Here is a 142174-nt window from a genome sequence, read left to right as displayed (position 1 = left end):
AAAGTGCAGTTAAAATAATTAAAAGTGCTAGACACATAGTCTCCAGGAACAGACATAACCGGAAGGCAGAACAAGAGACAGGAATCAGCAGAACATCTTATACTCCGCAATCAGGCTTCTAACCGGAAGCAAAAACATAAAGCTTCCCCCTATTTGCAGAACCCCCTATTTCTGGGTTTGTGATAGCCAATTTTCGAAATAAGAGTCTTATCATAAGATCTATCAAGTCAGTCCCTCTTCCAGGCCTCAGGAAATAACCACACACGTCGATCTATCGTAAAAGTGAAAGAATTAGAACGTGGCACGGCAGTCTCTAAAAATACCAGTTGTCTGGTTAAGTGACCCCAAAACGCTAACCGAGATGGGTCTGATGAAAAGACTATAACTGTTGCACACAGAAGTATAACGTGTTCTTGGAAGACGCTAGAGGCGGCGGGGCCGGGGACCCCGGAGGGATCACCCCCGCCCCTACCCTGAGCTCAATGTCACCTTCGCCGAAGCGCTGCAGGCCGGCGGTGGCCACTCCTAGTCAGGTGGCCGCAGGGTCAGCGCCGGGGCACGGTCACGGCCTGGGGACCGAAGGGGTCCGGTGGGCGCGGGAGGTGCGCTGCGCCCCCTCCTTGGCGCCCACAGCAGGTCCACATTTGATCGGTCGGCGGTGCCCGCACCAGGAAGTCGCGCCGAGGGGGGCCCCGGGGGCGCGCCCTCGAGTCCTCCACAACTCGAGGCGACGGCGAGAACGGCCAGCGGTCACCAGGTTCGGCCGCCGGCCCGCAAGGCAGGAGCTAGGCCTCTGGGAGAGCCTGCCATCGCGTGGCGGCGGGGGCCCAGGTCACCGCAAGGACACGCGGGCGCGGACAGCGGCAGGCGGGAGCCTTACCGGCGGCGGGACCGGGGGCCGGAGTGGGGTGCAGGAGGCCTCGAGGGCTGGCCCGGGCGACTGCGGCTGCAGCTACAGAGCAGCGGCGGACAGCGGCGCCTAGCATGACGGCGATGGCGGCGCACAGGTTAAGGCTGAAGAGAAGCCGGGTGTGAGCCCACGACCGCTCGGGAGCTCGTGGGGGCCGGACTCACGCACCGACGCACGGTGGGCGGAGCATGAGGGTCCGCCCACTGCGGCGCTCGCGCCTTGGCGGAAAGAGGGCCTCACGCAGCCACCGGCGGGCTACGGCGGCGCGCTAAGGACAAACTATTTCGGCGCCGCTTCCCCACGGTTCTCTTGTCCCTTGGACTGCAGCGGCCATTGTGGAGCAAGGAATAGAAGGAAGGGGAAGAGCCGTCAGTAGACAGTAGCGCGGTTCAGAACCGGCTCGGGAGACGACTCCTGCCCCTCAACATGCGAAAATAACAATACAAATTATAATTAAAAAGATACCTTCTTTGCTCTTTCCTTCCCAAGTTTGAGCCTAAAATGAGAGTGGGACAGAACAACTGCCTTCTTATAAAGGACCTTATTAGTATCTATTCTCATACCAGAAACCCGCAAGCATTCGGAGTCCAATCACTTGACTTTACAGAGAACAAATCGGCTCTGAAATTAGATTGCTTGCCTGCAATCGAGGCTCTTTTCACTGAATTCCCAGTTCCAGCACTCACCTGGACATTTCTGGTGACATACCCTTCTCCAATCCCTACAGGAGGGGGATTGTTTAAGTTACAAGATTTTTTTGAGGGGGGGGTGCTTCTGGTCTTAGGTGTGACACTTGGGGTCTTCCGTTTTCTCATGCAGGATCTTTTCTTGGCCGGGGAGAGGACGTTCTAGTGGCACTCCAGTCTCCAGAGTTCGTGGGTTCAGTAGTTGTGGCTGCTGGGGACTTAGTTGCTCTGTAACATGTGGTATCTTAGCTCCCCAACCAAGGATTGAACCCGCATCCTCTGCAAGGTGGATTCTTAACCACTGGGCCATCAGGGAAGTCCCCAGTGCCAAGACTTTTAACATCTGATTTGGCCTCATTAACTGCATTCTGACCTTAGGTTCCTCAGCAGTGGGACTACTTTCCCCAGGCCTGAATTAGGTAGCTGCCATGCAGTGTTAATGAGACAAGTCTCTTGTCTTGTTATCCCTCATTCTCTATCCCTGGAACTACTGAGGAAAGAAAAGATGGGGATTCAGGCTTTGCTTCCTGACTCCAGGCCCTGTCTCTAGGGTTTCAGCAGATAACCCTTTTCTGCTTCCTCTCTAGCAGTATGGCTTTAAGGGTGTGAACCTGGCTAGGAAAATGATTTTTTAAAAAGCTTTTTCAAAAGCACTGTCCTCATTTTCTCCCACCGAAATATTGAAAAGACACATGGGGAAGATATCACCTCTTTGATTTCAATTAATATTCATTAAATTGCCAAGCACTGGAAGCCCAGGAGACGGCAGGGCTCTCATGATTAAGAAAGCACTGGAAGGGACTTCCCTGGTGGTCCAATGGTTAAGAATCTGCTTGCCAATTCAGGGGACATGGGTTCGATCCCTCCTCTGGGAAGATCCCACATGCTGAGGAGCAACTATGCCCGTGGGCCACTACTGCTGGGACCCCAGTGCCTAGAGTCAGTGCTCTGCAACAAGAGAAGCCACTGCAATGAGAAGCTCAGGCACCACAAGGAAGAGTAACCCCCGTTTGCCTCAACTAGAGAAAGCTGGTGGGTGACAATGAAGACCCAGTGCAGGCAAAAATGCAAATAAATAAATATATTTTAAAAATAAAAAGGACTGGAAAAAGAATCTAGAAAGAAGTGGATATATGTATATGTGTGACTGATTCACTTTGCTGTGCAGTAGAACTTAACACAACATTGTAAATCAACTATACTCCAATTTAAAAAAAAAGAAAAGATAAAAGCTTGAGAAAGAAAGAAAGCAAGGAGTTGGGAGTTCCCTGGCACTCCAGTGGTTAAGATTCAGTGCTTTCACTGCTGTGGCCTGGGTTCTGTCCCTGGTCAGGGAATTTAGATCCCTCAAGCCTTGCTTGGCTAAACAAAAAGAAAAAGCGCTGGCTATATGGCACTTGAATCCCAATTCCAAATTGTAAGTTACTATACTTGTCTTTGCCTGCAGTACCTTCAATTGGCTACTGCAACATTCTGTGTTTTCATTGTTGTTTTCAAAAATAGTTATGATCATAATTAATTTTGTGCCACTATAAGCTACAAACGATTTATTATCCCATCTAAGCCTCATAACAGTGTTGTGAGGTGAGTAGTTACCCCTATTTTATGGATGAAGGAATAGACTCAAAGGACACTTGCCCAAGAATCACACAACTGATAAATATTAAGAATAGTGCTTAGATATGAGCCCAGGTTTGTCCGACTGCAGAAATTTTCTTTCCCCAATCCCTGTAAAGGTAGACTTTGCTGGCTTCTCAGCAAATTCTGAACCCCCTGCTACCTTGAGGGCAGTTCTAAGTCCTTATTACCTGTATTAGTTGTTGTTGTTTTGGTTGTGCTGGATCTTCATTGCTGTGTGTGGGCTTTCTCTCGTTGTGGTGAGCAGAGTCTATCCTGCGTCGTGGTGCACAGGTTTCTCATTGCGGTGAGTTCTCTTGTTGTGGAGCACAGGCTCTAGGGCACATGGGCTTCAGTAGTTGTGGCACCAGGGCTCAATGGGCTTTAGTTACCCAAAGTATGTGGAATCTTCCCAGACCAGGGATCGAGCTTTTGTCCCCTGCACTGGCAGGCGGATTCCCATCCACTGTACCACCAGGGAAGTCCCTGTATTATCTTTATTATTGCTGAATGATAATTAACCACAAACTAAGTTTAAAACAATACCCATTTATTATTTCTCATTTCTGTAGGTCAGTTATGCCTTCATAGCATAACTGATTTTTCTTCTCAGGGTCTTGCAAGACTGAAATCAAGATGTCAGCCAGGTCTGCGATCTCACTTGAAGCTCAGAGTCCTCTTCCAGGCTTGCTTAGGTTGTTGACAGAATTCAGTTCCTTGCAGTTGTAGGACTAAGTCCCCATTTTTTCCCTTGCTGTCAGCCGAGGATCACCCTCAGCTCCTAGAGGCCACCCTCAGGGCCTCACCACATGGATCCTCTATAGGTCACCTCACAGTACCACCATTTATTTCTTCAAACCAACAGGAAAGTATCTCTGACACTTCACCCTCCTTTAAAGGCCTCATCTGATTAGGCTTCAGGCACATCCAGCATAATCTCTCTTTTGATTAACTCAAAGTAAATGGATTAGTACTAATCTTGGAATGATATCCCATCACTTTCACAAATTCAGCCCTGTTTATACACAGCATGTACACTAGGGGACATGAGCCCTGGGGGCCATCTTTGAATTCAGCCTATTACTTCACTTCGGTCGGGAAGCCCCTGCTTATTCCCAAGTTCTTCTCCAGCTGTGCCCCTGCAGCCCATTCTGTCTACTTCCTCTGGGATGGGTTTAGACCAGACATCTTGGTTCCTGCCCAAGGCTGTCAGGGTCTTTTGACCCTATCATCTTTGGCCCCGAAACCCTTTGCTATCCCAATGGAGAAGCAGCAGCTGGACTTTGATACTTCAGGGATGTCATCATCACCAATTGATCAGCCTATCAGCTTCCTGCTACAGCAGTGTTCTTTCTGAAACAGTTGTGATGAGGCATTTCCTCTGATGTGTGCAGAGGGGAGGGATTGTTGAGGAGCTTGTATGGATGCAGACATTGTTGTATCATGTGACTTTCTAGTAAAGTGAAGTTCACCTGCAAGAAAAGTTCTTATCTTCTCTGGTGGGAATTAAGCATGCTTTGAGAAAAAAAAAATGAATCCTGTCATTTCAAGGCTGGAAATGGCCTTGTGGCCCTTAGTCTGACTGATCCTATGTTGCTTCCATTTCCAAATCCCCACTTGGGCACTTCTAGTGATGGGGATCCCAATACTAGCCTGCTTCGGAAAAGGAGATAAATATGAGAGGGCACCTGAGATAATGACATTCTTGCTACTGTTATATTACAGCTCTGCTGCAGGGCCTTAGGCAAGGTATTCCAATTTCCTGAACCACAGTTAATTCATCTACATAATGATAATAATGATGGAAACTACTAATTCATTATTGGGAAAATTAGATAACATAGTGCATGTAAAACACTAGGTCCTGCCTGGACATATCTCAATAAATAGAACTCAATAAATGGTGAGTGTTGCATTTTTCTGTTGTAAATTGTAGAAAGTTCTTTTCCCAGGGCATGGCAGGTTGTGAGACTAGGGACAAGGCATGGATCACCTGGGAATCAGGGAGAAAAGGTGGCAGGAGGAGGTAGCATTCAAAGGTGATCCTGCTGGGGGCCACCATCCAATACAAGTGCGTGCATGCATGCTCAGTCACTTCAGTAGTGTCCAACTCTTTGCAACCCCATGGACTGCAGCCTGCCAGGCTCCTCTATCCAAGGGATTCTCTGGAAAAGAACACTGGAGTGGATTGCCATGCTCTCCTCCAGAGGAATCCTCCCAATCCAGGGATGGAACCCATGTCTCTTATGTCTCTTGCATTGGCAGGTGGGTTCTTTCCACTAGTGCCACCTAGGAAGCCCATTGAATATAGGAAGGAGAGCTCTAATAGTACTTTTTCATAATAATTAATACTTATTATGTAATTTCCTAAGTTATTACTTTTATGATCATAACATCATTAAAGAATATAATTTTTGATTGAAATAGAATTCACAAAGCAGAAAATTCATCCTTTTAAAGTCTATAATTCAGTGTTCTTTTATTTACTATGTTGTATAAGCATTATCACTATCTAGTTCCAGAACGTTTTCATCATCCCTAAGAGAAACTCCATACCCAATGGCAGTCACTCCTCATTCCCTGAGCCCCACCAGCCCTAGGCAACTACTAATCTACTTTCTGTATTTGTGGATTTGCTTCACTAGAAATTTCACATAAAAATGAATGTCCTTTGGGGTCTGGTTTCTTTCACAGGGCTTCCCTGGTAGTTCAGCTGGTGAAGAATCTGCCTGCAATGCAGGAGACCCTGGTTCAACTCCTGGATTGGGAAGATCCACTGGAGAAGGAATAGGGTACCCACTCCAGTATTCTAGGGCTTCGCTGGTGGCTCAGACGGTAAAGAATCTGCCTGCAATGCGGGAGACCTGGATTTGATCTCTGGATTGAGAAGATGCCCTGAGACGGGAACAGCTACCCACTCCAGTATTCTTGCCTTGGACAAAGGCAAACATGGACAAAGGAGGCTGGAGGGCTACAGTCCATGGGGTCGCAAAGAGTCAGGCATGACTGAGCAACTGTCTCGAACTTAATACAATGTTTATAAGATTCATTCATGTTGTAATGAGTTCTTCATTTCTTTTTGTGGCAGAGTTATACTCCATCATATGGATATTCCACATTTTGTTTACCCATTCATCATTTAATGGACATTTGAGTTTTTTCCACTTTTTGGCTATTATGAACAAGGCTTCTGTGAACATCTGTGGGCATGTTTTCATGTGGACACATGTGTTCCATTATTTACATTATTATATCTAGCAATAATATATGGGTCATAAGGTAAGTCTATGTTTAACTTTTTGAGGAACTGCCAAGATGTTCCAAGGCAGCCTGCATCAACATTCCCATCAGCAATGTAGGCAGATTCCATGTTTTTTGCATCCTTATAATTTTTTTAAACAAAGAAAGCTGAGTTTTTGTAGTTGTCTGAAATGGACCCCACACCCTCAGTTTCCTGTCAGGAAACAGGGCCCAGGGCTGGGGTGCTTTGTGTTCTGAGGCCACTAGCTGCTCTCTTAAAGGTTTTTTCCTGTGATGAGAATTTAACTTTGGGTCTCTCTTAAGAGTGAGTGTGCCGCTCCTTCTAAAAATTATCTCACCGACTAGTCAACCTTGATTAACCATCAGAATCACTCAAGGATCTTATTGAAATACCCATTTCAAGGTCCTTTCTGGGAGATTCTGATCCTGTTGCTTAGTTCAACCCCAGCAATCCGTATTTTTTAAAAATTGTGGGATAATTAACATATAGCATGTAATCTACACATTTTTTTCAGTTGTAATGCATGGTCTATTTTATTTAGAAATCAATCAGTTTATACCAATTAATTTATAACAGCAATCTACATTTTTGGCAAGTGCCCTAGGTGATTCCAATGAGTAAAGATTGGGAAGACTGTTATTATCCCCACAGCAATCTGGCCCATTTTGCAGATGAGAGAGCTGAGGCTCAGAGAAGAATAACTTGCTCTAGATCAGAATCAGGCTCATTTCCTGCAAAGCCTATCATCTGTTCAGTTTGACACTGTTCAATATGATCTGTTCACATTTGCTAGCAGAACTCTGAAAAGAGCGTCTCACCATGCAAGACTAGACCTTAGCAAACACCCATATTCCTTTTCCCTATTCCCTCTGAAGGTGGTGAGAATATTGTATCAGTTTCTTATGGCTGCTTTCATAAAGTACCACAGGCTGGATGATTTAAAACAGCAGAAATTTATTCTCTCACAGTTCCGGAAGCTGGATGTCCAAAATCAGGATATCTGCAGGACCATGCTCTCTCTGATGACTCCAGGGAGGACTCTGTTCTGTACGTTTTTCTTAGCTTCTGTTGTTCACTGGCAATCTTTGGCATTCCTTGGCTTGCAGCTGCGTAACTCTAATCTTTGCCTCCATCTTCACATGCTGTTCTTCCCTCTATGTGTCAGTCTGTATCTTCTCCTCTTCCTATAAGGACATATTGGATTAAGGACTCTTCCTACTTCAGTATGACCTCATCTCACATATTAATTACACCTGCAAAGATCCTGTTTCCAAATAAGGTCACATTTACAGGTACCAGGGGTTAAGGCTTCAAAATACCTTTTGGAGGGACACAATTCAACTCATGACGTCTATGACAGTCAGGGGGAGTAAAAAACACCACTAGAATCCTCCAGTTAGGCATAAACATGGTGACCCTTAGCTTCTTCAAAAAGAAGATAGAACCCAAGGGTCCCTATGGGGGGGTTGGGGGAAGTTTTGGCCATTTTCTGGGGATGGATAGTTAAGGGCTTTGATGTGGTGTCAGAACAGTTCAGAAATCTCATTCAGCCAGTCCTTATTCACTCAATCAACAGCTCTCTGCGGGACTCCTGCATTCCAAGAGCTAGGTAGGGAGCAAGGCAGACAGACTCCATTTAATCACGGCTTCTGGTTTACTGGGGTGACTGACAACCAGAGGTTCACACTAATGAGGGCACAACTACAAACTAAGATAAGCTCTGACAGGAAGAAACCCGATGTCACCAAGGAGACCTTCCTGTGACTGTATTTCCTCCTTCCCTTTCTTCAATTACCCTTTTCCCTGGGAAACCTGTAGGTATTTCAACATCTTAGTGAAACAGAGGGGACTAGAGAGTCCCTAGTGGCCAGTATGGGCATAGCAATGATCCAAACTAGAACAAATCAAGTGGGGGCTGGGAGATGAAGGGAGCCAGTGGGGGAGATGCAGTGGCCAGGCGGGAGTAAGTCTCACCCAGGTCTTCCTTTAACTGTGCAGTGAACATGCTCTGGGAGATTCATGGCCAGTGGACAAGAACTTTAAAGCTTTTGCCAATTTGAAGCTGCGGACCCCTCTAACTCACCCCTCTTCCTTACCAAAATCCATCTATTGTTTGGTCCATCCTGTGATGCCAAGAAGCAGGCTAAGTTCTGGCCAAGCTAGGGTTAAGCCACAAAGAGCAACCCTCCTCTATCCTGGCTGTAATGGCAATGAAATCCTACCTAGCCTGGGTAGCTCTCAAATCTGTCTCCATCTCTGGCCCCACTACCAGGGCTCCATCTCCTACCTCCCTGCAGTATACCAAATGCAGTCAGGCCCCTTCCAATTCACCTTCCACCAACACTGGTGCCGGAAGGATCCTTCTCAAACATCAATCAGACCAGAGTGAGACTTCCTTGGCGGTCCAGTGGCTAAGACTTCCACTCCCAATCAGGGGGCCCAAGTTCCAGCCCTGGTCAGGCAACTAGATCCTACACACAACTAAAGATCTCACTCAAGTGTTGCAACTAAAGCCCAGTGCAGCCTAAATAAATGCTTTGTGCTGTGCTAAGTTGCTTCAGTCGTGTCTGACTCTGCAACCCCATGGACTATAGCCCATCAGATTCCTCTGTCTATGGGATTCTCCAGGCAAGAATACTGGAGTGGGTTGCTGTGCCCTCCTCCAGGGGACCTTCCCAACCCAGGGACCAAACCAGAGTCTCTTATGCCTCCTGCATTGGCAGGCAGGTTCTTTACCACTAGTGCCACCTGGGAAGCCAAATAAGTAAACAAATATTTTAAAAAATAACAATGGAATATAATGAAAAGAAAAAAGACCAATACCAAAAAGGACCAATGGAATATAATGAAAAAAAGATCATTGCCTTCCCCTCTTTCTCCAGGGAGGCTCCTTGTGACCTGGCTCCCAGTTCTCACTTGGTATTCCAGTCCCACCTGCCTTTGGCTGAGCTTTGTTCAGACACTTGTGGCTGCCTCAACACCAGATGCAGCATCACCTCTCGGCCTGGAATTCCTTGTCTAGTCCTGTCCAGCTGGCTAACTCCATCTGGTCACTGCCGAGCCAGCTCCCTCTGAGTGAATTAAGTGCCTCTTCTCAGAACTCCCTTTTCCCACTATTATCGCATTGTGCCATAACTTTCTTTTCCCTCTCCCCTAGACCAGGACATCCTTGCAGCAGAAACTGTATCTGATTATACTGTGATTCCCACCCGCCCCCCCCCCCGACTCCCCACCCAACCCTGTGCCCAGATTGGGACCTGGGCCAACAATAAAGTCCCTCATGGTCCAGCTGGTGGTTCACTGCCCATCTAACCACATGTTCTGGCCTTAGATTATTTGTGTTCCCAAATGGATTCTGATTGTGTGACCAGATAGTTTTGGGGGTGTGAGTCTTCACTGCTACCCTTAGCTGGAAGTGCCCCCCAAAGGAGGGTCCAGGAAGCTCTTGGATAGAGGTCCTACTGGAAAGATGGTGTCTCACGGTGGGGCGGGGCACTCCCCACTCCCTCCCATTCTGCCATGAGTCAGTTCTTGAAGTGAACTGTCTCTGAGGTGCTCCCCTGGCCACTTCCTGCCTTATTCCAGCACTTCTCAGGTTCCCACCTCAGCCTTGGAGTTGGGGGTGGATAGGGGTATCTGTCACCTCCTGGGTCAGCAGGGCCAGGGGATCCAGTAAAGCAGGGGTGGGGAGCTCATTCATGGATGCTGGGTTCCATTGGCACCCATGAGCACCTATCAAAATCCTGGGAACTGAAGCTGCTGGGATGGTGTAAAGATGCAGAGAAGACAGCCAGTTTCATAACCCACTTTCTAGAACAAGAGGTAGAAACTCAGTCTGCCATGTGAGCAGGGTAACACTCAAAAAGTAGGGAAACAACATGCCCCTCTCCTCTCCACATTACAGGGTGAGTTTCTAGGCTGGAAGGTGACTTACCTGACTCAAGACATCTTCAATGAGAGTCTCTGCTTGCATTGTCCTGGTGACCCGGCAATCAGGACTTTAGACACTAGTGATCTGGGAAAGTTGACCCTCTTCCAGAACCAAGAGCAGTCTTTCCTAAGACTCTACCATGCAGGACCTCTTCTGCGTTGCATCATTTAAATTCAGATGCGGACGCCCAGTGGCAGCCCAGGGCAACCTTGTTGTCAGGACAGTTTAAATTCTCTCCACACTTCCTGGGCTGCTCCTGAGAGAGTCAGGCACACACGCCCCAATCCCTTGGCTCTCCCCAGGGACTCATCAAGAACAAGACATTGGGGAGGGCGGCCAGTGCCAGAGTCTGTTTGACAGGGCCCACCTATCCAAAGCTCAAGCAGAGCTGGGGGGTGAGGGTGAACTCCCTGAAGAGCCCCTTCTATCAACTGCAGAAACCTACCTCTTGTTACCAGCAGAAGGATTTATTTCAGCTTTCTGCCTACAAAGTGACTTACATATTTCCCCATCTCCTCCTTTCCAAGGATGCTGTTAAGTTGCAAGGGGACAGGGTCTGCTTCTAAGATCTTGGAGCTATGTGCCCCTCCCCCTCATATTTGCTAGAGTGCTTCCAGTACACAGCACTCCTTCCACCCTCCCACCTGACTTGGAGTTGGGCAGAAAGGCTTATAAGGCTGTTATCTCTCAACAGACAGCTGTGCAGGGCCAGAGGCAGCAGCTTATCAGGGAGCTTGCAGTGATTCACAGCCCAAGTCCCAGCTTCTCTGCTGAATAGTAATTTCCAGCAGTGGATTTGTGCTCAGTCTCTCCTCCCCCTCTCCCAAGGGTGTGCTGTCCTTTCTCAGAGAGAGAGAGAGAGAGCAGTGAAGGGTAGATTCTATCCATGGGGCTGGGGGGCTCTGTGCCAGCCTTCTGGTAGGGCTGTTTATTGGCAGGAGGCTGCAGGCTTAGGGAGCCCAGTTTGGTCTGCCACCCTTGGCAGTGACCCCCAGGATATGTAAGTTCACTGATGCTCACCTTCCTCCCCCTTCCAGAAAAGCAGTATGCTGTTCCCTTTCCCTTAGTGGTAACACATAAGGTGACAAAGGTCCCTTCTGGCCACAAACCCTGAAGCTACTGGAGCTAGCCAGGGAGGGCTGAGAAAGAGGGATAACCAGGCGCTGGGTAATGTGCTCCCGGCACCATTTTGAAGCTGCCCAGGTTCTGTGCCTGACCCATTAGACCTCAAAAGCTAAGGATTCCAGGCTGGAGGGGACTGAGACACAAGGGGGCAGACCACAGCAGTCTCTACACAGGCAAGTGGTTAGGGAAAAACCCAGGGACAGAGCCATTTCTGTGTTTGTTTTATTGGAAGCAAGACTCCAGCTGTGGGGCTCAGGGGAGGTGGCATAGAGTTCTGTCCTGAGTCTCTCCCTCTGGGCCAGCATGGGGAAAGTGGGATGTTAAAAGAGCCTATGGAGACGCCCCTGCCACCATGATCTCAGGATGCTCCTTAATAGCAGGGAAAGGAAAACCAGAAACTGTCCTGGGGTGAGGGGCAGAATAGCCCTTTACCCCGCTACTCAAAAGCGCCCGCCCTCAAGCAGTGGTTTCCAACCCTTTGCCCTCTGCTGATAACGGTGGGGTGATTCCAAGAGCTTTCCTCAACTTCCACCTTCCTAGCCCACTTCAAGAATCCTATGTGAACCTTTTTTAAACCTTTGGGGTTAAAGGCTCAAGAGTCCCATTGCCCACCATTCCCTCCCTGAAGAAGGTCCCGGTATGGTTCAGAAAAGCTGAAGGTGGAGTGATGTGTCGTCAGGCAACACAGGTGGAGGAGCAACCCCACCACGAAGCTTCCCTGGGGTCCCCCTCTTGTCGCCTTGGGGTCTATGCCGCCACGTTGTAGGTTCCAGAGGACCAAGGCATGAAAGGCTAGAGATGCGTCTCAAGGTCGAAGCTCGGGGGTAAGATCCAGCCCGTCCAGGTGGCCCAGAGGCCGGAGTTCTCAGGCGGTCTGGTCCTCTTCAGCAGCACCAGGCTCGGGTTGTGACCGCTTCGCGGAGCCCTCCCCAGCAGCAGGTTCCCCTAGACTCCTCTTGGACGTCGGAGCAGTTGGCTGGGACGAGGGGCCGGGATGGGGGTTCGGCGGCTGGTAGCCGGGTTGGCGCGGATCCAGGGCATCCTTGGAAAGTAGGATGGCGAGGCTGGGCACGTTCTTAAGTACAGTGAGACTGGCGGCTGGCTCGCCAGGCTTCTGCCCCGGCGTGGGCTCCGGAGGGAGGCTCTGCCACAGCTCGCGCACGCTCTGGTAGCGCAGCCGCGTGACCTGATGCAGACCCGCCAGGCGGCGCTTGAGGATCTCGGCACACGTGACGGTTTTGGTGGTGGCTCGACCGCAGCCGCTGAAGACGATGGCGCGCGTGGCTGGCTGCGCCATGCTGGCAGTGGCGAAGGCCAGCAGGTTCCGGATCTTGCTGCCCTCTTTGACCCGCATATGCACGGCGCCCGGCGCCAGGTCGGCGAAGGGGCCTGAGCCCGGGCCGCCCTCCTCATCCCCGCTCCCCACCGGCGCCTCCTCGGAGCGCACCTTTCGGAAGTTCTCCATGCGCCGTCGTTGCGGGGACGCGGGCTTCGCCATCGGGCCGCCTCAGCCCCGGGGCTGCATGACGGTGGGTCGCGTCGGGCAAGGGCCGGCAGGGGTAAGGGCGCGTGAGCGGCGTGGACGCCGGCTGGCCGACTGGGACGGTGCGATCCTAGCCTTCCACTTCTCTCCACTGGGCGCTGCTCTTCTCGGCGATCTCGGCGCCCTGTGCTCCGCGCCTTTAGCTGAGGCCCCGCCTCAGAGCCTGGGAGCCCCGCCCCTGCCGCCGGGCCCCGCCCCTTACCCAGCCCCGCCGGCCCGCGCCCCAGCCTCAGAAGCCTTTCGCAGGCATCCACCCTGGTCCTCGGATACCCCGGCTTGGGAGTTGCGCGCACCGCGGGGTGCCATGGCAGTGCCAGGGGTGACCTTCCAGCTGAAGTTTCCCTATAATCACCATCAGCCCTCCCTGAGCCAACCTTCATAAACCTGCAACCTAAATAAAAACCGTTTGCTGGGCAAACGCCGCTTCAAGCCGGGTTCCCGAGCCCTTCGCGATTCAACTGAAGGCCACCCACCCCTTTCCCACTCCCAAAGAGAGATTTCAAAGCGGTCTTCTGGGGACTGGGACCTCTTTCTCCCACTCCTAGAGGAACGACACCCCCACCCCCACCCCGTCCCTTCGCTCCCGAGCCGCTCTTCTCGCCTGAAGGACAGCCTGTGCGCTGTCAGCAGAGTGTGGTAGGCGCTGGCTCCGTCTCCGCTCCGCGCCTGCCCTCGACGACTATGTCTCGGCGTGGTCCTCGCAGGGCAGCCGGAGAACTGAGGTTTCAGCCTCGCCGCGCCTGACCAGAGCTGAAGGCTCCCAGACACCCCCGCACACCCGCTGGGGTGTACGAACTGCGGCTCTGGGCCAGGCTGTCCCCTGGGATGAATGGGACGAGAACAATGAGACCTTCTTCTCAAGAAGAGTTAAGCTCCCTTCATCCATGCCTGAAAGTCGAGTATTACAGCTGCATGCCTTAGAGTAAGCCAGACATCGTCCTCTGCTCACGTGGATCCCCCTTCTTCTCAGGTGGAATTTGTTGTTAGTCAACCGGGCCCCCTGGGACCCAGTGGGGTCCTTTTTCAGAAAAGAGACTGGGTAAAGCAGGTTTTGCAGAAGGGAGTTAGCTGGGAAACGGAAATCTCGGGGACATTATGGAGTTACTGGGTGCCCCTCCCCGGGAACTCCGCAAAACCAAGGGAATGACCCGGGATGTCCTTCCAGGAGAGATGAACAGTGAAGGGAGAGATGAGATTGGGCTTTAAAGGATTGCTGATGAGAGAAAGCGGGTTTGTGAAGGAGCTGTACTTGAACTGCCCTAGGGCCTCGTCCTTCATCCTTTCACCCCTCGCGCACACACAGAACTGAAGGTGGGCCAGACCTGATCCGGGTGGGGGTGACTACGACGGGGCGTGGCGGGGTGCAGCCCTGATAGCTGCGGCGGACGGGAAACCCTTGAAGTGCTGGGGTCATCCCAGTGCCCGGGCGAGCTGGTGCCCAGTCTTGAGACGGGGCTGCTAGGATCCTCCTCCTCTCCTCCAGGCTGCTTTCGCCTCCTCAGTATCTCGTATCTCCTATCGCTCGGCCCTGCTGTTTGGAACCCAAGACTGACTCCAATACGGCCCTTTGGGAGTGACTGGAGAGCAGGTGGACCTTCGAGCCCCATTACATGAATGACCATCCCCTTCTCGGACCTCCTGCTCGCACGCTGGGGAGAGAGGCTCTGGAGGGCACTTTTGGCTCGGAACCTGTTTCTGGCCCGTCGCAGCTCCCGCTGCCCCCCACGAGGAACAGCCGTAGGAGTCGGAGGGCAGCATTCTGGTGCAGACACAAGAGTTCGCAGCGCTTGGCGAGGCTCAGGGATACTCAGGTTCTGTAAAACGGGGGCAGTTGTGGGCCTTAATGGGCATCAGTTTCTTTAAGCCTGAGAAAAAGTACCCAAACCGCTGGAATCTAAGTCCGAACAGGTTGGTTATGGAAGAAGAGAGCTCTCCATCAACGGGGCTATGTAAGCCTAGGCTGAACGTTCCTTTGGAGGGGATTAATCAGGGGTCTGCAGTTTGGAGGAAGGGGCCTGGGAGCTCCGCGTTTACGCCTCTTGAAGATGAGGCACTTCTGCATTCGCCCGGGTTGGCCCTGGAGAGCCTCGCACCGCCATCCCCCTCCACTGCCGCCAGCTGGAGAAGATTCGGTTCACTTCGCTCCCCAGTCGGTGAAGGGAGGCCGCGGAAAAGGCCCGCGTCCCCTCCCGTCGCTCCCCTCCCCTTCTCCAGCTCCCTCTGCAGCACTTAAAATGTAAATGTACATCATGATTAGCCGCCGGGTCGCTAATTACCGCTGAAGCCATTCATTACCCTGTCAGCGCGCGTCGCAGCCCGCCGGCTGTGCGCTCCTGCCGGGCGGCGGAGTGGCAGGGCTTAGCGGGGAACGAGGACGGGGAGGGGAGCGGAAAGATTTAAAGCGGGGCGGGGAGGCGGGGGCACTGTAAATGAGGGTAGCGAGGTTGGCAGAGGGCAACCGAGGGCGGGAGAAGGGACTGTGCGCTGGATGGCCAAGCGCGGGGGTGGGGCAGGGAGAGGGAGAAATGCATTAGTCAGTTAGCAAGAGAGACGGCGGAGGAGCAAGGATAGCGGAGGAGGGGCGCGCTGTGAGAGAGGAAACCGGGGTGAGAAGCGAGGCCCAGGAAGGACACGCCGGGGGAGGCAGGGAGGAACGGGGGAGGGGTACAGGGGGACCCGGCAGACGCAGCTGGGAGGAGAGCAGAGGGCTTCAACTCTTGGGAAGGTGCCTAAGTTGAGCATCTGTGGCGCACACTCCACGACAGAAACGTGGAGAGTCAAGACTTTCTGTTAAAAAAGCCTTACAGTAGGACCACAGTTTTTTGTTTTTGTTTTTTCTAAGTGTGTGCATGTTTATAGATGTAAATGCATTTTAAAATTATTTTTATTTTTTTGTAGTGTGTGCTGTTTTCTACCTAGTACACACACTCTGAAGCCTCAATTTGTGCCTTCAGAATACAAAGTTTAAGCCTGGAGGTTTGGAACAGACTGTGTAATGACGTCCTGACCTTGAAGTCTGAGCTTCATTAGCTTCTTTTTGCCTCTGTGTGACCTTGGGCCATTAGCCCCTGTGCCTTGGTTTTCTCAGCTGTAAAATGGGACTAATACAGGAACCTGCCTCATAAAACACTTGTGAGACACCTCGCAGTCTTAGAACCTTGGCTGGTAAGTTCTCAGGAAATGTTGGCTGATGTTATTTTTCACATATTATTTGTGATTAAAATAAAATTTAAAAATTAATAAAGGGAGAGGGGAGGAAGAAAGGGAAAGAAATGGGCAAAGCCTTGGAAATAGCGGTTTTCCTAATATGTAGAGGATTAGTGAGTGGCAAAGTAGACTCTTTTCATCCTCCAAGGAGTTGGAGGGGTGACCAGGCTGGAGCCCAAGCCTTGCCAGTGCAGCTCCAGTCCCTCATCTGCAAGGGGATCTTTGTAGCAGTGCATCTGCCTCTCGTGTACAAGTTACTTCTTACCCCAATAGTGGGAGGAAGAAAACCCCTGGTGCAGGGCAGATCTCTTCCTCCTCTGTCTCCAGTGGCAGAAAGAGGATGAGGGGCCCCTAAAACCCTTGGTCCTAGTCCCAATCTGTTCAGGCAGGGGTTTGGGAGTCAGGAACTAGAAAATTAGAGCCAGAGGGAGGTCGTATTTTTCAGGCACCCACCAAGTGCCCAGCATTGGGCCAGGCACTCTCACATCTATTCCCTGACTTAATCTTTAAAATCTTCCTTTTTATCATTGTTTGACAGATATGGAAACTGAGGCACAGAGAGATTAAGTAACCAGCCCAATACATTTAATACCACAGATTGAAAGCAGCAGCCACAGGGATTTCAACACAGGTGTTCTGTCTCACCTGTGTGCTGTGAGCATTAGTCCCTCAGTCTTGTCTAACTCCTTGTGACCCCATGGACTGTAGTCCGCCACATTTCTCTGTCCTTGGGATTCTCCAGGCAAGAATACTGGAGTGGGTAGCCATTGCCTTCTCCAGAGGATCTTCCCACCCAGGGATCAAACCCACGTTTCCTGCATTGCAGGCAGATTCTTTATCGTTTGAGCCACCTTCACCTGAGTATGAGAGAAAAGGAAACTTCGCAATGATTTGAGCTCTCCAGTAAAGGTTTGAGTTGGTTTTGGGGGATAGAGGCAATTCCTACAATGCGGAAGAGGTACTGGTTATCTATTGCTGCATAAAAAAAATCACCCCAAAACTCATTAACTTAAAAACATTCATTTTCTTACCCAGTTTCTGAGGGTTAGAAATCCAAAAGCAGTTTATAGGGGTGGTTCTAGCTCAGTGCCTCTTATGGGTCCGGAGCATCTGCTCTCAAGCTTATTCACATTTTGGTCAGAGGACCCAGGTTTCAGTTTCTTATGCTCCATAGATCTCCTCATGAGAAGCAGCTGGCTTCTCCTGAAGCTGAGGAGGGGAGGGGAAGGGAAGATGGGTCAGGGGGAGGGAGCGGGGAGAGAAACGAGAGAGCGGACAAGCAGGAAGCCACCATGCCTTTTATGGCTCCACCTCCTCAGAAGGGGAATTTGGTTCCATTTCTTGAAGGGAGTAGTATCAAAGAGAGCGGACAAGCAGGAAGCCACCATGCCTTTTATGGCTCCATCTCCTCAGAAGGGGAATTTGGTTCCATTTCTTGAAGGGAGTAGTATCAAAGAATGTGTAGGCATTTCAAAACCACAGCGGAAGGGGCATGTTTGGGAGGCAAATTCAAGAGAAGGAATCAGGACTCAATATGTTGAAGATATATGTTGAAAGACTTTGGATCAAGAGAGCTGGATTTATTTGTTTGTTGTTAAGTTGATGCATCATCCTAAAAGATGATGCTGTGAAAGTGCTGCACTCAATATGCTAGCAAATCTGGAAATCTCAGCAGTGGCCACAGGACTGGAAAAGACCAGTTTTCATTCCAGTCCCAAAGAAAGGCAATGCTAAAGAATGCACTCATCTCACATGCTAGCAAAGTAATGCTCAAAATTCTCCAAGCCAGTCTTCAACAGTACATGAACCGAGAACTTCCAGATGTTCAAGCTGGATTTAGAAAAGGCAGAGGAACCAGAGATCAAATTGTCAACATCTGCTGTATCATAGAAAAAGCAGGAGAGTTCCATAAAAACTTCTTCTGCTTCATTGGCTACACCAAAGCCTTTGACTGTGTGGATCACAACAAACTGTGGAAAATTCTTCAAGAGGTGGGAATACCAGAATACCTGTCCTGCCTCAGGGAAATCTGTATGCAGGTCAAGAAGCAACAGTTAGAACCAGACATGTAACAACGGACTGGTTCCAAACTGGGAAAGGAGTACGTCAAGGTTATATACTGTCACCCTGCTTATTTAACTTATATGCAGAGTACATCATGAGAAATGCCAGGCTGGATGAAGCACAAGCTGGAATCAAGATTGCTGGGAGAAATATCAATAACCTCAGATCAATAACTACCCTTATGGCAGAAAGCGAAGAAGAACCTTTTGATGAAAGTGAAAGAGGAGAGTGAAAAAGTTGGCTTAAAACTCAACATTCAGAAAACTAAGATCATGGCATCTGGTCCCATCACTTCATGGCAAATAGATGGGGAAACAGACCATCTGTAAATTTTTTTTTCTTGGGTTCTAAAATCACTGCAGATGGTGACTGCAGCCATGAAATTAAAAGACACTTGCTCCTTGGAAGAAAAGATATGACCAACCTAGACAGCATATTAAAAAGCAAAGACATTACTTTGCCAACAAAGGTCCATCTAGTCAAAGCTATGGTTTTTCCAGCAGTCATGTATGGATGTGAGTTGGACTATAAAGAAAGCTGAGCGCCAAAGAATTGATGCTTTTGAACTGTGGTGTTGGAGAAGACTCTTGAGAGTTCCTTGGACTGCAAGGAGATCCAATCAGGCCTTCCTAAAGGAAATCAGTCCTGAATTATTCATTGGAAGGACTGATGCTGAAGCTGAAACTCCAATACTTTGGCCACCTGATGTGAATAACTGACTCATTGGAAAAGACCCTGATGCTGGGAAAGTTTGAAGGCAGAAGGAGAAGGGGACAACAGAGGATGAGATGGTTGGATGGCATCACTGACTTGATGGACATGAGTTTGAACAAGCTCTGGGAGTTGGTGATGGACAGAGAAGCCTGGTGTGCTGCAGTCCATGGGGTTGCAAAGAGTCGGACATGACTGAACAACTGAACTGAACTGAAATGGATGCAAGAGGAGCAACTGTTCTAAGACTGTTTTCAAGGCTTTGGTCATGGATATAAGAGCAGTCACCACTTTACAGGGCTCTCCTGGAGGCTGAGTAAGATTATGGCTGTCAGAGCTCTTTGTAAATGTAACACTGCTAGGCAATGATGCCTGGAGGTGAATATAACCTGGGAAAGAGCTCTGCTATATCAGTCCCTGCCCAGGCCAGGTGCCCTTCCCTTAGACTGGGGCCTGGGGCAATGCTCTGATTCTAGCTCCTCATCTCTCTTTCCACCCAAGTCCAGCCTCCTTACCATGTGTCACCTTCGTCATTGCTTTTTCCCTTGGGTCAGCCAGGATAGGTTCCAGGCGTCCCAATACTGAGTCCGCCTGCAGCCCACTCCTGCTGTGTTGGCTCTGATCCCATGGATAGGAAATAAAGGGTTTGCCTTGCAGATCCAGTGAGGGATTCCCTTGGGGACAAGAGTCATTAATCTTGCATGCAATTCAATTGTTTTTCTAGTCAACAGGCCAAGTCACCTTAGTCCTGGGAGGGAGAGGCGAAAGGGGATATGTGGGACTTAGAATTATTAAAACCACTGGAGTTCCTTCTTTCTCTCTCCAGGAGTGGGTGCTACCACTAGTCAGTCCTCCGTCTTTGTTCCAGATACCATCTTTGTTCCAGATACCGTATAGTAAAAAAACCACCTACCTACCTGTCAAAGTTAGGTTCCCAGGCATTCTTGTCCCCAGAAGTCTTCCCAAGAGCCTGCTGGCATGCCTGAAACCCCCCATTATTGCTTCCACTTTTAGATCAGTTTTGCCTTCTGAAAATAAGGTTATACTCGTAATTCCAAAGTGGGGATTGGTAAAAAAAAAAATAAGAGGATATTTGAGAACCTTGGCATAGGAGGAAGATATAGAGCTGATAAGGTTTGGGAATAGTTATCAATTATAGCTGATATTTACTTAGCCACTTACTAGGGGCCAGACACATGTATTAACTCATTTCATACAACAGTGAAGCCACTTCCCATTTATAAGTGAGGTAGAGCCAGGTCAATAGTCAGTCTGGCTCCAGAGTCTGTTTTTTTTTTTTTTTTAATAATTTAATTAATTAATTTTGGTTGTGCTGGGTCTTCACTGCAGCACGGGCTTTTCTCTAGTTGTGGTGAGTGAGGACTCCTCTCTAGAGGCAGTGTGAGGGCTTCTGGTTATGGTGCTCTTGTTTCAGAGCACAGGCTCTAGGGCGTGTAGTCTTCAGTAGTTGCGTCAGGTGGGCCGAGTAGTTGCAGTTCCCGGGCTCCAGAGCACAGACCCAATAGTTGTGACACATGGTCTTAGATAGATTCTCCACAGCATGTGGGATCTTCCTGGATCAGGGATCAAACCTGTGTCTCCTGCATCGCCAGGTGGTTTCTTTACTACTGAGCCACCAGGAAAGCCCCCTGAGTGTGTTCTTAATCATGGCACTAGACCATCTACAGGAGGAAGAGGAAGCAGGATGGAAAGCTATCAGTTCTAGGCCTCCACAGGTACCCACAATGAAGGTTCTGAAACTCCAGGGTAGGATTCTGCTCTGGCAGGTGTTTGCCTGGGTGAGGGGTGAGGGTAGGGGCACCAGGGCCACTCTTCCTCCTCCCACTCAGACCTGGGGCACAGCTAGGGTGCTTGGTTTAGGCCATCCCAGAATTTTAACTATCCTTCAGGGATGCACTGAGTTTCTCTATAGCTTACAAAATGCTTTTCTATCTAATAGCCAGAAGCAGCTAGTGGAGTGGTTAAGAGCATGGACTCTGCAGCCCAACTGCCTGGGTTTGAATCTCAGCTCTGTGACTTGTGAGCTGTGCCCTTGGTCGAGCTATGGGAATCTTTTTGTGCCTCAGTTTCCTCTACTGTAAAATGGAATCTGTGAGGATGGTAACAGGACTTCTCGGAATTGTCTCATCTTATCTCCCCCATTACTTCCATGGGATCATCTCTCGCTTTGCAGATACAGGTTAACTCTCTTGCCCAGAGACTCAGCTACTGAGCATTGAGGCAAGGCAAACCTGGAGGGTGGGGTTAAAAAAAGAGAGAGAGAGAGAGAGGAAGGGCAGGATCAGCCCTCATGGGGCAGCCAGAGCTGCTGGGCCCAGCTGTTTGTTGACAAGCAGGAATGCAGAGCCAGTGGTTTTGTTTTGCTTGTGTGTGATTGAACATTTTCTGCTTCATTTCAATGAGGAGTGGCTGTATCAGCTTTTCTGAATGTTGCATACATAGATCCCTTCCTCCATCACATCCTGTCAGAGTCAGGCTTATAATAAACAGTGTAATTTTATTGCTGTAGAGGCCCCTAGGATTGGAACACTGGGGAGAAGCCAGAAAATAGTTTCTTCTTCCCTGGGCTCTCTTCCTGGCAATTGTTCCTTCGCTACCTCCCCATGGTGGAGAGAGTAGAAATAGCTGTTTTTCATATAATGCCCCTGTCCCCCCACAACCCCCAGCCTACTGGTCCAGAACAGAGCCCCAAATCAAGCTGGGTGAGTTGCCATTCATCCCAGTGCAAGAAACTGCTTGGTCAAATCCCATTTATGTCCACGAGGGTCTCCTGTCACCACTAGGTAATTAATTGTCTTCCTTTTCCTTGAGCAAAAGATGCAATGAGCCAAGTGTGCTTGCCCTCTATTGTTCTGAAGTAAATCACAGGGCGCCCTGTGCATACTGTCCCAGAAGAGAAATTTTACATATTTCAACAAGGGTTAAGAGTATATTTTGTTTGCTGAATTCCTGGGAGAACTGTCTCTCTGCCCAGAAATCATGCATACTTGCTGATTAATGACCTGACCAGTGTACCTACTCGGGGAAAGATAATAGTTGTGATTGGGTGTCACTAGCTCCCGTCATTCTGCCTCCAGGGAAGCCATGGTAACAGGCAGAGCTCCTCTCCTTCCTAAAGCAGTTGTCCTGTTGTACACACAGATCTTCACTCTGAAATATGGGCACCACTTTCACATTCTGCCTTAAAGTTCAAGTGAGCAACTCAGGTCCAGTGTTTTCCAAAAACAGTCCCCAAATTTCATATTTTTGTATGATAGTAGGTATTTATTTATTTTCAATTTTTAAAAATTCTCTGGCTGTGCCGTGTGGCATGTGGTCTCTTAGTTCCCCGACGAGGGATTGAATGCGTGTCTCCTGTTTTGGAGGTGCAGAGTCTTAAGAACTGGACCACCAGGGAAGGCCAGTTTAGGTTTTTAAATGTTGCCAAATGTTTCAGTTAACAGTTCAGTTCAGTTACTCAGTCCTGTCAGACTCTTTGCAACCCCAGGGACTGCAGGCAGCACGCCAGGCTTCCCTGTCTATCACCAACTCCCAGAGCTTGCTCAAACTCATGTCCATCAAGTCAGTGATGCCATCCAACCATCTCATCCTCTGTTGTCCCCTTCTCCTTCTGCCTTCAAACTTTCCCAGCATCAGGGTCTTTTCCAGTGAGTCAGTTCTTCACATCAGATGGCCAAAGTATTGGAGTTTCAGCTTCAGCATCAGTCCTTCCAATGAATATTCAGAACTGATTTCCTTTAGGATGGACTGATTGGATCTCCTTGTAGTCCAAGGGACTCCCAAGAGTCTTCTCCAACACTGCAGTTCAAAATCATCAGTTCTTAAAAAAAAAAAAATCATCAGTTCTTCAGTGCTCAGCTTTCTTTATTGTCCAACTCTCACATCCATACATGACTGCTGGAAAAACCATAGCTTTGACTAGACGGACCTTTGTTGGCAAAGCAATGTCTCTGCTTTTTAATATGCTGTCTAGGTTGGTCATACCTTTTCTTCCAAGGAGCAAGTGTCTTTTAATTTCATGGCTGCAGTCACCATCTGTGGTGATTTTGAAGCCTAAGAAAATAATGTCTATCACTGTTTCCATTGCTTCCCCATCTATTTGCCATGAAGTGATGGGACCAGATGCCATGATCTTAGTTTTCTGAATGTTGAGTTTTAAGCCAACTTTTTCACTCTCCTCTTTTATTTTCATCAAGAGGCTCTTTAGTTCTTCTTCACTTTCTGACATAAGGGTGGTGTCCTCTGAATATCTGAGGTTATTGATATTTCTCCCAGCAATCTTGATTCCAGCTTGTGTTTCATCCAGCCTGGCATTTCTCATGATGTACTCTGCATATAAGTTAAATAAGCAGGGTGACAGTATACAGCCTTGACGTACTCCTTTTCCTATTTGGAACCAATCTGTTGTTACACGTTCGGTTCTAACTGTTGCTTCTTGACCTGCATACAGATTTCTCTGGAGGCAGGTCAGGTGGTCTGGTATTCCCACCTCTTGAAGAATTTTCCACAGTTTTTTGTGATCCAAACAGTCAAAGGCTTTGGTGTAGTCAATAAAGCAGAAGTAGATGTTTTTCTGGAACTCTCTTTCTCTATGGTCCATCAGATGTTGGCAATTTGATCTCTGGTTCCTCTGCCTTTTCTAAATCCAGCTTGAACATCTGGAAGCCTGGCTTGGAGAATTTTGAGCATTACTTTGCTAGCCTGTGAGATGAGTGCAACTGTGCAGTAGCTTGAGCATTCTTTGGCATTGCTTTTCTTTGGGATTGGAATGAAAATTGACCTTTTCCAGTCCTGTGGCCACTTCTGAGTTTTCCAAATTTGCTGGCATATTGAGTGCAACACTTTCACAGCATCATCTTTTAGGATTTGAAATAGCTCAACTGGAATTAGCAGTTAATAGTTGCTTGCTAACAAATTGCCTTGAAGTTTAGTGGTTAAAAATAGAAGTGATTTATTGTTTCTAATACTTCTGTGATTTGGCTGGGTGCAGCTGGGCAGTTCTGCTCCATACGGTGTCAGCGGGGGTCACTCACTCAATGGCATTCAGCTGGGCTGAATGCTTTTGCTCACATGTCTGGTGCCTCAGATGGAATGGCTGGAATGGCTGGTGATGCTGGCTGGGTCTCTCTCCACATGGTCTCTACCCCAAGCTTATTTTTTGAGTGGCTTGATCCTAAGAAGGTGAAAATGGGATCTTCAAAAATTCTTAGGGTCTAGGCCCAGAAATTACACATTATTACTTCTTTTGAATTCTACTCGTCAAACCATATCTAGCCCAGATTCGAGGTGCAGGAAAAGAAATTGGTGGAAGGTCTAACGTGTATACAGGCATGGGAGCCATCTCTCTGGACAGTCTACCACAGTAACTAACTAATGTCATTAAAGCACACATATCTGTATTGTATGTATAACTGATTCACTTTACAGCAGAAACCAACACAACATTGTAAGTTAACTATACTCTAATAAAAATCAATTTCACACACACGTATCTGCAGGTCATAGTGGCCCACAGATGTAACTTCTACTTGAAACTTTTAAGAAATTCACCTGGAAATCCTCCAGGACCATGGGTCTTTTTATACTTGCTTCTCCCAGCAAGGGGTATAGCAAGAGAAGGAGACTCTTGGGCTTTTTTCTGGTGTTCCTGAGACCTTTGATCATTGCAGGAAAAGCAGTCAGAAGCTAGGCACTGCCCATGTCTATTATTACTTCTTTCTTATTAACCTCCTTTGGGACTACTTCCATCCATGAGCCTGAATCCCAAAGCTGCCCATTTATAACCTGGCGGGAAGAAGACCAAATGATTGCTGAGATTTCTTTTAATACCCTAGTGGGTGTATCAGCTTTAGCCTAAGAAATCTTTGTAGGGTTTTAATCAGGCCTGTTTTGATTAGATTGGGGGTTTCCAGGTGGCACCAGTGGTAAAGAACCTGCTTGCCAGTGCAGGAGATGTAAGAGGCACGGGTTCGATCCCTGGGTGGGGAAAATCCCCTGAAGGAGGGCATGGCAACCCACTTCGTTATTCTGGCCTGGTGGACTACAGTCCATAATGTCGCAGAGTTGGACATGACTGAAGCGACTTAGCATGCATGGACACATGCACATTTTGATTAGATTAGGACTTGGAAATGCTCACTTAGGATGCTAAGAGGCCTCTGTTCCAGTTACCAACTGACAAATTATCCACAATTGAGTTCTGTAAAGCAATAATTTATTATGCTCACAGATTCAGTAGGACAGGCATTTAGGCAGGGCACAGTGAGGATGGTTTGTCTCTTTCTTACCATGTCTGTGGTTTCAGCTAGAAGCCTTATATGAATGCCCAGGCTGGAATAATCTGGAAGCTTTGTTTACTTGCATGTCTGTTGGTTCTTTTGGTTGTTGCTGGTTCTTGAAGACTGTCAAATGAAACCTTCAGATCTCTATGTGGTCTTTCTGCCTGGGTTTGTTTGAGCTTCCTCACAGCATGGGGGCTGGATTCCAGGGTTAGCATCCAATGGCAGAGCCAGGCATAAACCATATTGCTTTTTATGAACTTGGGTGTCATACAGGGTCACTTTTGCCACATTCTGTTTATCAAGGAAGTCACTAAGCCTTCTCCCAGGCTTGTGGGCAAAGGAAGTAGACTCCATTTCTACATGGGGAATGGCAAAGTTCTAGAAGAGCATGTTGGACTGGAAATATCACTGTGGTTGTTATTAAAGAATATAATCTTCCATGGCCTTGAAGAGACATTAATTTGGTGAAATCACCATTACACCCAAAATCTGCTCTTCTGCCTCCTCTGACCTCGTCTCTTCCTCTCACTCATTCCATTCAAGCCTCGCCAGCTTCCTTGTGTGTGTGTGTTAGTCACTTAGTCGTGTCCAACTCCTTGTGACCCCATGGACTGTAGCCCCCAGGTTCCTCTGCCCATGGGATTCACCAGGCAAGAACACTGGAGTGGATTGCCATTTTCTTCTTCAGGGGATTTTCCTAACTCAGGGATCGAACACTGATCTCCTGCACTGCAGGCAGATTCTTTACCATCTGAGCTATAGGGAAGTTCACCAGCTTCCTTGCTTTCCCCCAAACCCAATGAACACACTTCCATGTCAGGGCCTTTGTACTTGCTGCTCCTCCTGCCTGGAATGCCGTCCCTCTGGTATCCCCTAGGTCTCTCCCTCGTATCCTTCAGTCCCTGCTCAAATGTCACCTCTGAGAGGCTTCTCTGACCATCCTAGTAAAACAAACAAGCCAACAAACCCTAGTCCCCCTATTTCAATCTCTATACTATTATTTGGCTTTTTTTTTTTTTTATTTTTTTTGATGGCCTTTATTGCCTAACATAATATATTTTTAGAATTGTCTATTACCTGTCTCCTCCCACTAGAATGCAGGCTCTGAGAGGACAGGGACATTGTTTTGTTCTTGTCTGCATCTCTAGCACCCAGAACAGTGTTTGATACTTAGAAGGTGGTCAGTATTTGCAGAGTGATGGGCTTCTTTGGACATGAAAAAATCAGCAGCTCACTTCCAGGAGGTGGTCTAAAATGGTGGTTGTTAAACTGTGATCCAGGCATCTTTGGAGGTCCTTGGATCTTGGTGGGAGATTGCAGGGAGGGAGGATCTGTGAGGTGAAACATTTTTGTAACACTACTGAGACATTATTTGCCTTTTTCATTCTTATTCTCTCATGAATATACAGTGGAATTTTCCAAAGATTGAATGGCATGATATTGCTGCAATTAAATGCAGAAACAGGCATGGGACTCCAGCTGCCTTCTATTTAACCAGAAACTAAAGAGGTCTGCAGAATTGCAAAACAATGGCCTCTGCTCTTCACTGAGAGAGGACACAGTGAGAAAGCAGCTGTTTTAAAAACCAGGAAGTAAGTCCTCACCAGAACTTGACTGTGCTGGCATCTTGATCTCAGACTTTCCAGTCTCCAGAACTGTGAGAAATAAATCTGTTGTTTAAGCCAAAACAAAGCAAGTAATAACACAATGCCACCCTTCTCACTGCTTTTTTATGTGTGTTTGGAAAATATAATTAACTTAAATAAAATTGTGTTTTTTATGTTAACATGCAATTTATTTTCATTATCTTGAATGGATGAATGCATAAATATTTTTATTTTTTATTTTTTTTTTTTAAATATTATTTTATTAGTTGGAGGCCAATCACTTTACAACATTTCAGTGGGTTTTGTCATACATTGACATGAATCATAAATATTTTTAAATGTTTAAGTTATAGCAGTAAATATTGGTAAATGATCCACATTTTCAAAGTTCTATGAGATTAATAATTTTTAAGAATGTAAAGTGGTTCTGAGACTAAAATGTTCAAGAGGATAGGAAGCAGAGAAGCTAAACTGTTTTCCATATTGCAGAACTAGAGATTGTGGAGTTGATCAGCAGCAGTTCTACAGAGAGAGGAGGGTTGGGAGGAGGCAAGGGGTTTGGATTCAGGCAAGAGTTAATGTATGCAAAAGAGCTGAGTGTCACAGTGTCCCATGCACCCATGGAGTTTGAACAAGGCCAGGGCAACAGGGTCTGAGTTCAGGAATGACCAAAAGTAATCTGTGTGCTTAGCTGTGTCCAACTCTTGAGACCCCATAGACTGTAGCCTGCCAGGCTCCTCTGTCCATGGGATTCTCCAGGCAAGAATACTGGAGTGAGTTGCCATTTCCTTCTCCGAAAGTATTCTAGGGACAGTCACGTATGATATCGACTGTTTATTATTGGTCCAAAAGGTTTAATTTGTTTGGAGAAATACACATAACATATTTTTATTTTCATAGTCATTTACATATATAACAAAAGAATAAAGCAGCCAGATCTTTGAAATCAAAGAGCAAAACACTGGTTCAAATTAGCTTCAGTTTCTAAAATTAAAAACCAAGCAAGGAAAGTAATAATATATGTCTTATTATATAATGAGCAGCCATAAAATGATCAATTCATGAAAGGAAGGCTGATTTGATAACAAACTGGCTCACAAGAGACAGATGAATAAATCAGACACAAATTGTCAAGGATCTGGCAGTCACAGCCTCTAATAATCACACTCACAGAAAATGTCTGTGGGAGGCCGGGTAATGACTACTATTATAGTTGATGGGTCTTGAGTCAGAGAAAGGAGTTTGTCTTATGACTTATCTGATACCTTTCCAGTGAATACCTTTTCTGCTCTTTTCTGCTCACATTAGCCAGAATTGGCTTCTTCGGTTGACAGCCAAGAGCCCTTGGTTGTCTTGGAATCTTCAAGACTGATCAAGGAATCAATGTTGACTGTTTGATCTAGGAATCTTCAACATGCAGGAGATATTTAGTGCCTCGGGAATGGCTGAGATCACCCAGGGATATGAGTTAAACCATAGTTTAATTGGACTACAGACAGAGGAATAACAGTTTTGCTTTTTCTTTAGGGAGATGTTTGAAGGATAAATATAAGAAGGAAGTTGAGGGCATTGAAGAAAGAGGACAATTGATGGATTAAAATCCCTGAGGAGGGACTTCCCTGGTGGTCCAGTGGTTTAGGACTCCAAGCTTCTATTGCAGGGGGCACCAGTTCGATTCTTGGTTGGGGAAAAGATCCTGAAAGCTGTGCAGAGTGGCAAAAAAAAAAAAAAAAAAAAAAAAAAAAAAAAAAATCCCTGAGGAGATAAGAAGGGTGGAAATCAGAGTAAAGTTGGGGAGTTGGCCTTGGTCTGGAGAGGATGGGGAGACATCTGTCTCAGTCCCTTAGTTTTGCTATAGCAAAATACCACAGACTCAGCAGCTTATAAATAACAAAAATTTATTTCTCACTTTTCTGGAAGCTGGAGGTCCAAGGTCACACACAGTCGGGTGTGGGGGGGGGGTCTTCTTCTGGGATGCAAATGTTCATTGTCCCCTTACAATGGTGGAAGGGGCTAGGAGCTCTTTGGGGATCTCTTTCATAAGATCACTAATCCCTGGTTTCTTCCCCCAAACCTCACCTCCTAATAATATCACATCACAGGTCAAGATTCAACATATCAATTTGAAGGGGGCCCCAGTATTCAGCCTATAGCAGCATCTCTTCCTCTGGGAACAAGTAGGAAGGAGAAAAGGATAGAGGGGCATGTTAGTTAACTTTTCCCCCGGAAAGAGTAGAGGTTAACCGCTGGGACTAAACAGAGTGGGCACTACTGGGAGGAATTAGCCCCAGTAGTGGAGGAGAGCATGGCAACCCACTCGAATATTCTTGCCTGGAGAATCCCCATGGACTGAGGAACCTGGCAGGCTACAGTCCATAGGGATGCAAAGAGTCGGATGCCACTGAAGCGACTTAGCGCACACATCCCCAATGGGCTTTTGCAGGTTCCACTTTCAAGGATATCAGCTGATAGAAGTTTATTGAGAGGAGACCTAGGAAAGAAAGCAACAGTATTATTGATCATTCATTAATTCCAAATATGTATGTAGTCTCTGCTATGTGACAGACACTGATGTTGGTGCTGGGTTGATGGCAATGAACAACACAAGAACTGTCCTTGCTCAGTGAAGTTGGCATTCTAGTGAAATAAAAATAGCCCAGTAAATGTGCTCATCACCACCTCCATGGCACTGAGTCATCGAATGAGCCAAACCCCATTGCCTTAGCACACAGAATAAAGTCCATGGCCCCCTGAAGGCGCCTAGTTGGTAGCAGGCCACTCTCTAGTGTGGCAGACACCGCTGGTACCCTCCTCAGTATCCATTCTCCCAGCCTTCCTTACTAATACAACCTTGGTTTTACTGGCAGATACAAGGTGACCAGTTAAAAAGCTAAAAGGTGTCACACAGTCACTTCTGTGCCAAATAGGAGTTATTATGTGACAGTTTAGGACAAAGAGAGAGAAATGGAAATTGTGGGGTAGGGCTTTCTGGAAAGCTCATTAAATGGGCCTGCAGACGCGGCTGGCATGCCCTTTGCTCTGTGCCCTTCTACCTTCCAGCTGTCTGCAGTGCAACCATGATGGCTGAGGTTGGGAAGACATTGCAAAAACCTGAGGAAATGGCCAAGAGATTTGCAGAGATTTCTACCCTGAATCTTTTTTTTTCCCCAAACTGAAGTATAGCTGATTTACAATATTGTGTTAATTTCTGCTGTACAATCAAGTGACTCAGTCATACATACATGCGGCTTCCCTGTTGGCTCAGGTGGTAAAGAATCCACCTGCAACGCAGAAAACCTGGGTTTGATCCCTGGGTCGGAAAGATCCCCTGAAGAAGGGAACGGCTACCTAATTCAGTATACTTTGCTGGAGAATCCTGTGGGCAGAGGATCCTGGTGGCTATAATCCATGGGGTCGCAAAAAATCAGACATGACTGAACAACTAACACTTACTTATACACATATACATTCTTTTTTTTTTTTTTTGGCCTTACCACGAGGTTTGTGGGATCTCAGTTACCTGACCGAGGATTGAACCTGGGCCATGGCAGTGAAAGCCTGGAATCCTAACCACTAGGCAACAGGGGAACTCCCTACACATTCTTTTTCATATTCTTTTCCATTATGGTTTATTATAGGCTATCGAATATAGTTCCCTGTGCTATACAGTAGGACCTTGTTATTTATCCATTATATATATACTGGTTTGCATCTGCTCATTCAAATTCTTAATCCATCCCTCATTCACCCCCTTGGCAAACACATGTCAGTTTTCTTTGTCCGTTGAGTTGGTTTCTGTTTCACAGATAAGTTCATTTGAGTCATATTTTGGATTCCACATATAAGTGATATCACATGACATTTGTCTTTCTCTTCCTTTTTTTCTATTTGGCTGTGCCCTGTGGTATGTGGGATCTTTGTTCCCTGACCAGGGATCAAGCCCATTCCCCCTGCAGTGAAAGCATGGAGTCTTAACCACTGGACCACCAGGGGAGTCTCTGTCTTTCTCTTTCTGACTTACTTCACTTGGTATGATAATCTCTAGGTCTATCTGTATTGCTGCAAATAGTATTTTGTTCCTTTTCATGGCTGAGTAGAATTCCATTGTGTGTATGCACCACATCTTCTTTATCCATTCATCTGTCATTGTACATTTAGGTGATGTTCATGTTTTAGCTATTGTTAATAGTCCTGCTATGAACACAGGAGAGCATGTATCTCTTTGAATTACAGTTTATTCTGGATATGTCCCCAGGAGTGGGATTGCTGGATCATAAGGCAACTCTACTTTTTGAGGAACCTCCATACTGTTTTCCATAATGGATGCACCAACTTACATTCCTACCAACAGTGTGGGAGGCTTCTCTTTTCTCCACACCTTCTCTAGCATTTGTTATCTGTAGACTTTTTAATGACGGTCATTCTGATCAGTGTGAAGTGGTATCTCATTGTAGTTTTGATTTGCATTTCTCTAATAATTAATGATGTTGAGCATTTTTTCATTTACCTATTGACCGTCGTATGTCTTTGAAGAAATGTCTATGTAAGTCTTCTGCCCATTTTTTGATTGGGTTATTTGTCTTCATTGTTGTTGAGCCTTATGAGCTCTTTGTATATTTTGGAAATTAGTCCCCCGTCAGCCACTCTGTTGCAAATAGTTTCTCCTATTCTATAGGTTGTTTTTCCTTTTGTTTATGGTTTCCTTTGCTATACAAAAGCTAACCTAGATTCAGTTCAGTTCAGTCGCTCAGTCGTGTCTGACTCTTTGCGGCCCCATGAATTGCAGCATGCTAGGCCTCCCTGTCCATCACCAACTCCTGGAGTTTACTCAAACTCTGAGTAACTTCATGTCCATTGAGTCGGTGATGCCATCCAGCCATCTCATCCTCTGTCTCCCTCTTCTCCTCCTGCCCCCAAATCCCTCCCAGCATCAGGGTCTTTTCCAATGAGTCAACCCTTTGCATGAGGTGGCCAAAGTATTGGAGTTTCAGCTTCAGCATCAGTCCTTCTAATGAACACCCACAACTGATCTCCTTTATGATGGACTGGTTGGATCTCCTTGCAGTTCAAGGAACTCTCAAGAGTCTTCTCCAACACCACAGTTCAAAAACATCAATTTTTTGGCGCTCAGCTTTATTCACAGTCCAACTCTCACATCCATACATGACCACTGGCAAAACCATAGCCTTGACTAGATGGACCTTTGTTGGCAAAGTAATGTCTCTGCTTTTTAATATGCTATCTAGGTTGGTCATAACTTTCCTTCCGAGGAGTAAGCGTCTTTTAATTTCATGACTGCAATCACCATCTGCAGTGATTTTGGAGCCCCCCAAAATAAAGTCTGACACTGTTTCCACTGTTTCCCCATCTATTTCCCATGAAGTGATGGGACCAAATGCCATGATCTTTGTTTTCTGAATGTTGAGCTTTAAGCCAATGTTTTCACTCTCTTTCACTTTCATCAAGAAGCTTTTTAGTTCCTCTTCATTTTCTGCCATAAGGGTGGTGTCATCTGTATATCTGAGGTTATTGATATTTCTCCCAGCAATCTTGGTTCCAGCTTGTGCTTCTTCCAGCCCAGCGTTTCTCATGATGTACTCTGCATATAAGTTAAATAAGCAGGGTGACAATATACAGCCTTGACGTACTCTTTTTCCTATTTGGAACCAGTCTGTTGTTCCATGTCCAGTTCTAACTGTTGCTTCCTGACCTGCATATAGGTTTCTCAAGATGCAGGTCAGGTGGTCTGGTATTCCCATCTCTTTCAGAATTTTCTACAGTTTATTGTGATCCACACAGTCAAAGGCTTTGGTGTAGTCAATGAAGCAGAAATAGATGTTTTTCTGGAACTCTCTTGCTTTTTCAATGATCCAGCTAATGTTGGCAGTTTATTTATTTTTTGCTTTTATTTCTATTGCCTTGGAGGACTGATCTAAGAAAACATTGGTATGATTTATATCAGAGAATTCTTTGCCTGTGGTCTCTTCTAGGAATTTTACGGTGTCATGTCTTATATTTAAGTCTTTAAGCCATTTTTAGTTTATTTTTGTGTATGGTATGAAGGTATGTTCTAACTTCATTGATTTACATGCAGCTGTCCAACTTTCCCAACACCACTTGCTAAAGAGATTGTCTTTTTCCCAATGTATGTTCTTGTCTCTTTTATCTAAGATTAATTGACCATAAGTATGTGGGTTAATTTCTGGATTCTCCAATCTGTTCCATTGATCTATATGTCTGTTTTTGTGCCAGTGCCATACAATTTTGATTATTGTAGCTTTGTAGTATTGTCTGAAGTCTGGGAGGGTTATGCCACCAACTTCATTTTTTTCACCCTCAGGATTGCTTTGTTAATTCTGGGTCTTTTATGGTTGGCTATAAATTTCAGTATTTTTTGTCCTATTTCTGTGAAGAATATAATGGGTAATTTGATAGGGATCACATTAAATCCGTACATTGCTTTGAGTAGTATGGCTGTTTTTAACAATATTAACTCTTCCAATGCAAGAGCAATTAATTTTCTTTATTAATGTTTTGTAGTTCTCAGCCAAAAAGTTTTTCACTTCCTTGGTCAGGTCTACTAAGCATTTTTTGGGGGGGGAGGGATGTGATTTTAAAAGGGATTGTCTTTTTGCATTCCTTTTCTGATATTTCATTATTAGTATAAAGAAATGCAACTGATTTCTATATGTTGATCTTGGGTCCTGCTACCTTGCTAAATTCATTGATCAGTTCTAGTAGTTTTTCTGTGGAGTCTTTAGGGTTTTCTATATATATTATTATGTCATCTGCTTATAAGGACAATTTTACCTCTTATCTTCCAATTTGGAATCACTTTATTTCTTTTTCTTGTCTGATAGCTATGACTAGACTCCCAATACTATGTTGAATAGAAGTGATGAGAGTAGGCATCCTTGTCTTATTCCAGATTTTAGTAGGAAGGCTTCCAGCTTTTCACCACTGAGTATTATATTGGCTATGGTTTTGTCATAAATAGTTTTTATGATGTTGAAATATGTTCCCTCTAAAGCCACTTTGTCTACCCTGAATCTTCAAGTCGCTGAGCCAACTCAATTATTCCTAAACTTCTCATTATGTAAGGAAAAGATCTATCTTGTTGAAATCACTGTTATTTGAGCTTTCTGTTACATGTAGCCAAGCTAAATCTATACATGATACACTAAGAATCATGTGCTTGTTACCTGTGGTGGTGATGAGAATGACTTCTTACATCTTTGATGACAGGGAGCACAATTGACCAAGGGATCCAGCTGCTGCATTCTGAAACCCATCACTGCATTTGTGCCGGGGCCAAATTTCCCATGGGCTCTTCCTGGCTAATGAATGAGCACAGGTGGGATATTAAGGCAGGCCCATTCCTTGGAGATTGATTGATAATGGGTGGCTTTGGCTGGAGAACTCCCCAGGAGTGTTGCTGAACTTTCCTTAGAAGTGTACTGCAGTCTAGGATGCTTCCACCCAACTTCCTTCTTCATTCTCCTGCACTCAGGCTCAGACTTGTAGCATGGTCTGATGTTTCTCCTAGGCTCACCTGGCTCCCCCTTCATCGTCTCTAACAAATCACTTCGAAAGGTTGTTATGTTGTAGCCACATGTTCTGGGAAACAAAATCACTCAGAAGGACAATGCAAGTAGTGGAGTGCAGTTTATTACACCCGCAGGCCCAAGGCAGAGTCTCCTCCTAGGCAAGGAGCCTGGTCAGTTTTTGTGAAAACCTTATATACCCTAAGTGTATGTGCCCACACCCACCTTGCCAAATTACCTGAAACTAGTCTGAACAAAGGAAAAGAAAGATACAATCAAAGTTAACCTGTGATTCATATGCCTTAAGCCTAGGTAGTTAACAGTGGACAATTATCAATAGGCCTGCGGTCATACCCCAATAAGCATAATAGAATTTATGATTCTATTCGGTTACACAGATAATTAGGGTATTCTTTTAGGTGACAGAGAGTAGGTATGAGCCCTGGGGCTCTTCCATGTGGGGGGGGTCTGGTTTCCAGTTGGTATGTTGTTTCCATAGATACTGGGCATATAACTCAAAGTCCACAGTCTGGCCCAAGATGGAGCCTGTTCTGTCTGTTTCCTCCTTCAGTTGCTGAACCATGAAAGACGCCAGGATTCTTGGCCTCCGGAGGAGAATTCAATCCGGGGCCAGAGATGAGGCTTGATCGCTCAGAGCTTTTGTGTAATAAAGTTTTATTAAAGTATAAAAGAGAGAGAGAGAAAAAAAAAAAAGAGAAAGTTTCTGACAGAGACCTCAGAAGGGGACAGAAAGAGTACTCCCCTGCTAGTCTTTAGCCGGGTATTATATAGCTACTAGCAGTCTGCTAACTAGAGAGAGGAAATGTCTCCCAACTCAGAGAATAGCACCAGGCCCCTCACCCACAGCATGCATTGAGATAACATTAGCACCAGGTGAGTCATCCCAGGCCATAAAACGATTGACATGAATCTTGACAGGCATTTTATCTTACATGTTTTTTTTTTTTTTTAAACCATGATAAAAAACAAAATTTAAAAAAGCTTTCAATTTTGGCTTGGGGAAACCACTGTAAAAGATTTGGGAAGCTATAAAAACTTGAGTCTTCACTCACATTACTTTGAAAGTGTCCTAAAGCTCTTATCTATGTTATAGAATGTGGAAGTCTGGACAATTTGTTATAGGTATGTTCTACAAGAAATGTGGAATTCCATTCAGCAAACCCATAGTCAAAGAAAAAGCCTCAGCATTACATCAGAGGATTTTTTAGTGAACAACTTGACAAAATGATTGGGTGGGGCCTCCCAAGTGGTGCTAGTGGTAAAGAATCTGCCTGCCAGTGAAGGAGACATAAGAGACACAGGTTCGACCCCTGGGTCAGGAAGATCTCCTGGAGAGGGGCACAGCAACACACTCCAGTATTCTTGCCTGGAGAATCCCATGGACAGAAGAACCTGGTGGAGAGAAGGGCAAAGCAACCCATTCCAGTATTCTTGCCTGTAGAATCTCATGGACAGAGGAACCCAGCGGGCTACAGCCCATAGGGTCGGACACAACTGAAGCAACTTAGCTTGCATTGTATCAAAAGATTGGCAAGTTTAAGTTTTAACTTAAAACACATTTATATGTTTTAAGTTAAAACATATTGCACAAATGCAAATCATTTTTTATGATACTTCTTTTAAATTGACTTTTTTTGTTGTTGTTGAATTGAGAAAGTCCTGGATTCAGTTTCAGGGCTTCTACTGAAATAATGATAGTATATGTGAATTGCTTTATTGCACAATAATTATATGCCCAGTGTAAAAGGCTTGAGTATAGCTTCAGCAGAATTATGAGCAGAGAGGAGGGCTATTTCAGGCATCATGAAGAGGCTGATAAACAGGGCTCTGGGAATAATGTCCTTCAAGGTTGAAGGACCTGTTTGGCAGTGCTGAGAGGACTGGAAGAAGAGAAGGCTGTAGTCCAAGAGGCAAAAGAGGAGAATGAGATTCTTGGGCAAAACTGTTCCTGGTGATGGATGACAAGTCCCATGAAGGAGAGGCAAAGGTCACTGGAGTGAGGAGGTCAGCTATAGAGACAAGACCAGGGTGGGTTCCAATGAACTAGAAAGCCTTCTACACTGGCACCAAGATTGGGCCTGGAGGAGAAATTACGGGCCAGTGATGTGCTGGAAGCAGCTTGTACTGGCTCATGAGAGCCAAATGTTAAATTTTCAGCTTTATGATCTGGTTGTTAAACACAGCCATTATTAAAAATTTAATTATATTGCCTATAATGAAGTCAACTATATTAAAACAAAGGTAATAAATATTTAAAACTAATCACTTTTTAATAACTTTATGACATTTTACTGCTCATGTTCTTAAAATTACTTATGTTTCTTATCTCTGTGCGGTGGAAATACTATACAATGTGTGTGCTATGGTGCATCTTTGCTCAACTCTGTCCCCAGTGACACCACGTTGATAACTCAAAATCAGCCACGATGGAAATATTTACATCACAGGAATTTGACATTCTACAACTGCAGAGCTTGATTTATTGTTTTGTTGATTATCTGCTCTCACTCATCAATTGCAGCTGTAGGTTGGCTGTAGATACAAGAGTTAAAGAAAAACCAATGAAAGCATTCTGTGGGAATCAATTGGCTATATGAAATTTACAATGAGTACTGTATATTTTATTATGTATTGTTTATGTCACATACATATCAGGCAAACATAATAAATATATGTGTATATTTATGAATATATTTCTCATAAAGAGCCAGTTGTTAAACATTTAGCAAATGTGCCTCTGAACTAAGGTTTCTCCCTGAGATTGGCACTAGGATGATGATGAGCAATTCATATGGGGCTCTGCTCCTTCCCCACAGCCCCAGAACTCACAGGCTCATGAGGAGTCAAGACATCTAGGTAACAACACAGCACTGAGTGGCAGAGAGAGAAGCAGCAAGAAGAGGTATCTAGTCTAGGCAGCCATCCAGAGGCATGAGACTCACATGGACACTCAAAGGATGAGTAGGAATCAGCCAGCCAGAGGGACCACACGAGCTGTTGACAGAAACAATGAAGGACAGAAGGCAGGAAGTCGAGGGACACAGGGCATTGTGCATCTGCCAGAGAGAAACCAGCAGGCTCTGGGGTGCTCCACCTGGCCTCGTGGTACCCAGAGGGTGGAGTAAAGGCAGCTTCTACTAGCGAGGTTCCTCTGGACCCCAGTCCTTAAAAGAGTAGAATTTCTGGGCAAAGGGGTGGGGCTGGAAGTCAGGTGAAGGGGAGAGAGGATGGAACAACATGTGCAAAGGCAAAGAGGTAGAGGGAATCTGAATTCTTAGAGCTGCAAGCAGGGCTGGGTGGCAGCAGCAGTAGAGAGCCCCAGGAGGGCTCTCAGTAGGAGAGTGGTATGGCTGAGATCCCTGTGACTGCTTGGAGGAGAAGGGTTTGAGAGAGTATCAGGTGGGGAAGCAGTGAAGAATGCAATGTCTTTGAGGATACTATCACAGAGGTGATGGAATAGGGTAAGTGGATATTGGAGAGCAGAATTTATGGGACTTAATTTTCAGGGTCTGGCTTGGGTAACTGAGGTCTGACATAATCATTTTTTAAAGAGTACCCATCAATTATTGTGTAGAATATTCTTCAAATTGGATTTGTCTGAGGTTTTCCTTGTGATTAAATTGAAGCTATGCATTTTGGAGGTAAGAATATCACAGTCAGTGAAGCGTATCTGAAGGTACACAATGTCAGTGTGTCTTATCCACTGATGATAAGCCAATTTTGGAGGCAGGATCACAGGAGGAGGCACAAATAGAGGGGAAAATATCTGGGGTTCCAGCTTGGGATGGGACTGGAATGCAGAAGAGAATTCAGACCAGAGACAGAGCTCTGGGAGCCTTGGACACTGAAGAGGTAGCAGAGGACTTTGCAGGGGACAAGGATGCCAGGGAATAAGGTATCAGGCTGAGGCGGGGGAAGGGAGACCATGGAGGTAAAAGCCAGACTGGCTTTGCAATATATTAATATCTAACTATTCAGGCAGATGAAGACTGGAACATGACCTGTGGATTTGGGATCTAGGGACTCAGCCAGTGACCACAGCCAGCGCTTATCAGGCCAGGCACAGGCTGGGATTTGTGAAGAGTACTTTCTCTCTGGACAGTTAGCTGAAGCATGCTGGGAGGGGCACACTTGTTCTAATTCCATGAGTGTGAGCAGTGGGTGTTGGATATTCAGAGCTGCTGGCAAGGCTGCAAGGGGTGACGGTGTGAAAGTGAGCTGTGTATAGGCCAGCAGGCTACCCAACACCCAGCACTTTTAGCTGCAGCAAAGCAACCTAGCTGATGGAGAATTAGCCCTAGAAGTGTTAGTGGTTGCCAAGTGCAAGTGCAGCCGTGGCCGCCCCCAAGTGGTCTTTTGGAGGCACTGCCTGTAGAAGAGAAGCAATGAGGGGTGGTCCTTGACCTGGGTTTCACATGTAGGCAAGAGGCTGGAGGTGTGGAATCATCTTTGTTCACCAAATTTGGGCTGCCTCAGGAATCCCCCCCCCCTTTTTTTTTTTTACACTAACAGTCCTTTCAGTTTAGTTCAGTTCAGTCGCTCAGTCGTGTCTGACTCTTTACTGAGTTATAATCAGTAAGTTTTCAGTTTGGTAAGTTTTGGTACTTTTATGTACCTTATAATTATCACCCCAAACAAGATCTAGAATACCTCCACCACCCAGAAATTTCTTTTACATCCCTTTCCTGTCAGTCTACCCCCATCCCCAACCAGGAACCACTTTTCTGCTGTCACATTAATTTTCCTGTTTTTGAACTTCCTCTCAGTGGAATCATATAGTATTTCTTTGTTTTCGCCTTTGGCTGCTTGCCCAGTATGCCGGATCTTAGTTTCTCTATTGAACCTGGGATCCCTGCAGTGGAAGCGCTGAGTCCTAACTACTAGGCCACCAGGGAATGCCCCCCTAGTATGTGTTTTTTTGATCTGCCTTATTTTGCTCAACATAATGTTTTTGAGATTCACTCATGTTGTAGTTATTAATTGCTCATTCACTTGTATTGCTGATTCCATTGTTTGAATATACAATCATTTATTTATACATTTTCTTGTTGATGGCTGTTTCTGGGTTTTCATTACTACAAATAAAGGTGCAATGAATTTGCAAGTCTCTTGTGAATATATGTTTTTATTTTTCTTGGGTGTATACATAAGAGTAGAACTGATAGATTAAATGGTAACTGTCAGTTTAACTCCTTGAGGAACTGCCAAACTGTGTTCCAAAGCATCTGCACCATTTACATTCCTTCCAGCCATGTATAAAGGTTCCAATTTCTCCCCATCCCTGTTGTACTTGTTATTATTTGCCTTTTTTATTATAACCATTCTAGTGGGTGTGAAATGGTATCTCATGATGATTTTGACTTGCATTTCCCTGATGACTAATGATATTGAGCATGTTTTCAAGTGCTTTTTGGCCATCTGTATATCTTCTCTGGAGAAATTTGTATTCAAATTCTTTTTATATTTTATAGTGGATTGTTGGTCTTTTTTATTATTGAGTAGTAAGAATTCTTCATATATCCTAGATGCAAGTCTCTTATCAGGTATATGATTCAAAAATATTTTTTCCCATTCTGTAGGTTGGGTTGGGGAGGTTCCAGTCCGGCTGGGGAAAGAAGACAAACGTGGGGAGTGAAGAGATGGGAAGGAGATGTTGAAGGGAGAGGCACTGTAGGGGAGATCTAGGGTGAATTCTCTGAGCTTCAAGTTGCCCACCTAGGTAGAGACTGGATTGGATGGACTGCTCTGACACTGCCCTGGCTCTTCAGGCAAGAATATGTGTCACCGTGCACTCAGCGCTGTGCCATCAGGCATCTATACTTACGTTCAGTGTCAGGGACTTGGCATCTTGTAAGACCAGGAGCATGAGTAGGGTAGAGGGAGAAGAAGTCTCTTTCTTAAAAAAGAAGACTCCATTTTGCAAACTTTCACAGGACTAGTGGATGACCTTGGAGGCAGCATGATGTGGCTTAGGAGCCAGTCAGGCTGGGATTCAGATCTTGGTTATAGCTGACACGACTATTAGTGCTCCTTTAGCCATTCCTGATGGCTTCCTATATCCTTATTCTAATATTCTTACTGTATATATATTTGAATGTAAATATAATTTAAGTACATATATAGTTTAAATATTCATATAGTTTAAATATAAATATAAATTTTTAGCAACACTGCACGGCATGTGAGATCTTAGTTCCCCAACCAGGGATCGAACACACCCTCTGCAATAGAAGCATGGAGTCTCAACCACTGGATCACCAGGGAAGTCCTTGTAAATTCTTTTATTCTTACAGTATGTGAACTCCTGGGGTTTTCTGCCTAAGGGTTTTCTCTGCTCAGAAGGCACACAGGACACAGGAAAGTCTGAAAACTCAGGAGCAGCCCCCAACACCAGTTTCCTCATTCTTTGGTAGGACAACAATACAATACAATGGTATTCTGCACTGTGTCTTGGAGGTCCCCAGTAGAATCAAGACCCCCATTGCCCACTGCTCATTATAGCACCCTGAATTGAATTCCTTTCATTTCTTTGTTTCTCCTTCATCCACTCCTCTACTAGTGCTTCCTGAGATCATCTCTCAAGTAGACCAGTGTCTGCTTCTGGGGAAATCCAACCTAAAGATACTGGTTCTTCCACTTCTTAAATACATCCATTCTATTTTCTTGGGCAGATCATCTTACCTCTCTGAAGTTCACTTTCCTTATCTACAAAATGAGGATAAAAGCATTTACTTCATAGGATAGTCATGAGGTTTAGCATCTCACTCAGGTATATTTAGAGTTCAGTAAATGCTAGTCCTCTTTTCTTCCCAGTTGTTTATTGTCCTGTAAACAGATTTTCTCCCAGATCGTTGGGTGTACCTGCCTCATTAAGCCATAGCTGAGCAGGAATGATAAGCAGCCTGGAGCTGGTCCCATGGGTGACTGGATTACTATTCCCAGTCACTTGCTGCTTCTCTGCTGTTGGATTAAACATCCCCACTGTTTGTCACATCTTGCCTCCTCCAGAGCAGTGGTCCCTAACCTTTCTGGCACCAGGGACTGGTTTTCTTGGAGACAATTTTTCCATGGAATGGGATGGGGGATGGTTTGGGGATGACTGAAGCACATTACAATTAGTGTGCACTTTATTTCTATCTTTGTTACATTGTGAAGTAATTATACAGCTCACCATTATGCAGAATCTGTGGGAGCCCTGAGCTTATTTTCCTGAGCTCAGGTGGTAATTCGAGTAATGGGGAGTGACTGTAAATGCAGATGAAGCTTTGTTGGCTCACCCAACGCTCACCTCCTGTTGTGTGGCCTGGGGATTGAGGACCCATGCTCTAGAGGGAGCAAGTCTCCCTATTGCCCATGTTTTAGCCATAGGACATGCTTTGGTGAGTGGCATGTGAGCTGATGTGACATTTACCACATCTGAGAATAAGCTTTAACTGTTACTGCATGGTTTGGCTCTGGCTCTTTTTTTAACTCCTGCCCTCTACCATGAGAAAGAGGTATCCCCAGAGTCTGGCACTCATTAGACACTTACTGTGTACCAGGCATTGTCTCAATTGTTACATATGTCTACATATGTTATTAATAATTCATTTCATTCTCACAGGAACTCTAAGACATAGGTACTATTATTATCATCCTTATTTTACATATTTGGAAAATTAAGATTCAGTAAGGGTGACTGCCTTGCACAAATGTACACAATTGGTAAGGGGGAGGCATTCTGCCTTCTAGGCCCATATTCTTAACCGCTGCACTGTGCTGTTTCTCATAGCTGATTAGCAAACACTTGTCAAGTAAAGTTTGTTTCAGTTCAGTTCAGTCACTCAGTCAGGTCCGACTCTGCGACACCATGGACTGTGGCACGCCAGGCCTCCCTGTCCATCACCAACTCCCGGAGCTTACTCAAACTCATGTCCATTGAGTCGGTGATGCCATCCAACCATCTCACCCTCTGTCGTCCCCTCCTCCTCCTGCCTTCAATCTTTCTCAGCATCAGGGTCTTTTCCAATGAGTCAGTTCTTCGCATCAAGTGGCCAAAGTATTAGAGTTTCAGCTTCAACGTCAGTCCTTCTAATGAATATTCAGGACTGATTTCCTTTAGGATAAACTGGATGGACTTCCTTGCAGTCCAAGGGACTCTCAAGAGTCTTCTCCAACACCACAGTTCAAAAGCATCAATTCTTTGGCACTCAGCTTTCTTTATAGTCCAACATACATCCATACATGACTACTGGAAAAACCATAGCTTTGACTAGATGAAACTTTGTTGGCAAAGTAACATCTCTGCTATTTAATATGCTATCTAGGTTGGTCATAACTTTTCTTCTAAGGAGCAAACGTCTTTTAATTTCATGGCTGCAGTCACCATCTGCAGTGATTTTGGAGCCCCCCCAAATTAAGTCTGTCACTGTTTCCACTGTTTCCCCATCTATTTGCCATGAAGTGATGGGACCAGATGCCATGATCTTAGTTTTCTGAATGTTGAGTTTTAAGTCAACTTTTCCACTCTCCTCTTTCACTTTCATCAAGAGGCTCTTGAGTTCTTCGCTTTCTGCCATAAGGGTGGTGTCATCTGCATATCTGAGGTTATTGATATTTCTCCTGGCAATCTTGATTCCAGCTTGTGCGTCATCCAGCCCAGCATTTCACATGATGTACTCTGTATATAAGTTAAATAAGCAGTATACAGCCTTGATGTACTTCTTTCCCTATTTGGAACCAGTCTGTTGTTCCATGTCCAGTTCTAACTGTTGCTTCCCGACTGGCATACAGATTTCTCAAGAGGCAGGTCGGTTGGTCTGGTATTCTCACCTCTTTCCGAATTTTCCAGTTTATTGTGATCCACACAGTCAAAGGCTTTAGCATAGTCAATAAAGCAGAAATAGATTTTTTCTGAAACTCTCTTGTTTTTTTGATGATCCAACAGATGTTGGCAACTTGATCTCTGGTTCCCCTGCCTTTTCTAAATCTAGCTTGAACATCTGGACGTTCATGGTTCATGCACTGTTGAAACTGGCTTGGAGAATTTTGAGCATTACTTTACTAGGGTGTGAGATGAGTGCAATTGTGCAGTAGTTTGAGCATTCTTTGGCATTGCCTTTCTTTGGGATTAGAATGAAAACTGACCTTTTCCAGCCCTGTGGCCACTGCTGAGTTTTCCAGATTTTCTGGCATATTTGGTGCAGCACTTTCACAGCATCATCTTTTAGGATTTGAAATAGCTCAACTGGAATTCCATCACCTCCACTAGCTTTGTTTGTAGCGATGCTTCCTAAGTTTGTTTAAATGACTGTAATTCCTGAAACACCATTTCCTTCTATTTACCCAGATTCTGAAGGTACAATCTACTGGGACAAAGACGGGCTTCTGATTTTGGACCTGGGCACCTTTCCTGCCTCAGTTGTTAGCCAAATAGGAGGTCCTTCTAACTCTCTTGACTGGGGAAAGGTCATCTATGGCTATCACATAGGAACCCAAATAATTCTCCTGTAGGATCCACATGGATCGCAAGATATCTCCTGTAAATTCCACATGGATCCCAAACATCTCCACTGTAGATTTCGGCTCAACCTCTCCTGGACCCCTCTCCTGGAGGTTCATGTGAGCCCATATATATTTCCTAAGGCCCACATGGACTCCCAACATCTCTTCTGTAGGAGCCATGCTTGATAACCTTCTCAGGGTTACATTCATCATTTCATTGGGTCCTCTCATAACTCTGTAAATCAGTTAAAACTTGTCTTATGGCAAGATAGAGGGCAGTGATAATGAGAGTGAACCAGGGACAGGATCAAAAGCAGAATCTCCTTGTCTTGCTCTGTAGCCCATGACTCCTCTCTCCTGCAGAGACTATGTTTCCCGCTCAATAGTCCATAGCCTCTGAGGCTCCGTCCCTTTTCTTGCCTCTCCTGCACTAACTCCTGTCTGCCTTTCTTCACTCCCACCCCTTTTCTGACCCAGCTGTGGAAGTGAGGCCCCACTCCCAGCAGGCTGAGACCATACAATGGGCCCTTATTCTGGGCAAAGAATCCCCACAGTGTCTCCCACCCACTGAGGCCCCCTTCTAGGCCCAGGATGGTGTGGGTGGAGGGCACCATGAAGGGCAGGAGCTATTTATTGGCTGGTAGGATAGAGGGTGGTCCTGATTGTAGATATCCCACAGGAGGTTTGCATATGAAAACATCACTCACAATGAAAGCCTGTCTGTCTTTCACTCCCAGCCTCATCTCTCCAAGTGGGTCTCTGGCAACTCTCATTGATTCTGGGTTTTAAAACATTTGCACTAGTCTCTACTCACTTTCAGTGTTCATCTCTGCATATCAGCCTCTTTTTTTTTTAAATATATATTTTAAATATTTATTTATTTGGCTGTACCAGGTCTTAGTCTCAGCATGGGGGATCTAGTTACCTAACCAGGGATCAAGCCCGGGCCCCCTGCATTGGGAGAACAGTCTTAATCACTGGACCACCAGGGAAACCCATAGTCTCTTTCTTATTTTCTCTCTCTCTCCCTTTCTCTTTCTTTCTTTTTCTGTTTTCCTTTCCAAGTCTCTCCCTTTCTATTCTTCTATGTAGCTTGTCTGTCCCTATTTCTTATTTCTTTCTCACTTCATCATGCTCTCTTCTTTGTCTTTCCTTGTCTTTTTTCCTCTCCAAAACTTAATCTCTCCATGATTCTGTTCTTTGTGTTTCTATGCCTCTCTTCATGACTTTCCTCTCTTGTCTTTCTATGTCTGGTTTTTTTGGATTTGTGTTTTCTTGTCTATGTCTCATTTCTGACGCTTTAGGTTTCATCTCTAATCTTCCATCCTCTATCCACAGTTTGGCCTTGTGGATCCGAAGGACTTTCGTCAGTCTCCTGCTTATGGAGCTCCCTCTCACTCTTCCTTTCTGGTACACCCAGAGGATCCTGGAACTGGCATGGGAAGTTATTCTCCCAGTTTACAGATTTGGAGGCTGAGGCTCTGGTTGTTGGTACCAGACTCACATTTCTGGGTCTCTTCCTCGACGTTCTCGACTTGCTCTTGTCCTCATAGTGCCTGCCCACCACCTGATCCGGCCCAGAGCCTGGAACTTAGCACCTCGGACAGCTCCTGCAAGGTGCAGGGGCGGCCAGGCCTTCCTTCTCGCGAGTGCAGGAGCCGCGGCCCAGTGGAAGCTCGGGAATCTCGCGAGAGCAGCTGCTGCAGGCAGAGGTGGCGCGGGCGCGCGAGGAACTGGCCCAAGGCGCGCGCGTGCGCGAGCGCGCGCGTACCCCGCCTCCAGCCCCGGAGCGGCTCGCGGCCGGCTCCGAGCCGCATCGCTAGGTGCAGGGCAGCGCGGTGGCCTTTCCGCAGCCGAACGACAGCGGCGGGTGAGTCCCGGGCCCTAGGGCCCAGAGAAGGGCTTTGCAGGGAGGTTGGGCGCAGGTGGAGAGTGGGTCACCCCATCTCCAGTTTTGTACCTGCTACGCTTCACCTTTGGATGCAGGGGGCAGGTCGAGCTGGAGAGGTGGAGAGTCGAGGTGACCTTCCCTGTTAGGGCGGGGGAAGAACGCTTCGGGTGCCCCAGGCCTCCCCCAGCCCTCACATCCCCATTCCCGGCTCCCGCAGAGGGAACCCGGGTCTTGGATGACGTCAGACCCCTGGATTCTGGAACCTGGGCCTTGGGCCCACCTGGCGTTCCCAGCAAACAGTCCTCCTCCTGGGGCCCTCCTCCTGGCGCACGCGGGCCGGGAGGGGGGCGCCTGGAGGCGGGGTGACTGTGGCCTCTTTGGGGGTCCTTCCTGACAAGAGGCGCCTGCAGGAGGAGAGGTTGTGTTCCCCAGCCCCCACCTAACCTAGGCGGCGGGCCTTTGGGCCGCTGGTCTGAGCCGCCTCCGGTTTTCGGGGATGGGTGAATTGGTTTGAGCCTGGGGTCCAACGGGGCTTCGGGGTGGTGTGTGGAGGGCCCAGATGAAGCTCGCTGTAACGCTGACAGGAGTCGGTCACGAGGATGGGGGGAGATACTTGGGAACCCGTCTCGGTCCCTGCCTCTGGGAGCCCCCAATCTAGAGGATGGGGGAAGGAAGTAGAGTCTTGGACTGAGAATTTGCCATCTCAGGCGGTTCAAACGAGTAGTGCCCCAGATCCAGGATAAGGAGTTTAGGGAGGGCCAGGTAGACTTTTCTGTGGACCCCAGGAGCACAAGGAGAAAGGGAGACGAGCCAGTGAACAAGAGCCTCCTCTTGGAGGAGGTGAGATTTGGATGAGAAGAGGGGTAAAAGAGGGCACTTCAGGAAGTGGTTTGGACTAAGGCCTAGAGGGGGGAACCACGCATAGCTGTTGGGGAGCCTGGCTTGTGAGCCCAGCCTTGTGACTGACCCCCATGGGGTGGGGAAGTCTGGAAAATTTTGTAGCCTTTGCCGCACCTGTTCTGTCTCCAAGGGGCAGGCCTCTGAAAGAGGGGATTGGTTCTTGCAGAGAGATTTTGTTTGGGGCTGCCCAGATCTTCCTAGTTGAGATTTGATCTGGGTTTGGTGAGCCTGAGTTGCTGATAGAGGACTGACTGCTCAGTGGGCCATGGAAAGAGGGTCTTCTTAGGTCTAGCAAACCCATGGAGAGTTAGTAGGATCCTGGGAGAGGAGCTCTGGATAGTGGCCTTGGGCTCTGTTCCTTTTTAAACTTTTTCTCTGGCTGGCTGGCCACCTTTGAGCAAATTGATTCCCCTCTCTGGGCATCTCTTTGCCAGCATGTTTCTCTTGGGATGAAATAATAAGACTAAGTACTGACCTCCCTTGAGGAGGCTGCTTGTTCTAGTTTAGAGCTTCCTTCTCAGTTTTTCTCCCTCTCCCTCTGCCTTCCTCTTCCTGTCCCTGCCCCCACCCCCACCCCCAGCTGTTCCTCTGCAGGCTGCATTTCGTTCTTGCTGACAGCCTGGAGTTTCTGAAGGTTTCCTGGAGGAAGTGAGGTACAGCAGGGTTCATGAAACTGTGGATTTAGCCTGATTGTGGGGAGGGCATCCGTTGCTCCACTCCCACCCCTAGGCTTGGGAGTGCTACAGGAGGCTGAAGTCACAAGAATGGAAGGTTCCAAGCTCCTTTGCTCTGTGTCCACATCTTGAGCAAGAATGTGATTGACTTGTTCTCTGTGCTCTGTTCTGTGCTGAGTCCCTCCTGGAAGCCCCATCCATGATGGAACCAGGAAAAGACTGGATGAGAATGAGTGAGCATTCATTGCCCAATAACTGGTTCAGAATATAAATAGTGGGAGGCACAGCAGGGATGTCTAGAAGGGCTTCCAGAAGAGGTGGGATATGAGAAAAATAGTAGGACTGAGAGGAATTAGCACGGCTCTGGTTTAGGCTCACTGGAAGCAGACGGGATGGCTCGATATGATCGGCATGAAGCTCGGAAGTGGGTCAGTGTGTGGACGAGAAGCAGAAGGTAGTGGGTGGGAGCTTTGTAGCTGATTGGCACAAGGCCTTGACTGCCAGGCACAAGATCAGTAGGGGCTACTGGAGAGTCATCACAGGACAGTGATAGCTGTGCTGGAAGAGTAGTGTTTTCTGAGAAAGATTCAAACCCTGATGGTGGGAAAGATTAAGGGCAGGAGGAGAAGGGGGCAACAGAGGATGAGATGGTTGGATGGCATCACCGATCCAGTAGACATGAGTTTGAGCAAACTCCAGGAGATAGTGAAGGGCAGGGAAGCCTGGAGTGCTGTAGTCTGTGTGGTCTCAAAGAGTCAGACACAACTTAGCAAGTCAACAACTGGAGAGTCATCACAGGACTGTGAGCAATGCCAGGAGAGCAGTGTTTTCTGAGAAAGAGTCATAGTTCTGGGACATCAGGGCTGGGGATATGGAAATGGGTGTGGGGTAAGGAGACCAGAGGTAGAGCTGGAGAGGGAACTTTCATCTTCGCAGATAAGCTCTGGGTGGGCAGGAAGAAAATGACCATTTCTGTGCCAAGCATGGGGCTCATGATGGTGAGTAGGGAGCCCTGGAACAAACCACAGGTGTCTGTCCTGATCTGAGGCCAGACTTGACTCCCTTCTTTTTGCCATGGACCTCACTCTTTACTGTGGGACCTTCTGTCCCCCCAGCTTCACAGTTAGAAATGGAATAAATTATAGTCTGTCTTTTGAACAAAATTCAGTTAGTGTTTGCTATCTTACTGATAACTAAGGAAGTGCTCCCTTAGGCTTGCATCTTTAGGGGGATATGTAGCACTCCCAGTGCCTCCCAACATTATGAAAGACTTTCAGATGAGGAATGAATTGCTGCTTCTCTCCTTTTGCAGTTTAGGAGCTTTGGTTCGCGGAGGTTGGTCATTGCTGCTCCCCTCTTCCCCTGCCCAAGTGTAAAGGCTAATCCCTGACAGAAGAGCAGAGGATCCTGGAACCTTCCATTCTTGTGACCTCAGCCTTCTGTAGCCCTCCCAAGCCTAAGTTCTTTCTGGGCTAACAATATACAAACGAGGCAGCCTTGCACTGTGCTCTGGCCCTGAGCGCTGGCTTTCCCATCAGTACTTTGCTATTCTGACTTCTCTGTAACACCTTTGGGAGACAGCCTGGGACCAGAGGGGGGGTCAGGTTGGAGCCTGGGTTACAGCCTCCTCCCTTGAGGCTCCTACAGTCTAGTTGTTGCCTGATGTCCCTCTGACTCTCTTTGTTTTCCTGGAGAACATTAGTGTTGGACCACGGTCTCCCATTCCACATCCTGTTGTCTCATGCGAGGCGATGCCTCCTTCAGCCATGCGTTCTGCCGGCTCCACCTGAGTCAGGTCATCATTGGCATGTGGCCACCTCTGAAACCTTAAACCCCAGTATTGTTCTCTGACCACAGTCCAATTTCTGCTTTACCTACTTTGGGACCTCAAGGAGACCTCAAGTTCTCTGACACTTCCATTTTCTCTATCTCGTGAGCATGGCACCTACTGTGTCCTTCCTGGACTCCACGGTCCTGGATTTTAACTGACTCTTGGCCTCAGTGACCATGCCATGGCCCGTGTGCCCCACCCCAGAGCAGACCACTTCCCCCCCATCCCGCCAGTTCTGGATTCTACACCAAGAATGTGGACAGCTTCTGGTGGCCATCACATACTGGGATAGTCTCATTCTGCTTCCATGGAGGGTCTCCAGCCTCAGCTGTCCCTTCATCACTTCTCAGGACTGTCATCACTTTCCTCTTCCCATCAACTGTCCATCCTATTCCATGGGAAGAGTAGGCCAAACTTGGACCATTATCCAAAGATCCCATCATTATCCAAAGATCCCAGTGGACCAAAGCCGCTGAACTCATGTAAAGGGTTAGTTGAGTGGTGTGTGTGGAAGTTGGAACCATACCTGTGTTTCTCTACTTCTTGACTCCTAGGACTCCTAGTCTAATACACCCACTCTGTGCTATGGATGCCGGCCCTTCCTGTCTCCTGAGATATCAGTGTCTGTCAGCAGTTTCCCCCTCTACTGTATCTTTAGTATCTCTGCTGTTTTTCCTTAACAATACTGTCTGCCCTGCTTATTAATGTGCTCAAGTCTCCTATCTGGAAAAATCCATCTAACTGTATGTCTTCCTCTAGCTGCTGCTGTTTTATTTTTTTTTTATTTATTTTTTTGCTGCTGCTGTTTTAAACCTATAACTTTGTGAATAGTGATATAGAAAAGTGATATAAGACTGTTGTAGACATTTTAGAAAATAAAGATAAAAGAAAGACAATAATATAATCTCACTATCAAGAGATGGCTATTAATCCTTTAATGTATGGTATTTCACTCTTGACACTCATATTCTCTGTATTATATTAAAGTCTCAGCTGAGTTTTTTTAAAAATTAGTCTGCTAGACTTATCCCTCTTCCTCTCCTCATATTCCCTCATTTCTTGGCAACTGCCCTCTGCCCCACCATGCCCTGAAACTGTGAGCTTCTAATTGCCAGAATCAGCCCATGTCACAACTGACTGCTCCGTGACCATGGACATTGCTGACCTGGTTGACCAGTCAATAAAAAGGTTGAAATAACCTGTATTCATTGACGTGAGATATTTTCATGAGATACTGTTGATTGGAGAAAACTATGTTATAAACTAGCATGTATAAAATGATCTCAGTTTTGTCACATATGCTTCTGTGTGTGTGTGTGTGTGTGTGTGTGTGTGTGTGTGTGTGTGTGTTCAGTTGTGTCTGACTCTTTGCAACCTCATGAACTGCAGCCTACCAGGTTCCTCTGTCCATGGGATCTGACAGGCAAGAATACTAGAGTGGGTTGCCATTTCCTTCTCCACATTTATGCTTACTGCTGCTACTGCTAAGTCACTTCAGTCGTGTCCAACTCTGTGCGACCCCATCCCTGGGATTCTCCAGGCAAGAACCCTGGAGTGGGTTGCCATTTCCTTCTCCAATGCATAAAAGTGAAAAGTGAAAGTGAAGTCGCTCAGTCATGTCTGACTCTTTGAGACCCCATGGACTGCAGCCTACCAGGCTCCTCTGTCCATGGGATTTTCCAGGCAAGAGTACTTATGTATACATAAAAACCAGAAATCTAAAGGTCAGACTGTTAAAGAGGTGACCTCTGAGAAGGTGGATTTTGGAAGAACTTGTATTTTCTCCTTTATGGACTTTGATTTTTTTTAACTTGCAGATATTTTTATGTATGTTGCTAAAAAGCAACATAATTTCACTTTATTAAAAAAAACCTTGAGGTTATATTTTTAAAAAAAGAATAGAATCCTTTAGTGACTCCCAAGACTCAGAGGATAAAGCTCAAATTCTGCTCATGGCCTTTAAGGCCAGGATGACTGGCCCCTCCCATCTCTTGGCCCTATTTTTGCCTTTTTTTTCACTCCTTCCACTTTAGGCTTTATCTGTGCTCTGCTTCTTTCTGTTTCTTAAATTTGCCATGCCATAGTTCTGACCTTCCCTTTGCATGTGTTTTTCTGGTTCTTTCTTTTCCTGGCCAACTCTTATTTATCCTTCAGGATTCAGCTCTGATATCACCTCCTCTGTGAAGCCCTCCCTGGCTCCTCCAGGATGGACCAGGCAGGTGCTCCTCTGGGTTCTACTGCTTTGTGTACTTGCTCTTTCTGGAGCACTTCTCAGGCTGTGTTATAATTGCCCACTGACTCAGTTACATCCTCCACTCTTACCTCCTCCCTTTTGACTCAAACTTCTCTCCCATTTTACAGAGAAAATTAAAGCAGATATGTGGGACTCTCACTGTCCTTTCCAAGGCCTCAGACCTCCCCCATCTGCTTGCATCATGTTTTTCTTCCCACCTCCTTGCGCTGGACCCCATGCTTCTCTCTATTTCAAGGGCTTGCTCCATTAATTAACCTCTGTGTCTGTTGTAATTGCAACTCTTCCCTGGAACTTTCCATCTTGAGCTTATTAGCATCCTAAACAAACAACCTTGAGCCATGGTCCCTCCTTGAACCTCTTGGCTACCCAAGTATTACCCTATTTCTGTTCTCTAACAAGGCAGGCTTCTTCAAATTGTTGTCTATACCTGCTCTCAGCTTACACGTTCAACTATTAATGTATAGTTTGGCTGCTATCCCCCCCAGCCCCTCAGCCCAGCTCCTACCACCCCCAGAGTAGTTCTTGCTGGGGTCATGGGTGACTTGCTGTTGCTGAGCGTACTGGACATTTTTCAGTCCAGCCCTTTTGATGCTGGACCTCTCAGTGGCATCTGTCACATTTGTCCACTCTCTACTCCTGGCTTTGGAGACTTCACACTCTCCTGGTTTTCCTCCTGCCCCATCAACTGGACCTGCTCATTCTTTGCCAGCCCTTCTTCTTGACTTTTCTTTTCATTTATTTTTTTTTAAACAGGTAATACATGTACACGATTCATAATTCAAAAAGATGTCCTGAATTTCATCAATTCTAAAATAAACATTTTGGTATTTCTGAAAACATTTTAATGTCTGTGACTTTAAAATTTTGGCATCTTATCATTATGAAATTGGTGGGTTTTATTTTCTTTCTTTTGGTAAATAATATAATGATCTAAAAGTTGATGGTGTCTTGGATTTGATAGTATAAAGATACATAGTAAATGGGATTTCCCTGGCGGTCCAGTGGTTAAGACACCATGCTTCCACTGCAGGGGGCACAGCTTTGATCCCTGTCTGGAAGATCCTGCATGCCTCTTAGTGTGGCCAAAAATAGAAGAAAAAAAAAAAAAGATACATAGTAAAAATTATTCCTCCCATCTACTCCAGGTCTATGCAGTTCCTCTGTCCCCCAGGAATCACAATTATTTTTTTTTATTGATGTCCTACTAGAGATTCTTGATTCTTTGTGTATATATAGCCAAATGCAACTATATATTTTTTCCCTGACTTAAAATATTTATCTGTTTTTATGAAGAGCTGACTCATTTGAAAAGACCCTGATGCTGGGAAAGATTGAGGGCAGGAGGAGAAGAGGACAAAAGAGGATGAGATGGTTGGATGGCATCACTGACTCAATGGACATGGGTTTGGGTAGGCTCCGGCAGTTGGTGATGGACAGGGAGGCCTGGCGTGCTGCGGTTCATGGGGTCGCAAAGAGTCGGACACAACTGAGCGACTGAACTGAACTGAACTGATGAAGTGTAATTGACATATATTACTTTCAGGTGTACGGCATAATGATATTTGTATATATTATGAAATGATCGCCCTAAGTTCTAATACTGAACTGCCAGGAAATTTCCCGATTCTTTTTGCAGAACAATTTGAAAGAAAGTAGCAGACAAGACACAATATTTCTTTCTTTTTTTTTTTTTTCATTTATTTTTATTAGTTGGAGGCTAATTACTTTACAGTACTGTAGTGGTTTTTGCCATACATTGACATGAATCAGCCATGGATTTACATGTGTTCCCCATCCCGATCCCCCCTCCTGCCTCCCTCCCCATCCCATCCCTCTGGGTCTTCCCAGTGCACCCGCCCTGAGCACTTAAGACACAATATTTCTAAATACTTCACCATGTGTCTCCTAAGAACAAAAGTATTATCCTATGTAACCACAACACCTAAGAAATTTAACACTTAAGAGTGATATCTTCTATTCAGTCTGTATTCAAATTTCTTTACTCATCCTAAAAATGTCCTTTATAGCTATGATTTAAAAATCCAGGACCACTCATTGCCCTTGGTTGCAATCTCCTGCAAGTCTCCTCCCTGAGTCCCTCTTCCAGTTTCTGCCTTTCATGACATTAACATTTATCTGGGAGAATTTCCCACAATCTGGACTTGTTAGATTCTTTTTCATAATAATTATTTTCAGATTAAACATTTTGGCAGTAATACTACATAGGTGATGTTGTGTTCTTCTATGTGTATCACGTCAGGAAGCACATAATGTCCTTTTGTCCCATTATCAGGCAAGTTTGAGAAGTTTGGTCATTTGGCCTGCCAGATCCTTTCATTATAGAAGTAAATTTTCTCTCTTGTGATTAATAAATAATGTGGTGGGGGCTGACACCCAGACTGTGTGTCTCCCCTCTTCCCCAGCCATCTTTCACCCAGTGGTTTAAGCAGCCATTGAGAATCCTTGCCTGTGTCAATTCTACATAGGGGTTACAACATGATGATTTAAAAAATTATACCATTCCTTCTGTCTTAGGACTTTTCCTTCCCATCTCCCTTTCCTTTGTGTATTATATTGAACTTTCACATTCTTTTCTTTCAGTGTTATCATCCCTAACTGATATTATTCATATTTTTCCTCCAGCTTTTTATCTTGAAAGCTTTAAAGTTGAAAGAATAAAACAAGGGACACTCGTGTAACTTCCCTGAGATTCACCAATTGTTAACATTTGGTGCATTGCTTTGATTCTGTCTATATCTATTCATTATTCCTTATTTTTTGAACTATTTGAAGATTCAGATATCACAACACTTTATCACAAGCACTGAAGCACATATTTCCTAAGAAAAAGGACATTTTCCTACATAACCTCAAGAACACTATCACACCCAAGAAATGTAATATAGACCCAAATAATACTATCTAGAGTCTCTATTCAAGTTTCCTGATATCCCATTGTTTCCCCCTTGAACCAGAATCCAATCAAGGTTTACACTCAGTTTTTGTTGCCATATAGCTTTAGACTCCGTTAGGTTAGAGAATCCCTTATCTTTATTATTTTTTTATTTTTTTTGTCTTTTAGGATGTTGGTATTAAAAAAATTAATTAATTTACTTATAGTTGTGCTGGTCTTCTTTGCTGCGTGCAGACCTTCTCTAGTTGAGAGGCGTGCAGGCTGCTCTTTGCTGTAGTTTCTCTTTGTGGCGTCTTCTCCTGTTGTGGTGCACAGGCTCTGGGTACACAGGTTTCAGGAGTTGTGGTGCATGGGCTTAGTTACCCCAAAGCACGTGGGACCTTCCAGACCAGGGGTTGAACCCATGTCCCATGCATTGGCAAATGGATTCTTAACCACAGGACCACCAGGGAGGCCCCGGATGTTGGCATTTTTTTTAATGTCCTGGCCAGTTTAGTTTATAGAATGCTCCACAACTTGGATTTGACTGATTGTTTCTTTTGACTAGATTCAAGCTAAATATTTGGGCGCATAGGTGATGCTGTGCCCCTCCTGGGACAGTAATCACTGTCCCATTACTGGTGAGTTTGAGTTTGATCACCTGGTTAAGATGGCGCCTGCAACTTTCTTCACAGTAAAAGTGCCTGTTCTCCTTTGTAATTACTAAGTCATCTTCGAGACGCTGTGACTGTCTTCTTCCCCAACAATCTTTCACCTAGTGAAAGACTCAGCAGCCATTGTGGATCCTTGTGTTTTGAATCAGCTATGACATTCATGGTTGCAAAATTAGAAGATTTTCTAATTCTGTTACTCCTACATTTATAGCTAGCATTCTTCTGCAAAGAAGAGCTTTCTTTCTTACTTCCTCCCTCATTTAAAAAATGAGTGTCACTTTGGATTATTTTTTAAACTCAACATATTATATTACTGTCATTATTTTTGATGCTCTGAATTCTCCCAAATTTGGCTGATTGGTAGGTAGCCCCTTCAAATTGGTGTCCTTTTGACATGTTCTAATTAGCTGAATTCCTGCTTATTTCTGGCACCACAAGATGTTCTAGGCTGATGTTGTATTTCTTTGTCTTGGCTTGCGACCAACCACATATTTTTAAAGACATGAGTTCATATCAATGCCTCCAATTCAAATCCAGCATCACAGGACTCTTTCTTATCTTCCCATATTCCATATTCTGTCTCCGTATCTAACATTGAGAACCCAGGTTCCAACAACACAAACACATTCTTTCATATGTTCTCTGCTACAGTACATACGAAAAGTTTCAGTCACCACACTAATACCGACAGTAAACCTGCTAAGATTTTAGATTTCTTTCTAGTTGTTTTTGCTCTTGAGATAGATCCTTTTAAGAGAACGCAGAGTACTGAGATCAAGCCACTTGGCCAGTTCTTTTTCCTATGTGATTGTATTATCAATTTGCTGTACAGATAGCTTAATTTGTTTTTATTTATTTCAATTTTAGTGGTTCTCTCATATATATATATTTTTTTTTTTTTTTAAATTTTTTTTTTTTTTTTTTTTGTGGCTGTATCGCCCAGAATGCAGGATCTTAGTTCCCTGTCCTGGGTTCCAGATGAACCTGGGACCCCAGCAGTGGAAGTTCAGAGTCTTAACTACTGGGCCACCAGGAAAGTCCCTGTGTTTATTTTAGGTTTAGACTTTGATTTCTTTTGGGTGTAAGTTTTTGAATACATAAGACATTGTATGTAAAAAAAGTATGTAAAAATATTTATGCAGAGAAGTCTCACTACTCATCCTAGCCCTTCCATCATATGGATGACCATTTCATTAGTTTCTTGTTTATTCTTTCTGTATTTCTCTTGCAGAAACAAACATAAATGCATGTTCTTCTTTCTCCTTTTATATAAAAAGTAGCATTCGAATTATAATAATTTGTACTCTGCTTTTTTTTTTTTTTTGGCTACTTCTTGTGGCCCATGGCATCTGTTTCCTGGCATTTTAGTTTCCTGACCAGGGGTTAAACCCATGCCCCCTGCAGCAGAAGCACCAAGTCCTAACCCCTGGGCTGCCAGGGAATTCCCTGCTTTTTCTACTTAACAGTATATACTGGAAATCATTCCATAGAAGTTCAGCAATACCATCTTCATTCTTTTTTACAGCTACATGTTACTCTATTGAATGATATACAAAGTTTATTCAAACAGTAGCTTCCAACAGTTTGCTACTGTAAAATAACATCATCCTGAAAACATGTATTTGTTGTTTCTTATTTGTGGGTAAATAACTAGAGTAGGATTCTGGGGACAAAAGCAAAATATACTTTTATTCTCCTCTCCTCTGCTTTATTTTTTTTCAACATGAAAAGTAGCATAAACTATTCTATACATTGCATTTTTTCAACTGCTTGTAATTGTGGAGTTCTTTCCATATCAGTATTTTTAGAAATAACTGTGCTGCATGCTCGGTCACTCAGTCATGTCCAAGTCTTTGCAACCCCATGGACTGCAGTGTGCTAAGCTCTGCTGTCCATGGAATTTTCCTGGCAAGAATACTGGAATGGGCTGCCATTTCCTCCTCCATGGAGAAATAGCCAGTACCATTTATTTAACCAGCCTGCTGTTGATAGACATGTCAATTGTTTCCAATCTTTTGGCATTACAATGTTACAATTAATGCAGCTATGTAAAAGAACCATTTCATGGCTTGTCTTTGTCATGCCTATCTTTTCCATTTGTGGTAGATGCTGTTAGGTTTTTACATCTGTATTTGATTTCATATCACAAAGAGACCACAAAAGATTATGATGGCCTAAACTTCAATAGAGCCGGAGGAATTTGACTGGAACTCTGGGAAGGTTTGTTTTTCTTTTAAAGCAAACTCTTAGTTGAAGTATAACAGGTAGAAAAGTGCACAAACTGTAATCGTATGCTTGAGGAATTTTCACAAAATCAACCCTTCGTGTCAGCAACACCCAGGTCCAGGAACTGACCATGACCAGCACTCTGATGCTTGTGTTCCCTATACTCTCCTGACTTCTAACACCATAGATTCGTTTTGCCTGATTTAAACTTTATAGAAATTTCTGCCCACTTTTTTTTTCTTTTTACTATTTTTATTTATCTATTTATTTGGCTGTGTTGAGTCTTAGTTGCAGCACGCAGGATCTTCAGTCTTCCTTGCAGCCTGTGGCATCTTTTAGAGAGAACTCTTAGTTGCGGCATGTGAAATCTAGTTCCCTGACCAGGGATCAAACCCAGGTACCCTGCATTGGGAGCATGGAGTCTTAGCCACTGGGACCACCAGGGAAGTCCCTCTGCCCAAATTTTGATGTTGCATTGCCTTAGTGCTTGGCCACAGACCATTTTCTGTTTTTCAGTGTATCTGTATTTATCTATCAAAGTTACTGTTCTGGTAAAATGCTCTCATTTGCTTCCTTAACCTCCACTCACCAACCATTTCCTGATGTCTGTCTCAGCACAGGCCTCCTGCTAAGCTCTTTACCCAGATATTCCCAAAGCCTACAAGGCTTTGTCCTGTCTGGAGGTTCTCACAGCACCTCAGACTCTGTATGTTCACGATGAAGCTTCTCTTCTTCCCTGGAGCCCTGCGCCTCTTCTCATGACGGGGTTCTCAGTAAACAGCCCACCATTTGCTCAGTGGTTTAAGCTGGCAGAGAGTCTTCATGAGGGCCTCCCTCCCCCCACACCCCAGAGCCACCTTGGAGCCCCTTCTAATTGGCCTCCTAAGTGCCTCAAGAATCCCACCCTGCCCACCTCCATTCCTGCTCCCTCTCCACGTGCTCTCTGCTTTGGCCGCAGTGGCTTTCTTTCCCTTATTCAGAAGCATGAAGCTCTTTCCCGCATCAGGTTCTGTGCAAGCTTTCCCCCTGCGCAAGAGGCCGCCCTGCCTCAGGCAACTCTGTGTTCTTCAGGTCTCCCCTTACGGCTTTCTTGATTCCCCAGACCAGGTCACCTAATATATGCTGTGCAAGTTTTCATAGCCATCCTTCTCTTTTATACTGTTCACGGCTGAGGTTATTGACTGTTTCATGCCAACGGCAGGGACCACTTCTCCATGCTTTCTCCCCAGTGCCTGGCAGATTATAAATGCTCAAGAAGTGAATGAATGACTGGAGACAAAGGCAGGGGGAGGGGAGCCCAGCCTGTGACTGAGGCCAGGGCTCTGCTGTGTTCGAGGTCAAGAATAGAATTTCCTCAAGCTTTCTCTGTCATTTGACTTGCACCTGCTTGAGGTGGCCTCCCAGGTTCCTTTCCCACCCTCTCCTGGGATTTTCTGAAAATAGATTTTATACCTGGAGGTCAAGGGCAGGAGTCCCTGGAAGGGTAGAGCTGGTGGAATGGTGGTTCTGTGAGATGGGTCCTGCCCCAGGGAGTTTCCAGCCCAGCTGGGACTGAAAGAAGTACTTGGCTGGGTGAGCCATGATCTTCAACCTTCGCTGACTCTTCTTTCCTTCCAGTTTGAGACAAAGAGGCGTGGACAGGCCGCTGGGCCAGCGGGTGCCATCATGTCAGGTAAGGGGAGGGTGGATCCACGTGGGTAGGGCGTGACAGTGCTGTAGGGTGGGTGGCCCTTTTCCTGGTCTGTTTATACCCTGTAGTTTTTGAAGATCAGATTCTTTCAGTCCTCTTGACCCTGGGTTTCCCCTAGTCCCCCACCAAGACTTGTCTATCAAAGACCCTCACTGTCTAGCTGTCTGTCAGACCTCTGAACCTGGGGACCAGGGATAGCCCATCCTGACGCCCTGGCCCTCCTGTCCATCTGACCGATGAGTGGCATGGCTAGCTCAGTCCCCATCCTTTCTGTCACCATTACTCTCTAATACTCTGAGACCTTTTCCTTCTGGTTTCCGGGTTGTCTGGTTTCCAAAGGCTCAGAACTGGAGAGACCTGAAGGGACTATCTAGTTTGACCCCCATCCCACTGGATAAATGGAGGTCTGGAGAGAAGGGTGATGACTGAATCTTGGAGTGGAGGCTGGAACCCACATCTCCAGACTCACCATCCTGCTGCTTCTGCCCAGAACTACCTCATCAGTGTCCACGCCTGACGGACGGTGTTTACTGTTTTTATTCTTCTGACAGTGATGCTGCCTCAGGGCCACTTTGGAGACCCAAGGCAGCAGGAAAGCTGGTGGGGATGGTAAAGTGGCCTGTGGCCACAGCGGCCAAGAGGGCAGCCCAGGCCAGGAAAGAGCGATCATGTCAGGTCATCGGGGAGGGGAATATTCAGGGTGAAACTGTGTAATATGCCTTGCCTGCAGAGAAGGTGAACAACTTCCCACCACTGCCCAAATTCATCCCGCTTAAGCCATGTTTCTACCAAGACTTCGAGGCCGATATCCCTCCTCAGCATCTCAGCATGACCAAGCGCCTCTACTACCTCTGGATGCGTGAGTGCTGTGGGGTGGGGGTGTTCCAGAACTGGGGAGCGGGGGAGGGGGGTGCCGATGGGTTCTGGGCATTGGGACGGGGTGCCCCCAGGCCAGGGTCCTTCAGCCTCACCTGCAGCATCTGTGTGGGCCAGTAAGCCTATCCCTGCCTGACTCCTCAGGCTCCTCTCCTGGGCCGACTCCCCAGCTAGGCCTCAGTTTCCCTCACCTCCTGTCTAGGCCTCTCCTCATGCCCCAGTCATAGAGCAGTTGGGTGTGTGTGAGGGGTCTCTGCCTGTAGGGCAATTCCTCATTTATCTTCTCATGGGAGTGGTTTTCTAGGGAACCTCCGGTGATTACCTCAGGAGTCTGGATTTGGAGAGGAATCCTCCCCTCAAAGCCTCATTTTTCTTACTTTCTCTGGAAGACTGCTCCAAAAGAATGTTCAGTTGGGATATAGTGACCAAGCTGGGCTGGTCACTCCACTTCCCAAGGAGCAGCTTCCTCATTTGTAGGAAAGAGGGTACTGGCTCAGTGATCGCCTTGCTTCCATGTAGATCTGTGTTAAGAGCTCGAGTTCTCATGTTCTAAGATTTTGAGGTTGAGAGTTTAAAGGCCCCAGTTTCTGATGGCCTGTGACGTTAGAACAATTACGACAAGGGTACTAGATCAAATGAGCTGGAGAGAGATGGGACTGTGAAGAGAGATGTAAACTGATAGAAAAACAGGGTAAAAAAAACCCCTAAAACTGAAAACAAAACAAAATAAAAACAGGTTGATGGGTGTTCTATGTAAAGAGCAAGCAAAATCAGTGAGAACACCATGATTCCAGGAAACCTGGTGGTAATAAATAGGGATGAGGGAAATACAGCGGAAACTCACAGAAAGAAATGCTTACCCTCATTGTGAGGGGCTCTGAGAGGGGTGTACCTCTCATGTGACAGCTTTGTCAGGCCAGACTTGGGGAGCGGTGGCCCTGGGCTCTGGGAACTCTGCCCCTGAGAAGATCTCATCCAGGAGCTGGATTTAGGGGCTATAAATATCTTCCTAAGTCCTTACTAGCTGCTAGCCAGATGCTTTGTTCCCAGGGAAATGTATATAACCCTTGAGATGCTTAAAGAGTTCTGTTCAAAAGCCAAGACCATAGATGCCTGGCTGTTTGAGGCCAAGATTAAGCCTGCCTTCCTTTGTTTATTCAGCGAGTCTTTTTTTTTTTTTTTAATTTATTTTACTTTTGGCTGTGCTGCATCTTCGCTGTGGCATGAGGGGTCTGTGGCATGCAGGGGCTTTTATTCCCCCGTTGGGGTGTACGGGCTTCTCGTTGTAGAGCACGGGCTCTAGAATGCATGGGCTCAGTTGTTGCCCTGTGGCACCTGGGATCTTAGTTCCCTGGCCAGGAATTGAACCTCCGTCCCTTGCACTGGAAGGTGGAGTCTTAACCACTGGACCACCAGGGGAGTCCTTGTTCAGCAAGTCTTTGTGGAGCCTTAAAGGGACTTGGGCTAACATTAGAGGAAGGGAGCAAGTACCCTTATGTCCAGCGAGCTGGGTGTGTGTTAGTGCCAGCATCAGATGAGGAGACTTGAGGTCCCTGCTGGCTGTAACTCAGGGATACAGTGATTCAGAGGTTCAGTTATAGAGTAGGTCGGCATGGAAGAGAAGGAGCCTGAGTCTCACTCTTGGGGAACCTCTAGTTTGGTTGATGGGCTGGGATTTGTCCTTTGGGAAACATGAGAGCACCCAAGTTGTTAGGAGGTCAGAGGGATAGGAGGTGAATAAGACTGCAGTAATGAAAGAAGGATTCTTGGAGGAGGTGGCATAATAGGATTAAAGACAGAGATCCCAGTCACTGCTGCCTGCCCTGTATAAGTGTGGGGCAGATGGTACAATGACGTAAAGAGACGTTTCCTTTTCCTTTCCCCTTTTCATGCCCTACCTTGCAAGAGAAGATGGAAGATGGGTTTCCTGTGCCATGGGCTTGGTGATTGCTGTGGGTTTGGGAAGGCCAGGGGCTGAGGCCATACTTATAAGAAGAGCATTTCTCCCAGGTTGAGGCTTTGGGGCTCTTCAACAGGGCTTGCTAGGCTGAGACTCTGAGTTCCTGATCAGGGGAGACTCTGTTCTCTGGAGTTCTCAGATCCCCAGGAACGGATGTGTATTTTGGGAGGTTGGTCTGAGCTCCCAGTTATCTTTCTTACAGTCTGTACCCCCTCTGTGTGTATGTTATATGTACATCTTATGTATCTCTGTGTGTGTGTTGACTGACGTGACTTGTGGATATGCATCTGTATAAATGTGGTTTGCATGTGTGTTTGTGTATGTCTCTATCTGTCTGTGCTTCTACTGTTTGCCTGTGTTTGATTGTGGGTCTGTGTTGAGTTATGGGGGTATATGTCTGTGTATGGGTGCTTGTGGATTTCCGCATGGGCCTTGGTGTCCGTGTGCGTGTCTGCTGTCTGTCTGGTGTCTGTTGACGTGCTCCCGGGTCTGCAGTGAATAGCGTCACGCTGGCCGTGAACCTGGTGGGCTGTCTCGCGTGGCTGATCGGAGGCGGGGGAGCCACCAACTTTGGCCTCGCCTTTCTCTGGCTCATCCTCTTCACACCCTGCTCCTACGTCTGCTGGTTTCGGCCCATTTACAAGGCCTTCAAGTAAGTGATGGGTGCTGAACCCAGCTCCTAACTCTGTATCTTTGCCCATCTCCCCTGTCTCTTCTCTACGTATTTTTCTCACTTTTTTTTTTTTTTTTTTTTTTTTGCTGTCCCCCAAGCTCACCTTCCCTTTTTTCTCAGCTCAGACTGCCAGGTAGGATTTAGGCTTCCTGGGAACTCTAGGCTGGAGTGAGAGGGCTGGGAGTCAGAACATTCCTCTTAGGTTCTTTCTTCTTCACTCTACCCTTGGGTGGGACAACATAGAGACCAGACTTGTTCTTGTTTTCCTTTCCCTAGGCAACTAGCTGCATGATAAATTTTGCCAGTAGGGCTACCTGTCTTGGTTAAGCTGCCCATCCTGGTGTCCATGGGGCTGGTTAATTTGTTGCCAAGTAGACCATCTACCCACATGCCAATGGGACAAGCCATCCATATGTCACTGGCACTATTTACGTGCTAATGAGGGCATCCAACTCTGCCAAAGGGACTACCCATCCATGTATCAGTAGGGCTAGCTGTCTTAGTGCCAGTGGGTGTCTGCCTTGTGGCAAGTGGGATTTTCAATCTTTGTGCCAATGGATTATCCCTCTCAGTGCCAATCAGGCCTCTAATATTAATCTTTGCCAATTGGATCCATCCATTTATGTGCCAATTAGGTTATAATCTTGGTGCCAGTCATGTGTCCATTATTGTGCCAACAGCACTTTCTACCTTGTGGGGCCCTCCACTCTTGTACCACTGGAGCTTGATGTCTTGGGGCCAGTAGGGTTGTCCAACCCTTTGACATGGGTTTGTTTTTTCCTGCCACAACAGACCCATCTATTTCTGTGCCAACCATCCATGTACCAGTGAGTGGTCCATTCATGAGGCGATCTCTCCCTATGCAATGTGGTACACACAGGTCTAACACATGGAAACTTACAAAGATCCACGGGTAAATGCTGTCCCATTTTGATGTCTTAACTAAGATCCACTGTGTACTCACACTTAGGACTTGAAAGTCTTAAAGGCAGGGAAGCTGTGTCCCTCTACCCAGGTGGCAGGAGCCATCTCCTCTGTTGCAGGACTGACAGCTCCTTCAGCTTCATGGCATTCTTCTTCACCTTCATGGCCCAGCTGGTCATCAGCATCATCCAGGCTGTGGGCATCCCAGGCTGGGGTGTCTGGTAAGAGACAAGGGTGTCTGGGATTGACCCAGGGCTAGCTGGGTGGCAACTGGGGTGTGTCCTTTGCTTACTTCTGTGGGCTAAGCTGCCTGGCCTGTGGGAACACCATGAGTTATTGGAAGTGTGAAGGGATTCAGGATAACTTAGTACAGAGATCAGAGGAGAATAAGGCCGTGGTTTTTAGGGGTGGTGAGGGATATCAAGCATCATGAGATAACCCAAGAGAAGGAAGCCTTAGGTTCTGAGAAGCTTGTTTCCCGAGCCAAGGGTTCTTCCTAAACCACTGACACAGGCCCTGTCCATCCATTGATATGGTCTGTCTCTGTGACAATGAGATGGTCCCTTACTCTAGTGGGGTGGCTCCTGGGAACCCGTCACTGTGCCAGGCAGCCCCACAGCTGGCCTGTTTCTGCAGCGGCTGGATCGCCACCATTTCCTTCTTCGGAACGAACATTGGCTCAGCAGTGGTGATGCTCATTCCCACCGTCATGTTCACGGTCATGGCTGTCTTTTCCTTCATTGCCCTCAGCATGGTATGTGGTCACCTCAAGAGCTACAGGGTGGTGTTGGGAGGGACCGTGATCTGTAACAACCCTTCTCCCAAGTTACAGAAAGACCCAGTGGTCTTCCAAGGGACTCACTCTGGAATGGCTTGATGGACTTTGCTCCCAGTGCGCAGGGCATGGGTTGGAGGGGGGACTGACTTTTTCGGTGACTTACCTCTGGCTCCCATGTCTTTTCTGGATGGGCTGCCTCTTCCCCTTGATTAACCCTTCCTTGTGTTCCTCCTCCTACAGGTCCATAAATTCTACCGGGGCAGCGGGGGGAGTTTCAGCAAAGCTCAGGAGGAGTGGACCACGGGAGCATGGAAGAACCCGCACGTGCAGCAGGCGGCCCAGAATGCAGCCATGGGGGCAGCACAGGGTGCCATGAATCAGCCGCAGACTCAGTATTCTGCCACTCCCAACTACACATACTCCAATGAGATGTGAACCAGTCAAGCCGACCGGGAGCTGGCTGGGGGCCGGTGGGATGGGGGCTCAAACCACAGAGTCTGTTGTGGTGACCAAGCAGGGTTCCCCCTTCCCTTTTTCTCCTGCCCCACTTTGTACAAAGAATCAGAGTTATATATATATATATATATGTATATGTACCACCCCTCCCCCACACCCTCTGGACTCTGTTCTCAGCACCCTGAGAGCTGGGGGCTGCACTCGGAGCTGTCCCGTGCGGCGGTAGTTGTGTCTGTGTCCCCTTGTGAATAGTGTGCAGTGGAGGTCTCTTGTTGTGGTGCTAGATGTACGTTTAGAACTAAACCAGCCCCCCACCCTCCATCAGGCTGCTCCGTCTGACCTCGGCCCTGAGACCCCTCATGGGGCAAGGGGAGGCATAGCAGAGAGCCTGGCCCCCTCCCAAGGTTATGAGCTGAAACTTTTTCCAGTTTTGGTCTTCCTGGGAAGCAGCAGTATTTAGCACTAGTCGGGTTGTTGGTGGGGAGGGTGGAGACCTGCAGGGAATCTCCCCTTGCTCCTTTGGCTCTGGGTCTCTGCCCTCCCCTCCCACCTCCCACAACCTCCTCCTCCATTTCTCTCTTCCTGCTTCCTGTGGTCTCTTCGCCTGCCCAGGACTCCTCTTTTCCTCATGTGGCATTTCTTCATCTTCCTCCAGGCTGAGGGTCCTACTTGTATCTGCTCCTGAGACTGAAGCCCATTCTCAGATCCAGGAAGCAGACAGAGGACAGGGGAGCTGAGCTGGAGCCCTGATGTGGGAGGGCACACAGCCAGAGATGTGAGCCCTCCTGGGCACCTGACCCGCAGGGGATGGACATGCAAGGCCGGGTCCTCTCTTCCCTGCCTTGCCTTCTCCTCCTTTACTTCCCGGAGCCCCCTCGAGCCCCTCTGCCTGTGTCCCTCCCCACACTCGCAGCTGCTGTGGCCTGATTCTCCTGCCCTACCCCTACTGTGTGCTAGGTGATGTCTGCCATCCACAGGGGCAGATTGCACTGCCTTCCCTGAAGAGCTGGGTGGTGTCTGGGCAGTTTTCAGGTGTAAAGGTGCAGCTGTGTGCTTGCTAAGTCATTTCAGTCATGTCCGACTCTTTGTGACCTCTTGCGACCAGGCTCTGTCCATGGGATTCTCCAGACAAGAATACTGGAGTGGGTAACCATTTCCTACTCCCGGGGATCTTCCTGACTCAGGTTTCCTGCACTGGCAGGCAGGTTCTTTACCACTAGCGCCACCTGGGAAGCCCAAAGGTGCAGCGGGAGCAAAGGATCTGTGAATAATTACTGGTCTCCGAGTGATGCCTGGTTGGCCCAAGCCCGCTGGGCAGGTGCTGGGTGTCTCTGAATGACCACTGGATTCCTGGGAGCAATAGCTGTTCTGTTTGGGTCTGAAGGCATAGGCTCAGAGGACTGGTCCTGGAGGGGTGAGTCTTCTCCTTAGAGGAGAAGGTAGGCAGGACCAACTGAGAGGGGATCATGCATCCGCCCTGCCCCCACCCCCCCAGCTTGCTCTGGGGCATAGGGCAGTTCTGGGCACTTGAACTCAAGGCCTAGGAAGAAGCACAGGCCCAGCCCTGTGTGCAAGCACAATAGCTGGAATGTGATTTCAGGTCAGGTGTGGTGGGAGGGGAGGTCCTCTGGCTCCTGTTTTTTATCACATCGAGATTACTTGCTGCCCTCTGTCTTAGCCCTTCCTCACCCCCATTAGAACCCCCTTTTCTTTCCAGGACAGTGATAGAGGACTGTGGGCCTCTTGTGTCCCAGGCATTGTGAGAATGTTGTTGGTAGAGGTCCTGGCTCTCTTGGAGGCCTGAAGAGGAGTGGGTTCTTACCCATGGAGCAGCTGCCCATTTTTCACTCGTCGCCCCTACCTCCCCCCTGGGCGATTTGGCTTGAGAAACCAAACTCCACCTGGCCACTCTGGGTGGCTCCAGCTTAGAACCCAGCATCTGGATTTCCAAGCACCATCTGAGCTTTGAGATCCAGGTACTTCATTTTCCTACAAGGGGAACCAGGGCCTCTGGGAAGTTATCTTCCTAATGGCCCCTTAGGCTTGGGCCAGAGTGTGATTGACTCTCTCCTCTACCACTTTCTCTTTGGAAAGCAGTTGTCACAGGCCCTAGTACCCAAAAAGAGACCCTAGGTCTAGGCTCTTCCTTTTCCTCTCTCCCCGCCCAGACCTCTGGCTCCCTTTCTCTTCCTCTCTTTGGTAACTCCAGGAGGCCTGTGGTCTAGCTGCCAGCACAGCATCCTTGACCTGTTGGATGCTCCCTCCCTTCAGCTTCCTGTCCTACCCGCCTTTGCTCTTTCCTGGCTCAGATCTGTATGGCCATGCCCTGGCTCTGCCCTTTGGAAGACCTGCTATACCTGCGTGTGGCCCAGCTTGTCGAGGCCCTGGGATGCTGCATCTCCAGGCATCTATGCACTTTCCTGGGGAGGGAACTGAATGAGCAGTGGGGGCTGGGCACAGGTTCATCTCTGCTGGATGGTCTGGCTTGAGGGTGGGGTGCAGGAAGGCTGAGGTCAGTTCTAAGGTCAGGTCTTTGGCCAGTAACCTGCTTTTGCATTCTGCTGGTGCCCACTGCCCCTCCTTGTTTCTGGGAAACACAGACCATTCTCCAACTGGCAGTTGACCTGCCTGAGCCAATGTGTCTGTCTGTGGTAACTGAGTGAACCATAATAAAGGGGAACATTTGACCCTCTGTGTCCTGCTGTGTCATGAGTCTTCATGAGGGCCTGTGTGGAGCCTCACCATGGGCTGTGGGGCATGGAAGTAGGGTGGGTCCAGTGGGCCTGTCGCCTGTCATTCCCAGAGGTCAAAAGTCACACACTTCTGTGTGGTTCTTTCTCTGAGGCAGCCTTGAAATTGCTACAGAGGCCTTCTGCCTGTTAGGAGGAGTTCTGAGTTTCCTGAGGAAGAGCTGAATTCACCTGCTGCAGTTAAAGATCCCCCATGCTGCAACTAAAAGACTTCGCATGCAGCATCTAAGACCTGCCACAGTCAAAAAAAAAATTTTTTTTTAATTAAAATAAAAAACATAGAAGATAGGCTCAGTAAAAGTATTATTAAGTACTGCAGTGATAAGCAGTGTGGGTGGGGCTGGGGGGATGAGGAGGTCAGACAACTGGCAAGTCCAGATGAACACAGGAAATACCAGGAACTTGGGAACCGGTGCTCTCGGTGGGATTCCCCTAGTGGACTACAGTTCTCGGAAGGCTGAGAAGTTGACTACAACTCCCAGAAGGCTACGCGGTCGCGGAGGCAGCCTCCGACAGCCGTAAAGTTGCGTGCCAGTCGGAATCAGCGGGAGGGGCGACCGAGATAACGCGATATTTGGGGGCTGCCCCGAGACGCCCCTGGCGCGGGTGAGGAGGCTGGGGGAACCGTGGAGGCTGGTTTCCCGTGGTGGGACAAGCGGGAGGTTGGGGAAGCGTCGTTGGCGACTTTGACTTCTTTGTGTGACCTCACTTTCCGTGTTTGTGGCTGCGTGTGTCCACGAGTGTCCTCCCTCTCGTATTAGTGCCCGAGAAACTTTGTTCGCATCTGCGGGTCTGCAGGTGTGTGTGTGTGTGTGTGTGTGTGTGTGTGTGTGTGTGTGTGTGTGTGTGTGTGTGTGTGTGTGTGTGTGTGTGTGTGTGTGTGTGTGTGTGTGTCTGCAGCTGTGTGTGTGTGTGTGTGTGTGTGTGTGTGTGTGTGTGTGTGTGTCCGGTGTGTGTGTGTGTGCGGGTCTGCAGGTGTGTGTGTGTGTGTGTGTGTGTGTGTGTGTGTGTGTGTGTGTGTCCGGTGTGTGTGTGTGTGCGGGTCTGCAGCTGTGTGTGTGTGTGTGTGTGTGTGTGTGTGTGTCCGGTGTGTGTGTGTGTGCGGGTCTGCAGCTGTGTGTGTGTGTGTGTGTGTGTGTGTGTGTGTGTCCGGTGTGTGTGTGTGTGCGGGTCTGCAGCTGTGTGTGTGTGTGTGTGTGTGTGTGTGTGTGTGTGTGTGTGTGTGTCCGGTGTGTGTGTGTGTGCGGGTCTGCAGCTGTGTGTGTGTGTGTGTGTGTGTGTGTGTGTGTGTGTGTGTGTGTGTCCGGTGTGTGTGTGTGTGCGGGTCTGCAGCTGTGTGTGTGTGTGTGTCCGGTGTGTGTGTGTGTCCGGTGTGTGTGTGTGTGTCTCCGCTGCTGATCTCCGGGTTCTGTGTGTGTGTGTGTGTAGCGTTGTGTGTGTAGGGGCTGTGGAGTCTGTGGGTCCGGAGCGCTATGGACCTGTTCCCAGCTCCATCCTGAAGTAGGGCATTTATTTTTTTAAATTAATTTATTTTTAATTGAAGGATAATTTCTTTCCGATATTGTGTTGGTTTCTGCCAAACAGCAGCATGAATCAGCCATAGGTATACTATGAAGTGGTGCATTTCTGTATGTACCCTCCCATCCCTGCTTTATGCTCTTCTGCAGTTGCCTAGGGCCCTTTAATCTAGTTTAAAAGGTAGCCCTATCGGTTACCCATGTTTAACCTCTTGCCTTAAAGAAACAAAAACCATAACCCCCCGAGCCTACTTTCAAAAAGGAAAGGGGATGGCTCAAAGTACAAACCATTTTACAAGTTGATAACAATAGAAAAAGGAAAGCCCTGTGATATTGTAGTTATCCCCTGGCTCCACCTAAAAGTGTTGAATGACATTAAAAAGTGAGAGTGAAGCCAAATTTTGTCAGAGAAAAACTTCAGTGCTGCACTTCGAAGTATTGGAGACCAGTGCCAGGTAATAGGCAGGAGAGATTCCCAAGTTGGGGAAGTGATGGGTACCTTGGAGCAGAAGTTGTCATCATCTCTTCTAGTGGCTGAGAGGTAGCAGTTCCGAGTCACTTCCTTGTTAGTAGCCCCCACGTGTGAATGTAATATTAATGTGTGAGTGCTAAGCCGCTTCAGTCCTGTTGGACTCTGTGACCCTATGGACCAGGCTTCTCTGCCCATGGGATTCTCCAGGCAAGAATACTGGAGTGGGTTGCCATGCCCTCCTCCAGGGGATCTTCCCCACCCAGGGATTGAACCTGCATCTCTCACATCTCCTGCATTGGCAGGTGGGTTCTTTACCACTAGTACCACCTGGGAAGCCTGAATGTAATGTGTCCCCAACTTGTGGCCTTGAGGAACGGTGCCCAACAGGATTCCAGGAGCTGCAGAGTCAAGCCTGCCTGCTTCTGGTTTGAGAGAAGAGCAAGTCTTAGCAGAATGTCAAGACCTTGAGTTCTCCCTGAAGACTTCCTTGCCTTTCCTTGAAGGAAGGGATTTAAAGTGTTCCTGTGGCTATGCCACTCCTTTTAATAACTAGGTTTGGGGGAAGAGTGCCACTACCGGGAGCTGCTGGTGTTTCATTATTACTGGGACAGAGTTTTATTGACTGGTGGGAGATAAGGGCAGAGCAGAATCTTGGGGCCACGGGTGAGGAACTTTGACGTCAGGCCAAAGGGTCCTGGATTCCTTGCCCACCCACCCAAATTCGATTCTTTTTTCTGAGCCCCAGCTCCTGTTTGTGGCTGGGCTGGCCTGAAACCCTGATCTGGATTTTTTTTTTAAATCCCTGGTTCTGCCCTGGCTCCTCACTTGCCCATATTGTGATTGGCAAGCGTTCTGGAAACTCTCACTTAACTCTGCCCTAATTAAACTCATCAGAAAAGGAGACTTACACATCACAAGTCTACCACAAGTTGAGGCTCTTTGCTCTGTCTGGCCTTGTCTTTCTCAAAGGACAGAGAAGCTTGTCATTTTTCTGGCTGTGGCTGCATGCATGTGGCTACCTGCATGGCTGGCACCCTGGGATCTCGAGGCTCAGTAATCACAGCTTTCAGCCCTTTGGCCTCTCTGCTTACCAGCTCTCTCTGCTGCTCAGGAGTTCCTGTGAGTCCAGCAGACCTCAGGAAGATGAGGTGCTGTCTACAGCTACCTTTGAGAGTAAACATAAGGAACTCCTGCCAACTGTTGCCCTCCATGAGGCTCGCAGTTTGAGCTGATTTGACCTTGGTTTCAGATGTTGGTTAAATTATCTACTCTTTATTCCTCAAGTACATATCACCCCTCCCCCTTCTTTTCTAGAAAGATATTTAGGGTTTGGTCCTTAACAAAGATTGCTCAGCAGGCTAAGTATTAATAGGAAATCTTGGGCTGTACCACCTGCTGTGGGGAAGCAGTTGAAGTCACCAGCATGAATTCCTGCCCCAAGTTTAACTGATTGCTTTCAGTAACCTGTTCCTTATGAATGATATCAATTTGATGTGGTGGTGGTGGTAGTGGTTTAGTCGCTAAGTCATGTCTGACTCTTGCAGTCCCATGGACTGTAGCCTGCCAAGCTCCTCTGTCCTTGAGATTTTGTCCGTTTTCCTTCTCAAGGTGGTCTTCCTGACCCAGGGATCGAACCTGCATCTCCTGCATTGCAGACAGTCTTCTGCCTTACAGGCAGATTCTTTACTGTTGAGCCACCAGGAGGAGATTTTAAATTAAGTTTCTGATTTTGCAGGAATCTCTCATGTCCTAGCCCTAATTGGGTGTTAGGGTCAAGGGTCAAGGTTTGGGATTTGGCAGGTGGGTGTTTCTGGAGAGTTGAGAATGTGCCTCCTCCGGGATGCTGATCAGCACACGGATTCGTTCTGGGAAGAAGCTGGCTCAGGCCCTCTAGCCTTGTCAGCTGCCAACATGGCTCTCCGGGCCTTAGAGTAGACTCAGTTCTGCTGTGGGCAAACACGGCCCTGGCTGAGGCCCTGATGTAGGGCAGAGATTGAGATTGCTGGCAAATGAACTCTGGGGGGATGTTTTGTTCTAGGAAAGTGGCCTGTGCTTAACCTCTGTTGAAAAGAGTCTGGGCCCCTGGGAGACCCTTCTGGATAAGAGTGGTATAATCGACCCAAACATGATCCTCAACTCATGTGTATGTGTCTTGAAGTCTTAAAGGTAAAAAATGGGCAAGGGGGCCCTAAGGAGCCAAGGGGCCTGTGGAGTAAAGAGGGAGCCCTTATGGGTTGCAGCCAGATGAGTAGCCATTGAGTGACTCACTGGACTTCTTCCTCGGGGTCTGCCTTGGTGTCCCTTCCCCTTGTTGCTTCTACCCTTTTTGAGTACATCTCCCAGGATACCCTTGTACAGAGAGTCACTTAGCTCTTGTCTTTCATGCATTGACTGAGAAGGTTGCTGATGGGAGGAGCTTCAGAGATCACCTGGCCCTGTCTTTGTGTTATTCAATGAAGAGACAGGTGCAGGGAGGGAATGACCCTGAGCCAAGGTCACACAGTGGGTCAAGAGCACATGGATAGGGCCCAGGGCTCCTGATTCACAGGCCAGGTGTCTGTTCTCTGCCCAGCTCTGCTTCAGAGGGTGCAGGTGATTATCCATTCAGCAGATGGTTCAGGACCTACCGCAGGCCTGATACCTGCCTAGTGGTTGGTGTTTAAACCCGGTCAGACACTCAGAGAGCTTGCTGGTGGTGGTGGTCGTGGGAAAGTGGCGACGGAAAGGCAGGGAAACTGGTGTGTCCAGATGGAATCAATGATCACGGAAAAGGTCCATCCCACAGAAGGACCCATCTCAAATGATTTCAGGTGTGACTTCTGTTTTCTCAGCCCATGCACAAGTTCCCTGAAGACAGCAACTGTGTCTTCCATAATTCTTTTGCCTGGTGTGATCACCCTTGGTGGTGGTTGCTGATGGAATGAGTATGTTTTCCAGGTGCAGCCTGCCAGAGTGTAGGTTTCGATGCATCTGTCAGCCATATTATCGTAAACAATCACTTCTAGCAACATCTGGGGGCCAGAGGAAGAAACCAAGCAGCTGGTCTCCTGGGGTGGCCTTTATCCCTTTTATGCTTGTCTCTTCTTGGCCGTGGGATTGTAGGGTGCTGCCTAATCCACAGGGAAAGGGGCAGAGAGGCAGATCCCTCCCTGGAGCACCCCAACCCCTTTGTGACCTAGGGGTCCACCCCATAGGCACCCCTGGAACCTGTCCTGCCAGTCCTCAGTCAGCCCAGCCCACAGCAGTGGCTCCTTCTTCGTCTGCCCCCTTTAGTCTCTTCACCACCAAGGTGCCCTCCAGACTTCTTACCAGCACAGGCACCGTCTTTCTAAAATGAAAACCCACCCTGGCCCTCACTGCCCTTGACACTTAGTCCTTGACCTGCTTTTGCAGCCTGACCTCCTGCCCCGTCATCACACTTTCACCTCACTGCTAAGCTACTCTCTGTTCCCCACACCTGCCACCTTCCTTCAGGCCTCTTCACTTATGCAAGATTGCTTTTCTTGCGAAGTTATTTTCTTCTGTTTCTGAAAAACTTCCTTGTACTGCAGGACTCAACCTGAATGTTACTTTTTTTTTTTTTTTTGGTTTCTGACTACTTCCTCAGACAGTAACTCATAGGCTCTGCAGCCTCATGGCACTGGCCATATTACAGTGTGACTGACCGATGCGGGGTAAGGGTGTCTGACCTCATCAAACTGCTCCCAGAAGCTGGGATTATTGACCCCTGGGGAACCCCAGCATCTGGCCTGGCGTCTTAACACAGGGTGCTCAATACATTTTGGTTGAATGTATGAATGAAGCAGGTCCCCCTTGTTTTGCTTTTAGATCCTAAATCCTGACAGAGCTTTATGGAGCCCAATTCTGGCAGGCTTCCAGGACTCGAAGCCACCAGACCCCACATGGAACCAAGGGCCGCGTGTTCAGCTGCTGCACCCTTGAGAAGACCGTTCCATGTTCTCGTGGGAGTCACTGGAAGTGTTGCAGCCCTGAAGTTGCCTGTTCTGGTATCAAAGCTTTTGGACATTCCTGATGTGAGTATCCTTCCTAGACAGCCTCTGACGTTAGAGAGCTGGTGTGCTGGGGCCAGCCCATTTTTTGTGCAGTACACGGGGTTTTCTTTTTCTTAATCATGGTGTTTGTGGAAGTCCTCTGTGTGCGTTGATATGGGGGGACGCAGCAGACAGAGATGAGTGGGACAGTATAGCCAGGAACTAGCTTAGATAGACACAGTGAGTGGAGACTGTGAAAGGAACACTGGTGAATGGAGGATTTGGCTTCCCAAATACTGACCTTGGGTTCCCTGAGATCCTAGTGTGGGAAAGGGCTGGCTGAAGACGTGTGGCAAGTTCTCAGCGCCCCCTGGTGGCCGTGGGCTCCCTGCCTCTGCTTTCACTCCATCCTGGACGTTTCTTCTCTATGCTCCCTCCTTGTTGGACACCGTGGCTGTCCTGTCAGTCCAAATGCACTGGAAGCTTCGCGACTCCCTGTGATCTGCAGCTGTGGTTTCAAACTCTGCTCCTTTGGGTGCTCAGAGATGCCTAGAGGCTCCCACAGTGTGCCAGGGGTCGGGGGCTTAGCCCCTTGCCTTTGGTCGGATCACCTCAACATTGACCAGTTTTATGGATGGGGTTCCAGGGCAGATCCTTTTGTGGGAAAAGTTGAAGGCTTTAAAAAATGTGAAAGCCAACAAGTGATAACCCCACTTCTTCATTATCCTAGGCCCTTTGTTGGTTTGTCACCCTCCAGCAGCCCCTGATGGCCTTTGCTTTGGGCCAGCCCCTTCCAGGCTGTGCCGCCCTCCCTACTCTTCCTCGCCCTTTCAATTTCCTCACTAACACTTCACGTAAAGGCCTTCCTGGCCTGCCTCGGCCCATGCGGTTTTGTTCATTTGATGTGTTAAAGAAAAACCAGAAGTGGAAAAAGAGATTTTACTTAGGAAAACTATTGTGATAAGGGAAACAAGACCTCAGTGTAGAATTGGGTTTAATTATGAATACAGCAAGGAAAAGTGAAGCTTTGTAGCCAAGGAGTGGTGTGTGCATGTGTGTGTGTGTGTGTGTGTGTGTGTGTGTATGTATGTAAAATTAAGAAACATCAGGCTCAGGGAGATTTTAGCATACTGTCCTGGCTGATTCTCTCTGAAGGCAGCCCAGGTGATCAGACATCGTCTAGGGAGTGTTGGGGGATAAGGAGTGTGGTAAGATATCCAGACCGATCACATAGCGAGGGTGCGAGATTCTGACTAGTAAACCAATGCAGCAGCAGGAATTGTGCTCAGGAGGATGAAGCCTGGGGACATGCCTAGTTGCAAAGTGGCTCAAAAGAGCCTGACTAATGAGGTGGCCAAACTCCAATACTTTGGCCACCTCATGCGAAGAGTTGATTCATTGGAAAAGACCCTGATGCTGGGAGGGATTGGGGGCAGGAGGAGAAGGGGACGACAGAGGATGAGATGGCCGGATGGCATCACCGACTCGATGGGCATGAGTTTGAGTAAACTCCGGGAATTTGTGATGGACAGGGAGGCCTGGCGTGCTGTGATTCATGGGGTCGCAAAGAGTCGGACACGGCTGAGCAACTGAACTGAACTGAACTAAACTAAATGTTTGGTTAAGAAGAGAATCTTGACCAAGCTGGGGAACCACACATGACCTTTGACACCGTTTGTGACGCCGGTTTTCTGGGGTGTTAAACTGCTAGGGCGCAGGATGTGCTTTTTCTGCGCTTACGTCTGCACGGCACCTCCGTCAGGGTGGCACAGGTGGGTGTACCTGAAGCGTCCAGCAGGGGGCAGTGCTCACTTGCAGATGACCCTGTCGTGACTCACAGGCAGGGGCGGGAAACCTTTTTTTTTTTTAAAGTTTCCACAAACTTATACTCAGAAAGTCACCCCCTTACCTCACCCTCCAGGCAGCCAGGGATGCCAGTCAGGCCAGAAGAGGGGAGGGTCTTGTGGCTGCTCAGAGGCTGGGCAGTGGTGCTGGTGGGGCAGGAACCCCTTTGGCCTGCCCCCTTCTCGTGTGCCCAGAACCCAGCTGGCCAGCGAGAGCCTTGAGGGCGGGAGGCAGCCTCTGCCGCTGCCCTCTGGGGAGGGAGGGAGCCATGAGTTCCCTTTTCCCATAGCCCCAGAGCAAGTGGATTTCCGGCCTGGGGCCGGGTGGGGGCAGGGAGTCCTATCCCAGGAAACAGATGGGCAGCCTCAGAGCAGAGGGAAATGGCAGCTCTACCGCTTCCTGCCATCCCACAGGGCCAGCATTTATCCGGGTGTGAGGAGAGGGTTGCCTGGAGTAGGGAGGCTCTCCAGCCGGCCCCCGGCCTTTTAGTCTAACCTCTGTTGTCGACAGGCCACGTCTGGAACGGGACTTGGCTCCCCCTCTCCGGCTGGAGTTGAAGCTGAACAACTCCAGAAGGTTGGAGTTGAAGCTGAACAACTCCAGAAGGTTGGAGTTGAAGCTGAACAACCCCAGAAGGGCAGTGACCTAGCAGGGAGGACTCCCAGAGTTAGCCTCTGGGAGCCTGCCTGTGTCATTTTAAAATAAAGATGAGGATTGTCACCCATCCCTTCAGGCTGCTGTCCCGCTGGGAGGGGGGCAGAGCTGAAACAACTTGTCATCTCGTGCCAACGATTAGGCACAGCCCCTGGCACACGGAAGCACTTAGCGGTGTTTGTTTCCTGTCCTTCACCCTCCCCTCTTCCCTCGCTGGCGCGTCCTTTAGGGCACCCACTTGTGGTGTAGGTTGTTGGGGTTGCTGAGGCAGCCCGTGTGAGAGGAGCCGTGGAACCCTCGTTCATCTGCTGATGTGGGGGGCCCGCGGCCCTCCCTTCGTGTGGGTAGACATCTCCTAGAGTGGCCCAGTGGGTCGCCCACGGGGGATCCCTGCTGGCCTTGTGTTGGCCCCAGGGCGGTGGCCTTTCTTCCCTCCCCCCAGCTCTGTCCCCCACTCCCTGATGGAACTGATCTCGCCAGTGCCCGCCTTCTGAGTCACCCCCCAGGAGTAGTCTTCGTGCCTTGGAGCAGTCCTCCTCAACTCTTTGCTTAAGTCATGTGTTCACATGCTTTCCTGAGCTCCCTGGGGATCCCTAGATTTTGACCAGCCAACAGCTAGCAAAAGCAGCTGGGCTGTGGGCGGCAAGGAGCTGGGTGATTCTACAGACCTGGCTCACAACTGCTGCTTCATCAGTGTGTTCAGACTTCCCAGGAGGACCACGGACCTGGAGGCAGACCAGGGAGACTGAGGGAGTGATGGGGAGGAGGGGATTTGGATTGTTGCCTCACACACCAGCCCTCATCCAAAGTGGCCACCTGCAGAGAAGCCTTGGAGCCTGTGTGAGAGGTGGGAGGAGTTGGGCAGCGGGAGCCAGCCCTCCCTTGAGAGAGGCTGTCCCGCGCAGAGGATTTCTCACGCTGGGACTCTGGTCAGGTCAGGCCTCGGTTTTCTTATCCCTGCAGTAAAGTAGGGGCTGGATACTCAACTGATACCTCTCTAAGGCCTCTCCTGGCGTCAGGGCTAGGAGATTCTGGGTGTGAGGGCAGAAAGGCCTAGGACCCAAAGGCAGCCTGAGAGAAGGTCCTGGGGTAGTAGGGGCTGCGGCTGTTTTGCATTCTGTAATTGTCTGTAATCGAGCAGTCAGCTCAGTCGGTTTGTGCCCTTTGGTTGGCACCCTCCTCACTATGGAGAAGACAGACACCTCTCTCTGCTTTTGCTGGGCAGGTGTCAGCAGGGCTGAAAGCCAGAAGAGAATTTCTGAAAGTGGAGAAAATCTCCCACCCAGGAAGTTGGCAGACCTTGGGCTTAGAGAACGCTAAGTTTCCAGAATGCCTGTCAGGACGTTCAGGACTGTTAAGAAGTGAGGGAAGAGGGTCTGCATATGTGCAGAATGAAATCTTTTCTGCTTTTCTGGAAGACTGTTTTGGCAATATCTGGAGAAACCAAAAATGGTCACAGGCCTTGATTCACCCATAGGATTGAACCCTTTAGGGGTACGGAAGTTGACTAGATGTACAAGCGCATTCATTTTAGCACCGTTTGTAATTTTAAAACGAAATGGAAACAAACCAAATATCCAGCAGTAGAACTGTGGGCCAGTTATGGTTCAACCTCTTGATGGAATGCAAGGCAGCCGTTTAGGAGGCTGGGTGGATCTCATGTGCTGCTGTGGGGCAGTCCTCAGGATATGGGTGAAACGAGCAAGGTGCTGAGGTTAGCAAAGTGTGGCCCGCTGGCCGCAGTCTTGTGGTCTGTTTTTGTATGGCCTGTAAACCATACAAATATAAACTATTTACCTTTTTAAATGGTTGGAAAAAATCAAAAGAAAAATATTTTGTGACACATAAAATTATATAAAATTTTATTTTAGTGTCCATAACATTTTATTGGGACACATCCATACTCACTCATTTAAGTATTGCCTGTGGCCATCACTTCATGGCAAAAAGAAGGGGGGAAAATGGAAGCAGTGACAGATTTTATTTTCCTGGGCTCCAATATCACTGCAGATGGTGACTGCAGCCATGAAATTAAGACACTTGTTCACTCTGACAAACCTAGACAGCATATTAAAAAGCAGAGATATCATTTTGCTGACAAACGTCCATATAGTCAGAGCTATGGTTTTCCAGTAGTCATGTATGGATTTGAGAATTGGACCATGGAGGCTTGATGCTTTCAAATTGTGATGCTGGAGGAGACTCTTGAGAGTCCCTTGGGCTGCAAGGAGAGCAAACCAGTCAATCCTAAAGGAAATCAGTCCTGCATATTCATTGGGAGGACTGATGCTGAAGCTGAAGCTTTGATACTTTGGCTACCTGATGTGAAGAGTCTACTCGTTTGCAAAAGACCCTGATGCTGGGAAAGATTGAAGGCCAAAGGAGAAGGGGGCAGCAGACGACGAGGTGGTTAGATAGCATCACCGATTCAATGGACATGAATTTGAGCAAACCCTGGGAGATGGTGGAGGACAGAGGAGCCTGGTGTGCTACAGTCTGTGGGGTCACAAAGAGTCAGACACAACTTAGACCAACACCGACAGCTAAATGCTACAGTCTTGCTGCTACAGAGCAGAGTAGTTGGGACAAAGCCTAAAGTAGTATCTGGCTCTTTATAGAGAAATTTTGCCCATTGCTGGCATATAGTATTCCTTTTGTGTGTTCACATGGCTAGGTTGACTGCCTGCGATTTTCCCTCTGGAGGTGGTTACCCTTGTGTCGAGATGGGGGCAGGATGGGAGACTTGGATTTTGCATCTTTCTGTTCTATTTTGATTTTTCTAACCTCTTTGTGTACTTATTTTATTTTTTAAAGTCAGTGGAGCTTTTGCTGGGGATATCATGGAATGTTTTTTGTGATTTTATGCCTTTTTTTTTTTTTTTTTTTAAATACTTCTCATCGAGGAAAGGAGAGCGGAAGGAACATGGCCTGGTTTGAAATTTTCCTTTCTTTCCAGGTAGGGACTCCCTGCCTGCTCTATGGTCCTGCTGTGGAAACTGGTTCAGCTGTAGCACTCTGAGGCATTTATTTGGGCTTCTGCTGACTTGGCTGGCCCCGTCCTTCCTTGGCCTGCTCCCCCAGGGAGTGAGTTCTACAGGCCACAGAGGCAGCCCGCCCCGGGCTCCTGCACCAGGGTCCTTCTCTGGTACTCCAGAATAGCGTTCCGAGGGAGAGCCTCCGCAGTCGGCTGTTCTAGCTTCATTCTTGAGAAATTTCTTTAGTTGGGGAAGTGCACAGAGGGATTGGGTGCTTTCCAGGTAGCACTAGTGGTAACCTGCCTGCCAGTGCAGGAGACCTAAGCGACATGGGTTTGATCCCTGGGTCGGGAAGATCCCCTGGAGGAAGGCGCAGCAACCTACTCCAGTATTCTTGCCTGGAGAATCCCAAGGGCAGAGGAACCTGGCGGGCTGCAGTTCACAGCATTGCAAAGAGTCCACCACGACCGAAGTGACTTAGCACGCACGCACAGAGGGACTGGCAGCCTGGTCCTACTTGAATGGCAGGAAGGGCCGTGTGCCGAGAATAGCAGCTCCCCCAGAGGCCAGTTAGGAGGCAGAGGAGAGAATGGCAGAGCCTGGTGGGGAAGGGCAAGGGCCACAAGAGGGTTAGGATGGTATGGTGAGCTGGAGGGGCTCTTGGAGGCCCTGTGGTCCAGATGGCTCATGGCTCAGGAAGGAAACCAGACCAGAGAGAAAGCATTCGCCTGAGATACCCCAGCCAGTGGGCTGGCAGAACTGGGGCTCAAGACCAGGTTTCTTGACAACCATCAGCAAGCGGACTTGAGGAGCTCGGGTTATGGGCATTCTCTCCTCCACCTAACCACAGCCGTGAGGATGAGAATCCCCAGGCAGGTGTGAACTGCCTGGTCTGCCTTGCTTTATAGTCAGGGGTCATATATCGGCCACCCACTCGTTAGACAGACATGCCAAGCCCCTACCAGCTCTGGCTGCCATGTGTGTAGTGGGGTCAGTAAATGTCTGTCAAGTGGAGAGATATCATTATGAGCCACTGGAACACCCACTCAGCCAATCGGAACTCCCTCGGGGATGTGTTAATGGGGCTTCCTCCTCCATAGCGTCCCCCCAGCCCCATGTGCTGACTGCACCTGGAGCCCTTTTGTCTACAGTATACCCGCCACCCCCGTGCGCAGGGTCATGCCAGCTGCTTGGCTGGCCCCTGGGCCCCAGGCATTGCCAGTGTCAACACTGGGAGGCCCATGTCATGGTCTTCTGCTCTGTGACAGCCAGAGGACTAAGCCACCAGAGCTCTGGACTCCAAGCCTTGTGCCAGGTCAGGTCATGGCTGGTGCTTCCTCTTTAGAGTCCTTGTCAGTCTCCTGTGGAGCCAGAGTCACATGCCCCCCTGTAGGGACACCTGCTATTTTCCAACCACTCAGCTGGGGGTTCCAGTTGGGGCTCTTCTCTACTTGTCTGTACCAGAGCTGTGCTATATAATGCAGTAGCCACGGAAGTGAAGTGAAGTCGCTCAGTCGTGTCCGACTCTTTGCGACCCCGTGGACTGTAGCCCACCAGGCTTCTCCGGATTCTCCAGGCAAGAATACTGGAGTGGGTTGCCAGTTCCTTCTCCAGGGGATCTTCCCGACCCAGGGATCGAACCCAGGTCTCCCGCATTGCAGGCAGACGCTTTAACCTCTGAGCCACCAGGGAAGCCCACAGTAGCCACTAGCTGCATTCAAATTTAAATTATTAAAATGGAATAAAACCAGAAGTTCAGTTCCCTTGTCACACCAGCCACACCTCACGTGTTCAGTAGCCATGTGTGGCTAGAGGCCGCCGTGCTGGACAGCACAGATGTCACATGTTTTCTTCACTGCAGAGAGTTTTCTTAGCTGATTTCTGTAGAGTGGTGGTTCTCCATCGGGGCAGTTTTGCCTTCCAGGGAACCCTGGACAATGTCATTTTTGATTGTTACACTTGAGGAAGGGTGCTTCTATCTCATGGTTGTAGTGAGTAGAGGCCACAGATGAGAGCGGAGGTGGACATTGGAGCCGTGGGATTGATCTCCTCCTGTGGCTGTGAAAATGCTTTTCCACAGGTCGCTTTGATACCTGCTCCAGAAGGAGCCTGGGCCAGGCCAGGGGCCTAACAGTAGAAGTGGAGGAATTGCCCTAAATTCTGTTTCCCATTTCCCCTCCCTGACTCTCCAGGATTCCCAGATGGGATTGCTGATGTGTTTTCAACAGAGAAAGAACACCAGACTTTCCAACTGGTTTCAGGAAGGAATCTCCATAAATGCTAAGCAAAATGTAGGCAGCCTATAGGGTCTGGCCACGCCTTGGTCACATCACACAGAAGAGGCGCAGGTTAAAAATATTAAGACAGAAACTGTTGGCAGGGGTGTCACCAGGGGGCCAAGCACAGAGCTGCCTTTCAGGAACTCGGAAGTGTGTGAGACTGTTTTATTGTCCAGCCCTGCTTCTCCCAGGACCCAGAAGGGTGTAAGAGGAAGCCAGGGAGGGTTCCTGTCCTCAGGAGTTTTCTGCTCTGCCAAGACTCCTTAGCATTTGCTGAGGGAAAGGTCAAGGTGAATGAATGAATAGTCCAAGTTATGTAGTATCTCAGAAGGTAACATGACCTGCCTTTTTTGTGAAGAAAAAAAAAAAGTGTGTGGAAACCCAGGGCCTAGCTCTTGGCTCCCAGAACCTTTTTACAGAGTGAATGAAAATGAAAGAACAAAGCCCATGGGACTGAAGAATCATATCAAGTGACATCCCTCTAAAACCAGAAAAACTAGCCTGGGCCTGCCAGACAACACTGGGGTCAGGGTCACCGCCAAGGAGAGGTGGCTGCTTTATAGGGGTCAGGGAGGGCCATTGGGAATGATGCTCATCACATACTCTTCACATAACTCGTATAAAGACGTTGACCCCAAGGAGCTCCCTAACAATGACTGTGTAACCTGGGAGGGTAGCCAGAGAGACTCGGGAGGAGCTTAAAGGAAAGATCTCAAGTAGCGGCAGTGGACCAGGGTGGGAGGCCTTCCTGGACCCCTGGCTGGAACTCCCCCAGGAGCCGGGGGAGACGGAGAGGGGCATATAGAGGGAAGTGAAGGGTAGAGCTGACAGGGAGGAGGGAGCCCCGAACAGGGCCATCACCAAACTGAGGGTGTTTCTGAAGGCAGGCCGTAGGCACAGTCCTCATTTTGAGAACTGGCAGGCTGTTCGGAGAGCCTGGGGAGAGCAGGGCAGAGTTAGGAGAGAGGGGAGAACAGGGAAACTAGCTCTTCAGGAAGCAGCTTTTCAAATTTCAGAATAGAGAGAATGAATCGGGGTGATCTTAAGGGGCAAACTGTCCAGGATAGTCAGGAAGTTCTTAGAAATAAAAGAAACTAGTCCCCTAAGGAAAAGAAGGCAGTGACCAGAAACTGATATAGTTACCAGGGAAGCCCTCTGTAGAAGGAAATGGGAAAGCAGTTAAATGGAAAGGAGGACATATAACCAAAGATGAAGCAAGAATATGATCCAGAGGTCACCAGAGTGACCTGAAGCTTGCAGTGAAGTCTCAGGATGATGGAGGTGACTGATACACATATTTGGAAAAAACAATGAAACAACGCCTGGTCCCAGAGGCCAGTGGTATAACCTGGGGTGGGGTGGGGGATTCTTGAGTCCTACTTTGTTTCCAGTTTTTTCTTTTGAACTTGAAAAAGAATAAATGGTGGTAGAAGAGATTTGACCCAGTTTGGGTGATTTATCTCCTGAACTGGACAAGTTTTGTCCTGGTGTGCTGAGGTTGTGGTTGGTGACCTACAGGTCCTGCTTGGAAAAGTTCATTCTCTTTTTTTTAAATTTAATTTGTTTTATTATTATTTTTGGCTCTCCTGGGTCTTGGTTGCTGCACGTGAACTTTTCTCCAGTTGAGGTAAGCAGGGGCTCCTTTCTAGTTGCAGTGCGCAGTTGCCGTGGCCTCTTTAGGTGCACCAGCTTCAGTAGTTGCAGAACATGAGCTCAATACTTGTGGTGCAGGGGCTTAGTTACTCCAAGGCATGCGGAATCTTACTGGACCGGGGATCAAACCTGTGTCCCCTGCATTGGCAGACAGATCCTTGTCCACTGCACCTCCAGGGAAGCCCAGGGTTCATTCTTCATTCTTTCCCACGCCAAACCCGTATGGACCTTGGGGAAGGCCTCTGCCCTTGACCTTGTTCTTTTTGTGATTTGGATTTGTGTCTTGGGACTGTTGACGGTGGTACTGGCAGAGGACAGGCCAGGGGGAACAGGACTGAGAGTTTAGGAGCTCTTCACCACCGAGCGAAAAACAGTGGGCCCGCTCTGGAAAGGTGGAATTCACCAGGGAAAGTGAGGGACTGCTTTTGGGAAAGTAACAGTGCAGGTAGAGGTTGGGGCTTGTGGTTTAGCAGCAACATGGGGGAGAAGAACTCCTGAGGCTTTGCTGACTGCAAACCCTGTGTACGTCAATACAGGAGGATGTGGCTTCCAGAGAAGCTGCTGTGGGCTCAGACTCCTCTGACCGACCCTCAGTGGGGGCCGGGACGTGATACTCCAGGTTCCTTGAGCCTAACCGCGTGCCACCTTCTCAGAGCCCTGTGGGCAGAACAGATGGTTCCAGCCTCGAAGTTCTTCAGTTTGGGGAAATTTAATTTTATTTCTTTTGTAATTTTCACTCCTCTTATTTTACTGATCTCCCCTTCAGGAACTCATTATTAGTCAGATTTTGGACCTCTTAAGTTGGTCTTCTGATTTTCTCCTCTTCTTCTTTTTTTTTTTTTTTAAATACTATTATCCATCTCTTTATCTTTCTGTTCTACTTTTTGAAAAATTTCTTCTAAAGTTACATTGAATTTTTTCTTTGACTATACTTTTAATTTCCAAGAGTCCTTTTGTGTTCACTGAATGTTCATTTTTAAAAAAAAAGAGCATCTGGTCCTGTCTGATCTGATCTGTTGATGCCTCCTTCCATTTCCATATATTATGTGTTAACATATCTTAACTGCTGGGTTGTTGTCTTTGTCCTCTTCTCTTTGTTCTGGGTGTTCATACCTTAAAAAAAAAATCGCTTTACTTTTATTGCAGTGGGCCTTTGAGAGGAAACAGTTTAATCCATTTTATCTAATTGCAAGTTTATTCTTTTATTTAAGCTTTATATATCTTTTTAAGTGTGTCTTTTAAGACATTTTGATGTGATTGATGGATTTTAAAACATCCAGTATAAGAGTCTGAATCTCGATCAGGGAGTTTAGCCAATTATATAATTACTATAATTGCTATTCTATTAGGACTTACTTCTTCCATCTAATTTAATGCTTTCTACTTATCATGTATTCTCTCTGCTTTTTTTTTTCTTTCCCTTTCCTTTATTGTGTAGATTGAATTTTCTTCTGCTGGTTTGAAAGTTATATATTCTTGTGGTTCCTTCTCACTTATTCGGCCCCATACCCTACCTCATTACTGTCTTGGGTCTTAGGAGTCTCAGCACCATCCTGCCTATCTCCGCTCTCTTCACCTTTGCTGGTCCTGTGACATCTTCAGGGCGGATTCTGTGCGGGGACAGCAGCCCTTTTCCTTTGCCACCTTGCTCAGAACTGGGCCAGGCTCCTTCAGGGCTCTCCTGGGAGGGACTCCCCGGCTCAGCAGGAGCAGGAGGTTCTATGCACGTTTGGGGGCTCTGGGGGCTCGTGGGTTCCAAGGAGGAGGGAGTGGGAGGATGGAGCTCTGCAAGCTCTGCCGCAGGGCTGGGAGCCCCAGACCTTCTGAAGCTCTTCCACAGTCTGCCTCTGAGACTTCTACTTCCTGCTTCCAGCTTCACTCTCAGATGCTGTGCAGAACGGTGTCCCACAACCCACAAAAGGTGGGAAACAAATGAGGGGAGGGAGCCTTGGCAAGATGATAGTGGGGGCAGGGACTAGGTGGGGATGGCACGGACACACCCCATCCAAGAAGGCAGCCGTTACCCAGCACCACCAACTCAAATCAAGCAACATTGTGGCCCCCCCCAGTGCCAGAGCTCTTGGGTTTTTGAGAGGAACCAGAAAATTGGATTTTCTATGTGAAATCTCCCATAACATCTTACAGAAGAACTCAAACGAACTTTTGGGCAAACCTAATATTTTTTGGCTTAAAAATGTTTATAACCCCCATGTAGGCCACATGGAGAAGACTCTTGAGAGTCCCTTTGATTGCAAGGGGATCAAATCAGTTAATCCTAAAGAAAATCAACCTTGAATATTCATTGGAAGGACTGATGCTGAAGCTCCAATTCTTTGGCCACCTGATGCAAACAGCTGACTCATTGGAAAAGAACTGATGCTGGGAAAGATTGAAGGCAGGAGGAGAAGGGGGCAACAGAGGATGAGATGGTTGGGTAGCATCACTGACTCAGTGGACGTGAACTCAAGCAAACTTCGGGAGGTAGTGGAGGATGGGGAAGCCTGGAGTGCTGCAGTTCATGGGACTGCAGAGTCAGACATGACTGAGCGACTGAATGGCAACATCCAGGCAGTATAGCACCTCTGGCCCGGACACTGTCCCCAGGGATCCCACTGGTTAGTCAGTTCTGTCCTGTCACCCTTAACTTTTTTCCCTCCTGGATAAATGTCCCCCAAAGATGTAATTTCCTACACCCCCCCCCCCAGTCACCTCTTCTGGGCCCCTTTCCTCTGTCTGCTTGTTAGTCGAGCATCTCAGTTTACCAATCATGGAAATGGGTCTGGTGTCATTCACACTATCATGTGCTATTTCTGTTCTGTTAGCCATCCCCCTTGTTTGCATTATTAATTTATCTACTAAATGAATAATTTGAGGGGAACCATCACTCTTGCCCCGTAAGTGTCGGGCGCTCAGGTATGGTTTTCCTGGAGCCTGTCTGCAGCCAGAGCCCATGAAGCCTGTTCCTAGAAGTCCTGGGAGGGACTCTGCTTGCCTGCTCGCTGGGCTGTGGCTGCAGACACCACGTGCAGGCTCCCTAGTGCCTTGGCCTGCAGAGGGCAGACCTGTGGTATAGCCCAGAGCTCAGGACCTGGGAGCCTCCTGGGGGGGTCCCCCTCCTGCTTGCCCTGGTCTGTCCCTGCCCGAGTGGCTGGAGCCTGCAGCTTTATATACGCTGGACAGTTGTGTGACTCATTCCTCGGCAGCCCCTCCGATGGGGAAGTGAAACGGCTGCACCTGGTGAGGCTTGACCTCTGGGTGACAGCGGAAGTAACTGCAAAAGCAGGGCTCACTGCCTCCGAGGGAGAAGCCCTCTGCGCAGCCAGGCTGTGAAGAAAGCTGTCCCTTGGCCTGGCCTGGCCCCATGTGGCTCCAGGCTGGGGGCTCTGGTAACAGTTTCTCTTTCCTTCTCCCCCCTCCCCCACTTTTCTTTGTGACAGCTGAAAGTAGCCGTGGTCACAACTGAGAGGGCCAAACATTTTTACAGCCCCCGGGATGTTCCTGTCACCCTCTACAGCGACGCTGATGAATGGGAGGTCAGTGCTGGGCCCCTGGGCTGGGCTCCCCCATGTCTGTATCAGCGGGACAGGACAGTCCTCCCCGCAGCCTATGGTCCTGGCGGCCAGAGCAGACAGGCTAGGCTCAGCTCCGCGGTCAGGGCCTCTGGGCAGAGGCGATGAGGAAAACATCTGTCTAGCTTCTGGCCTGCAGGAGGCCCACAGTCCCCTCCCACCCCAGGCAGAGCTCAGCTTTGGCCCCGTGCCCGGGGTTGAGTGTCCTTGTACTTATCTGGGCTGATGAAACCACAGAGGAGCCCTGTTCCCACCACCCTCATCCACGTGGCTCCCAGCGTCGGGGCCGCCGGGAACGCCTCACTTCCCACGGCTGCCGGGCTCCCCTGCTGCTCTCCCGCGCCGGGGCGGGCACCGATTCACCAGACGTCGAGTGTGGGCCCCACAGGGGTGCCCTGCCAGGCATTTTTAAACATTCTCAGCCTAGAACATTTCTGGCTGGCCCGTCTCCCCCACCCCGCCCCCTCCTTTTCTCACCGCCCAGAGCCTTTCCACTGGCTTGGACAACCCAAGCATCCGCCTCAAGCAGACAGGCCAGGACTTCCCTGCCAGATGTCAGCTCTCTTGAAAACCAAACCATAAAGGGAATAGCTCAGAGAGACAAGGAGCGTTTGTTTCCTCAGGCCTGGTTTCTCTCAGGCCGTTGGTGCCACAGCCAGGGTTCACCAGCGTGGCTGCAAATGGGGTGGCAGGGAACTGGGATGGGGGCATTCGGGTGGTCTCCCTTGGGTCCCTGACTCAGTGTCCCGGGTCTGTGGCGACCCTCAAACCGCTCCGGCCCCTCCTCCCTCCACCCTGAGAGTGGCCGGCCCAGTGACCCCGCTTACCTTCGCTCTGCCAGATGTGGAAATGCCGATCGGACCCGGTTCTCCACATCGACCTGCGGAGGTGGGCGGACCTTATGCTGGTGGCGCCTCTGGATGCCAACACTCTGGGGAAGGTGGCCAGTGGCATCTGTGACAACTTGCTTGTGAGTGACTCTCTGGGCCTGCCTCCCTCCCGGGGCCGTGCTCACTGTGTGTGGACTGCAGGCTTCTTCTGGACAGTCTTCTCACCTGGGGATCCCTGTGTGGTGGGCAGGTTTGCTCAGAACACAGTCCCCTGGACCACCCTCCACCTGGTGTCAGCTGTGCTCCGGCAGGTGGCCAGATGGCCTGGGTCCTGATGGGTGGACTCGACTTGCGGGTGCCCTCTGAGGTGTCCGCCTCTCAGGCCCCTGGGCGCTCATGTCCATGGGCTGCCCTCCTGACACTTTCCTGCTGGCCTCCCTGCCCAGCTCTGTGGCTGGTCCCCATTAGCTCTGCCTTCCCACTAGGACCTGGACATCCACGGGGCAAACAGATAAGAGTGTTTACCTCCTCATGGATCTCCCAGGCACACTTATCTCTCCTGTACTTTTAACCACAAGGCTGAGCGGTAGCTTCCCTGAGATCGTGGAATGTTTAAGGGAATGAAAGGAGATAGGGCAAGAGGCTCGAGGTGGAGGAGAGGAAGAGAAGTCCAGCTGTAGAGTGGGGATCATCTTTGGCCTGAGGGACCTCCAGGGAGCTGCTGTCTCCTTAAGGAGCCTTGGTGTACATGAGCATCCTGGAAAGACTGGGTGTGTTCCCTATCCTTCCCACCTCTTTTGTATCACCCCCCTTCCCTCATTCATCCAGCTTTTACCTGCCAGGGAGCAGGCCCTATGTGGACAGACACACAGGACGCAGGGCGCTGACAGTCTGGAAGGAGATGGTTTTTGGCTTGTGCTCTGGTATGTGGTATGTCAGTCCTTTGACAATGGAATCACCACATTGCACAGTATTGGGCATACAGTAGGCGTTCGGTAAAGGCTTAGTGCATATATGAGGTAATCAGTAATTTTACTTCAGCTAACAGCAGAAGGTTTTTTCAGAGTTTGATATGATGAAGTCACTAACGAAGCTAAGTCGAGGTTTTGGGGGTTAGACAGGGGGTGAGTCTCTCTGTTTGCTTGTTGATGGGTGCTTAAGGTATTTCTCGAAGAAGCTGCTAGTGATTTAAGCATCATTTGAATCAGAGCACAGGTGATCAGAAGTAGAGCAACACACAGATCGTGTGGCAAGAGCAGGGGTTGGGAAGCGCCGAGGAGGGCGGGCTTGGGCCGCATTGTCAAGAACGCCTCCCAGTGGGGCTGCTGCCTGGCTGACAGGACATCAGGACGGGTCAGGCCGCTGGTCACTTTCATCTAAGTGCGTCAGCGCTGTGTGTAATCAGCACCATCTCACCAAATGCCCGGGCTTTCCCCTGGCTGGTCAGCAGCCAGCTGATGTGACAAGGCACGCTGACCTCTAGGAGCTAAGCCCCGGCCTGGGCCGACTCTGAGAGCTCCTTGCTTGCTCCTGAAAGCTCTGCTTTCCTCTTTTCTTCAGAGCTGCCAGAGCTCCCTGGAATCTTTGGAGTTCCCACCTACTGAGTTGGCTGAACAGTAGAATATGTTCCCAAGACCAGGCCTGAGGCCCTATGCCTCAAAGGTTTCACTTGAAGGTGCAAGTATTTGAAAGAACCACAAATCCTACAAAGTTTAAGCTGTTGTCATCATGGTCTGTGGCTCTGTCCTCTCTCGAAAGATGTTTTTTCCTTATATCCTCCCAAAGGAGCTTGCCCTGCTTCCCCCTTCCTTCAAACCTTCTCCTTGACATTGGGGTGCACACTGTCCAGGTCTTGGGGTGCACTGGAGTCATGTGCTAGGTATGAACCTACGTTCCCAGTCTCTGGGCCCTGGGCCTGGGTGACGTGCATCTCTCTCTGCCCTCTGGCCCACTCAGGCTCTGGCCCTTCTTTGTGCTAAATAACCAAGCAGATCCAGAAAGAGGAGATGACTTCCCTGGGTCACCCGTCCAGCTGGCAGCTGGTCTCCTATTCCAGATCCAGGCCTTCTCTCTGCCCAAGCGGATTCCTAGGAGCAGAGCCTGAGGTGCTACATACAGCCTTGGCCAAACAGAAATGACCATGGCAACTGATGCCTCCTTTCAGCCCTCCTGCTGCCAGAAGGTTTGGAGGAGTTGTGGTTTGTCCGGGAAGTGCTGAGCTTTGTGATGAGATGGGAAAAACTGGAGAAACGTGGGGCACAGAGGGGTTGAGTTTGTGTTCTGGTGAGTGTGCTTTGCTTTGAAGGCATTTAGAAACCCCAGCCCTGCCACCACCCACCTCACACGGAGTCAGGGGACTCCTCTAGGTATGCTCACGGCTTCTGCAGAAGCAGCAGGTGGCACGGGGCCAAGAGGAAGTGTGGACTGAAACTGTCCACTCAGAGCCGGGTTGCCTTACCACGAGGACTTGGTGGGGAAACAAGCGCTGTGTCTGAGATGACGCGAGCAGCCAGGGCCTGAGGCTGTGTGCTGACCCGCTTCCTTCCTGTCACAGGAGAGGGCAGGGGCCCTGAGGAGGGCAGGCATTTTCCCTGGCCCATCCGTGGCATTGTTCTCTGGACACCCCCTCTCTTCCCAGACAGGCTCCCCTTCAGGGAAGGGGTGTGCCCACCACTGGCTCCCTGAGGGGCCCACAGCCCAGTCAGAGGTGCCTGGAGTGGTCAGAGCCCAGGGGAGTACACCACTGTGGGCCCAGAGCTTATTTCCCTCCGAGGCAGCCTCTGGCCCAGGGAGCCTGTCTGTAATAACAACAGGACCTGCTATTTCTGGAGCCTGTATTTGTGCCAGGCCTGTGCAAAGAGCTTTATAAGTATTCTCACCCTCCATCCTCACGACCACCCAGGGAGAGGGCTTTTGCAGAGAGGAACCCCAGACTTCTATCATGAAAGGACTTGTTCAAGTTCTCATGGCTAGTCACAGCAGAGAGCACGGCAAGCTTTGAACCCAGGTCCATGTGATTGCAAAGCTCACAGCACTGAAGACTGTGAGCTGGAGGGGCCTGACACCGGGAGGTAGTGAAGCTACACAGCGCAGTGGAAGACCGCATGGGTGTTGTGCAGAGCCTCACCCCGGATCGCCGTCTGGGTGTCACCTTCGGTAATGGCTCACCTCCTGGAAGTGCAGCTTCCCCTCGGTGAAATGGGACAGCAGCTTCTTTACAGGGTCACAGTGCGGGCTCATGAGATAACACGTGGGAGAGGGTTTGGCCCCGTGGAAGCTGTTCTCATGGCCACGCTTTAGTTGGCCTCAAGTAGAGCTAGTGTGGGGTAGATGTGCCCACCTGCCGGGCAGCCTGGTCCTCAGCTTTGCGAGAGCCGCTGCAAGGTGTGGCTGGCTATAGGGAAGACAGATGCTTGGGCACCGGGAGCCCTTTCTGCACAGAAGTGGAGGTATGCTTGGAGGTGGCTGGGCCATGGCCAGCATTAGCGGAGCAGCTCCTATATGTCAGGCCCTGTGTCAGAGCCTGGGGGGAGGTGAGAAGGACCCAGAGACACATCCTCGAAGTAACAAGACAGCAGACAGTGGCCCCCAGTCACCCCGGGCCCACGGCTGGCTGTGGCCTGGAAGCAGTGGGTAACATTTGGGAAGTCTGGGGAGGGGTGGCAGGCAGAGCAGCAGGCATGCCCCTTCTTCTTCACAGACCTGTGTCATCCGGGCCTGGGACCGCAGCAAACCCCTGCTTTTCTGCCCCGCGATGAACACCGCCATGTGGGAGCACCCCATCACCGAGCAGCAGGTGGGCCAGCTCAAGGCCTTCGGCTACATCGAGATCCCCTGTGTGGCCAAGAAGCTGGTCTGTGGAGACCAAGGTGGGTGTCTGGCCAGGCTTACAGCTCATTCCCGCAGCCTCAGATCCCAGCCCGTTGTGACCTCCAGCTCAGCTGTCTCACCTGGGAAATGGAAGTGGTAATTCCTCCCTCTTGGAGTTGTTAGGTAACGTGCCCAGTATCCTCCCTGGCATGCAGCCCGAACAGTTCAAGGTGGTTGCTGTAACCATTCCTGGGGCCTGTCCTGGGCGGGGTGTCTCTGATGGGACACAACGGATCTGGCTCTGGCTTGGTCCTGGCCTTCTCAGGTACTGGGCTCTGGGTGGCACACTTGGGGAGCTCTGGGCAGGGGTGAGTGGGAGATGGTCCGCTGCCCCGGTCTGCAGGGCCACAGAAGAACTCTGCTCCCTAGGTATGGGGGCCATGGCTGAGGTGGGCACCATTGTGGATAAAGTGAAAGAAGTCCTCTCCCAGCACAGCGGCTCCCAGCAGAGTTGAGCCCAGGATTTCTGTCCCCCATGTCCCTCTGAACTCAGGAAGTGTTTTCAGGCCAAGTCAGTGAAGAAAGTGGACTTTGCCAAAATATGGTGAAGACTTCTGCTTTCGCCGAGTAGTGGTCTGGCCTGGGCCTGCTCTGGAGCTTCCCGAGGGCCTGACCTCAGGTCAAAGTAGACCAAAGGCCCAGGTCCCAGCTTCTACAAACCAGGAGACACCCGCTTTCCCGAGTTCCTCCCCACCTTTTCCTGGGGTGGGCACAGCAAGCCAGAGGACAAGCTGCAGAAGTGTGCCTGTGCTCTGGGAAGGGGGCCTAGGAGTGACCGAGAAACCTAATCCGACGTCGTGCCCAGGACCTGCCTTTAGAAGGAGCGACTCGACAGCACCGCAGCATCAGCTGGAGACCCCGGGCCCGTGGAGCTTCATCTCCTCAGTGGGCACAGGGAAGCCTGCGAGTTGGCCAGACCTTGAGATTTCCTCAGACCATGCTGTGAGATTGAGGCTGAGAATAAAGAAAATGACGTTCTGAGAGACTCCTTCCTTGGCAGCCTGTCTGTGGTTTTAGAGGTCAGAGGCTGGGGAAGGGTCTAGGCTGGCAACTGACCAGCACTCCTTAGTCCTCACATCATTTGGTGGTTTGGGGCAAAGGACTCTGAAGCCAGACAGCCTCTCGTTCTGATCCCAGCTCTGCTGCGTGCCAGCAGAGGGACCTCAGCTTGGAGCTCAGCCTTTCTGACCCTCACTTTCCTCATCTGTATTATCCTACCCTCATGGAGTTGTTGAGAGGACTTAATAAGATAATGTATATAAAATGCCCACCCTATTGCCTCTCACCCTGGAGGAGGGCATGGCAACCCACTCTCGTATTCTTGCCTGGAGAGTCCTCTGGACAGAGGAGCCTAGCAGGCTACAGTCCATGGGGTTGCAAAGAGTTGGACATGACTAAAGCGACTAATACTTTCACTGCCTCTCACATAGTAAATGTCAGATAAAATGGAAGTTACAACTAGATATGTATTCATACCAGTGAGCTTTTCTAATGTTTACTGAAATAGACTGTGTCATTTTGGGAAAAACAAAATCATGGACCGTAAGCTGATGTGCACTTTATATAAGTGACAGGCACACAGCCAACAGGGTTGGAACCTGCCCTGGAACCCAGGCCCCTTGCTTCCTGGTGTCATCCTCATGAGCTTTACTGTGCCTGAGATGGGGCCTCAGTGTCTGTGCCTGCCTCCGCAGCAGCATATTCCAGAGATAACAAGCTCTGCCCCAGGAGCCCTCTGCTACCCCTGCCTTTGACCCACTGCTGTGTGCTGGCTGCGTGGGGAGGAGCTTGTTTGACTGGAACTGAGGTTGGGGCTGGCTTTTGGCCTTCTTGCCTTCCAGGCTGGTGTGAGTGAGGATCCCCCTCCATGCCCTCAGACCGCTGAAGGGTAGAAATGCCTTGGGAGGGCCCCAAGTTGGACCATAAAGAAGGCTGAGCACCAAAAAATCGATGCTTTCAAAATGTGGTGTTGGAGAAGACTCTTGAGAGTCCCTTGGACTGCAAGGAGATCAAACCAGTCAATCCTAAAGGAAATCAACCCTGAATATTCACTGAAAGGACTGATACTGAAGCTGAAGCTCCAATACTTTGACCACCTGATTTGAAGTGCGGACTCATTGGAAAATAAGACCCTGATGCTGGGAAAGATTTCGGGCAGGAGGAGAAGGGGACGACAGACGATGAAATGGTTGGATGGCACCACCAACTCAATGGACATGAGTTTGTGCAAGCTCCGGGGGACTCTGGGAGATGGCAGACAGGGAAGCCTGGTGTGCTGCAGTCCATGGGGTTGCAAAGAGTCAGACACAATTGAGCAACAGAACAACAGGAGGCCTGCTGGTGGTAACCAGGGCTCCCTCCAGCAGCCTCCAAGAGCCTTTATCTTTGTGATAAAGAGATCCTTTTATCTTCACCAAGTGATCCTTTGGGATAAAATTGCCTTAGGGCACTAAAGAAAAGAACCAACTTCTTTTGCTGGGTTGGGGGTCGGGCATGGAGAGGCTCTGGATAACTGAAATCCAGACGCAGTCCCAAAGTTCTGTTTACATGCAGTCCGACTTCCTTCTGTCCACATCACCCTTCCTTTCCCTCAGTAACCTCCTGATGAATGATGAGACTTCCAGTTTTTAAAAAGATCTTTTTGTCCATGCTGCATACAGCATATGGAACCTTAGTTCGCCCACCAGGGATGGAACCCACGCCCCCTGCATTGGAAGCTCGGAGTCTTAAGCACTGGACCATGAAGGACGTCCCCTAAGATTTCCAGTTTTAACAGAAAGTGCCGCAGCATCCTTGCTATGTACAAGGCTCCGTGCTGAACACTTTAGGGGGGACAGTTGCTCAGGAAACCTGCTACAAGATGCCTCATTTAAAATGTCACAGGAGTAGAGAAATTCATAGGCCTGTCTGCTCAGAGCAGGACTGAGCCTTGTTGACTGGAAGGAAAGAGATGTTCCAGGGACGTGGGCCAGTGAGGAGTCCACCACTCCATCGTGGCAGTCCTGCATTCTGAAGGAATGAGGATCTGGATGAACGGGCAGGGGCTGGAGAGCCCACCTGCTCCCTGAGCCACGCTGGAGCAGAGGAGAGGGCAGTTAGGGCCCTGGTTACATTTACCCCATCTGCCAGCGGGGTGCTGAGGTGGGAGTGACAACCACCACCTTCCCCAGGAAAAAGCTCTTGAAGTTGTCATCATCTTGGGTCGACATGTTTCTCAGAGGAGGTGCTAGCTTCGCTGATGATTTTTATAGAATTCTGGAAGCTTGGTAGAATAGAACATTTGGTCTGAAATTCTTGCTGTTGTTTGGAGTCTCTCTAGGCTCCCATGGCTGCTGCTGGGCAAGAGGCGGAAGCCTCCAAGGCCCTGCCTCCGCTCTGGATCGACTCCAGCTCATCCTCCACACAACTGATGTGTCCCCCTGCCACCTCCCCCTGACTTCCAGGCAGTATCCTCTTGGCCCTCTGTGATCTGGCCCCTGTCTACTTCCTAGCTCTGCCCCTGCTACACACCAACCCTGCGGGGCTCCCTGTCTTCTTGCCAGACAGGACAACCTTGGCTGAGCCCTGTTGCTTCTTGCCTTTGCATATGCTTTTCCACTTTTACTGGAAGACCATTCTCCTGACTGCTTCCCGCACACCTCCAGATTTACCTGGATGCCACTGCCTTTGGAAAGCCTTGCTGGCCAACTCAGGCAGGATGAGGTGGTCCTAGCCCAAGTTCCCATTGTGCCCCGTCTTGTTTATTATACTGTGGAATTACAGTAGTCAGTCTGTGTCTCCCTGAAACTGGGGTCTCCTGGAAGGCAGGAGTTGTCCTGTTCCTCAAAAAACCTGGCAAGTCATTCCAAGCTTTTTGTACAGGCAGAATTTTTAAAAGCTGTGTGTTGGGGGCTGGAGGGGGATGAAGGAAGGGCTGTCTTGCTCCTTTGGCACCCAACCCAGGAGCCATAAAAGCAAAGACGATAAATTTGACTACAGAAAAACAATTCCACCTAGCAGTAGCCCAAAGGCAAGGTTCCCAGGTGGCACAGTGGTAAGGAATCTGCCTGCCAATGCAGGAGACACAAGAGACTGGGTTCAATCCCTGGGTTGGGAAGATCTCCAAAGAGGTTATATTCATTTACACTCCTACCAGCAAAGTATGAGGGTGCCATTTCCTTGCCCTCACCAACCTAGTAAGTTGAAAACCCTCATTTCAGTTAGAAATCCCCTCTCTTTCCAGAGCCACGGGTGTGGTGGAGGCCTTCACTGTAGCCTGACTTCCCTGACTTAGCCCCTGGCTTCCTCCCCGGCTCCAGCTTCTCAAGTCTCCAGTCTGTCCTGCATGTAGCATGCAGCAAATGTTTATCATACTCCACGCTCACCATGAGGCTGCCCGGCTGTACAACTCCTGACCCCCCAGCATGCAGAGTCCAGGACCCCCCCCAGGTGCCCACATCATCAGCACGTGGCAGCGTGTCTCCACCCTCTGCCCCTGTTCTTGCTATGCTGGCCCTCCAGGGAGCACCAGCCTGAATGCCACTCCTGCCAAAAGGCATCACCTGGTGCCTCTCAATTCTGAAAACTCTCATTTCAGTGTGACATTTGGTCTGAACAAGTCTATTACGGAAGCATTGCATATGGTAGTAAAGGACTGGAAACACTCGCCATCTAACAACTGAAGGTTGGTTAATGTGGGACTTACCTAGTGGTCGAGCGGTTAAGAACCTGCCTTGCAGTGCAGGGGACGTGGTTATCGGTCCCTGGTCAGGGAACTGAGATCCCACATGCCGTGGGGCAACTGAAGCTGGAGTGCTGCAACTGCTGAGCCCGTGTGCCACAGCTAGAGAGTCCAGGAACCGCAGCAGAAGACCCTGCGTGCTGCGACTGAGACCTGACGCAGCCACGTAAACAAGTGCATTCTTTAAAAGGTTGGTTGGTTAAATAAATCAGGGTCGTCCTTGCACGGGAGCATTGCACAGCCACAGTGAGGAAGCTCTCTAGGTTTGACCTGGAAGATGTCTGAGATACATTATTAAACAAAACGCAAGATGGAGAGCAATATATATTGCATGTTAACTTGTGTATTAGAAAACAAAACACAAAACGAGAGAAAATGAGGATCTATTTGCTAGAATACCTATTGGAAAACAAGAATTCAGTCCATTGTTTGCCTCGCAGCAGGGGAGCTGAGTGGTTGAGAAACAAAGGTAGGCAGCTGACTTCATTTTAAGTTTTGAGGCAGATGAATATATTATCCACCACAAAAGCCGTAAATACATATATTTTTTAAAGGGTTCCCTCTGCCCTTTATCCAGAAGTTCTTAAAAATGACTTGGCAGGGAGTTGATGCAAAAGACTTGGCAGGGGTATCTGGAGATTTCCATCAAGGCCTTCGAAGTAGAAATGGTCTGTTTTTCTTGTCATGAGCTAATAATAGAGGAAGATGACTTCTGAGTATCCCTGGGTGCTCCTTTTAAGTTTTTGAGGTCCCTGATCTCAAGGAGCTAACAGTCTTATGGGAAGAAGACTCAAGGCTTTAAAACAGTTATAACAATCAAATGATGGAGAACATAAAAAGTGAAACTGTTTGACATAGTGATTGCCGTGATTCAGAATTGAGAAGCAGCCAGGCAATGACCTTTTGGAGGGAGTGGTGCTCAGGCTGGTGCTCCCTGAGCGTATTGCAGGGATTTCCTTCACGATGTCACGATGTGAAGGAAAATCAGCAAGACTAAAGTGTTAGGCTTTGCTTGTAGTTCAGTTGGTAAAGAATCTGCCTACAATGCAGGAGACCTGGGTTCAGTTCCTGGGTCGAGAAGATCCCCTGGAGAAGGAAATGGCAACCCACTCCAGTATTCTTGCCTGGAGAATCCCATGGACAGAGAAGCCTGGCAGGCTATAGGTCATGGGGTGGCAAGAGTTGGACACGACTGAGCAACTAAACCACCACCACAGAAAGTGTTAAAACCACAGTCCTTTAATGGCAAGTAGGGGGAAGGAGAACTTAATTACAATTGTGTGCCTGGTGGTGCAAGACTTATTAACGGTTCCCCAGTCCCACCCACTAAAAAGAATTTTGCTTTGGGACTTCTTGGTGACCCAGTGGTTAAGAATCCTCGTTCCAACACAGGGGATGCTGGTTCGATCCCTGATGGAGGAACTATGGCTGTATTCTCTGTGCTGTACAGTTATCCTTGTGACTTATTTATTTTATACATCGTAGTTCCCCGATAGCTCAGTTGGTAAAGAATCCGGATGCAATGCAGGAGACACAGTTTAATTCCTGGGATGGGAAGATCTGCTGTAGAAGGGATAGGCTACCCACTCCAGTATTCTTCAGCTTCCCTTGTGGCTCAGCTGGTAAAGAATCTGCCAGCAATGTGAGAGGCCTGGGTTTGATCCCTCGGTTGGGAAGATCCCCTGGAAAAGGGAGAGGCTACCCACTCCTGTATTCTGGCCTGGAGAATTCCACGGACTCTATAGTTCATGGGGTCGCAAAGAGTCGGACATGACTTAGCAACTTTCACTACAGTTTTGAAACAGGAGGGAAGGGGGCAGGGCACGACCTTTAAAAGAATAATATAGACCAAGGATATTACATAAACTGGTTAGAACCAAATAGGTCCAAGGTGGTGGACAACTCCACTTCCACTAGACCTTGAGCATCAATATAAGCTCATTGTAACACATTAGCATGCTGCATGACACAGCCACAGGGGCCGTGACGGTTGTAAGGCCAACCACAAAGGTCAAAAGTAGGCAGTGGCCCCATTCCTGGAAACTCCTATCCCTTCCCCAAAATAGCTGGAATATTCTTCCCACTCATTAGCCTGTAAAATTACCCACCCCTATAAAAAACCCTATATCCTGGTGCTGCTCTCACCTTCCGAGATGGCCCACACTCTGTAGAGTGTGTTTCTCTCTAAATACTTCTTACCTATCACTTTGTCTCTCACTGAATCCTTTCTGTGATGAGACATCATGAATTTAAGTCCTGAGACCAGGAGTGATCTCAGTTAAAAGACCATGAGTCCAAGTCCCAATCCGAGTTACAGTTTCAGTTTGCATCTCCTCATCCCCTGTCCCTATCTTTTCCCTTCCCACTTTTCCCACTGGAAATCACTAGAATACTAGGTCTTTTAAATTTCTTTGCCAGTGTGTGCTTCTCTGGTGTGTTGACGTTGCAGGATTGAGCCATATGAAGCCCTGGATTGTATCTGGGTTATGTGTATGCATTGTGTGGTCCTTATACTGCTGAGACTTTCATTGAACTCTAAACACAAAGCCTCATAATAGAATCAACTAGTATATTTAATTCCATTTTATAGATGGCAAAGTGAAGGTCACCCAGCCAGTTTCTCTTTCTTCCCTGAAGCTACCTGCAAATAGGCTGCTGCCGCTGCAGAACGGAACTTCCATCCTCATTAGCATTTACCTCCCTGGGACCTGTGGAAACACCCCCTCCCCCCCACACCACCACCACCAGATACCCTTTTTCAGTCCCAATTTAGCAACTGCTTCTTTACATTTCCCATCCTGTAGCTTCCCTTATACATACACTGTGGTTTCTTGGGCAGCACAAAAATCCGAAATGTCACGCAACTGCCTCTGAACAAAGAGCCCTAGAGTCAGCTCCCAGTGACTGACAGCTTGTTTACATCAAGAGCTTCCTGGTGGAACCAAATATTCCATAATATTCGAGGCAGGCTTGGTGCTGCCTGGGGCAAGGCAGGGGAAGGAGCAGGCCAGGAGAGCTGCTAATAGCAGGAGAGTCTAATAGCAAAGGAATGCCAGTGGTATCACAGTAGGCGGCTGTGAGGGCAAGGGCCAGATGGGAGATGAGAACTTCCGGGCCTTTGGAGGACAGCTGCTAATCCAGGTGTGATCTAGGAGCATGCCAGTTACTTGCTGTAACAGGCTGGCCTCATGGCACCTTTATCTGCTGCAATGACATGGTTACTGTTTGCCTGCTGGCCCAGATAGCAGGTCACTGGGACTGGAGGCCCCGCAGACTCCTTTTGGGGCCTCTGGATTCCTGGAAAAGTAGGGGGGGTAGAGTTCAAAGGTGCCTTCTGTTTGTGTGGGCAAGGTAGATGAGGGCTGAAGGGTTTCCGGCTGTAGCGATTGGCTTGGAAGCCGCCCGTAGAGACAGGTGGATGCACGCAGGAAGGAGAGGCTGGAATGCTCCTCAGGGCCTGCAGGGAGCTTGGGGGTGGAGGTGAAGATCATTTCTCACTTTGGGGAGAGATCAGGGCTTGGGGGCTCATATGTCACTGGGGGCTTCTGAAAACCACTCTCTTTGGTAGCGGAGAAGTTGAGCGCTGGAGCCCCACAATGGGGGGAGGAGGGGAAGCTGGCATGATGGGAACCAGGGAGGGAAGGCCATAGAAGGGTGCTCATGTTTATCTAGCGCCTGACCTGTGCCAGACACGTGCTTTGCTTACCTTATCTCATTTCATCCTCTAGCAGCCTTCAAGATAGGCATTGCTATCCTTATTAAAAAAATAATAATAATAACCTGAAGCTCAGAGAGAAGGAAATAAAAATCCTCCCAACTGCATACCAAGCCATGGCCTCTTGGAAAGGAAAGGAGAATGTGTTATGAAGCTGCTCACATAGGCTGAACCTGAGCTGGGAATGGAGAGAGGTGCAGATAGGCTGACCATGCATCTTCTTGTTGAAGGCGGGCTCTTCTGAGAATGAAAAGGGGCAGTAAATATGCCAGGACAATAGGCATCAAGTGGGACTGTCCTGGGAAAACCAGGATGCGTGGCCCCCCTACCACAGAGCACCTGAAGGAAGTGCTGTTCAGAAGCCACGCCCTGTGAGGTCACAGCTACCATTTATGATGTAATCCTCATAGCAATTCCTAAGGGAGAGTGTATTATCCCATTTGACAGATGAACAGACTGAGGCTCAAAAGCATCACTTCACTTTCTCAAGGTCCCACAGCTTTTAAGTGGGGAAGATCTGGCTGACTGCAAGTCCTGGTTCTTGCTGTGAGTCACGCTGCCTCCCAGGCTCAGGGCCTTTGGAGGAAGACCAGAGAAAGAGACTGACTGGAGAAGCAGAGGTAAAGGACTTGGGTCTTGGAGTGTGACAGACCCTGTGACAGCCTCTGTGTGGCCTCTTTCAGGACTTCTGTGAGCACTGGCTGGGGACAGTGGGGTGCTGGGGCAGGGTGGAGGCCCCAAAGGCTTCTGCAGCCTGGATCTCCAGAGGGCAGTGGCCTAGGCCAGAATTTCTAGGGGAAAAGAAAAAAAATCATCATTGTGTTGCCACATATCCATGACTGGTGAACAGGGACACTGAATGGTAGGTATCCTGGAGTCAGGACTGTCCCCTCTGGTCTATCGACCCCTTTTCCTTCCAGTTTAGTCCCTCTGGGGCTCCTGGAGAGACTGTGAGGGTTTGGGATGTAGAAATACTCTAGGTCGGGGGCAGAAAGCCTGAAAGGTCACGCACATGTGGAGGGTTTGTGAGTCTTGGGGTTAGTTCCTGCTCTGTTCTCCAGCCAGCCTGACATTCCAGGAATGGATCAGCAGCCATAACAGACAATGGAGGGCCCGGTCCAAACCTCAGATGACCTTTGCAGGCTCCTTAACTCATTGCATCACAGGTGGATGGGCAGGGAATTGGACACTGGTCATCCCGCCAGTCAGAACACACCACCTCTGTGCTCTCAGACCTCTGTGCTCTCAGACCTGGGCTGGCAGGACTGATAAGGGAAGAGAAGTCCCTGCCCTCAGGGATGACGAGTCGGCATGGGGTACTTCCCTCAAGAACAGTAGCCTGTGGCCTCTGCAAGTTAATGTTGCATAATCAAGGGCTGATCATGTTTCTTCGTTCATAAAAAATCTTTAAAAAAAAATTAAGACTTCATTTTTTAGAGCAGTTTTAAGTTTACAGGTAAAGTGAGTGGAAAGTGCAGAGAGTTTACATCCACCTTCCTCTCCTACATGCACAACCTCCCCATATTCATTCATTTCTCAAATTCTGTGTTCCACACACTGTCATGGACCAAAGGCCCAGCCCTATCATCAGGGAACAGGGAGGGAGGAAGGGATGGAGGTAAGTAGGCCTCGGGTGCCAGGGGAGCCCAGCAGAACAGTCCACCCAGCCTGCAGGGGTGGTCTGAGGAGTGAGGAAGGACCTCAGAGGAAGTTCCCAAAGTCTTAGTCTCTCAGTTGTGTCCGACTGCAACACCATGGACTCTGTAGCCCACCAGGCTTCTCTGTCCATGGGTTTCTCCAGGCAAGAATGATGGAGTGGGTTGCCATGCCCTCCTCCAGGGTATTTTCCCAAACCCAGGAATTGAAACTGCATTGCAGGTAGATTCTTTACCATCTGAGCCACCTGGGAAACCCAGAGGAGGTTCCACCTGGGCTAAATTCTAAGGGTGTGGGCATTAGCAAAGAGTAGGGATGGCAAGATTGGGGTGCAGTGTGTACAAAGGCCTGGGGCCAGAAGCCACACCTGACCCAGATTCTGTAAAGCCCAAAGCTAAGCGGTTTAGTCTGAGGAGGAAGGGTCCAGGTAGGCCAGAGTCGGTGGGAGGGGCTTACCAGTGTGGGTGGGGCCAGCACTGGCCTTGAAATAGTTAGAAAGCCCAGGTACTGGATTGTGCAATTTGTGGCTTTAAATGTGTCCTGCAGATGCTTCAGGGGTTTTCACTGTTGTCTCAAGTACCAGCCCCTTGAGAACAGGTTGGGTTTTTCTGGTGTCCTGGGGCTAACCCCTGCTTCGCTTCTGCCCAGATACAGACTTGACCAACAGTCTCACATCTCACAAGGAAGCAGACAAAGCCCACCTGGCAAAAGTAAGGGGCCTAGGTTTTCTCCATTTATTCATCCCTGATGGTAGTTCCAAGGGAAGAGGGGTACGAGGAAAAAGAAGCCTTTTCTAATAGAGCAGGCTGACCAAGGCACAGGGAGAGCAAGGACTTGGACCCCTGTCCGCAGCATTCAAGAGGCAGCGTCTGAGCCCGCTGGGAGGGGCAGCCACCAGGACCAGATTAGGGGAGGATGCCCCGTGCAGCTGAGCCTCAGAGCCTTGCTCACTTGGTTAGAAAGTGCAGACAGTAAAGTATGCCTTTTCCTTGTGGCTCTGAAAGAGGAATGACGATGAAGGGGCTCTGAGGTCATCAGAGAGCAAAGATAGTCCTGGACTAGACTAGACTGGAGAATTCCCAAAGGAATCCTGCAGTAAGAGCCAGACCTCTTCCCCGCCCCGACATCTCTGCCTGCAGCCAAGGAGCCCCGTCTGGTGATAAGAACCTGCCGGTTAGAAGTCTTGGGCTGTGAACACGCCCCTCTCACCAACTTCCGGGGGAGGAGTCTCACCTGTGCTGAGCCCTGGTGCTAGGCCCTAGACTTGTACTTCATCCGTCATCCTGTGAGGTGCGCACTGCTGCCATCCCCATCTTAGTGGTGAGTAAACCGAAGCTGGGGGAGGTGAAGTGACTCACCAAAGGAACAAACTGGTGGTAGTGGGTGGAAGGGAATAAGGTGAGCAGAGGCCCAACGGGACAGGGCCTGGGGCCAATAGCAGTTGGCTGTGGGAAACCAAGGCACGTGCCTATGAAATGAGAACTTTCTTTCTCATGAGCTGAAGTGAACATACAACAACGCACTTCTCTTCCCCCAAAGTTTGGGCTGTATTAACAGTGGCATGGCATGCAGGTCAAAGGAGGAAATTGTTCCTCCTTCTGACTGAGACTACCTGAAGGGCTAGGATTCTTTCAGGGCCCCCAACGCTAATAGCCACAGAAGAGCCAGCACACTGTACCAGACCAGGTGGACAGGGAGGAGCAGCCTGGGGAGACCGGTATATCCTAGACGTCTGAGGAATCTCCTGGAGGCAGAGTCCAGCCCCATGGAGGGAAAAACATCCTGGAACTTAGGAATTATGAAAATGGAGTGAAAAATATGAGGTAGTGAGCCTCTTATGCTGGGAGCAGATACCAGAGGACCAGAGATGCGGAGAGGGCTCCTGTCTAGCCTAACGGGTGGTCTAGATTCAGCCCTCACATTGACAGAGCACATAGTGTCCACCTTTCCACCACACATGTCCGGCAAACACAGGGTTTTAGGCCACACAGATGGTGAGGCTGACCCTGCCTAGCCTGGGCCAGGCTCTAGGTTTGTTCTGCGGTTCTGCTTAGACTGCTTTGGGGAAACCAGGCATTGGAAATGGTGGAGGTCTTGGACCTGTGAACTGGCTGCTGCTGGACTATCTGAGGTCACCTTTTTCAGAATGCTGAATATTTTCTAGTGCCCTGGACCTTCCAGCTTCCCATATGGAGTCCCCACTCAATCAGAACCTAGGAGAAGCCAACAAACCACCGCCCCCCGTCCCCATCACCTGTGTGGGCACCAGGACTTCCCAGAGCACCCTGACTTCCCTAAAGAGAGGCTTCCCTGGCCCTCATACCTCAGAACTCTCACTTTTGATCCCCTCTGTCTCTGACATTGTGTAGTCCCCAGACTTTGCCCTTTTTCCTGACAAGGGCTCCAACCCATGTCCACTGCATCTTCCCACTGCCATCCACAGACTCCAGACCTGGCCCTGTCAGTGGTTCTCTCACCTGTCTTCTACTCTCCACTTGGCCTGTCTAGTCTCTGCTGAGTTTAAGGGGCTAGGGCCAGTCACGGTTTTTTAAATTAAATTAGAGCGTATAATATGCCACCCAGATCAAACTAGAGAACACTTTCAGGTCCATCCTTTTAAAACGGCTCGATCCCCTAGACTCCCACAGCTTTATTATTGGATACTTGGCAGCTGTTGCCTTTTATTCCAGCTAGCTGCAGGAGGGGGAAGCATTCTGGGAGCTGTTTGTTTTTCTCCCTGCCTGACCTAGCACAGTGTGAGGCCTGTTGGAGGTGCCCCTTGAGGCCCATTAGACGGAGGGGTGTCGAGTTTCCCAGGTGTGTCTCTGCATATGTGCTCAGTTGCCCCCTCAGAAATGCAGGAGAGGCGACAGGTGAACGATGGGGTCACGGGAGTGCAAGAAAAGCCCTGAGCACCAAATGTGCTGGTTCTGCTCAGCTGACCGGCCACCGAAGTGTGATGTGTGTAGGCCTGGGGGCACACATTCCCAGCAGGAGGCTCAGGTGTGTAGAATTCCGTGTATGGAATGCCCTTTCTAGAGAGCCCTGGCTACGGCATGGGGCTGGCCAAGCTCTCATCCTGGGCCCTGGAGCTTCAGGCTTGAGCACCCACCATGGCAGGATCAGACAGCTTAAGGAAGAGGGCCAGGCCCAGCTCCAGGAAGCCTTTGAAGTCAGATGCCTGGTGCAGAATGTTCTGAGGGAGGCGAGAACACACAGATTCTCAGGTAGAGGCCGAGACCCCTGCTGCTAGCCTGAGGGAGTCTGTCCCTGTCCCCTTTGGCTTCAAGGCCTTGGGAGATGTTGCCCTCTAGGAAACAGAGCCATGGCCTGGGCTTGAGCAGCAAAATGGGTGCAGCAGGAAGGAGTTGGAGGGAAGTGGGAGGCATGGTAATGTGGAGGTGGGCTGTGGTACATGAAGTTCAACAGCTGTCCTGAAAAACCGTGTCTCCGGTCTATTGGAAGACTTGAAGACTCACTCCCTCTTTGCTCCAGGCAGAGAGGAACCTCTTCTCTGAGGTCCTCTTCTCTGAGGTTCAGATGCCGGTTGTCACTGAGGGTCTTCCTCTTGGGTGGGTTCTGAGTCCCTCAGATCATCCTGTTCCTGTCTTCTCTTATCTTTTTGATTGTAGTAAATATTTAGGGGTCTCACTTGGGGACACTGGGTGAATCTGATTTTACATCGTATCTGTTAACTCAAGGCTCAGAATCTGACTTTACATCGTATCTGTTAATTCCCAGTTCCATCTGACACCAAAATTTGCTTTAAGGCAGCATGGTGGCAACATCTTATTATGAGGGATGGGCTGTCCCTCCATGGTTAGTAGAGGCATGATCACAACCATATGCTGTTAATAGGGAAGGAGAGAGAGAAGGAAGAGAAGTGCATGCCAATGGTCAGTGTAGATGATAAGGATTGAGGTGTCTTAGATCAGCCTCTGAATGGGGGAGGCTGGGATGTGGACATTTCCTGAGGACCTACGGTGTGCCAAGCACTTATTTGTGTATGATCAGCAGGTATATTATTATTTTTATTTTACTAAGGGAAGATGATGCACAGAGGATTTACCCAATCAGAGTAAAAAATGTGGAGATGGGTTTTGAGCCAGGTGTGGCCAACTCCAAGGTTGGCCGTCTTTCTTCTCCATGGAAAGTGATCTCCAGTTGCTATGAGTATGCCTTCAGGATGGGATGTCAGTCACCAAATAGCTAGTTTTCAGACATTTGAGGGAAGTCTTTAACATGTAAGAGAGGCCAAAGCAACAGAAAAGGGGAATGCCTCTGAGATTTGATTTGGTGGCACCAGTGTACATAGAGGCTGAGCTTTTGGTGACAGTAAGAAGAGTTAGAACCCTGCTTTCCCTCTCCCCTCCCGGGTCATTGGGGAAGAAGTTCCACTCTAGGCAGCTGCAGTCAAGAACACAGCCTTCTCTCTATCCCCAGCGCCCAGCTGAGAGGTGCAGGATCTCCCTGGGAGTGGCAGGCCACCAGCATGTCTCATCTCCCTCACCTCTGTGTTGAGGTATATTCCAGGTAGGAGTAACTGAGAAGCCTGGGGCCTTTTTCCTCAACCCATTTCCAACTCAAGGTGGAATGTCTACCCTAGACATGGAAGACAAGATGATACTGAGACCTTGACTCTCTCACTTATAATAGAGTGGAGGTTGCATTCTAGGAGAGGCTAGTTTAGAAGACCAAAGGCTATTGCCCCAACCCAGCATCCTTATAAAGCAGGGATGTCACTCCAAGACACCAGTTTCAGAGCAGTGGTACAGATGTTTCATACAAGGACAGAGGAAGTCCATAAAAACTCTGATGCTCTCCTCAAGGGAACTGGCTTTATTTGCACAGAGTGTGGGGAAATTCAAGCACATTGGTGCTCTCAAAACAATGGAGATATTGGTGGTAAAAAATTAAGTCTGGTAGTGCTTTGAGAAAAGCTAGCTAAAAATTAGACCAACTAGAAGTTTGTAGAGAGAAGCCAAGAGCTAATTGACAAAAACCCTCCTGAGATCAGAACAAACTTCAGAGACTAGCCTCAAATACTACTCTGGTCACCAAAAACTTGGCCTTTCTGTATATTGATGCCAAATTCAATCTGGGAGACAATTTTGGGTGAAGTAGAGAAGGATAACTTTATTACTTTGCCAGGCAAAGGAGGACACATCAAGCTTCTGCCTTGAAAAACTATGTGTCCCAACCTGAGAGGACTTGATGAAGGGTTTTATAACAGTGATTCAGAAGTGGGATCTCTGACAAGATTAGGCTGTGTGTAGAGCCTGCACTCCTTTAATCCCGTCTCAAGTGGTCAGGTCTCCTAATCTTGAAGAGCTTCTGTGGTCCCTTTAATCTGGCTTCAGGTGGTTTCTTGGCTTCTCCTCCCTTGATTAGCAACTGTACAAATTTGCCCTTTGGAACTAAGAGAAGGTCATGAAGGCTGGAGTCTTGCCTACAAGAAATGAGGGACAGGAAGTCCTCCTTGCCTGGGAGCCCCACAGGGCCTTACTCTGTTTCACTCCTGCAAAGGGACTTCATTTCTTTGAATCAGACTGTAGAAGCTTCCAGAAAGTGACACCAGATCTTATACAAAGGATCAGGAATCAGGTCCACATCAGATCTCTTAATAGCAATATTCGAAGCCAGAAGTCTGCAAAGCAATGCCTTAAAGATGCTGAAGGAAAATTATTTTCAACTGAGAGTTATATACCCTTCCAAGTTATCAATACAGTGTGAGAAGAGAATTGTAGATATTTTCAGATAGACAAGGTTTGAAAAATTTTATCTCACATGCAAATTTCCTCAGGAAGCTACTGGAGGATGTGCTCCAGCCCACAGAAGGGCATAAACCAAGAAAGAAGAAATAAGGACCCACTACTGAGAATATGGAGGCAAGAAGAATGGAATTTTCTCCAAGGGTCCCAAGTAATCCAGAGAGGATGTCTGTGTGGCTTTCCTTCCCTACCTCGCCCAACTCCCACACTGGCCTTTGTAAATAAATGGTGTGGTCTTTGTTGTGAAGAAAAAAAAGAAGAAATAGAATTCAGGAAAAACAGAGATCATTAAGGGAAGAAGCACAGGATGATAGCTGTGGGGCTGATCTCAAGCTATTAGTTCAGATGGAGGCAGGAGAACCAGGGGCTCCAGGAGGAGTGTCTCAGAGTTAAAAAAAAAAAAAGAAAAGAAAAAAGAAAGGAATTATAGTGAAAATGTGTGTCAAGAATCATTTTACAGGACTTTTGCAGGGTGTGGGATGTGTCAAAAAAAAAGCAGATGAAAAAATGAGCCAACAATTAATTCTGAAGAAGAAAAGGAGTTTATGAAGCAAGGACAGATATTTATGAAGAAAGGAAAGGACAGCATATTACTTGGCTTAGCAGTGAACACCATTTACTGATTGTGAATGTAACCAAGAAATGTGATGTTATGATATCAAAAGGAGAGGAAAGAGTGTAAGTGAATTTCATCTGTCATGAGAGGAATGCCAAGAGACAGTATCTAAACTGGACTTCTCTGAGATAGAAATAATAGCAATAGATGCTTTATTTTGTTGTTGTTTTTCAGTTGCTCAGTCATGTCTGACTCTCTGCGACCCCATGGACTGTTGCATTTCAGGTTTTCCCTGTCCTTCACCATCTCCCAGAGCCTGCTCAAACTCATGTCCATTGAGTCAGTGATGCCATCCAACCATCTCGTCCTTTGTCATCTCCTTCTCTTCCTGCCTTCGGTCTTTCCCAGCATCAGGGTCTTTTCCAGTGAGTCAGTTCTTTGCATCAGGTGGCCAAAGTATTGGAGGTTCAGCCTCAGCATCAGTCCCTCCAATGGATATTCAGGATTGATTTCCTTTAGGATTGACTGGTTTCATCTCCTTGCAGAGATTTTTGTCTTCTTCTGATTTTTGTCTCCTAAATAACTGAATGAGTTGAAGTAGTCACTTCGAAAGAGCAGGATGGAGTGACAGAGGAGAGTGCTGTCTTTGTTCTAACACTTTAGTACAGTTTGACTCTGCAAACATTTTTTGCACATGAGTTTGGGAAGACAAAAATTAACTGAAAGACAGATGAAAAGAAACCATGATAACAGTAAGGGTCTTCCCTTTTGAGATGCTCCCATCTTCTGAATTCTCCTTTTAAAACAGCAATTGGGGAACTTCCCTGGCAGTCCAGTGGTTAAGAATCTGCCTTCCAATGCAGGGAACTTGGTTCAATCCCCAGTCGGGGAAGTAAGCTCACACATCACAACTACTGAGCCCTCATGCTGGAGAGCCTGCATACTGCAAGGAAAGATCCCACATGCCACAGCTGCAAGTAAGGCCCGATACAGCCAAAAAAAAAAAAGAGATTCATAATCTATGCAAAGAAAAAACTGAGCAAACAACCCCACCCATCTTTTCACCATCTCATAAAGTGCATCCTCACCCTGCAAGGCAGGTATTGATAAGGGCTCTTGTGAGGGTCAAAAGGGATGGTGTTTCGTAAAGCATGAAACTGGCATATGGTTTAGATTGTGGTTATCAGGCAGGACAGAAATAAATATCCCCATGTTGTACACAGGAAAACAGAAACCCTCCCCTCCACCCCAAACTTCCCACAACTTACCTGGCTCTGAGCCCCACCTGGAGGAAGATTAATGTGAGGGCCCTTGATGTCATCAAGGCTCAGTTCTCATTCTGACGGCACTCTGAGCACTGACCTTGGTCGTAGACTGATCCCTGGTGCTGGTTGCAGACTGAGCCCCCATCGCTGGCCACTAACTCTCTTAGTAACGTTCACAACCAAACCTAAGTTGGGCTTGGCCGAGAAGAATGGATGGCTGGGTTCCACTCCTCTCCAGTGCTGTCTCAGGGGCAGAGTTGGTGCAGCTGTGGCCTGGCTAAACTCTCTGGCATGGTTTCCCTTCATCCTGGACTAGATTCAAAGCCACCGCCTGTGCCCAGTCCATTTCTGTCCCCTCCCACTGGTCCTCCTTGTGGGGGATGGTGGGGCCCATGGTACACTCTGAGCAGAGATTGTCTGTGATGAGTCATCCTTGCTCACAACAAAGGAGTCTGGCATGAACAGCACTTTTTCTGACTTCTCTGCTGCAAGGGAATAACGTCTCAAATCCATGTGTTCAAGTACAGCCTTGAACTGGCTGTTTCCCACCCTGGACTCTTCAATCCAATCCATTATCAGGGAAGCATTTCTCCAACATGATTTCCTGGAGTTCCCGGAACACTGGCTTGTTATAGCTGCTTCTCTACACGTAGTGACCAGCACCTCCTCTGAGCATCCTCTACGGTCAGATGGGAATCAAGGCTGACTTCAAACCCTCTCATCTCTTATCAGTCCCAGGAGAGGTGAAAGGTCAGGAAAGGGGCAGTGGCAGATGCTGGGCCTGGGAAAGTTGGAGGGTGGGTGGGGAGACAAAGGGGATGGGTGGAGGGCAGGCACAGGATCATGGTTTTGATAAACTTGATTTACTACTGGGTCACAAATGTCAGGGCAGTCAGGAAGCTGAAAGACTTCCTCTCCTGCCCCTGTGTCAGACAGATGGAAAAATGAGGTCCCTGGCAGAGGAATGTTCCCAAGATCCCACAATGACTTGGGACCAGATTAGGGGCCCAAAGGGTGGATTCTTTATGCTGAGGATCAGCCTTGGGCAGACGGCACAGATTCCACAGCCCCTGAAGCCAGAATAGGACTCTTGAAGAAGTTCCTGGGGAGACAGAGGAAAGGCTCCAGGGAAGAAAGACCTTCCTGATGATCTGAATTGTCAGCTCTGGGACCTCTGGTTGGAGGGGACATAGGGTCACAGTCTCGCATCACCGTATGCATGGCAAGATGCAAGCTGGACTATACTGTGGGAATGTGCACACAGTGAGGGGAGCTTGCTTGCTCTCTTGGCCATGTTTCTCTTTGTGGGACTGAAACCAAGTTGTGTTCCTCACAATCCTAGGGTTCCTTTGCTTGACCTAAGGGTCTGCTCTCCTTTCTGAGCCCTCAAGATGCAGAACAGCTCCCATGAGCAGCCCCAGAGCTCTGCAGTTGCCTCTGGCTGGCCACCAGGCCCTGGAGACATAAGAGGCACCTGGATCCACAGTTAGAGTGTGTATTTGAGGAAGACAGTTGGGAGAGGACCCCCTCGGGGGGGTGTTTCTTCCAGGAACAGATTAGGTCAGAGGAAATCACGGGAGGTAGGTGTCCCTCCTCCAAACCAAGGGTCTGCGCTGCAGCTTTCAGGTGGTGAGAGGCGCTTAGGCTCTTGCCTCAGTGCTCTTAGCCAGGGCCTCCCAGATCCTGCCTGCCTGTGCACCGAAGCCTGTTTCGGGGCCTCTGCTGGCTGCATCCCCCTGGGGCCGGCCTTCCTGCACTTTCATTGCTTACTTGTCTCTCTGCCACTGGGCTGGCAGCTCTTTGAAAGCCAAGTATTGCAGGGTGGGTTCTCCGGGAAGCAGACTGGCTCAAAGTATAGCATGCTGGATGCTCTTCAGGAAGCGCTCTGGAGATTGATGAGTGTAGAAGGGAGGGCAAGAGGCAGCGAGGGGCAGAAGGAGAAGCTGAGCTGTTCTGCAGGCCCCACCCAGCCCGGGCTCCTTACTGGGAGCTTGGCGTGGAGCGGCCCCGGACAGTCCCACACTGAGCTGAAATAGCTGGGCCTTTGCACCCCAGCTAGATCAGTCTTTGGATACAGATCGCCCAGAGAAGGGCATGGCCCAGGGTAAAGCAAGTATCTGCAGCTGAAGCAATCCCTGGATGGGCTGACAGCTACAGTCCTCCTGTCCTGGGCCCCCAACACCAAGTCCTTCCCTGAAGGGAAGTGTGGGCATCACATCTCAGTGTCTACTGCCCTGTGTTCTTGTGGGCTTTTGAGGAATGCTAGCTGAAGGAATGAATAGATTAATTTGAAAGAAGCCCCTGAAACATTTTGGCCTTATCCTCCCCATCTATGAAATGGATATGACACTCATGCTATAAAAGGCAAAGCTCGTCATAAACCCCAAGCTCGTCTCATGGAAGGCTGCAGCCTCCCTTCCGTTCTCTCTCCTTTGACACCCCAAGGTTGGGTCTAGGGCCCTGAGGGGTGGAGTGGGTAGTGGAGGGTTGGTGGGGTGGGCTTGGCAGTTTGTGGTTGCAGTTTTAGGGGAAACCACAGCTGCCTCTGGTTCAGGGCGGTCAGTGAGGCCCAGGGAAGGGGAGGTTCATATGCAGGGCAGGCCTTGGGCACTGAGTCACCACCCAGAGGAAAACCACAGCTTCAAGAGCCCCAAGGCCCAAGGAAGGGTGGCAGATGAGCTGACCGAGTGCCAGGTCTCAGGAGCAGGGATTTGGACAGCCTCCTTACTCCTAGGGCCAGCCCTGTTCCAGCTTGCAGGGCAGCACCTACTGTATGTCATGATAAAGGCAGGCTGAGTCACACATTTCTGTGAAACAGGACAGACCAAGAACAGAGTGACCCTGAAAAAGAACCATTTCTCTCTAGTCTCCAGCTCCCCACTCTCTGGGGAAATGGGGGCAATTCTTGAATTTGAGAAAATTCTTCTAAGATATCTGAAGATTCAAAGACTTCAACTTTGCTTATATATAAATGTACCATCATCTTTAGGCTTCCCAAGTGGCTCAGTGGTTAAGAATCTGCCTGTCAATTCAGGAGCCACAGGAGACTTGGGTTGATCCCTGGGTTGGGAAGATCTCCTGGAAAAGGAAATGGCAACCCACTCCAATGTTCTTGCCTGGAAAATCCCATGGACAGAGGAGCCTTGCGGGCTGCGAAGAGTCAGACGTGACTGAGCAACTGAGCTCACATGTACCATCATCACTGTGGTCTAGAGAGGCTGCTTCACACTGCATTCATGTACTGATACCTCAGTAACTGTGAAATGTCTGGTTTTTTCTCTTTCTTCTTTGTAGGAAAATGAAATATTCTGAACTCTCATCTTGTGTGATGAAAGCTAAAACAAGCAAATGAACAAAGATAATGTTTCCAGATCGACTTGTTTATACCTTCTTGAAAGATACCTAATGCTTCGGACAGAGCAATAAGAAAACTGAAAGATGGTAGAATAGCAATGATTCATATCACCATTGAATTGCCTTCCAGGCAATTCCATCATTCTCTTGTTTTCTTATTACTTTAGTCTCTGTTTTTAAAAAGCATGATTGAGAATAATTAATGAGTGATGATGAAAAATAGTTCCTAAGAGGATGAAATAGCAAAATGTTTTAAGATCTAGGATATATTTTGAATTTACAAAGGATCCAATGGATTAATACAGTAATTGATATATTTTGGACTTATAAAGAATCCAGTGGATCGTTTTGGTAATTGTAAGAGAGAACAAGCTTTATTCTATTAAAAAATAATTGAAATCTCTCTTTGGTTTTTGGAAGACCCCTGTGAAAGGATAAAAGTCATAAAATAATCAATTCTTATTAATAGTTAAAGCTGCTCAGAAAAGGAGCTTAAAAATTAAAATTCAGTCTGAATGACCTTGGTGGTATACTAAGAGTTAAAATAAAATTCCCCAAGGGGGATTTAGCTGAAGGTCCACTTTTCCCTATACCCAAATAGGGAGGAATAAGCAGAGACTGTGAATTTGACATAAAATGAGACCCTATGCAAATGACAAGTGACATGCAAAAAGATGCAAATAAATGAAGACAGTAGTGAGGGCCCTAGTGCTCTGGGTAGACATGGAATACTGATGTCCTCTGGTTGGATGGTTGTTCTAAGAAAGCTGCCCCATCCTCCTCCTAGGGTCTTCCACATGGCCCCTCTGGCTGAGAAACTTAGGCCCAAAGACTATTCTTGCTTCCCTGTTCCCTCTTCCAGTGATTTGCAGAGACCCCTGTGGCCCATTGGGAGCCATTAAGACTTGGATTCCAGGCTCCTGCCACTTCCTTGCCACTCTGCTCTCCCTGCTGTATGCGCCCTGGGGCTGGAGTGTGGCCCTGGATTCAGTGCGCTATGGAGTCAGGACAACAGGGCTTAGTGGATAATTCTATGGCACCTCCTGATCTTCAAGGTCTCTCCACTTCTCTTACACAGCCCCCATCCCCACCCCCATGCCATATGTTCAACTTTTCTCTTCCTCACAGCAGTATAAACAACAATAGTTTGCAGGGACTAGACATCAGGCAAAACAGGGTTATGATCTTTGACAGATGGAGGACACACAAAGTGAGCCCCATATTTAACCAACTTTCTTCCTGAGGCCATTTTCCAAACTGAGATGCAGTGAGCTAGACCAAACAGGAGGTGACATCTCAAAAAAAGATTTTAAAATAAGTAAGGATAATATGTTAAAGAGAATAGAGCAAAAGATGGACAAAATGGGTGAAAGCTTGAGTATTTAAAGAGAAAACTTGAATCTATAAGAATGAAAAAAATTGGTGTTATAGATTGCAAAATATCTGAAATTAAGAACTCACTGAATGGGTCTAACAGGACACTGTATACAGCAGAAGACAAGATTAGTGACCAATCAATAGATATTATCTGGGTTGAAGCATAGGGTGAAAAAGAATTGAGGAATAAACAGAGCTGAGCATAAGAGATATGTAGGACATGCTCAAATATTTGAATAAATAATGACTGAGAATTTCCTAAATATGATGAAAGGCATCCAGCCACAGGTTAATGAATATCAATGAGGATTGAGACACTGCCATTTTTGTTTCTCAAATGCGGAGTGAGAGGCTGAGAGTGGGAGACACTATCTGCTTCCGTCCTTCACAATCTGGTGGACCAGGCAAAGCCGGCTGAGCAGGCTGAGCAGCGCGATGAAATGGTGAAATCAGTGAAGAAAGTAGCAGGGATGGATGTGGAGTTGACAGTTGAAGGAAGAAACCTCCTATCTGTGCCTATAAAAATTTGATTAGAACTAGAAGAGCTTCCTGGAGAATAATCAGCAACAAAGAAGAAAACAAGGGAGGAGAAGGCAAACTAAAAGTGATTTGGGAATATTGGCAAATGGTTGAGACTGAGCTACAGTTAATCTGTTATGACATTCTGGGCGTACTGGGCAAACACCTCATTCCAGCCCCTAACATTGGCTGAGTCCAAGCTCTTCTATTATAAAATGAAAGGGGACTACCATGGGTATCTGGCTGAATTTGCCACAAGAAATGACAGGAAGGAGGCTGTGGAGAACAGCTTGATGGCTTATAAAGCTGCTAGTGCTATTGCAATGATAGAACTTGGATCGGCACATCCCATTCACTTAGGTCTTGCTCTCAGTTTTTCCATAGTTTACTATGAAATTCTTAATTCCCCTGAGCATACCTGCAGGTTGACGAAAGCAGCTTTTAATGATGCAGTTGCAGAACTGGCCACACTGAGTGAGGAAAGCTCTCAGGACACTACACCTATCACACAGTTGTTAGTGATAATCTGACACTATGGACTTCAGACATGCAGGGTGATGGTGAAGAGCAGAATAAAGAAGCACTGCAGGATGTGGAAGATGATAATCAGTGACACATAAAAGCCAACATGAGAAACCATCTCAGACCACCCTAGACGTTCCCATCCTACCCATCTTGGAAATTCCCCCATTGTTACTAAGAACCACCAAATCTGACTTTTACATATGGCCTCAGACTTTAGTTCATGCCCTGTTGGTTTTTTTTTTTTTTAATGGTTTTCTGAAGTTCTTAAAGGCAAGAGTGAATTTCTGTGGATTTTACTGGTCCCGACTTTTATGATCTTTAAGAACACTAACAGGACTGCATAGAGGCTTTTTCAGCATTACTGTATTGTCTCCTGCAGATGCGGCAAGATCACCATTAGCAATGGAAATTACATTCAAAAGCTATTAGAATTTTATGTGATGCAAGCATCTAAGAGAAAGGTTAATCACACTACTGAGGTGTATGTAATATCATTTTCCCTTTTTCTAATTCTTTAAATTGAGTTTTAAACCAATGTTTAAAATTAATTGGATCTTAGCTTGAGGTGGTTAAAGGTTGTTTGGGGAGTTTTTTGTAATGGTTTTGCTATTAAAAAGTGTTTCTGTTGAAATGTTGAAAAGCACGATGCTGCTAACAGTTTAACAATTGTGGCTGCTCATTCTTGCCTACTTTTACTCTTCATCTGAAGCAGGTTAGCATTGAAGGTGTTATGGAAAAGCCAGAATGCATGTTCAATTCTTTGTTTCTTCTCCTTCCTTCTCCCACTGGGTCCCAGCCCTTCCCTCCTTTGCTCCCTCAGCCTCTTTATTCAGTATGTGTAACTTGAAGCTAATTTGTACTACTGGATATATGACTTGAGCCATAGATACAGGATCTGTATTGTTCTTACTGAAACACAGCATGGATTAACATTAAACTGAAATAATAGAAACCCAAATAAAACAAACCTAATTTTAAATAAAACAAACAAAGCTAAACCTAAATAAAACAAACTCCAAATATTATAAGTATAAAGAAAACTATACCTAGGCCCATAAAAAATCTTAAAAACAACCATATTTTTAAAAATTAATTTGTTTTTGGCTGCACTGGGTCCTCACTGAGGCACATTAGCTCTTTGTTAAAGTGATCATATTTTTAAAGAGAGTAACCAGTTAACAGTACAATTGATGGCTAACTATGGAAGTCAGAAGACAATGAAATGACATCTTTAAAGTGCTAAAGAAAAAACTCTACCAATCTAGAATTCTATGCCCAGAAAAATATCCTTCAGAAATGAAGGGAAAATAAATGTGTTCAAAATTTTGTCAAGTAGACAAAAATTCAAAGAAATTGGTTTGTCACTAGTACACATTGGCAATACAGGAAATTTTTATGGGATTTCTTCAGGATGAAGGAAAATGATCCCTGCATGAACTGCAGGAAGGAATAAAGGCATAGCAAAAGATTAAAATAAATATAATTATAAATGAATATTTACTAAAATAACAATAGGGAATTCCCTGGCAGTCTCATAGTTAGGACTCCACATTCTCACTTGCCAAGGGCCAAGATTCAATCCCTGGTCAGAGAACTAAGATTCCACAGTCACATGATCAATAAATTAACCAATTAATTAAAAAAAAACAACTTAAAGCTAACAATAATATCATAACATTTTTTTTAAGTTTTTATTGGAGCTGATTTACTTTGTCATACAGCAGAAATGAACACAGCATTGTAAAGCAGTTAATCTCTACCCCCTATTCCACTGCTCTAGGTCATCACAGAGCACCATGCCAAGCTCCCTATGCCGTACTTGGAGCTTGGAGCTAGTGGCTGCCCACTAGCTGTCTGTTTTACATACGGTAGTGCATGTGTCTCATGAGATTTTCAACATAAAAGTAAATCCATGTCAGTATATAAAAATACAAATATATATTTAAATATATAAATAAAATTACACACACACACACAGGCTTCCCTGGTGGTTCAGATGGTAAAGAATCTGTCTGCAATGCAGGAAGGAGACCTGTGTTCAGTCCCTGGGTTGAGAAGATCCCCTGGAAAAGGGAATGGTTACCCACTCCACTATTCTGGCCTGGAGAATTCCATGGACAGAGGAGCCTGGCAAGCTAGAGATCCATGGGATCTCAAAGAGTCAGACATGACTGAGCGACTTTCACAACACAGCCTAAACTTGGAGGCTTCCCTTGTGGCTGAAATGGTAAAGAGTCCACTTGCTTGCAATGCAGGAGACCCGGGTTCAATCCTTGGGTAAGGAAGATCCCCTGGAGGTGGGTGCGACAATTCATTCCAGTATTCTTGCATGGAGAATCCCATATATATATATATATATATATCAGCACCAAAGATGGGAGTTAACTCTTCTAAGGTATTTGCATTAAGTACTAACTGTGAAAGGAATAACTTATAGTAAACTGACATAATCTCTAGGATGACCACTAATATCATAATAAAATAAGAAGCAATTAAAAAGCTAGCAGTAGAGCAAAATGAAATAATAAAAAATTTTAAAAAGTTGATTAACTCAAAGGAAAGTGAAAAAGGAGGACTAAAAGTACAAAGGATAAATAGAAAGCAAATAGCAAGGTAAATCCAACTGTGCCAGTAGTTTTACTTAATGTGAATAGTATAAATATGTCAATTAAAAGACAAAGATTATCAGACTAAATAAAAACCAAAATCTAACCCTGCTGTTTACAAAAAGCTCACTTTAAATAGAAAGACGCAGGAAGGTGAAAGCTAAAGGTTACAAAGTGATGTCGTATAAATACTAACCCCCCCGAAAAGCTGATATGGACACATGAACATTAGAAATTTTTAAGTTAAAAAGTATTGTAAGAGAAAAAGAAGACTATTTCATAGTAACCAAATTCCTAAGGTACTATTCATTTGGTCCAACTTATATAGCCAGACTGGGAGCTTCCCAGGTGGCACAGTGGTGAAGAACCCATCTGCCAATGCAGGAGATGCAAGAGATGCAGTCGATCCCTGGGCTGGGAAGATGCCCTGGAGTAGAAAATGGCAACCCACTCCATCATTCTTGCCTGGAGAATCCCACGAACAGAAGAACCTGTCAGGCTACAGTCCATGGAGTCTCGCAGAGTCAGATGTGACTGAACTACTGAGCACGCACACATTTACAGCCAGACCAGGTTATAAATCACCAGCTGTGAACTGGCTGCCCTTGCCCATCCCCAGGATGTACTGGGGCTTGTGAGAGCTGCCCTTTCAGTAGCTCCAAGGGGGGAAGGTGTGGGTCAGGTTTGCTCCTGACCCCTCCGTGTTTACTGTTCAAAAGGGTACCCAGGTGTGACTGACCAGGCCTCCCTCACCCTGGGCAGGCACTCACTTACTGAGATCTCAGCCTGAATCTGGGGTGTACCACACTCCAAGCTTGACTTTGAAATGTAGTCTTGCCAGGACTCCCATTCCAGGACCCGTGGCCTTATACTGGAAGTTGACAGCCCCTGAAAAATCCTATCTTGTTTGGCCTTAGCCACCGTTCCCATGGACAATGACTGTGCAGGCTCCTGACTATGGCTCCGCCACTTCCCTCACCCCAGTGGACAGGCAGGCCTTTGTTGCCCACTTTTTGGGCAGGCTGCATAGGGCAGGACCTACAGCTCCCCAACAGGGCTTGACAGGCCTTAGGCACACCTTTTGCCTGCCTGCCTAGTCCCTATCCCTGCTCACCTGGGCAGGTCCTGACCCACTTCAGATGATGACCTGGGCTAGTTTTGGTAGAGACATGTCAACTTGTCCCCAATATTCTCTCAAGAGACATTATCTATCCTGTTGAAGTCTTACGTTCTCTGTCAGATTTTATTAGTGGTGGCAGGTGAGTGGCACATGATGATTGTGATAAATGATATTAATTAGTTTTAATCTCATTCAAGGTGCTGTGGGCTTGAAGAGTATGAACTCGGCAGACAGGCCTGGGCTTGAATTCCATCTCTGTGATTCTGACTTCTTTTATGCGAAGTGCTCAGCACAATGCCTGGCCCATGTGTGCGTGCATGCTAAGTTGCTTCAGTTGGATCTGACTCTTTATGACCCCATTGACTATAGCCTGCTAGGCTCCTCTGTCCATGGGATCCTCCAGGCAAGAATACCGGAGTGGGTTGTCATGCCCTCCTCCAAGGGATCTTTCCAACCCAGGGGTCTAACCTGAGTTTCTCACATCTCCTGTATTAGCAGGCAGGTTCTTTACCACTAGCGCCACCTGGGAAGCCCTGCCTGGCACATAGATAATGCTTAATACCACAGATGGTAGATTGTTATTTCTGTGCACCTCAGCTATGTTACGGAGAAGGCAATGGCAACACACTCCAGTGTTCTTGCCTGGAGAACCTCAAGGAAAGAGGAGCCTGGTGGGCTGCAGTCCATGGGGTCACGAAGAGTCAGACACGACTGAGCGATTTCACTTTCACTTTTCACTTTCATGCATTGGAGAAGGAAATGGCAACCCACTCCAGTGTTCTTGCCTGGAGAACCCCAGGGACAGCGGAGCCTGGTGGACTGCCGTCTATGGGGTCACACAGAGTCGGACACGACTGAAGCGACTTAGCAGCAGCAGCAGCAGCTATGCTATATTATAAATATTCTAAATAGAGAGACCATATTTCTATTTTGTTGTGGTGGGTTTTTCTATTTTTTTTTTATTTTTTGAATTCTGGAATATTTTAATTGAAGGATAATTGCTTTACAGAATTTTGTTGTTTTTTGTCAAACCTCAACATGAATCAGCCGTATGGCTGATTATGTTACAGAACAACAAAATTCTGTAAAGCAATTATCCTTCAATTAAAAAATAAATAAATTTTAAAAAGAAAAAAAGACTTTACCATAGATAACGTATTTACAGTTTAAATAATAATGATATAATTAATACCAAGATACTTAATTCACAACTAGAAAATAAAACACATCCAATTCCTTGGAGCCTTTTGTATCTTTTCCCATATCATATCTCCTCTCAGCACTCCAGAGGTTGCCACTATCCTGAAGAGTGTAGTGTAAGTAGAGGCCTTGTGGGGGGCAGTGGGAGACACACCCACTCCTCATAGCCAGGAAGGTCTAGTGGAAGCCAGAAACTCTCCTGCCCTTCCAGCAATAACAGATAATACTCCCCACTCCAGAGTCAGTGGGGGCTGTTACGAACTGAATTGTGCCACCCCTATTCATAAGCTGAAGCTGTAATCCTTGATAAGACAATATTTGGAGATAGGGCTCTTAAGGGGGTAATTAAGGTTAAACATGGTCATAAAGGTGAGGTCCTAGTCCAATAGATATTCTTATAAGAAGGGGAAGAGACACGTGGGATGTCAAAGCACAGAGAAGAGGCCATGTGAGGACAGGGTGAGCAGGTGGCCAGCTGCAAGCCAAGGAGAGAGTTCTCACCAGAAATCAAACTCCAGCACCTTGATCTTGGACTTTCCAATCTCCAGAATGTGAGACAATAAATTTCTGTTGTTTAAGACACCCAGTCTGTGGTGATTTGCTATGGAAGCCTGAGCTGACTAATACGGAGGCAGAGTGGGGAACCTGGATGTCTAACCCTGCCTTGCCTTAATGAGGTAGCACCTCACCTCCTCTGCTGGACCAGTGTTAGAGGAAGCCAGCTAAAACCAAAAGTTTAAATAAGATCCAGAGTCTCATAATATAATAGCAAGAACATCCAGGTTTTAAAAGAAAATTACTTGTCACACCAATAGCCAAGAAGATCTCACACTGAAGGAAGAAAGAAGTATTAATAGATACCACACTCAAGAGTCCAGGGATGTTATCTGATTAAGATTTACAAACAGGTGTCATACAATGCTTTAGTAAGTGACTGAGAGCACATCTGAAACAAATGGAAAAAGAGAAAATCTCAGCAAATAAATATACAAAGAAGAACAAAATGGATATTTTAGAACTGAAAAATTCACTAACCAAATCAAAAAACTTGGTAGATGTGCTCAGTAGCAAAATGCAAGGGGACAGAAGAAAGAATCCACGAAGCTGCCCAATCTGGACAACAGAGAGAAAATAAACTGGAAAAAAAAAAGTAAAAAGAACCCCAGAGACCCAGGGGACTATAAAAAAAGAAGGAGAGAACATGTAGGACAGGATATATTGTGATGGTCATCCTTAGAAAATACAATCCATGTTGCACAGAACTGTAGTTTTCTGTTTCATTTCAATATTCTACGGTGTGACTGAACCACAAGTTTTTATTCATTCTACTGTAAAGGACATTTGGGTTGTTGCCATTTTTATTGCTATTTTAAACAGTGCTTCTGGGAATATTCTGTTCATGTCTCCAGGAGTGGACTTGCTGGGTCAAAGGGTATGTGAATGTTCACCTTCACAAATAACGTATAATTCTTCTTCAAAGTGAGTGTACTGATTTCTAGTCTCACAGCAATGTACTAGTTACATTTTGCCAATATTTTGTCAGTCTTTAAAAATGTTTCCAAACCAGTGGGCATGAAATGGTAATTTGTGGTTTTATTTGCATTTCCTTTTCTACTAACAAGGCCAAGTATATTTTCATAAATTTCACAGGCCATTTGTGTTTTCCGTGAGATGCTTGTTTGTGTTTTTGAAACTTTTTCTTTTGAATCATTTGTCTTTCTAATTGATTTATAGGATCTGGATACTAATCTTTTTTGGCTTTATGTAAAAAATTCCATTAGGACTTGGTTGGAAAAGTAATAAAACTGTACATCAATTTGCACAATACTGTACAACTTTACAATATTGAAACTTTCTATCCGTGAATATAGTGTTGCTCCATTTGGTTTTCTTATTGCCTTTCAATAAAGTCCCTTAGTTTTCTACATAAATATTTTGCACCTCTTTTGTTAGATTTATTTTCAATGACCTTATCTTTTTCATTGCCATTATAAATCTTTAATTGTATTTTCTGACTTTATTGCTGATGTTTATAAATTCATTAGACATATTTATTGGAAACCGAATTGATATATTTTCCCAGGCTGTCAATTGACTTTTCATTTTGTAAATAGTGCATTTTGAAGATCGCTGATTTTAAGCAATTATTGATGTAACTTAGTGTGGTTTCCTTCATATTTCTTCTATTTGGGGTTCATTGAGTGTTTTTGTAGCTATTGGTAATTTTCATCAAATTTGGATTCTTCAAATGTTTGTCTCTCTCTCTCAAAGCTATGGTTTTTCCCATAGTCATATACAAATGTGAGTTGGAGTTGGACCACAAAGAAGGCTGAGCACCAAAGAATTGATGCTTTCAAATGGTGGTCCAGGAGATGACTCTTGATAGTCCATTGGTCGGCAAGGAGATCAAATCAGTCCATCCTACAGGAAATCAGTCCTGAATATTCATTGGAAGGACTGATGCTGAAGCTGAAGCTCCAGTACTTTGGCCACCTGATGGGAAGAGCCAACTCATTGGAAAAGACCCTGATGCTGGGAAAGATTGAAGGCAGGAGGAGAAGGGGGCAAAGAGGATGTGATGGTTGGATGGTGTCACCGACGCGATGGACATGGGTTTGAGCTGTTGTTCTGTCGCTCAGTCATATCTGATTCTCTGCAACCCCATGGACTGCAGAATGCCACCATTGCCTGTCCTTCACTGTCTCCCAGAGTTTGCTCAAATTCATGTTCATTGAGTCGGTGATGCCAACCAACCATCTCTTCCTCTGTCGCCCCTTTCTCCTCTTGCCTTCAGTCTTTCCCAGTATCAGGGTCTTTCCCAATGAGTCAGTTCTTCACATTAGATGGCCAAAGGACTGAAACTTCAGCTTCAGCATCAGTCATTCCAATGGATATTCAGGGTTGATCTCCTTTAGGATTGACTGGTTTGATCTCCTTGCTGTCTGAGGGACTCTCAAGAGTCTTCTCTAACACCACAGTTCAAAAACATCAATTCTTCAGCAATCAAGCCTTCTTTATGGTTCAACTCTCACATCTATACATGACTACTGGAAAAACCATAGCTTTGGCTATACAGACCTTTTTCAGCAGGTAATGTCTCTGCTTTTTAATAGGCTGTCTAGGTTTTCACAACTTTTCTTCCAAGGAGCAAGCATCTTTTGATTTCATGGCTTCTGTTACCATCTACAGTGAATTTGGAGCCCCCCAAAATAAAGTCTGCCACTGTTTCCATTGTTTCCCCATCTATTTGCCATTAATTGATGGGACTGGATGCCATGATCTTCATTTTTTGAATGTTGAGTTTCAAGCTGGCATTTTTACTCTCCTCTTTCATTTTCATCAAGAGGCTCTTTAATTCCTTTTTGCTTTCTGCCATAAGGGTGATACCATCTGCATATCTGAGGTTTTTTATATTTCTCCTGGCCATCTTGATTCCAGCTTGTGCTTCATCCAGCCCACTATCCCGTATGATATACTCTGCATATAAATTAAATAAGTAGGGTGACTATATACAGCTTTGATATACTCCTTTCCCAATTTGGAGCCAGTCTGTTGTTTCATGTACGGTTCTAACTATTACTTCTTGACCTGCAAACAGGTTTATCAGGAGGCAGGTAAGATTGTCTGGTATTCCCATCTCTTGAAGAATTTTCCACAATTTGTTGTGATCCACACAGTCAGAGGCTTTAGCATAGTCAATGAAGCAGAAATAGATGTTTTTCTGGAATTCTCTTGCTTTTTTATGGTCCAGTGGATGTTGGCAATTTGATCTTTGGTTCCTCTGCCTTTTCTAAATCCAGCTTGAACATCTGGAAGTTCTTGGTTCACATACTGTTGAAGCTTAACTTGAAGGATTTTGAGCATTAACTTGCTAGCATATGAAATGAGAGCAATTGTGCTATAGTATGAACATTCATTGAAATTTCCCTTCCTTGGGATTGGAATGATAAGTGACCTTTTCTAGTCCCATGGCCACTGCTGAGTTTTCTAAAATTGATGGCATATTGAGTGCAACACTTTAGCAGCAGCATCTTTTAGGATATTAAATAATTTAGCTGGAATTCCATCACCTGCACTAACTTTGTTTTGTAGTGATGCTTCCTAAGGCCCACTTGAGTTCATACTCCAATGTGTGGCTCTAGGTGAGTGATCATATCATCGTGGTTATACAGGTCATTAAGGTCTTTTTTTGTATAGTTCTTCTGTGTAATCTTACCACCTCTTCTTAACATCTTCTGCTTCTGTTAGGTCCATACCATTTCTGTCCTTTATTGTGCCCATCTTTGCGTGAAATGTTCCCTTGGTATCTCTAATTTTCTTGAAGATGTCCCTAGTCCTTCCCATTCTATTGTTTTCCTCTATATTTTGCATTGTTCGCTTCAGAAGGCTTTCTTTTCTCTCCTTGCTACTCTTTGGAACTCTGCATTCAGATGGGTATATCTTTACTTTTTTCCTTTGCCTTTCACTTCTCTTCTTTTCTCAGCTATTTGTAAGGCCTCCTCAGACAATCATTTTGCCTCTTTGCATTTCTTTTTCTTGGAGATGGTTTTGATTACTGCCTCCTATACAATGTTATGAATCTCCCTCCATAGTTCTTCAGGCACTCTATCAGATCTAGTCCCTTGAATCTATTTGTCACTTCTACATATGTTCATAAGGGATTTGATTTAGGTCACACCTGAATGGCATAGTGGTCTTCCCAACTTTCTTCAATTTAAGTCTAAATTCTGCAATAAGGAGTTCACGATCTGAGCCACAGTCAGCACCCAGTCTTATTTTTGCTGACTGTATAGAACTTCTCCATCTTTGGGTGCAAAGAATATAATCAATCTGAATTCAGTATTGACTATCTGGTGATGTCCATGTGTAGAATCATCTCTTGTGCTGTTGGAAGAGGGTGTTTACTATGACCAGTACATTCTCTTGGCAGATTCTGTTAGCTTTTGCCCTGCTTCACTTTGTATTCCAAGGCCAAACTAGCCTGTTACTTCGGGTATCTCTTGACTTCCTATTTTGCATTCTAGTCCCCTATGATGAAAAGGACATCTTTTTTTGGTGTTAGTTCCAGGTCTTATAGGTATCATAGAACTGTTCAATGTTCAACTTCTTTGGCATTAGTGGTTGGGGCATAGACTTGGATTACTGTTATATTGAATAGTTTGCCTTGGAAATGAACAGATTATTTTGTCTTTTGGAGACTGCACCCAAATACTGCATTTCAGATTCTTTTGCTATGAGGGTTGCTCCATTTCTTCTAAGGGATTCTTGCCCATAGTAGTAGATACAATGATAGTCTGAATTAAATTTGCCTATTCCTATCCATTTTATGATTCCTAAAATGTCTCTTGCCATCTCCTGTTTGACCACCTCCAATTTGCCTTGATTCATGGACCTAGCATTCCAGGTTCCTATGCAGTATTGTTCTTTACAGCATCGGACTTTACTTTCACCACCAGACACATCCACAGCTGGGTGGTGTTTCCGCTTTAGCTCAGCCTCTTCATTCCTTCTGGAGCTATTTCTCTGCTCTTCTCCAGTAGAATATTGGGCACCTACCGACGTGGTGAGTTCATCTTTCAGTGTCATGTCGTTTTGCCTTTTCATACTACTCATGGGGTTCTCAAGGCAAGAATTCTGAAATGGTTTGCCATTCCCTTCTCCAAAGGACCACATTTTGTCAGAACTCTCCACCATGGTGGAGAGTTCACCTACCGTCTTGGATGGCTCTACACAGTATGTCTCATAGTTTGAGCTAACTCCGGGAAGTCGTGAATGATGTGGAAGCCTGGCGTGCCATAGTCCAAGGAGTTGCAAAGAGTCAGACATGACTTAGTGCCTGAATAACAACATCAATATAATATTTTTCTTATCTAGTATTTAAATTTGCATTTTTAGAACTACTTTTCGGGTCTCTTTTTATGCTCAGGCTTTGTCTACTTTTTTTAAAGATATGGGATATATTTATAATTGCCGTTTTAGTTTCAATGTTCTTGTCTACTAATTCTATTGTCTCTGTCATATTTTAGTCTGTCTCTATTGACTTATTTTTCTTATCATTATGGGTAATATTTTCATACTTCTTCATGTACCTGTTGATTTCTTTTTTCTTGAGAATATGTCAGATTTACTAACTTGCTGACAAGGAACTAGCAAGATGACCAAAGTACGCTGTTTCAGAGAGGGTATGAGGAGGAGGACTGAGATAGTAGGGGCACAGACCATTGACCTAAATGGAATGTTGCCTAAGCAGGAAAGAGAGTGGGGTCTTTTGGCAAGGTGGTCTCTATCATTTTATCAATTGTCACTAAGACCATCAAGAGCAGACACATTTGTGTGTGAATTGAAACCACAAAGCTCATCCCCCCCTCCTAGGTGTGTGTCTCACCGGCAGATTAGCAGAAGGCAGGAAACAGTGTCACCCCAGAGAAGCAGCCAGCCTCAGAGCAATAAGTGTGTGTGTGTGCTCGCTTGCTCAGTGGTGTCTGACTCTTTGCGACCCCATGGACTGTAACCCTCCAGGCGCCTCTGTCCATGGGACTCTGCAGACAAGAAAACTGGAGTGAGTTGCCATTCCCTTCTCCAGGGGATCTTCCCTACCCAGGGATTGAACCTGGGTCTCCTGCACTGCAGGCGGATTCTTTACTGTCTGAGCCACCAGGCAAGCATATGACCCAGAAATCTGACTTCTGGGTATATACCCAAAATAACTGAAAGTAGGGTATCAGAACCATATTTGTACACACGTGTTCATAGCAGCTTTATTCACTATAGCTGAAACACAGAAGCAAACCAGGTCTGCATTGATGAATGAATAGATGACCAAAATGTGGTATATGCACACAATGGAATATTAGTCAGCCTTAAAAAGGAAGGAAATTCTGCAATATGCTATACCATAGATAACCCTCAGGGATATTACACTAAGTGAAATAAGCCAACCACAAAAAAAGATAAATACTGTATGATTCCACTTAGATGAGGTACTTAGGGGAATTGAATTCATAGAGATGGAAGGTGAAATGGTGGTTAACCAGGGGCTGGGGCTAGGAAAGAATGAGGAGTTATTATTTAAAGGGTCTGGAGTTTCAGTTTTACAAGATGAAAAGAGTTATGGGGATGAAAGTTGGTGATGGTTACACAACAATGTGTACTTAATATCACTGACCTGTGGACTTAAACATGGTTAAAATGATAGATGTTATATTATGGGTATTTTACCACAATAAAAAAAAATCACAAAACTGGAGAACCTTGGGGGCTACCCTGTAGGACTACAAGAACAATGGGCTGCATAGAAGACTTCTGTGTATGTCTGGAAGGACAATTTAGTAATGATGAGAAGCAGAGAGAAAGAGCCTGGCTCCTAGGGAGACTGGAGGAGACCAGGCTGAGAACAGAGGTAAGGCTGGAAAGCTTCAAAAAATTCCATTGCATAGTCAGAGCAAGACGCTTCTCCAGACATATTAGTTGTGATATTTTTTAAATGGTCATCAGAAATATAGCATGTAAGGTGGAGGGGATGGAGCAACCTGTTAGAAGCTGAACACAAAGAACCTGAACTAAGGTGCAGGAGAAATAGAAAAAGTAGGAAAGGAAAGAAGGGAAGAAGGAAGGAAGGCAAGGAGTGGGACAGAGGCAACGATTTAGTGAGAGAGGAAATGGTAGGCCTGTAGAAGAAAAAGGCAGAGAGGAATCAAGATTTCTCGGAAGGGACCATCACCAACAGAAAAAGAGTTCTTAGGATCCCACACATGCTCATCAAATCCTACTCTCCCAACAAGAGTTCAGAAGAGAAGCTGTTTATCTAATACCATTGTAAAAGCATTTCTCCCTCTTCCCTTGTCCCCTCACTAAATACTTAGGACGGGCAGGTACTGTGCCACAGAATCTGACCCTTAGGGTCCAGTCTGGGCCTTGGGGCTGGTGGAGGGGATCACACGAGGAAAGGCGAGGTGTCTGGCGCCAAGAGACTATATGCTGCCAGAACGCAGAAGGGATGGGCTGGGAGAGAGATGCTGTATCTGGGCTGGAGCCAGACCTGGAGGAGGCTTTAATGCCCTCACCCTGAAAGTGGCGATGGACCACAGAGGACTGCCAGGAAGAGAGCCACACTGAGGTGAAACCAACAGAACTGGGCCACTGTGGTGCATCAGAACCCTCTCCAGGGCACCCACGGTGATGCACAGATAGGGATTCCGGCCAAGAAATGACATTGCACAGGAAGGTCTGCTTGTCTGCAAACTGAAGGATGGGCAACCTGCATACTCTGCATCCTCTGAGGTTGAGAAAATGCCCTGACAGTGGCCTGCCTGTTTATAATTCCCTCCTGTTGCTTTGGGGCTTCCCAAGTGGCGCAGCGGTTAAGAATCCGCCTACCAATGCAGGAGAGGCAAGAGATGTGTCTTTAAAAATATTCATGAAGTCTAATTTATCTATTTTTTTTTCTTTTGTTATCTGTACCTTCAGTGTCATAGCCAAGAAATCATCGCCAAATCCAGTGTTGTGAAGGTTTGGTCCTATGCTTTCTTCCAAGAGTTTTATTGTTTCAGGTCTTATATTTGGGTCCTTCATCCATTTTGAGTGAGTTTTTATATATGGCGTTAAGAATTCACCTTCATTCTTTTGCATGTGGCTATCCAATTTTCTCAGCATCATTTGTTGAAAAGGCTGTATTTTACTTCACTGAATGGTCTTGGCACCTTTATAAAAAATCCTTTGATCCTATATATCAGAGTTTGTTTCTGAGGTCTCTATCCTATTCCATTGGTCTTCAGGTCTATCTTTATGCCAATACCACATGTTTTGATGACTGTAGCTTTAAGTTTTTGAAACCAGGAAGTGTGAGTCCTCTAGTTTTGTTTTTCAAGATTGTTTTGGGCATTCAGGGTCTTTTGAGATTGCATATGAATTTTAGGATTTTTTCCTGTTTTCACGAAGAAGTCACTGGGATTTTTGATAAGAATTGCATTGAATCTGTAGGTTGTTTTAGGTAATATTGACATTTTAACAATATAAAGTCATTTGATCAAAGAGTATGAGATGTATTTACATTTATTTATATCTTTATTTCCTCAGTGTTTGGTAGTTTCCATTGTACAAATCTTTCTCCTCCTTGGTTAAGTAAATTCCAAAATATTTTATTTTTTGGAGCAATTGTAAATGGAATTATTCTTATAACTTCTTTTTCAGATTGGTCATTGTGTATAAAAATGCAACTGATTTTTGTGTGTTGGTTTGTATCCTGCTACTTATTGAATCAATTTATTGGGTCTTTCAGGATTTTTTGTTGTTGTTAAATCTCAACAAAATTAGGCTTCTCAAAACATCATATTATCTGCAAACAGGAAATTTTACTTCTTCCTTCTCAATTTGGATGCTTTTATTTCTTTTTCTCATCTAATTGCTCTGGTTAGAACTTTCACTGCCATGTTGAATAGAAGTGATAAAAGCAGAAATCCTTGCTGTATTCCTGTTCTTAGAGGAAAAGATTTCAGTCTTTCACAAATTGAGTATGATGTTTACTGTGTATTTTTCATATATGACTTTTATTAAGTTGAGGTAGTTTTCTTAGTTTGTTTCATTATAAATGAGTTGGATTTTTTCAAATTCTTTTCTGCATCAATTGAGATGACCATGTGTTTTTTTTCCCCCTTCATTCTGTTAATGTGGAATATTACATTCATTGATTTTGCTATGTTGGACCATCCTTGCATTCCAGAAATAAATTTCACTTGTCTATGATATATAATCTTTTTAATATGCTGCTGAATTCTGTTTGCTAGTATTTTCCTAAGGACTTTTTGCAGAATGTTTATAGGGATGTTGATCTGTAGTTTTCTTTTCTTATAGTATCTTTGTCTTTGGTATCAGGGTTATCCTCATCTCATAGGGTGAGTTACAAAGTGTCCCTCCTGTTCACTTCTTTGGAAAGATTTGAAGGATTGGTACTAATTCTTTAAATCTTTGATGGAGTGCTCACTTCAGCAGCACATATTCTAAAATCTTTGATGGAATTTACCAGTGAATCCATCAGGTCCAGGGCTTTTCTTAGTTGGCAGATTTTGGATTTCTAATTCAATCCCCTTACTAGTTATGGGTCTATTCAGATTTTCTATTTCTTCGTGCTTTAATCTTGGTAGGTTTTGTGTTTCTAGGAAATTTTTATCTAGGCTATCCAATTTATTGATGTACAATTGTAATAGTACTATTTTATAATCCTTTTTCCCCCCTATAGAATTGGTAGTAATCTTTTTACTGTACTGATTTTAGTCATTTGAATCTCCTCTATTTTTTCCTTAGTCCATCTAGCTAAAAGTTTGACAATTTTGTTGATTTTTTTCAAAGAGCCAACTTTTGGTTTCATTGCTTTTCTGTTATTTTTCTATTCGGTACTTTGCTTATTGCTGCTTAATCTTTATTATTTCCTTCCTTCTGCTAGCTTTGCATTTAGTTTGTTCTTCTTTTTTAGTTCCTTAAGTTATAAAGTTAGGTTGTTTTGAGCTCTTTTCTGTTTTTTTTTTTTAATGTAAGCATTTATAGTTATAAACTCCCCCTTAGCTCTACTTTTGCTGCATCCTATGCTTTTGTATTTTCATTTATCTCTAAGTATTTTCTCTTTTTATTTTTATTTATTTATTTGTGGTTGTACTGGGTCTTCGTTGCAGTGCACGGGATCTTTGTTGCTGCAAGGGGATTTTCTCTAGTTGCAGCAAGCAAGGGCTACTCTCTAGTTGCAGTGGGTAAGTTTCTCATAGCGGTGGCTTCTCCTGTTGCAGAGCACGGGCTCTAGGGCCCACAGGTTTCAGTAGTTTCAATTCATGGGCTCTAGAGTACAGACTCAGTTGCCCCGTGACATGTGGAATCCTAATTCTCAGACCAAGGACTGAACCCATGTCCACTGCATTAGCAGGTGGACTCTTAACTACTGGACCACCAGGGAAGTCCCTCTAAGTATTTTCTAATTTCCTTTGTGATTTCTTCTTTGATCCATTGGGTGTTTAAAAATATGGTTTTTTAATCTCCACAATTTGTGAACTTTCCTTTTTTTGAATTCTAACTTCATCCTCTTTTGAGCAGAGAAGATACTTCGTATGATATCTATTTTTAAAAATCTATTGAGACTTAATTTGTAGTGTACACTGAAAAATGTCCCATGTGCTTTTGAGGAGAATGTATATTCTGCTGTTAGGTAGAGTGTTTTGTATATGTGTGTTAAATCTAGTTGGTTTATTGTGTTGTTTAATCCTTTATTTCTTTACTTATGTTCTGTCTGGTTATTCTGTCCATTATGGCGAAAGAGATATTAAAGCCTCCAACTATTACTGTAAAAATACCTATTTCTCCCTTCAATTCTGTCATTTTTGTTTCATATATTTTGATGGTCTGTCATTAGGTGTACAAATGTTTATAATGGTTACATATTCTTGCTGTATTGAATCTTTTGATAATGCATAACATCCTTCATTGTCTCTTATAGTTTATTTCATTTAAAGTCTATTTTGTATGATATTAGTGTTGTCACTCTTGCTCTCTTTTGGTTACAATTTGCATGAAAAATCTTTTTCCATCCTTTCAGTTTTAACCTGTTTATGTCTTTGGATCTCAAGTGAATCCCTTGTAGACAGCATATGGTTGGATCATATATTTTTATCCATTCTTCCAATATCTGTCTTTGATTGGAGTGTTTGTATTAATGTAACTACATATAAGAGTGAATTATTTGTCATTGTGCTGTTTGTTTTCTATATGCCTTCTAGCCTTTTTGCTTCTTATTTTCTGCATTCTTGTCTTTTGTGTTTAGTTCCTTTTATGATAGTAAAATATTTTAATTCCTTTCTCATTCCCTTTTGTATATGTTTATAGCTATTTTTTGTGGTTACAATGGGGATTACATTTAACGTTTTAAAGTTAAGATACTCTGATTTGAATTACAGAGTATTTACGTTAATATTAGCATTTGTAGTAACAATTGATTTTTTCTTTAAGTGTTTTAGTCCCTGAAATCATGAAGAAAACAAGAAGCACAATTACAAACCACTGTTAACAACAATACTAGCATTTATAATTGCCCATGTATTTACATTTGTTGATATCTTTATTTCTCTCTATGACTTTAAGTTACTGCCTAGTATCCTCTTTTCAACTTGCAGGACTCTTTTGAGCATTTCTTTCTTCTTTTTTTAATCTATTTTTAAACTTTTTATTTTGTGTTGGAGGATAGCCAATTAATAATGTGACATTATTAACCACTGTGTCACCATGTGTCACCATGTGACATTATTAACCAGAATTGATGTGACATTAACAGTGTGACAGATATAGATGAGGAGCAGAAGGACCCAACCATACAAACACATGTATCCATTCTCTCCCAAACTTCCCTCCCATCCAGGCTACCATATAACATTGAGCAGAGTTCCATGTGCTATACAGTAGGTCCTTGTTGGCTATCCATTTTAAACATAGCCATGTGTACATGCCTATCCCAAACTCCCCAACTATCCCTTCCTTGTAGGGCAGGTCTATTGGTCACAAAGTCCCTCAATTTTCAACTATCTGGAAATTTCTAGATTTCTCCCTCACTTTTAGAGAACAGTGTTGGTGGATATAGGACTTTTGGTTGATTTTTTTTTTCTTTTAATACTTCAAATGTATGGGCCTACTGTCTTATGGCTCAAAAATTGTCAGAAATATGACAATTATCTTATTAAGGCTCCTTTGTGTGTGATGATTTGCTTCTCTCTTGCTGCTCTTAAGATTCTCTTTGCCTGGCTTTTTATGGTTTAATTATGACTCTTGATGTGATTCTTTTTGAGTTTGTTTTATTGGAGTTTGTTGAGCTTCCTGGATGTTCATATTTATGTCTTTCATCAAATTTGTGAAGTTTCCAGTTATTATGTCTTCAAATTCTTTCTGCCCCTTTCTCTCTCACATCTACTGGGACTGCCACAGCGCTTATTTTGATCCTCTTGATGGTGTCCCTTAGGTCTCTTAGGATCTGTTTACTTTTCTTCAATCTCTTTTCTTTCTTCTCTTTAGACTCAATAATTTTCATTGTCCTATCTTCAAGTTGGCTAACTCTTTCTTCCTCCTGCTCAAATCTTCCTTTGAATCCCTATAGTGAGTTTTTCATTTCAGTTATTGTATTTTATAGCTCCAGAATTTTTTTTTTGGTTCCTTTTTGAGTTTTCTATCTATTGATATTTCTGTTTTGTTCAAACATCATTTTCTTGACTTCATCACATTTTCCTTTAGTTCTTTGAGCATCTTTAAGACAATTGTTTTGAAGTCTTTGTGTAGTATATCTGCCATTATATCTTTTTCAGAGATAGTTTCCATTGATTTTTTTCTTTGAGTCACCCATACTTACTGTTTCTTTGTATGCCTTGTCATTTTTTATGAACACTGGATATTTGAATCAATTAATATGATAATTCTGGAAATCAGATTATCCCCTTTTCCAAGAGTTTACTGGGGTTTTTTGTTTTATTTATTTTAATTGTTGTAGGCTGTCTTTGTGCTGAGGATCAGTCTGAGGTATAAATTCAATGTCTTCTCATATCTTTTCTGAGACTCCTTGGGCATGCATGGTCATTTTCTAATTTTCCTTGTATATGCATATGTTTTTAAATATCCTAGTCTTTAATGTCTGGTTCTTGAGAGGGAAAAAAGATAAAAATGAAGGATGGATAAAAAGATGCCATACCTTTAAATCTTATGGATGTCACTTCAGCTAGAGAGGGAGAAGCTCGCAACAATAGGAGAGATGCAACAACAATGGCTGCCAGCCTCTTTGTCTCTACCTCTGTAATCAAAAAAAGCAATCAGCCATCACAGAAGAGATCCCTGATATTTGGAGGACAGGATCCCTGATATTTGCTTCTACATACTGCATGCAAGCTATTGCAGGAATATGTGCACAGCTGCCTGCCATGTGGCTGTGGGGTGGAAGATGGGTAGCTGCTACTGTGCTAAGAGCTAAAATTGGCTGAAATTAGCCACAGTTCACCATCCAAGTCCTCCCCTGGAAGCTGAAAACCTTCAACAGATTCCAGATTTCCAAAATAGATACATCAGACAGAATTTCCTGGTGCAACTTTAGGTGGGGAGACAGATTTCTGGTGCTTCCTATTTTGATATTGTCTTAGAATCTTCCTCTATACCTGGATGCTTTTTTATTGGGTGCCAGATATTGTCATTTAAAACTGTGTTTTGGAGTTTTTTTTGTATTTCTTTGATTTTGATCTTACATGCAGATAGTTATTTGGTAACTATGTGACTCCTTTGAGACTTGCTTGTGATTTCTTTTTTTTTTTTTTTTTCTCGTGGATCCAGAGTAGTCTTTATTCTAGGACTTATTTGGCAATACTCTTCTGAGACATCTCTCTGATGTCTACTTTGTCAAGAGATCCTTACACTCAGCTGTTGAGAACATGAACTATTCCCAGTTTTGTTGGTTCTGGTTATTGTTCCTCTTGCCCTTTGCTTTGGTAGCACCCCAATGTAATGTGCTATTTAGTTCTCAGTTGAAGACTACAGATTACGGGAGCTCTCCTTCTCTGTAAAAGTTTTTTATTCCAGTACTCTGCATATTCCAGCCACCTTCAACTTCCCAAATTCTCAACCTTCTCTTCAACTCTGGTTTAAATATTGTATACAGATTTTAAGGGGTAGATGTATATTTTCACTTCTCATGAGTAAATAGGAGTCAGATTGCTGGGGCATAGGGCAAGTATATGTTTTATCTTATGAGAAGCTGCCAAATTATGTTCCAAGTGCTGCACCAAGTGTAGCCAACGAAATGCTTGCACTGTTTTACAGTTTCGCCCAGTAACATATAAAAATTCCAAGTGCTCTTCAGTCTCTCCATTTTTGTTTTAGCTGTTCCAACAGGTATGTAATGGCATTGCATTGTAGTATTAAATTTTCATATTCTTAATGATGATATTGAGCATTTAAACTGTGCTTACTGTCATTGACATATCTTCTTTGATGAGGTTTCTATTAAAATATTTTCCACGTTTTTAAAGTTGTGTGATTTGGGGCTTTTAATTAAGAATTTTTCATTTACATGCCATCAAACTCACTCATTTTAACTTGTACAACCAAAAAAAAAAAAAAAATAGAAGAAGAAGAAAAGAAAGAAGATAAACCTGTACTACTATCACTACCATATAGTTTTAGAAATTTTACATCATTTCAAAAATTCCCTTGTGCCCATTTGTCCTCAGTCTCTGCTCCTGCCCCAAGACAACTGGTGATCTGTTTTATATCTTTATAGAGTTGCATTATTTGAATTTTGCACAAATGAAATGATCAATATGTAAATAATATTTTGTTTCTATTTTTCTCCATTTAGCATAATGTATTTGAGATTCTTTAATGTTATAGCATTTACTAATAGTTTGTTTATTTTCTATTGATATATAGTAATGCATTAATGCATTATATATAGTAATCCATTTGAACACAGAGTTTCAAAGAATAGCAAGGCAAGATAAGAAAGCCTTCCTCAGTGATCAATGCAAAGAAATAGAGGAAAACAACAGAATGGGAAAGACTAGAGATCTCTTCAAGAAGATTAGAGATACCAAGGGAACATTTCATGCAAAGATGGGCTCAATAAAGGACAGAAACAGTATGGACCTAACAGAAGCAGAAGATATTAAGAAGAGGTGGCAAGAATACACAGAAGAACTGTACAAAAACGATCTTCACGACCCAGATAATCACAATGGTGTGATCACTCACACTCACCTAGAGCCAGACATCCTGGAATGTGAAGTCAAGTGGGCCTTAGGAAGCATCACTATGAATAAAGGTGATGGAATTCCAGTTGAGCTATTTCAAATCCTAAAAGAGGATGTTGTGAAAGTGCTGCACTCAATATGCCAGCAAATTTGGAAAACTCAGCAGTGGTCACAGGACTGGAAAAGGTCAGTTTTCATTCCAATCCCAAAGAAAGACAATGCCAAAGAATGCTCAAACTACCGCATAATTGCACTCATCTCACACGCTAGTAAAGTAATGCTCAAAATTCTTCAGGCTGGGCTTCAGTAATACGTGAACCATGAACTTCCAGATGTTCCAGCTGGTTTTAGAAAAGGCAGAGGAACCAGAGATCAAATTGCCAACATTGCCTGGATCATCGAAAAAGCAAGAGAGTTTCAGAAAAACATCTATTTCTGCTTTATTGACTATGCCAAAACCTTTAACTGTGTGGATCACAATAAATTGTGGAAAATTCTTCAAGAGATGGGAATACCAGACCACCTGACCTGTCTCTTGAGAAACCTGTATGCAGGTCAGGAAGCAACAGTTAGAACTGGACATGGAACAACAGACTGGTTCCAAATAGGAAAAGGAGTACGTCAAGGCTGTATATGGAGGCTTGCCTGGAAAATCCCATGGACGGAGGAGCCTGGTAGGCTGTAGTCCATAGGGTCGCTACGAGTTGGACACGACTGAGCAACTTCACTTTCACTTTTAAATTTCATGCATTGGAGGAGGAAATGGCAACCCACTCCAGTATTCTTGCCTGGAGAATCCCAGGGATGGGGGAGCCTGGTGGGCTGCCGTCTATGGGGTTGCACAGAATTGGACACGACTGAAGCGACTTAGCAGCAGCAACGCTGTATATTGTCACCCTGCTTATTTAACTTATATGCAGAGTACATCATGAGAAATGCTGGGCTGGAGGAAGCACAAGCTGGAATCAAGATTGCTGGGAGATATATCAATAACCTCAGATATGCAGATGACAGCACCCTTATGGCAGAAAGTTAAGAAGAACTAAAGAGCCTCTTGATGAAAGTGAAAGAGGAGAGTGAAAAAGTTGACTTAAATTTCAACATTCAGAAAACTAAGATCATGGCATCCGGTCTCATCACGTCATGGCAAATAGGTGGGGAAAAAGTGGAAACAGTGGTTGACTTTATTTTTCTGGGCTCCAAAATCACTGCAGATGGTGATTGCAGCCATGAAATTCAAAGACGCTTACTCCTTGGAAAGAAAGTTATGACCAACCTAGATAGCATATTAAAAAGCAGAGACATTACTTTGCCAACAAAGGTCCATCTAGTCAAGGCTATGGTTTTTCCAGTGGTCATGTATGGATGTGAGAGTTGGACTGTGAAGAAAGCTGAGCGCCAAAGAATTGATGCTTTTGAACTGTGGTGTCGGAGGAGACTCTTGTGAGTCCTTTGGACTGCAAGAAGATCCAACCAGTCCATCCTAAAGGAGCTCAGTCCTGGGTGTTCATTGGAAGGACTGATGTTGAAGCTGAAACTCCAATACTTTGGCTACCTGATGCGAAGAGCTGACTCATTTGAAAAGACCCTGATGCTGGGAGGGATTGGGGGCAGGAGGAGAAGGGGATGACAGAGGATGAGATGGTTGAATGGCATCACCAACTCAATGGACATGAGTTTGGGTAAACTCCGGGAGTTGGTGATGGACAGGGAAGCCTGGCGTGCTGCGGTTCATGGTGTCGCAAAGAGTCAGACATGACTGAGCAACTGATCTGAACTGAACTGAATGCATTATAAGGCTATATCACATTTTGTTTATTCATCTACCAGTTGATGAGCATTTGGATTTTTACCAGTTTTAGATTATTATGAATAATGTTACCATGTATGTTCCTAAACAAGTTTTTGTTGCTGTTATTGTTTTTTGCTACACCATGCAGCACGCAGGACCTTAGTTTCTTGACTAGGGATCAAATCCACATCCCCTGCATTGGAAGCATGGAATCTTAACCACTGGATCACCAGGAAACTCCCCATAAACAAGTTTTTGTGTGGTAAACATATGTTTTCATTTCACTTGGGAAGATAACTAGGAGTAGAAATGCTTGATTGTGTATTAAGTACATGTTTTATATCTTTGATGAAATATCTCTTCAACGTTTTGCCAAATTTTTAATAGGATTGTTTGTCTTCCTATTGTTGAATTGTAAGAGCTCTTTATGTATTCTGGATACATTGTTCCTTAGCAGATATATGATTTGCAAAAAATTTCTCTCAGTTATTATTTCACTTACTTGACAGTGTCCTTTGAACCCCAAAGTTTTAAAATTTGATGAAGTACAATTTACTTGTTTCTTTCATTGCTTATCCTTTTGCTGTTGCATCTTAGAATGCTTTGCCTAATCCAAGATCATGAAAGTTTATGCCCATGTTTTTTTCTAAAAGTTTTAGATTTTAAATTCTTATGCTAGGAATATAATCCATATGGAGTTAACTTTTTTGTAATGTATAAGGAAGGGGTTTACTTTTTTCTTTCACATGTAGTTATCCAGTATCCTAGTATCATTTTTTTTAAAGATTATTTTTTCCACTCTGAATGCCTAGGCATCCTTGCTGAAAGTCAGTTGACCATAAATGTCAGGGTTTACTTCTGGACTCTAAATTCTATTCCATTGATCTATATGTCTATTCTTATGTCATAAACAGTCCTGATTACTGTAGCTTTGTTGTAAGTGTTTTAATATCAGAAAGTGTGATTCCTCCAACTTCGTTCTTCTTTTTCAAGATTGTTTTGACTATTCTGAGTCACTTGCATTTCCATATGAGTTTTAGAATCAGCTTTTCAACTTCTGCAAAAAACACAGCTGGGATTTTGATTTTGATTCCACTAAATCTGTAGACCAATTTGGGGAGTATTGCCATCTTAAGAGTATTGTCCTCCCTCGGCCTTACTCCAGGGGCTTTTGCTGTAAGGCTCCTGGCATTGCTGGAGGGTACATGAACAAGCACGCATCCCTCCCCAGGGAGACTCTGCTGTCCTCTGGGGTCTACACGTGGAGCTGACAGTTCGGGGTGGGAGGCTGGCAGGCAACCTTCAAACAGGGTAGAGATGTTAGCTATCAGTAAGTGAAGGAGAGTGCACATGCCTGAAAGAACCAGGATAAAATGCTAAACTCCGATGTAATTGGAATATGAACCATGAGTCAAAGGAAAGACACACCAAATAATTTCTAACTGACTAGCATCCGAACATGTTGAAGGTTTCCTGTCGTTAATCAGGAGCACTAACTTGGGAGCTTATCTCATCCCAGAAGAAATAAAAAATTTAAAAAAAAAAAAGAAAAAAAAAAGAGTATTGTCCTCATCCACTCCATGAACATGAGATATCTTTCCATAAACATATAAAGGTCTTCTTTAATTTCTTTCACTGACGTTTTATAGATTTCAGTGTGTGAGTCTTGTACTTTTCTTTAAATTTATTTGCAAGTAATTTATTCTTTTTATGCTATTGTAAATGGAATTGCTTTCTTAGTTTCACTTTTGGATTGGTCATTGCTATTGAATTAACTTGAATTTTGTTCAAAGAAATTTTTCTGAATTTATTTATTATTTTAAATAGGTGTTTCTGTGGCTTCCATAGGATTTTCTATATACAAGATCATGTTATCTGAAAATAGAAATAGTTTTACTTTCTTCCTTTCCAAAAGAATCCTCTTCCTATCCCTCCACCCTTTACTTTTGTAATTATCCTGGCTATTATCTCTAGTACAGTGCTTGAATAGAAATGGTAAAATTGAACATCTTTGTCTTGTTCCTGATCTTAGGGGGAGAGCTTTCAGTCTTTTACCACTAAATATGAGTTTTTCATAGATGCCGTTTATCAGATTAAGGAAGTTCCCTTCTATTCATAGTTTTCTGAGTGTTTTCATCGTGAAAGGGTGTTGGATTTTATCAGATGGCTTATCCACGTCATTGAAATGATCATACAGTTTTTATTCTTTTTTCTATTAATACATTATATAACATTACTTTTCTTTTTCGATCTCTTTGAAGCAAAAACTTAGATTATTAATATTTTTCTCCTATTCTAACCTAAGCATTTAAAGCTATAAGTTATTCTTTAACTTTGATTCAGTGACATGCAATAAATACAGATATATTGTGTTTGAATTTTCATTCAATTCAATTTATTCCACTTTGTTTTTTTTTTTTTTTTTTAAGAAATGTCTTGTTAAAAAAAAAAAAGAAGTGTCTTGTTTAGGACTTCCCTTTTGTTACAGTGGATAGGAATCCACCTGCCAATACAGAGGACACAGTTTTAATCCCTGGTCTGGGAAATTTCCACATGCCTCAGAACAACTCGTCTCTTGTGCCACAACTACCGACCCCATGTGCCACTACTGAGCCTGCATGCTGGAACTGTTGAGCCTGAGGGCTACAACTGCCGAGGCCCGTGTACCTAGAGCCTGCGCTCTGAAGCAAGAGAAGTCACTGCAATGAGAAGGCTGTGCACCACAACGAAGAGTAGCCCCTGCTTGCTGCACCTAGGGAAAACCAACGCACAGCAACAAAGACCTAACATGACCAAAAATAAATAAGTAATAATAAAATGTTTCTAAAAAAAGAAGTATCTTCTTTAATTTCCAAATACTTGAAGGCTTCTCAATTTTCTGCTCTTTTTGATTTCTAATTTAATTATGTTGTGTATGAAGAACATACCTTGTGTAACCTCAATCTTTTTTTTTTTTTTTAATTTTCTCAGGTACAAATTATGTGGGAATTCATACTGAGATAGGCCTGCAGGCTGGGACCCTTTGCTGCAGCGTGGCGTGCTTGCAGCACTGGACACACCTCTCCAACAAAATACAAAGAAACTGAATGGGCCTAAAAATAACTTGCTTGCATGGGCAGCTGGGGCAAATTCTGGACCCAAAAGATACAAAGAGACCAAAAAACCCAACTGTGATTTTTTGAGGGGCTTGGAGCAAAAAAAAAAAGCTTGGTACTGTACATAACACCATAACACCACCTAAGGGGTGGGTAAAACACCTAAGCCACCCCTACCCTCACCCCACATAAAAAACAAGCTCATCCCTGCATCCAGAAGAGAGTACCTAAGGGAACCTGTTATTTGTTCCTGCCCCAGCCGTGCTGCAGCAGGGCCCTGAATGAAGCCTTACCTGAATTCCTAGTCTGGCGGCTACTCAATTTCTATTGATTAGGGAAGGCCAAGAACCCTAATCACTAACAATACCATCAAGATTCTCTGTATCCCATTCTCCCAGTTTTGCTCCTTTCACTACATCAGCTGCGGGGCGTCCCTACTGGTCCGGTGGTTAAGAATCCCCGTCCCAAAACAGGGGACACGGGTTCAATCCCCGGTGGGGGAACTAAGATCCCACATGGCCCAGGGCAACTAAGCCCATGTGCTCTGAAGCCCACAAGAAGATCTCGTGTGCTGCAACTGAGGCTTGACACAGCCAAATAAATAAATGCATATTAAAAAAAAATAAAAGATCAATATAACAGCTTTCCAGTGTTCCCTCACTGAAGACTGCTGCTCGCCATGGCTGGAAATACGGCTTCTAACCTCTTATAAGCTTTACGTATTTCAGCTTCATCCACCAAGAGAGAAGGAGCATTTTTGTCCCTTAATTTAAAAATCCTGGGAAGAAGCTCATTGACTGGAGCTTGTCTGGATTGCCTTACCAAACAAACGAATTATTATCTTGGGCCAAGATCATGATCGTGGAAGAACCTCCTCAATCTTTTTAACATATTATTGACTGGGGGATTTTTGCAGAAATTAATGCCTGTGGGTGTAATACATCTCTGGTAAAAATTGTGTTGTTTCTTAAATCTTCTTTCCTGGACTAAAATTTATAGAGTCTTAGAGGCTAGAGAATGTTACATGTTTGCTTGGAAATAATGTGTATTCTACTGCTGTTGGTTTGGATTTTCTATCAAAGTTAGGTCAAATTGCTTGAGACCATTGTTCACGTCTTCTGTATCCTTACTGACTTTCTGATTATTTATTCATCAGTAACCAAGAGAGGCAAATTGAAATCCCCTACTATAGTTGTTGAACTGTCTATGTCTCCTTTTATTTCTGTCAGTTTTTGGTTCACAAGTATTGGGGCTCTGTTATTAACTACTTATTTGTTTATAATTGTTTTATTTTCTTGATGCATTGATTCTTTTATCATTATGGAGTATCTCTCTGTTTGCAGTAGTGTTTCTTGTTTTAAAGTCTAATTTTGCCTGATATTAATGTTATTAATAATACTTTTTACATGATATATGTTTTTCCATTCTTTTACACTCAATTTATTTATATTTGTTTAATGTAATGTGACTCCTGGACTTCCCTGGTGGTCCAGTGGCTAGGAATACATCTGCCAATGCAGGGGACATGGTTTTGATCCCTGATCCAGGAAGATTCCACATGCCAGAAGACAACTAAAACCATGTGCCACAACTACTGAGCCCACACTCTGGAGCCCATACTCTGCAACAAGAGAAGCCACTGCAGTGAGAAAGCCTGTGCACCCAACCAGAGAACAGCCCCCATTCACTGCAACTAAAGATCCAGTACAACCAAAATAAATACACAGAAATTTTTTAAATGTGCCTCTTGTAGACAGTGTACAATTGGATCTTGCTTTATTAGATATTCTGACAGTCTACATCTTTTTACTGGAATGTTTAGACCATTAATATTTAATGTAAGTATTGATAGGATTTTATTTATGTCAGTCCATTTTGCTATTTATTTTCTTATGTCCTTTTTGTTCGTCTGTTCCCTTTATTTATGTTAAACAAATATTTTTAATGTACTCTCATCATTCCTCTGTTGATTGTTTTAACTACATTTTTAATGTTATTTTCTTGTAGTTTCTTAAGGATTAAGATCCTAATTTAT

The 142174-nt window shown here is 46.3% G+C and overlaps 4 protein-coding genes, 1 non-coding gene and 1 pseudogene across 12 annotated transcripts in view; 4 read left to right on the top strand and 2 right to left on the bottom strand.

Moving 5' to 3' along the window:
* Positions 1 to 1086, bottom strand: part of COX5A (cytochrome c oxidase subunit 5A) — a 10304-nt gene extending 9218 nt beyond the window's left edge. The window contains exon 1 of one of the 2 annotated variants that reach the window (XR_010659125.1): positions 881 to 1086. Coding sequence is in view for 1 of the 2 variants with exons in the window: in XM_065906529.1 (XP_065762601.1) it covers positions 881 to 986 (106 nt within the window). In the remaining variant the exon portion in view is untranslated. The remainder of the gene's footprint in view (positions 1 to 880) is intronic. The other variant, XM_065906529.1, reaches the window with a different exon arrangement.
* Positions 1087 to 12396: 11310 nt separating this feature from the next.
* RPP25 (ribonuclease P and MRP subunit p25) lies at positions 12397 to 13148 on the bottom strand. Its single transcript, XM_065906999.1, has one exon. It carries the CDS (start codon positions 13027 to 13029, stop codon positions 12397 to 12399), a length of 633 nt encoding a protein of 210 aa, XP_065763071.1. The 5' UTR covers positions 13030 to 13148.
* Positions 13149 to 45800: 32652 nt separating this feature from the next.
* SCAMP5 (secretory carrier membrane protein 5) lies at positions 45801 to 67400 on the top strand. Of its 2 annotated transcripts, XM_065906179.1 has the most exons (7): positions 45801 to 45883; positions 58974 to 59028; positions 59777 to 59905; positions 62378 to 62534; positions 63599 to 63700; positions 64116 to 64233; positions 64498 to 67400. In XM_065906179.1, the coding sequence occupies exons 2-7, from the start codon at positions 59022 to 59024 to the stop codon at positions 64690 to 64692; spliced, it is 708 nt and encodes a 235-aa protein (XP_065762251.1). In that variant the 5' UTR covers positions 45801 to 45883; positions 58974 to 59021; the 3' UTR covers positions 64693 to 67400. The 2 variants fall into 2 exon arrangements, with proteins under 2 accessions (XP_065762251.1, XP_065762252.1); XM_065906180.1 differs by lacking the exon at positions 45801 to 45883 and having other exon boundaries at positions 59001 to 59028; positions 59782 to 59905.
* Positions 67401 to 68002: 602 nt separating this feature from the next.
* Positions 68003 to 114381, top strand: PPCDC (phosphopantothenoylcysteine decarboxylase). Of its 6 annotated transcripts, XM_065906028.1 has the most exons (7): positions 68047 to 68069; positions 69634 to 69754; positions 73281 to 73486; positions 86288 to 86383; positions 87261 to 87389; positions 90950 to 91118; positions 91489 to 102255. In XM_065906028.1, the coding sequence occupies exons 3-7, from the start codon at positions 73304 to 73306 to the stop codon at positions 91572 to 91574; spliced, it is 663 nt and encodes a 220-aa protein (XP_065762100.1). In that variant the 5' UTR covers positions 68047 to 68069; positions 69634 to 69754; positions 73281 to 73303; the 3' UTR covers positions 91575 to 102255. The 6 variants fall into 6 exon arrangements, with proteins under 6 accessions (XP_065762099.1, XP_065762100.1, XP_065762102.1 ...); XM_065906027.1 differs by lacking the exon at positions 69634 to 69754 and having other exon boundaries at positions 68003 to 68069; XM_065906030.1 differs by lacking the exons at positions 68047 to 68069; positions 91489 to 102255 and adding an exon at positions 112097 to 114381 and having other exon boundaries at positions 68846 to 69754.
* Positions 113351 to 115158, top strand: LOC136146952 (14-3-3 protein epsilon pseudogene; annotated as a pseudogene).
* Positions 115159 to 138189: 23031 nt separating this feature from the next.
* Positions 138190 to 138319, top strand: LOC136147701 (small nucleolar RNA SNORA49). Its single transcript, XR_010659355.1, has one exon. It is a non-coding gene; the product is annotated as a small nucleolar RNA SNORA49 (small nucleolar RNA).
* Positions 138320 to 142174: the final 3855 nt, after the last annotated feature.

This window comes from Muntiacus reevesi, chromosome 15, assembly GCF_963930625.1.
Source record: "Muntiacus reevesi chromosome 15, mMunRee1.1, whole genome shotgun sequence".
Classification (NCBI taxonomy): domain Eukaryota; kingdom Metazoa; phylum Chordata; class Mammalia; order Artiodactyla; family Cervidae; genus Muntiacus; species Muntiacus reevesi.
This window is presented reverse-complemented; position numbering and strand designations above follow the sequence as displayed.

Excerpts from the sequence above, each read along its gene's own strand:
- SCAMP5 (XM_065906179.1), top strand. Across the intron at positions 62,535-63,598 it reads CCCATTTACAAGGCCTTCAA|GACTGACAGCTCCTTCAGCT; the intron begins GTAAGTGATGGG and ends CCTCTGTTGCAG. Across the intron at positions 63,701-64,115 it reads ATCCCAGGCTGGGGTGTCTG|CGGCTGGATCGCCACCATTT; the intron begins GTAAGAGACAAG and ends CTGTTTCTGCAG.
- PPCDC (XM_065906027.1), top strand. The coding sequence starts at position 73,304 with ATGGAGCCCAATTCTGGCAGGCTTCCAGGACTCGAAGCCACCAGACCC. Across the intron at positions 86,384-87,260 it reads GCGACGCTGATGAATGGGAG|ATGTGGAAATGCCGATCGGA; the intron begins GTCAGTGCTGGG and ends TCGCTCTGCCAG. Across the intron at positions 91,119-91,488 it reads GCTGGTCTGTGGAGACCAAG|GTATGGGGGCCATGGCTGAG; the intron begins GTGGGTGTCTGG and ends TCTGCTCCCTAG.
- RPP25 (XM_065906999.1), bottom strand. The coding sequence starts at position 13,029 with ATGGCGAAGCCCGCGTCCCCGCAACGACGGCGCATGGAGAACTTCCGA.